The 122404-nt window shown below is 39.7% G+C and overlaps 4 protein-coding genes across 11 annotated transcripts in view; all 4 read left to right on the top strand.

Moving 5' to 3' along the window:
* Positions 1 to 1020: 1020 nt before the first annotated feature.
* ssuh2.2 (ssu-2 homolog, tandem duplicate 2) lies at positions 1021 to 9389 on the top strand. 2 transcript variants are annotated; one of them, XM_081705713.1, is made up of 13 exons: positions 1021 to 1251; positions 1693 to 1751; positions 1894 to 1989; positions 2098 to 2161; positions 2299 to 2428; positions 2510 to 2570; positions 2783 to 2904; positions 2995 to 3057; positions 3477 to 3559; positions 4538 to 4630; positions 4728 to 4833; positions 5059 to 5166; positions 5454 to 8182. In XM_081705713.1, exons 1-13 carry the CDS (start codon positions 1229 to 1231, stop codon positions 5529 to 5531), a joined length of 1086 nt encoding a protein of 361 aa, XP_081561839.1. In that variant the 5' UTR covers positions 1021 to 1228; the 3' UTR covers positions 5532 to 8182. The 2 variants fall into 2 exon arrangements, with proteins under 2 accessions (XP_081561839.1, XP_026876013.2); XM_027020212.3 differs by lacking the exon at positions 5454 to 8182 and adding an exon at positions 8189 to 9389 and having other exon boundaries at positions 1042 to 1251.
* Positions 9390 to 19040: 9651 nt separating this feature from the next.
* On the top strand, positions 19041 to 32946 carry ssuh2.1 (ssu-2 homolog, tandem duplicate 1). 2 transcript variants are annotated; one of them, XM_027020218.3, is made up of 12 exons: positions 19041 to 19252; positions 26709 to 26804; positions 26989 to 27073; positions 27246 to 27375; positions 27687 to 27747; positions 28703 to 28827; positions 29498 to 29560; positions 30392 to 30471; positions 30726 to 30818; positions 31082 to 31187; positions 31754 to 31861; positions 32306 to 32946. In XM_027020218.3, exons 1-12 carry the CDS (start codon positions 19228 to 19230, stop codon positions 32438 to 32440), a joined length of 1107 nt encoding a protein of 368 aa, XP_026876019.2. In that variant the 5' UTR covers positions 19041 to 19227; the 3' UTR covers positions 32441 to 32946. The 2 variants fall into 2 exon arrangements, with proteins under 2 accessions (XP_026876019.2, XP_081561856.1); XM_081705730.1 differs by lacking the exons at positions 27687 to 27747; positions 28703 to 28827.
* A 1373-nt stretch (positions 32947 to 34319) lies between these two features.
* On the top strand, positions 34320 to 78785 carry si:dkey-49n23.1 (semaphorin-3D). Of its 3 annotated transcripts, none has more exons than XM_035520395.2 (18): positions 34323 to 34532; positions 50251 to 50448; positions 64496 to 64656; positions 65592 to 65654; positions 66029 to 66148; positions 66471 to 66564; positions 67265 to 67393; positions 67760 to 67902; positions 69066 to 69180; positions 69339 to 69408; positions 70223 to 70367; positions 71839 to 72061; positions 73343 to 73431; positions 74296 to 74331; positions 74743 to 74900; positions 75683 to 75747; positions 76046 to 76179; positions 76548 to 78785. In XM_035520395.2, exons 2-18 carry the CDS (start codon positions 50310 to 50312, stop codon positions 76950 to 76952), a joined length of 2289 nt encoding a protein of 762 aa, XP_035376288.1. In that variant the 5' UTR covers positions 34323 to 34532; positions 50251 to 50309; the 3' UTR covers positions 76953 to 78785. The 3 variants fall into 3 exon arrangements, with proteins under 3 accessions (XP_081561471.1, XP_035376288.1, XP_035376287.1); XM_035520394.2 differs by having other exon boundaries at positions 34324 to 34528; XM_081705345.1 differs by lacking the exons at positions 75683 to 75747; positions 76046 to 76179 and having other exon boundaries at positions 34320 to 34528; positions 76548 to 76853.
* A 7264-nt stretch (positions 78786 to 86049) lies between these two features.
* The window catches only part of dock3 (dedicator of cytokinesis 3), a 157251-nt gene continuing 120896 nt past the window's right edge, over positions 86050 to 122404 (top strand). For 2 of the 4 annotated variants that reach the window (XR_014119320.1, XM_081705153.1), the window contains exons 1-2: positions 86050 to 86837; positions 120643 to 120726. Coding sequence is in view for 3 of the 4 variants with exons in the window: in XM_081705153.1 (XP_081561279.1) it covers positions 86756 to 86837; positions 120643 to 120726 (166 nt within the window). In the remaining variant the exon portion in view is untranslated. The remainder of the gene's footprint in view (positions 86838 to 120642; positions 120727 to 122404) is intronic. The other 2 variants (XM_081705152.1, XM_081705151.1) reach the window with 2 other exon arrangements.

The raw sequence follows: 122404 nt of genomic DNA, 5'->3' as shown, positions 1-122404 counted from the left end.
TTATTCGATAAGTGTTTTGGCGGTATAATAAAGGGGAAGGGGATCTTCTCAAATCCGAGCGCCAAAACTGGTTTGGTCAGTTTAGACCTCTTGTCTTACGCAGCTGTAGAATTTCTCTTATACACGTTTTTGATACAAAATTCCTTTTTCCTGCATTGCAAAGTGTATATGCACAAATGTTTAGAATCAGTCCAAAGCCAAAACTGTGATTTACCAATGGAAGCTTGCGTATAAAAGTTTACAGCCAAGGTATGCCAATTATAATGTCACCGTGGTCTGTGTTGCTTCTCCATGGTATTCTTCCTGCTCTGCCCACCATTGCTGCCATGCCCCAACCCAAGTCCGTTCACTTGTGTCCAGGTAGAGCCGCCCTCGCCTCACCTGTAACGCTATCTCTGCGAGGATTCCTCCTGTTCCGTTGGCCTTATGTGGTAGTTGAATGTTTAGGTTAGCGTTAGCATGTTTTTGTGTTTACTTTAGCTTTTATTTTATCACCAGTTTTGTTCGTTCTTAACGGCCTGCACCTACATCCTAACCTTCAATTGGCTCTCACATACTTTCTTACATCATTCCAAAGCTGACCTGTCGGTCTGCTTCTCATTCACTTAAAGACTATACTGCGAAGTGTCTTTACAGAGCAAAAACACTAAAAAAAAAAAGGTTAAAAGTTGTGTAAAAATAATCTTAAATGGTCCTCAACCTTTTGACTCGCTTACTACTTTAACCAATGCACGCTGGATTTTGAGCCAAGGAATGAGCCAATGAATCAGACATTACTAATAATTTCAGCGAATAAGAGTCAATGAATAAGAACCCTAACCGAACTGAAAAGCAATGTAACCCCCTCGTTTGACTACCAAGCAGCTATTACACAATGCCTACTCTAAACAAAAGATTCGTTTCCACAAAAGTGAAAGTAAATAAACGGGAACTGGGGGTGAGGGAGCTGTGGTGTGTTACGTTGCACGTCAATCACGTTTTTCACTTTCCAATTGAATATCCGATTGACAGTTCATATCTGTTATTTGATATGTTATATTTCTGTTATATTAATATATATATAACTATGGCTGAGGCAAGGACTTTTTTACAGTATCCATCTACGCGCCACGCCTATTGTTTCTCTGGGCTGCAGTTACACATACGGGGGCGGGGGTGGGCATACTTGGTGTAGTTACATATACTTGAAATTCTCCCCGTGTAAGTTGAGCGCTGCACACTACAAAGTATGGACAGATTGCGTTTGCTAAGGTAAGTTAATATACAAAATTATTAATAACGCTTAATAGCAATATGCGACGTATAAAAAAAGCCATAACTGAATTTAACTGAAATAAAGTGAAATTGAACTGAAACCTACTTATTTAGCTACACGTTTAGGATCGTGAAACAGGAAGTTAAATATTCGCAGAAGCGCTAAGTTGTTGGTTCCAGTTGCTGCCTACGTACGTACACTCACCAGAAAAAAACCCCACTAAAAACTGATCATTAAGACGGTTCTTATGTCAGATAAAAGCCTTTTACATGCATATCTACAACACCAACGCTTCAACATTTTTGCTTCAACATTTCTTTTTCTGATTAGGGCAATATGTGAATTTACAGTGCAGTAGTACGTTTAACCTTAAGTGTCCGTTTCTCTGGTAACTCATTGATGTCAGTTTTGTCTTACTATGTCTAACCTTCAAAAAGTGATCAAGATGAGGCTGCAACAGGACTACCTTCTCAACCTCACACTGTCCCTGACGCAGGTAATACGCTGGCATTTTAACTTCACGCAATGTCACACAGTGTGATGTCACAATTTCGTAGGCCTTGCATTGGTTGTGTGTTTTCTTGTGGTCTGTGCTCTAGTATATTCATCTGTTGAAAATTAAGGATTTGTTTCCACAGGCCCATGCAAGGACCCCTGTGATATGGCTTCAGCTCCTTCTGTTGAATTCATGCCTGGAGGGCCAGGTTTTGAAGCTTTAGGTCCTGGATACAGAAGTAAAAATAATTTGCATTAGACCTACATTTGTTGCCTGACTGTTGTCAAATTCTCCAAAGATACTTTGCTTTTAAATTCTACAATACTACCTTTTATAACAACTTCAGATGTTCCACCGCCACCTCTGGGGAATCATCAGCAACAGTCACCAGCTAACTCACCTGACTGGCAGTAAGAGTACTGGCATTCTCAGTTGATCCTGAGAAAAATTAATTTCAGCAGATGAAATGTATTTATTAGTCAGCCGGGCAGGCCTGGTTGAACAATTAATGTCCATACTTAGGCAAACTCCATGTTTATTTCTGCAGAATCCCATCCATAAGTGAAGAGCTTGCACGTGAAGTTTTCATTGAATTTGCCTCCAGGAAATGTTGCTACAGCACCAAGCCATCCAAAGAAATGGTCTTCACTGACATGCATGCACTCAACACATATCGGGTGAGTTTACAACAATGTCCTTCACATTAGACTATATGTTATGTGGGTCAGTTATAATTACTGCTGTGGTTTACTTCCCAGTATCGGCTGGAGACTTTCACCGAGTCAAGGTCCACCGAGTGGGCAAGTGAACCATATCATGGTGAAAAAACATCCAGTTTTGTTTCCCTCCTTATCATTCAAGAAAATGGCCCTCAACAACAGTCTGTAAAATTATCATCTTAACCAATGATGCTTTTAGCAGAGAGCAGGCCTATAGAGGTGAATTCTTTCTAAAGATTAGATTCTAAATATGTTTAGGAACATAAGTACAGGATCTGTTATGTTTTGGTGATGACCATTCATACATTACAGGCCAGCTAGTGGATGGCTTGAGTGGAGTTGCGCCTGGACCGTGGGACATGGTCGTTCCTGTACCTACACTGTTTAAGAACTGTGAAAGAGATGTTCGCATCCCACACACATCCTCTGTGAAGGTAGAACACAGAAACATCACTTAAAGCAAGTGTGAGGAAAACACTGTGTTTTAAAATGAGAGCTTACAGGTTCTTTTTTTTAAATTCTAGGGCTGTGACTCTTGCCTGAGTTTGGGCAGATCTGCGTGTACCAGATGTGTAAATTCAGGCAGGGTAAGCCCATTTCAAGTATCGACATTGTGCCTGCTGATATATAGCAGAACTAAAGACTTTTTGCCCATGTAATGGAATTATAGCTCAGAGCTAGTTAGTGGCATGCATTTTTGGAAAGTCTTTCCATTTTTGGAAACATTTTAAAAAGTTTAAGCTATAATAACTTATTTTCTGGTCAGTGAATATATGCATGATAAGAAGAAATCTTTACACATTTTATATTGTTTAAAACATAATACATCAAGTATAAAATAATATGCATTATGTGCCTTCATGGATTAATATTGCTTTAAGGAACTCTGTGACCACTCTATGTAACCAACCAGTGTTTAAGTTTTGCATCCTCATATGCAGATATACTGCTAAATAGTAGTGTATATATACTATTTAGTATTTTCTGAGTGTCCTTCCATTTGTAGACTCAGTGTCAGATCTGTGGCGGCTTGGGAAGGTCCGCCTCTCGTGAGCGGTGCAGTCACTGTACCGGGAACGGCAGAGTCATGTAAGGATCTGCTTTTTATTGCTTTTTCTGAGCTCATACAGCAACACTACATCACAGCTCGATTTATCAAGTCTAGTCAGGTTTGTCATCCCCTTATGTGTAAACACTGCAATGGTGCAATGCATAACAACAGTGCAATGATATGACAAATTTGAGAAATGAGTGCACAAAAAGCAGGAAATACAATGAATAAAATACAGCAAGTTCATGGAACATTAAACACAAGGCACAATGACAGTCACACAGGACAGGGAACACAGGCAAGTCAGGACAGTGTAATATTTTTTGGTGGCTTGATTAGGTGTCATTGTAGGACGTTCGTAAAATTTGAAAGTGTGAGAACTGTACATTGTTTCTCAGAATAGACTGAATAAAAGGAACATCTCCAGTGGCAGCAGTAGAATGTAGGTCACTGTAGAAGTGTACTCTTTCATACAAAGAAACATTCAATAGTGTAAACGATATGCCATCCTACAGTAAGTCACTGTAGAAGCATACTAATTCTTACCGGTTTGTTACATCATTAGTTGTTATTAAGTCATTACTGATCAGTCCTAATTTTGGAAACATTACTGTAGACATTAGATCAGGTCTTAATACACAGCAGAATTCTGCTGAATTACAAGTTGGCTAGTATTCATTTGTGTCCATCTGTTTTAACACTACTTTAAATAAAGTAAATCACATTCTAAATATAAAAGCAAGGAGTATTAGATTACAGTCAGATCTTAGCCTTACATTTGTTAAAAAAATAAAATAAAATCACATAATAGAGGCTGGCATAGGATGGCCTGTCATTTACAACTGTGAATACTTTCCAGCCTGCAAAATTATGAATTTGCTCTGTGTAACTTGCACAAGACTGTCAGAAATAGAGTTTTCTGAGATTGAATTACATTAGATGAGGACTGGATGAGATTGGACTGGAATGTTCTTCATGATGCTTCTGGCTACCGTAAAACTCTTCTGGTTTCCTAGGTGTACAGCCTGTGCAGGAGCTGGGTCAACCACATGCACAAAATGTCAAGGAAAAGGACAGATCCTTTCCTACATCTTGCTGAAAATAAAGTGGTATAAAGCATCACTAACTGCTTGATTAATCAGTGGGATACACTGTAAAAGTTTCTGACCTGTTTCCTCAGGTTTTCTCAAAATGTGTTCTATGCAGGAAAAACAACGAATATATAACTGTGGTTGACAAGCGTTCAGGATTCCCTGTTGATCTTCTTCACACTGTCACTGGAGAAATGCTTTTTACTGACATGAATAAGCAGGTAAGAAAAACACATTTCTTTATTGGCTTCATTGATAAAGTTTGTTAGAACCTTTACATAAATAGGTGTAAAGTTATAGCACACAGAATTCAGGCAAGTTTAATCTAAATCCTATTCAATAGGTACTCAAAGGCAAAAAAAAAAAGATAGATCTGTCTTGATCCATCCTAATTTGTCAAAGTATTGGCCCAAATGGAGCATGGTTATACTGCCTGACTCTCCCAGGTGTACCCCGTCGTCAGTTTCCCAGAGGGAGCAGTAAATGCAGCCTCGCAGTCAGCGGTGCAGGAGCATCAAGCTCAGTTCTCCAACACCTGTCACATCCTTCAGCAGGTGAGCATCTGTCTGACACCCCTCCGGTACATTTCCGACCTGGTTTACAGGCAATACAGAATGCAGAAACACCCTGCAAATGCTTCACAGGAGGGAGCATCACGCTGAAGGGCGTTTAGTTTTCGAAGAATACCAGTTATGGCCATAGAACCTTGCCAGTACATATCTCTATAGGTCTTGAAACCTTCTGGGCAATAGCCATGAAACCATTAATATAACTGAACAAAATTAGCCCAGTAGTTATTTTACTTTACTTTTTTGATGCCAGTTTCACCATTTCTATGCAGATCAGTGCTGCAAAGGAGCACAAAGTGACTCAGCTTGAAAGGAAGTGTGGCACTAAATACCAAAGTGAACATGGTTAACTACATACTAGCATGCTTCTCTGTGCTTTACATTTGCAAACGGAATGGGAAACAAACCAACGATAACTAGATGTGTTGTTGCTGGAATGTCTACCTTATCCTCTGTGGCTTCTTGTCAGTTTTGTGTTGGTTAGTTTGAGTTTGTTGTGTGTGGCGATCTATTACATTGGATATTAATATAATGAAATGTAGGTCTCCTGAGACTGATATTATCGAGTTCAGGTCTGTCTAAGGTGAGCTACTGCTCCTAATTCCACCCATTGTTCAAGCCTGCCCTTGTATTTTGAGATGGGATTAAGGGATGGGTAGAATTGGAAGAAATAAAGCTAATTTTATTACCACCAGTATATCCTACCATTAGGCTATTGTATAAGAAAACAATAAGATTATTATGGGCTAAAGGTTACAGAGGATAACAAGAGTAATCACATTTTTTGGACTTTTTCAAATTTTATCGTTTACAACTTCGGGCCGTGAAGCATTTAACTGAATTTTTTTGACACTCAGCAATACAAAGCACTATGTAGTGAAAAATACCTTTTGCAAGTTTTCTAGTTAAATTCGTTGAAACTGAAAAAAAACCCTAAACAGGTATTACAGTTGAGTAAGTATTCATCCTACTTGCTTTAACACACCTAAGATCTGAAGTAACCAACCCTGTTTACCAAGTCACATAATTATTGGGCGTTAAGGTGCTATATAATATTTCAGAGGAAATACACTTGTATCCCAGGGTCCCACAAATGTGCTACAAGATGAACACCAAGGAACATTTTAAGCAGGTTAACATTCTCAAGAAAAATCAGTCAGTGCAAAAATATAATTGGCGTTCCCAGGCATTGAATGTACATGACAGCACAGCTGAGCTATCCAGTATAGATTGACAAAATATGTAACAGTCAAGAAAAAACGTAGTAAGATAGTCCTCCAAGAGGCTTACAGTAAACCTAAAGGAATTATGATCCTCCATGGCATGACACAATAGTGCACTTCATTAATACGGCTTGTATGGAAGCACGGCAGCAGGTTTTGTTTGTTGAAACAGCCCAGATCTTGGATTGTGTTTCTGAAAAAAAAAGCCCCCGCTTTTCCTGTAATTTGTTATGGGATTTGGGGGGAGGGGTTACAGCAAAGCGGAAAATATTAAACAAGACAGAGCCTTACGTTCTCCCTGAACCCCTTCACCATGCTCAACTGCCACAGACCAAGGCATTTTGTGACCTTCTCTCCATCAATTCTTCAAGCGCTCACACAAAAGCTATTTCTCTCATTAGCTGTGTGTTGCCGGAGAAGCACAGATGGCATGCACATTCATGATTTTTAGTTCTGTAATTAGGAGTGACGGCTTTAGGGTTGTCTTTATGTTATTCGTTAATAAATGTTTCACCACATCAAGGGAGTCTGTGTGTCCTGCCCCATGCCCTGCGTCACTCAGGCCAATGTTATAATTATATCATGCACTGCCTGGCCAAAAAAAGGTCATTACCTGGATTTAACTAAGTAAATAGGTAAGAGGCTCTCATTGGATAATTACTGCATGGGTGATTATGTTTCAGCTGGCAACAAGTTATTTAACCCTAACTGATGCAGTGAGTAGCTTCTCATTTGTTAAACAACCATGTCGAAAGACACATCCTGTGGTCATGGAAAAGATGTTAATCTGTTTCAGAAGGGGCAAATTATTGGCAAGCATCAAGCAGAGAAAACATCTAAGGAGATTGCTGAAACTACTAAAAGGGTTAAGAACTGTCCAACGCATTATTAAAAAGTGGAAGGACAGTGGGGAAACATCATCTTTGAGGAAGGAATGTGGTCAGAAAAAAATCTTGAATGATCGTGATCGGTGATCACTTAAACCTGTGGTGAAATCAAATCATAGAAAAACTACCTGAATATACTGAATGACCAGATTATTTCATCAATGGATTTTTCAAGATGACAATGCCAGGATTCATTGGGCTCAAATTGTGAAAGAGTGGTTCAGGGAACATGAGACATAATTTTCACACATGGATTGGCCACTACAGAGTCCAGACCTGAAGCCCATTGAGAATCTTTGGGATGTGCTGGAGAAGACTTTGCGCAGTGGTCCAAATCTTCCATCATCAATACAAGATCTTGGGGAAAAATTAATGCAACTCTGGACAGAAATAAATGTTGTGACATTGCAGAAGCTTGTGGAAAGGATGCCACAGGGAATGCATGCGGTAATCAAAGCTAAAGGCGGTCCAACGAAATATTAGAATGTGTGACCTTTTTTTTGGCCAGGCAGTGTATTATATTAATAATAATAAGCTCTCCACATAGCTGTCGTACCAGCCTTTAGCAGTCGCTTATTTATGCCACAGATTTCCAATCCAGTCGTTGACGATCCTCTGTAAATTCATGGTTTATTTCCACTCTATTTTCCCAGTTCACATGGGCATGGTAATTGCACTGCATGGACCCTTGATATGATCTGTTTGTTTCTGGAATAGAAAAAAAATTGTGGATTTGCCTGGCATCGTCAGTGACTGGACTGGGAACAATTGCAAGGTCTCACAAGCTCAGACCTGTGAGACATGTTGCATTTTTTCCTTGACTGACATGGCAATATTTCAGTGGAATGGAGAAACAATATAAGTTGAAACCTCAGTACTTGTGCAATTTCTCCTCAGAGGCAGACCATTGAGCTGATCCCAGTCACACGAGTACATTATGCCTGGAGGGAGAAGACACACATCTACTTTGTGTATGGGGCTGAACACAAGGTTTTCACCAAAGAGTATCCTGCTAAGTGCTGCTGCTGTTCCATATCTTAAGCCTTCAGTTATAACACTTTACGTCTGGGCTGCATACTTAATCATACATTCATACATTCATTCTGTATTGGCTTGTTCATCCTTATCACAGTTTAGGTTTGTGCAGTATTGATATATACTGAGTGCAGAGATATGTAGGCAAATCTGTAAATGAAGTTGAAAAATCTTATGTGCATAACCATACAATAATAATCCCAACATCAGAAAATAATGCAGGAGGCAGAGGTTATGGCTGTTTATTTTCTATTATTTGTATGCTTGGGTGGGTGTTACATATTTCATAATATGCGTTCACCAGTATCTTATAGTTTTTGGCATAGTATAGTTTGTAGTTTTTTACTGCCATTAATTGCCATGCAGGCCCATTGTAGGATAGCCTTTTTGGGCCAATAACCAGATTTCCCAAAATGTAGGCATTTTGTCGTATCCACATAAATTGCATGCTAAAATTGTCACTGTGGGTTAGCCTCAGGTGAGCCAGTACCACAGTACTACTCTGTAGAACTATTGTGGATTTTATATGGGCAGCCAGCTACAGCATTCACTATTATTATTAGTTATTATTAGTTTTATACATTTAGAAGTGGAAAACTTTATGAATATAGTATATTTATATTGGCTTTAATGTTTAAAATTTCACACATTTAATACAATTTTCTCCAACTGAGTATAAGGTATTTTTCTTTCATGAATTTTCATTATATTGCGTTTGTAACTGGATGTGGTCAGGCTTAACTTGTCCACTCTGTCATGGTAAAATATTTACTTAAAACAATACCAAAATATATTTGTTGTTTGCCTACTGAAGAACAATCACGTTCTTGTTAAATGGTAACTTTGGCTGAAAATGTCCACCTCGTGATTGTCCACTCTGTCATGTATCCTGCCCAGGCAGGGTGTGCATGTTGCAAGTCTGAATGGTAATATCTGTGTTTTATCATGTAAGATATATTATAGTTTTTGTTCATATTATCTTTTTAAATGATGAAATCACATTGATGACATGCATTTGTCTACCATCTTCCTCATGTTTAATTAAAATAACAACAACAAATAATCTCCATAACTAATGAAAGTCTTTTATTGATTTGTTACAAACATAAGAAATTTTATAATTTGACATTTATTTATTTTAGAATAGAGTGTGCAACTATTATGGTTTGAGATTATAAAAAACTTTTTTTCTGTGGATTTAATTCAAAGATTTAAATTAAGAATTATTTTTCAGAAGGTTCCTACAAGTTCTAATATATTTGAACTACCAAATAATGGTTACAGTTTAAGCAACATTTAAATAAATCTGCAACAGCATATAGTTCATAAAAAAAAAAAAAATCACAATCACTTTTGTCATGGAATTTTATTTACGCTGATGGTCTCAATATCATGATCACATATTGATAACACATCCTGTTTAATAATTTGTTTTGTTTTATTTTACTTACTGTGTTCTCATTAACTGTCTACTATGGTAGCCTACAGTAGCCGATGTCCCAGAACAAAGCCTGCTACAACGTAAGTTCGAGTCATTATTACTGTTACTGATGCACAACATTCTGCTAAAGTCAGAACTAAAAATGTAATATTCTACAAAATGGAGTGATGAATTTAACAACAAAGGTTAAAGACTGTCTGCATTATTGTAGACGGTGGAGGTATGCGCACAGAGTGACTCTGTCATCGCTCATTAACAAAAGCAGCATCGCTCATTAACAAATACACTGGACATCAAAATTTGAACTTTTATTTTGTTTGTGTCACAGACTAAAATATGTGGACTTTTTGTACTATTTATGCAGAATTAGAATCTGTTTTTAGAAATTGTCTACTTTTTTAAGTGACAATATAATAACATTTTACAGTAAGTAAGTATTACTTATTCATAAATAAGACTGGTATTATACTTCTAAAATGTACAGTGTATGATGCTGTGCCCAGAGTCCAGCAGGAGTCTGCCAACATAGGGGGGATCAACTTTCCTTGGTTCTGCTTTTCCATAATTTAAATAACATAATGACATGCGAGTAGAATGGAGAAAAAAAACCAAAAAACGGTGGGTGATGGAGGAGTTCTGAAAACATATTTGGAAGCTCTGTGAAAAAATACAAGTGGGGGGACTGACTGAGGGCACATATGATTAGTGGCATAAAGTTACAGTCTTCTAGCTTTCTAGCAATCAATACAAAGGCATTACTGTAATCCTAAAACCTTAGTAAACGATACAAGTGATGAGGCGAATAGTCTGTGTAATAGAGGCCCCATCGAGTATCACAAGCTGAATATACAATGATAAAAACAAACATTTAATAATAAAGACAACTAGTGTTAAAACATCATGTTCATGCCTGTTTATGACGTTCCGGTGCACAAGTCCACCCTAGCCTGCCTGTGCGGTTGAATTAATTATGATGAAGCCACTGGGGTTGATGACACGGGGAAAGCACATTTTGAAATACTGGCAAACAAACAAACAAACACACACACACACACACACACACACACAACCCCAAACTAATTAGGAAAAAGAGAACTCGTATAAATTTCCCAAAAAATAATTAAAATAAGGTGTCTGCCATACTGCATCATAACACATATAGCCCACTCACATAACTACTAAATAATGTATTTTTAACACAGACCGTAGCAAATAAAATGACCAAACTCTGGTTTATTTAGCCTCAGATTTATTCTTAATGTTTTCCAGAGTGCAGTCGCAAAAGATCAGAAAACAGACTTATACGTAGCCAGCAATGATAATGCTTTCCACTATCTCCATCGCAACACTGAAAATGTTCGAGTTCGAGTTCGAGTTCGGTTTATTCGTCACATACATAGTCATACACAGTATAAATCGCAGTGAAATGGTGGAGAGTGCTCTGTCCAAACTGAGGAAGAGAAACAGGGGTGCATAGAGAAAAATATATATATGCAGATAAATATATATATTCTATGTATGTACAAAATATATTAACAATGTATGTACAATATATGTATATTATGATTATATACACAATGTACAATATATATGGTTGGGTATATATGTACACAATCTACAGAATGTACAGATCCATTTTGTATAATAACATATCTACAGTTGTTGTCTAACAGGGTAATTGAGTATAAATCTATATATACAGATGTACAGATATACAGTCATGTTACATGGTGGTGGTGGTCCCCACAGTTTATCAGTTTCCCTGATTCAGGGCCCGAATGGCCTGTGGGAAGAAGCTCCTCTTCAGCCTCTCTGTCTTGGTCTTCAGGGAGCGGAAGCGCCTCCCTGACCTCAACAGAGAGAAGAGTCTATTGTTGGGATGGGTGGGGTCCTTCACAATTGTCCTGGCCTTGGTCTGGCACTGCTTGTAGTAGATGGTCTGCAGGTCAGGAAGTTCCGTGTGAGTGATGCGCTCTGCTGAACGCACTACCCTTTGGAGTGCTTGTCTGTCCTGCTTGGTGCTATTCCCAAACCAGACTGTGATGTTCCTCGTGAGGATGCTCTCGATAGTGCAGTTGTAGAAGTTCCGCAGTACTTTGGAGGGCAGTCTGAAGTCCCTTAGGCGTCTGAGGTGGTAAAGACGCTGACGAGCCTTCTTTGCCAGGGAGTTGGTATGGCGGGACCAGGACAGGTCCTGCGAGATGTGAACTCCAAGGTACCTGAAACTATCTACTCTCTCCAGCGTGGTTCCACTGATCCTCACAGGTTGGTAGTGCCGCTCCTGCTTCTTGCTGGAGAGCAACACCACTTGCATACAAAAGATGAGTGTCCAGGACAAAAAAAAAAAAATAAAATAAAAAAAAAAAAATATATATATATATATATATATATATATATATATATATATATAAAATTCCAGTATTGTATGCATTGTACTGTAGTTAAAGATGCAGACATATTAAAAATTGTAGTGAAGTACACAAGGTGTCCAGAAAAAAAGGATGTTTCGGTCAGAGGTCTTTCATCAGCTGTGCAAGCAACGTGCTTGCTATATAATGGCTACATATATACTATATGTACAAACACAAACATATTCACATAACATACAGTAGCCTATCTTACACACATTTCAGACCTGATACTTTTTTTCCTTTTTGTCATTTTCTTAAAACACCAAAGTGCTAAAAAAAAAAAATAGTTCCACCTCCTTTAGAAAGTTCCCATCGTTGTCCTGCTGTAACACATCCAAAGTGCCAAATTCGTTTCTGCCAAGAACTGAATAATAGTAAATAATAGTAAATAATTAAATAAAATTCTTTTCTGGCTCCAAGAAGCACGGATGGTTTGAAAAATGAAATGTAAAATCCTTGCATTTAACTCATGCTGTTGCAATGATCAGGGATATTTTCACGCTGTTTCAGTAGTGCACCTTTATTGACCCAATCCCTCTATAATTTTGTGGATTTTCCGAGAAGCAGATTGCATAATTTATTTTTGTATATGCGAGGACAATTGTCACGTCCGCGGACCTGAACGTCCCTCATTGTCATAGCAACCGAATCACTTCCGGGTTTTCATTCGTCTCCATGGTTTCCTGTCTCCTCCCCTTAGTCTCCAGCTTTTCTGAGTAGTCCTATGTAAACCCCATTCCTACGTCTCTTGGTTGTTGGTCATTGGTTCGGTCATTACGTTTGTGGTTCGGTAAGATCTGTGTTTAGTTAGCTATCGGTGTTCCCTCGCATATGTGTGTTTAGTTAGATATCGTTTTTCTCGGTGTTTATTAGCTCGTATGTGTTTAGTTACTTCTCTGATTTCCTCGTCCTTATGTGTTTAGTTAGATATCGTTTGTACTATTACTCTGTATTTGTTTAAACTATCTTACCCGTTAGTGCTATCTGTCCTTAAGTTCTGTTCTGTTAGTGGTTTGTTTGTTTGTTATTAAACCTATTATTTATTTATTTACTTACTTACTTACTTACATATTGTCAATTTCGTTATGGCATATCTTATTAGTTCGTGTTCCATAACATCCAACGCGTCAGCACTTCGCGAATGTGTTCGCTCGTCACCCCTCCCATGTTACAACAATAGGATTGAGAAGACAGTGGACTAGAAAATTCAAACGAGTACAACTTCCAGGCCCCTCGCCCTCCCTTTGCTCCAGCCCCACCTCCAAAACCCACCCCCACTGAGGAGGCAGTGTTGTGAAATATCAACAATGTAGAAATAAATCTATTAGACATGTAACATAATCTAAAGCAATATCTAATCAGAAGATAACTTGCGCAAACTTATATCAGTATTTAGATGTTTCGCCGTGAGAGCACAGGCACTTCACAAAGATATTTTCAGCAACTTGAAAATGGTAATATTAGCTACCTCCGTAACATAATATTGCATTATTGTATGATTACCATTGATGTATCAATGGTATTAAAGGAAAAAACAAACAAACCCCAAAACAATTTAACTGCTCTTGCGGGCCCTCTGGTGTCCACAGGGGCTTTAAAGTGGTTATTGTAGTTCGTTTAGTTAACTCATATGTCAGGCAACTCTCATCTGAGTTAAGGAAAAATGGACAATGGTAAATTAAGCTCAGTTAAGTAAAGTAAAATATGTTGTCAACAATGCGCCAAGTTTCAGCAACAGCTGTGACTGTTCACTTAGTGTTATGTGTATATGCCATACCAAAATATTAATTGTTTATACTAATGTAATTATACATGGGATCAGATGTCAAATATTCTGCACCAATAATTAAAGATTCACAAAGATCCCAGCCCAACCACTTCATTCACGAACCCATGACCTCAAGTTCATATAAAGCATAGATGAGAAAAATGTATACATATGATGTCAAATATATAGAAAATCATTATATGTGATTATTATTAAGCATTCAAGTGCCTGTCACATTAAAAATACCACTAATCACGTATAATGATAATCATATTTCAGTTCTTGCTTTCGTTTTTTAAGTTCAGCTCAGTAAGTGATTGGACTAAACATGCCCAAGACATTTTGGAAAACATTCAGTCCATATACACTGCCTGGCCAAAAAAAGGCCACACACTCTAATATTTCGTTGGACTGCCTTTAGATTTTCTTATGGCACGCATTCACTATGGCATCGTTTTCACAAGCTGCTGCAGTGTCACAACATTTATTTCTGTCCAGAGTTGCATTAATTTTTTCCCCCAAGATCTTGTACTGATGATGGGAGATTTGGACCACTGCACAAAGTCTTCTCCAGCACATCCCAAAGATTCTCAATGGGGTTCAGGTCTGAACTCTGTGTTGACCAATCCATGTGTGAAAATGATGTCTCATGCTCCCTGAACCAATCTTTTCTTAAGGCTACACAGCTATTTAGTCCCAATCCCTTGAGTTCCCTTTGCATTGTACATGTGGAAATGCTCTTACTTTCACTATTAAACATATCCCTGAGTTCTACTGTTGTTTTTCTACGATTTGATTTCACCACAAGTTTAAGTGATCGCCGATCACAGTCATTCAAGATTTTTTTCCGACCACATTCCTTCCTCGAAGATGATGTTTCCCCACCGTCCTTCCACTTTTTAATAATGCGTTGGACAGTTCTTAACCCAATTTTGGTAGTTTCGGCAGTCTCCTTAGATGTTTTCTCTGCTTGATGCATGCCAATAATTTGACCCTTCTGAAACAGATTAACATATTTTCCACGACTACAGGATGTGTCTTTCGACATGGTTGTTTAACAAATGAGAAGCTACTCACTGCATCAGTTAGGGTTAAATAACTTGCTGCTAACGGAAACATTATCACCCATGCAGTAATTATCCAATGGGAGGCTCTTACCTATTTGCTTAGTTAAATCTAAGTGGTGACCCTTTTTTTGGCCAAGCAGAGTATATGGAGATGGCTATTGTAACGGAGGCGGTACAGAGGAAGTGAGAGGCGGGGTAGCAAGGAAGTGCTCTTTATTATCCACAGGATTTATTATCCACTGAACAAAACAAAACAAACAAAAAAAAACTTTCTTCACGAAGACAGTGTGATGACGTATCTAGACTCTCAGGTCTTTAGTTCGCTAATGTGCAGTGCTGTCTTCTGGGACCTGTGGGTTTAAATAAGTGAAGCTCAAAATTTGGGTGAATTCTTGGTTCTGCTTTCTTGTGCATAAAAGAAAATAAAAACAAAAAGTGAGCTGTTTCTTGATACTCTCATTTCTGATTCAGTGCAAGAATCAAAGATAAAGGGTTGTTTTTTGTTTTTCTATTTTAGGATTAGAAATGGAAAACCAATTAACGACAGGTACATGGACCAGAGGACAGAGGGTAAATTGGAGGAGATCGAACCTGAAGGACTGGTCACTTTGAACCAGTTTCTAACAGTAAATTCTTCTGAGAGCTCCTCATCCTCAGCTTGGAAACTGGTGCCCTGGGCAGACAAGATCTCTTTAGGCTTTTGTCTGTGGGCAATGAAACTACGCAATACCATCAGAAATAAATCACTATCTACACTGTTAATGAGATGTATGTTAACACCTCTTGTAGATAGGCATTTGAAAATTATGCCACATCACTTTTCACTACGGCAGCCTACTCTGATAATAAAAGGCCCATAACAATCGAACAAAATTAATTTAAACACAAGGCGGGATGATGTCTGTGTTGTTGGAGACAGGTGGAGTGTAAGTCATTCCCTGGAAATGACCTGCAAATCGTTCTTAACGGTTCTCAGTGACAGGTTTTCTGGTGTGCCTGTTAATCCTAATTGTATTGCTGCTCTATGGAGCAAGATGGTCTTTTCAGACCCTTCATCTAGAATGGCATATGTCATCAAGGAATGTTATCCATGCTGTAGTCGAATCTTAAGGAGAACATTATTGTCATTGCCAGGCCTGTCCAAATACAAGGTCTCACTGGATGCCTTTGCTGCTACATTTACTTTCTCACTCCCATGTATTGGCCTATAAATGGAAGATAGATGACTAGCCTTGCAGGTCTGACAAGTAACCTTCAGTCTACACATCTCCAACACTTGTGACTCTACTTAATCCACACGGTCTTCTGCTCACTGGTTATTTGTGCGAAGTTACATTTACAGCATTTAGCTGATGCTTTTATCCAAAGCGACTCACAATTATGTCTGAATACAACTTGAGCAACTGAGGGTTAAGGGCCTTGCTCAGGGGCCCAACAGTGGAAACTTGGTGGTGATGGTGCTTGGACCAGCAACGTTCCGATTACTAGTCAAGTGCCTTAACCACTCAGCTACCCCTGCCCCTAAGTTGGTAATGGAACATAGTACTGGTATTGGTGGTGAGGTGAGACACCCCTTTCATTTACATGTCTGGAGAGTTGTAATTGGTGATCTGACTAAAGGAAAGCTACTACACGCTGACTTGGTGGTTCTGTCCATCTATTGGTCTGTAATGTGTCTGCTAGAGAGCTTATGCTCTCATTCAGTTGTCAGTTCGCCTCTCTCAGAGCTTCTATTGCATTCATCACCTCAACTGGTAGACGTAGCCATTGGTCTGCACTGTGTGTTATACTTACATTTTCAGCATTTAGCAGACACTCTTATCTGGAGCGACTTACAAAATGCTTTGTCATTTACTCATAGAATACATCCTAGCCAGTACAGTACGTTAGAGTCCAAGATACCATTAAACTGTTGAAATACAAGGATCAATGCTGATGCCTAGAAGTGCAAAAAACATAAGCTCTATCTCAGACAACAATCAGTGCAATAAACAATAAGCACTAGAGTTAGCCAATATAGGAGCAGTCAACATCAGTGCAATAAACAATACACTACAAGTAGTAGAGTTTTAATTAGTCGACATAGACGCAGGGTCAGTGGTCGTTTAAATAATCCACAAATAAATGGGTCTTCAGTCTGTGATTGAAGATCGCAAGGGACTCTGCAGTCCGGACAGCAAGCAGAAGTTCGTTCCACCATCTAGGAGCCAGGACAGAGAATAGTCTCAATGATTGTCTCCCATGAGAATTGAAACATGATATTTCAAACTGAACTGTACTTGAGATATGAAGTACTCGAGGTACAGATCGGGCTTTGATCATTGACATCATATATGGAGGGGATGGTCCATTTTTGGCTTTGTAGGTAAGCATCAAGGTTTTAAATCTGTTGAGGGCAGCTACTGGAAGCCAATGAAGGAATGTCATCCAAATCCTTAAATCTGTAGTCTGAAGAAGCTCCAATCTCTGAATTTGGAAAGTCCTGGCTGGAGGTATGACCAGGGGTTGTCGAGTCGGCTGTCTTACTTCCCCGTTAACCAGGGTACTCTACTTCATAATCATCCAGGTAGGTGGGAGGATGAGTCAAGTGTTGGGTCCTGATCACTGGCTCTGTTGCAGTCTGAGGATAGCTTTTTGATTTCACAGCAATCACTGTATCTGGCTCAAAGGACCACAATTATTAGTGATGTTATGGAGTATAGTTGTGAAAACTGTGGGTAATCCGATCATAATAAATAAAATTCCAGAATAACAGATTATCTTCCAGACTGAATTTCTTGTTTATTTGTTGATACAGAGGTTGAATGATACAGTTGCTTGTAGAATGTCCACTTTGTTTTCTATGTGTACAAGTGTGTATTGTGTGTGTGTGGGTGTGTGTGTGTGGTCCTAAGGCAAACAAAGACGCGTAATCAGAACATATACAGAAACAGTATATATTTTATCAATATACATTGATAAATGGCTCCACCTAGCGTCTAAACTGTTTTACTTACTCGTGACCTACACGTGTGCGTCCATAATCTTAAACTCATAAATCATGCAAGAAATATACCTCGACATCATAATATGATCGATATACTGTAGCATTGCCTATTATATCAATATATCCTTGCATAAAAACTCGAGGAACTATAGGAACTAGACTTAAACCCATAACCAATAACAAACCCGAAATTACCAATGCCTAGAATTACATAAATTGTACAAATTGTACATCTACTCACTTGTACACAAATAGCTAATCTAAGCACAGTTGAGTTCTACCAGGAACTAAATCAAGTTGAAACGTAAAGCATCCCGTATTTTCATTACACGACTACCACGACCAATCAGAACAACGTCCTTTTTAACAAACGTTAAAGGTAGAGCTCTTTTGTTTCCATATCTCATGTTGTGTCAGAATATCTTTCTTCATTTCCAGAACAATTCTGAACGTTATAATAATAATAATAATAATAATAATAATAATAATAATAATAATAATAATAATAATAATAATGTCTTTTCTTTCTTTTTTTTCTTTTCTTTTTAATTTTTTTTTTTATTTTTTATTTTTTATATTTTTTTACAGAACAGTGATTTGTGATTGGTTGCAGACGTCTATCATGTTTCGACTTAGGGCGTTGTAACCTAAATGCATTGAAAATGAAATGAAAAATGCAAAAGCCTACATATCAATGAAAATAATCACAGTCGTAGTGTCCATTATAGTTGCTGCGTTAGTTCAATACCTTCTTACTGAAAATCTGCACAAAAGCTGTATTAGGTCTTTTCTTGATAATCAAAAGTTATACTGTATCATAATGTATGATCATGTGTGATTCAAACGAGTTTGCGGGAGAGGAAAAAACATGCCCATTGTAATCGTTGCGACGTAATCCTTTTTATGATTTTTTTAAACCAAACTTTGTTATTATTGTTGTATGTCGAGAGGGAGTATGTGGGTGAAGGCGGTGGGCTGAAAACAGGAAACACGTCTCTACACTGTCTCTAGAGTGTACAAGCACAAACCACTTAAATAAAGTAAATAAATGACTAACAATTTTGAACGGGCGGAGCTTGCACGTGTATCCTGCGTATTGTCATACGCAGCTTGAATTCAGTTAAGATTTATTGATCGGTAAATTTAATTTTAGGTTACCCAAGTTACCCGCTGCTTTATATGCTCCATCTCCAGCAGAATTTAGGCTGCACTGTCTCTTTTGCCAGCTATGGATGAAAAAAGCGACGATATTGGTAAGTGACTGTATTTTTTTGTGGGTACAGTGATTTGCAGGTCTCATTAATATTAGGCAATATATTACGGTCATTTCGACACACGATAATCGTATATTAACGATATGTCTTTTAGAGTAGGCAATATAAAAGGTGAAGAAAACTGAAGTACTTCACACGTTAGCTTTAGGCCAGATAGCCGTTTTACAGTACATGAGTATAGGCTACTTGTTCTAAACAAAAAAAGTAAACGTTAATTAAGGTTTCTCAAATTAATTGTGATTTTCGATTCATTAGTTGTCAGAATTAAGAATCTGGGAAACAACTCGTTTCTCCAACTTCCACGGGTACAAAACATTTGCGACATGTTTTGGGTGTAGGCTATACGTAGAAAACTGTTCTGGTGAGGATGCATTATACTATGTTGCCTGAAGAGGGCTGATGAAAAAATTAAAAGGTAAATTCCAGGTGAGCAACAACACTCCCCGACGGCTGTTTATCCTTAGAAATCGAAGCATTTAAAAGCAAACTGTGTGATGAACAGCCTACGTCACCAACGTGGTGAGCCTCCCACTAGAGTCCATGACTACAGAAACATTTGGAGATAGCTGTGTTGTCCATTTATAATTTAAAAACAGAACTCTAGATTCAATAACAGACGGATATAAACCTGAAGATGCGTTTCCTTTGTTGAAACTTGTTACACATTATAATGAGGAACATAGTAAACTCATACATTTATATTTGTATTCTGATCTCAGATATGGAGTTTTATCTCAGTTTAACTGTTCACTTCAATATAACTGCTCACCTGATTTCTCCAGGCGATCACGCAGATATTCATTTCTTTCAACATTAAGTCAAATGACTTTGGGGAGCTACAGATGTTTGATCTTGGAAAGCTTCTGCCTACAAACAGTCCCGGACCTCCTGATATAACAATGTAGCTCAAGCTCAAATGTTAGCTAAGTAGTGTGTATTTTGTCAGACATTCTAAGGAGTCTGATTGCCAAGAACACTCCTAGGAGTGTTGAAAGAGCTCCAAAGAGTTGATCATATTAAAAAAATACAATTGCAGCAGTCATACAATGAAAGAATTGTATGAATAATTTCTATCATACAACAAGAACAAGAACAAGTGAACAGCATTATATGGCCTATTAAGCCACTCACTGCCTTTAGAGCACCATTTTTTTTGGACATCTTCCATTATTTAGCTCATGTGACATCCCTGCATGGTAAAGAACACAATTTACTTTGTTTGCATATGACCTTAGCAAAGTTTAAAGCAAAACAGTGATAAAGTAGAGCATTCAGTTTAGTGCAAAGGAGTTCCATCATAGTATTTATTAGCAGTATTTAGTATTTATTACTGTTCTGAAAGGCAAGGCAAGGCAGGTTTAGATGTATAGCACTTTTCATACACAGGGGCAATTCAGTGTGCTTTGCAAGTATGTGAGCCTATATTGATTTCTTTCTCATGATAAATATCCACTGACACACTGTACAAACTACATTCATACTGTTTATGGAGAGCATAGACTCGCTCAAACATCTTAGGGCCCTCTTCGTCCCTGCTGTAAATAACAGACTGCAGTCTGTTTCAGATTTTGCCCATGCTCTGTAAGGGCTGTGGTTTTTACAGCTGTACCAGATTGATTCAGGATGATAGCACAGAGTTGATGCCAGAATTATTGGCACTCTTCAAGTAACTGCACAAAAAAAAAAAAAAAAAATCATATAAAAGTATATGATTATTCAAATTTTCCTGAAAAATGTTTATTGCCGATTGCTTACTATTTATCTAAGAAATCATTTCTACAAGACTTGTTTTATGAATAGTGTATTCTTTCAAAAAAAAAAAAAAAATTAGGATTTCCAGTAGTTGAATTGAAATAAATTGGGATTCTATAGCTACTATACAACAACTTAATTGTAAACAAATTATGACTGAATACAACAAATCAGTTATCTGCCATAGAATAGAGAAATCATCATTTAGCCCTGAGAGTGGACAGTGGTTAAGGTACTTAACTAATAATCAGAAGGTTTCCAGTTCAAGCCCCACTGTTGCCAAGTTGCCACTGTTGGGCACCTGAGCAAGACCCTTAACCCTCAAGTTGTGTAAGTTAGTTTTTTTCCCCTACTCCAACACAAATTATCCAACTAACCACCTCATTAACAACCCCTTCCTGAGCTGGAGTGAGTGTGTAAAAGCAGCTACAGCTCTAAAATGTCCAAGGCAGGAGGTCTGCAGTATGAAGGCTGGGAAACTGACACACTATCTACATGGAAAATGAACTTTGATATAGACTATAGAGATAGAGCACATTTAGGCCACACCTACACTGTGAAAACAACTGACTTTCCATTTGATTTGCATTGCATACTTATTTTTATTGCTTTTAAGAGGATCCATGAACATACTGCCCTCCATGTACAATAAGGAATATGATATGAGAGGAAAAGTGGAACCCAGAAATACAGTTTGAACACCATCATCACATTTGGTGAACAAAAGGGATTATTATACAAAAAAAAATCACCTAATATCTACTGTCAGATTTAGTGGTGAATAGCGTAATTATTGATCATTCATTATTAGAGACTGTCAGATATGGTGCTGAAGCCTTGGATCTGTTTTGTTACTAATGGCGTCTGGTGAATATCAATGGCATAATCAATTCAACTAAATACCAGGACATTTTTGCTAAAAATTTGATTGCCTCTGCCAGAAGACTGAAATGTTCAGCAAAATACTGACCCCAAGCACATATTGAAAGCTACACAGAAATGGCTGGAAAAGAAAATCAAAGCTTTCCAGTGGCCTTCTCAGTCCCTAGACTTGAATCCAATCGAAACCTATGCTGTGTATTAAAGAAGGCAGTCCACAAGCAAAGACCTAAGATTATCAAGGAACTGGAATTGTTCTGCATGGAGAAGTTGTCTAAGTTGGCTTAGCACATGTTCTCTAACCTTGAGGGAGAAAAATTGGGAAGGTGGGCACTGAGGACACTGATGACATTATCTCAGTGTCACCAGTCTGCCTATCCGTAGTGGCCTGTTAGGTAGAGCAGATGATACAGTGGGCTTGGAGTCTACCATAGAGGCCTGTCAATACTTTGTGCATGAGGGTGTCATTGACTCAGATCTAAATAGCTGACTAGTGTTTCGGAGGGTACCTTTGCTGAGGCATTCATCTCCTTTTGAGTGTTTTATCCAGTCTCAGGTTCAGTTTGACATTCAGTCCTATATCCACTACTTTGTTTAGTCTTCTAGTCCTTTTTCCTTCCAGTCCCATTTTTACCTGGACCTTAGATGTGTTTGTGTTCCTGGCCCCTGCCCAGGATTAATTGCTGCTTTGACCAAGACAAGCCTCCCATGACCAATACAAGCCTCAATGTCTTCCTTTTTGTGCCTCTGAAGCTGCAAGGGCAGGTGGGTTGTTGTTCTGTTGTCATTCCCTTCTTTGGTGTAAACGCCTAGCCAGGTACCTCTTGTTTTTATTTTGTTTTTTTACCCCAATGTTTTGTCTTGCTCCTCATCGGTGGTTCATTTGATACAACTTCATTTGATACAACTTCATTGGTTCATTTGATACTGTTTAAGCCTGCACAGCTGTTCCTTGTTTTTTTGGCTGTGTTTTACTTCCTTGGTTCCCTGTTTTCATTGACCAGTAATAACTTTTGCAAATGCTCTATCAGGCGTTCATATTGTTTTGATGTGTATTTTTAGTGAGGGATTTTGTGTGTCTTTGTGGTGTTTCATAAATATTTTTTAATTCTGCCCTTATGCTAAGTGACTTGTTTGTGCTCTATAGATTTGATCTAATCTTATTTTGGTTTTGCTTACTTTTTGTAATTTCCTCTACTACTGTTATTAATTCTTACTATATTAAAGTCATTTATTTACTCTAGTACTCCTAACCGTGGATACATATTCAGTCAATAAAGGACTCTCACACATGAATCCAAATTCTACGATTTTGTTACCTGCCTACATTACGTATAATTTTTTTTTTATACGTAATAAGGCAGCTCATCCATTAGTTTAAGTCTAAAATATCACTCGTTGCATGTGTGTTGCATTTAATATACTCATTGCTGCTTATTAAGGGTCCCAGAATTTCTGGTGTTGACTCTACATATAGCTGATTTAAAAAAGCAGGTAGAAAGGTGAACTTCACACATGCAATCAACAAATAGAAGCCTTGATTACATAACAACATGCCATTCTCAATGTAGTAGTGCATACCCTTTTGCTATTAATATTGTCTGGTTAGTTTTTTAGTGGAACAGCAATAATGAAATACTTTGCGTAGTGTCAACTGAAACTTTTAGCAGCATATATCCATGAAATCCGAGTCCACATTAATTATATCATTAATTGATTTTTATAGAAACTTTACCAGTGTGAGCTGTTTAAACACAAGTTTTTTTTTTGTCAAATTCTGATGCTGAAAACCACTGACTATTTATGTAAAAGCCTTGTCACGTAAAGACCTGTTGTACTATGGCTGTTTTAGTTGTAAGCTTTCTTGTGCCCAAATGAAAGTAAAAAATCCTTGCTATTGCCTTTTAAGTATGGCTTGTTTTTACGTAAACATTTGATCTCTCCTGCTATCTTGATAGCTGCGGTTAGCTGATAGTTTGATAACTATAATATCTCTGCCTTTACCCTGACCTCTGGGTTGGGTGCCACTGATTGAGTATAAATATACAAAACCACACTTGTTAGTGATGCGTCGGTCATCAGATTTGAAATAGAGCCAAGACAGCCATGCTTAGATGTATATATTTTTAACCAAAAGGTCAAACATCAATGAATGGCATGCCAAACTCCAGCTCCAGAGTATCTGGAGTAGCTGTTGTGTAGATTATTGCTACTTACGTAATTGTAAATGGTGCAGTGGATGTAGTGCTATTGCATGTAACAGTTAGTAGAATCACAAATTGTGCTGCTGTTTACAGCCATAAAGATGCATCTATTTGCTCAAATTAAAGAGAAGGGGAATGGGGGTATCTGAAGGCAATACTCTCATGCCTCTTTACATATAAGGGGCAGCTCTAGTCACCAGGCCAATTATAGTGGGTGTCTGTAAGTCCAGCGATTCCCCTGCGTTCCAAATTGCTTGTTTCCATTTCAACTGTCTGTGCTCAAGTGCTATTTCTAGTGACTGATTGAACATCATGTAGCCAGGCAGATTTATAAAAGTCAAAATAAGCAATGAATCAAACAAGCCCTCCCCATCTGACTGACTAGCAACATGTTTAGCGTGATGTTACAGCAAGTTCATTTTCTGCTGAAAAATCCTGTACATGGTACCTTTTGAAGTGTTAACCTTTTTCTTGATTTCATCCAAGGATGCCAGATAGGTGTTGGCAATGCAGTGATATATATTATTGTGATACATTACTTTGTGATATGTATTTCTGATATTTTCAGTATTTCTAGAACTAGTTGGGGTGAAAGCTAGTAGTGTCATAATGTACCTTTCAAAATTGCACAGTAGCATAAAGTTGATTTAGCATCCAAAATATTGTTCTTCTGTTACTTCAGAAATAAATTATGTATTAGTGAAGGTTGGTAAATCATTGTACTCAGGTTTTGATGCCATTGTTTTCAATGAGGTCCGACTGTCATACTGGTGCATTGTGTCCTTTCCGGCTTCATATCAAACATCAGAAAAATATTGTGAATATCAGATAGCATAAAAATGTTTGCCAGTATTCTGATGTTTTATTTTTGTCATATTGCACACCCCTAACACTAAGCCCTTTTTTTTATCAGTTATATAGTTGCTGTGGTTTCTTTATGCGTCATTGTTACGTCACGCACCAGGCCACACTGAATAAGCGCTTGCTCTCTTGGGCCCATATTTATGTATATTTATTTTATCCATTGTTAAGCAGTAGTGCCTCATAGTCTACACAAATAAGTCTACCTGAGGTGAATTGGTCCCTGGGTAGGGATGTATTACCATCAGAGCAGTGTATACCTTTACTTTACCTCCTACACTAAACTCCTTAGAACTCCAGCACATGGAACCTAAATATTTGTGTCAGTGGCTTGGGTAGGTTTATAGCTTCATGTCACAAACACAACTCCACACAGCTCCATATTGTGCCACCGACTGATTTTTCTGGGGAAAGGAAGTCTACTGTCCCACATGGGTGAGAAAGGTTGGACTCCTCAGGCTTATTGAACTGTCCTACGTTCAACCACTTTTAGGAGCTTTCTGCCATTAATAAACAAACACAGCCTTGCAGTACCAATGAATGCCCACTGTCAGCTAAGCCCCAGAAATGCTCTCATTCTTTTTGGCAGCAGACTCAGCTCCTCGTATAGTGATGTATTTTGAGTGCATTGTTCCTGTAGCCACCAACTCTCCCTATTCTCCTTTAGCCAAAAGATCAATCTTAAGTGTGATCTCAGCTGGAGCAAAAGCCCATTTGTACAGCTATTTATGTCTGCTGATTACTGGTATTGTTTGCTAATTTCATCACACTAAGTGTGAGAAGTTCTGTATTTATAACTTTGTATGCCAGGGCATTCAAATAGGCAAGGGAATAGTAACATGAATAGCTGACATGGACTAATTGCTAAGTAAACCTAGAGAAGAATGAGGTTTCATGAAAAGGAAGGGCACATAAAATTCCAGCGCTCTGTTTATCAGCAGGAAAAAAGTAGAAATGTAGAATTTGAGGCTTATCTTCTCTTTGATTAGTTTCAGGTTTTTGCCTTGAATTTTTTCAGCACCCATGTCCTACTTCAGCTTCTGAAGCTTCCGAATCTTTTTGGATTCTCGGTGTCCTGCATTCCGAAGTGCTTTGTACTGAAGGGACGCACTGACTTGGCCTCTTGAAGTCCTGGCAAATCCCCATGTGTTTGCTTTTGTCTGTTTGTTTGGTATCAAATCAAATTAATCAGTGGTGATGAGGACTCAAGAAAAAACAACCGGCATGGCTCCAGATTACTGTTCCAACCAAACAGGAGCACACTTTATATAAGTAATCATATGTTGAACCTAACTAAATAAACAAGTGAGATCCGGCAAGCTCGTCCTGGGTTGGAATGAAAATATGTGGACTGAATAGCTGTTTGCAGAAAATATTACCTACACACAGGCTACAAGCTATATGTTTACAAAATGCACTTTTTAAGATAAGTGAAACTAATAAATTGGTCCGTGAGAGTAGGTACAAGGTAGGAGAGCAGGTACAAGGTGACAGGTGAGTGTATAATTAACTGGCTACCAACAGCTTTTACTTTCTCCTTAAAGCAGACATTCTTAATTCAGTCTTCCTAAAGCCCATTACAGATTTTATTTTTATTTTATGTTGTAAATCACATGTACAATTCTGATGATGAACTAAGAACTGGACTGGAACAAAAATGAGGACTGGATTGAATTCCGTTGCCTCAATTTTTTTTTGCCAGAAACCTGTAACTTCACAGTCTTTATGTCTTTCCACAGGCGAATTTGACCCCAGCATCCCTGAAGAGGGTCCATCAGCGCCCCCTCCTGGCTGGTTGGACAGCGTAGAAGGTTATGGGGACCCTAAAGATGACGGTGAGTGCTTTCTGGCATAGGGAAGGCAGGATATCGCATGCATAAGTGACAGTAAGTGACAATAGACTTTAGCCTTGCAGTCAAAGCAAGGGGATGCCACATTAAGACAGAGGAAAAAAAATTAAACACAATCTGCTTTGCAATTGTTTTGAGCTGTCCTGATTTAGCCCATATGTGTCATCAGATTGCACAGACCAGATCTGCCCTCTACCGGCTGACTTTGTCCCACACCCTGAACATGACAGGAATGCGTCTGTCCCCAATGTGAAGTACGCTCAGCTTTGTACACCTCACGTACAGCAAAACATATTATAGGATTTATACTATATTATTCTAATGCGCAAATATAGCACCATGACATGTAGGACAAAGAATTGCTTTGGTGTAAATGGTAATGTAATTGTAATTGGGTTGTAACCGGGATTGTAACTGGATTTGCAGGGTTCCTCAGGTATCTGAAGATGTAGCCCGAGAGGCCTTGCTCCAGTTTGTGGGGAAAAAGTGGACATACAGCAGCAAGCCAGCCCAAAACCTCGTCTTCAAGGACCTGAAGCCTTTCACAGTGTACCGTGTAAATCCTTCCCCTAAATCGTTTAGTCTTGATTACACTGCAATGATGACATTGGTCTAGTATTGTTAGAATATACCTGATTTTGTAAGGTTTATTTTCTTTTTGTGTAGTTCTTACTTATATGTCTCATTATGTACAGAGAGATATTGGCATGCTTTTCCAATGCTGCCATGTCATATGCAAAGTCTGTGACTGGTTATTTCTTTGATTAATTTGTTGTCACTGTCATCAAACTCCAACGGGTGTATTGCCTTATACATTTAAAGGCAATTCACATTCAGAGGATAACATATTTTTCTATTTTATTTTAGTACCGTTTGGAAACGTTTACTGAGTCAAGATCAAGCTCTTGGGAGCATGAGATATATAATGGTACTGTAGCTATGGCTTTTAGATACCATTTACATTTAGTGTTCCTTCTGATTTAAAGGAACAGTTGCACCAAAATGTAATATATAAATATGGCTTACTGTAAATTATTGACTTTTAATGGATGCATTCTTTAGCATATGTCACTGTTGTTGCCAAACTTCACATACAATAAATTAATGGCAATATTAATAAATTACTGCACTTCATATACAGTACCAATCAAATGTTTGGACACAACTGAATGAATGTATGATTTTCATAGTCTTAAAGGCATTTGATTCTTGTGCTTTGTTGAAATTTGTACTGTGTATATATATGAATTAATTTGTGTGCATGTGTGTGTGTGTATATATATATATATATATATATATATATATATATATATATATATATATATATATATATAAATTAAGTTTACTTTAATTCATATGTGAATTCATTATTTTTCATTTTTGAATTAAAGAAAAAAATGAATAAAATTATTTTAAAAATAATTTTTAATTCTCACTCTGCAAATAGTTTTAATTTAGAACTTTATTTCCTCACCATACAAGTGCTCTGCATATATGAGAATGCCTTCAAGACTGATGGAAAGGCATCATAGGTGCCTGCCTCATGAAGCAGGTTAAAAGAGCACCAAGAGTATGGAAAGCTGTATCAAAGTACAGGATATTTACTTTGAAGAATCTAAGATAGCCAATATTTGTTTCACATAGCATAATCACATATTTATTTCATAGTTTTGAAACCTTCATTGTTTTTCTAAAATGTAGATAATATAAAAAATAAGTAGGTGTGTCCAAACCTTTGACTGGTACTGTATACTGCAGTGTATACAAACTTAATTTGCTACATGAATGATGGGCAATTGAGACTGAAGTTGAAAAAGGAAAATCCCAATCCAATTTTTATCAGAGAAGAAGTTCTCCATTTTTATATTTTGTTTCGTCTTCAGGGCAGGTTGTGGATGGACCACAGTATGGTATGGCCCCGCCCCCATGGCTAGTGGAAGTTCAGTATCCAACCAAATTCACTGACACAGTGCAGAAAGTGCATGTTCCACACACCTCATCTGTAAAAGTACGTCACTTACGTTGATGAATACAGACATGGTTACTGTGCATATTGTTTCTTCTTTTGATTTTTAAAAGCAATTTAGTCATTGTCAGCTGCCTCTGTTCACCAGTGATCTCTATCCTATTATGAGACAGACATCAGAATGACTTGTGGTTTAATGTCCAGATCCAGAGATGTGCTTTACCAAGCTGATATTTATGAGAGTGCTTTATGGCTGCACTGTTGTAAACAAAGAAAACCAGCCACAGAAAGGAAAGGAATTAGGACATTGTTATGGAAACCGTCTTAAAGGCGTATGATCCAGTACTACTGCAACTTCCTCAGTAACTACACTGAATCTGGCATTTGAAAAGTGAATATCGTGAGATTGGACCTACCGATGGGACTTTATAAGAGGTACCTAAGCTGCTCTGAAAACAAAATGCAGCAGAGCAGCTTATTAAAGAGACAGAATATCATTTATCTTTATTAGTGTATATTTTCTGCACTTCCTGTATTAGCAGGAAGTGTGCGGTCTTTCCAGCAACCTCCTAAGTGATCTGTAGAACGTGTGGATTGACTATTGGCCCTGGAGTACAGGTCTGGAGAACCACTGGGTGTTAATGTATTACTGTGGTTCAGTCTGCCCTTTTTCTCCTTTTGCCAATACACCTGCTCTCACCGGCTGCCACAGACTTGCTACAGATGTCACGGGAAGGGGCGGGTGAGATGCACACACTGTCACGGCAGAGGACGGGTAAGTAGATGTCTCACACCCCTTGCCACATCTAAATCCAGCCTACAGTACCCAAATCTGCAGGGCCAGGTTTTGGGTCATCTTGGCCTGTACTGGTGTGGCTCGCTTACCGCAGATACTCTTATTAGGAGTCTCTTGGATTTAGGCTGCAGTGTCACAGGTGTATACTATTAACTTGCCAAGGTATAACATGACATAATGCAGCTGTATATGTTACAACAGTTCAAAGAAATGTGTTCAGATAATTCACTGGTTGAGAATGCTTTTATTTTTTAAAAACAATAGCAATACCCTGGTTTTCCAGTCCTCATATATTGTAATTAAGATCGTGAGAAACATTTCCTTATTCCCTTTCTCTTTATTCTCTTTCCCTTTTTGTCTTTCCCCCTTCTCTCCTTTTCAATTTTCCCTATTCCTTTTCCCTATTCACTTTGTCTCTTCCTCATCCATTTTCTTTCCCTATTCACTTTCCAAATTCTCTTTTCCTTCTTCTCCCCTTTTCTGTTTCCTGATTCACTTTTCCTACTTAATTTCCCCTTTTCCTTTCCTATTTACCTGTTTTACCTCTGTCCCTGTTTTTTCCCTTCTCCCTTTTCCTGTATTCCTTCCTTACTCTCATTCCCTATTTTCTTTGCATTTTTCCATATTCTTTTTCCCTATAATCTTTCCCTGTTCACTTTCCCTATTTTGGGCCATCCATCACATATAGTACCGTCGATCGCTGAATCTAAAATCTCCATGGTTTGGGTCAAAAGATCCTCAGATTAAACCCTCTGCTCTGCCTGGCCCTTGACTTTGAATGAACTGAGCTCCAAGCCATTTTGCCCTCAGACTAGCTGCATGTCCTGCCACGGGGTGAGCCACGGCCGCAACAGAAGATGCACCAGCTGTCATGGGAGAGGAAGCAGAGTGTAAGTACCTCCCTTCATCCTGGAGAAACCATATCAAGTGCTTCTGTATATATTGTTGCCTAATGATAAACACTGGAGCTCACTTTACATTAGCAAGCTCTGTATTCCATAGGAATGTCACCTGCAATTGATTAGATGTGTTCTGTATTTATATATTGATGAATTTAGGTATTTATGAATTAATGTATTTACAAATTAATTAACATTATTCCAAAGACTCCAGTGATTAAGTACTGCCCTTCCCCTGCCTGCAGGTGTACATGGTGCCACAGTAGCGGACACAAAACATGCCGCAAATGCAACGGCAATAAGAAGCTTTTACACTTTATAGAGCTCAAAATCACATGGTAGGTTTGCGAGATGAGCGTGAGGTGAGCTGTTTAACAAATCTGGACACAAGCTTTGTAGACATTTGTTTAAATAAGGAATTCATTTCCAATAGCCATTTCAATGTTTCTGAATATCAAAAATAAATTTTGGTAGTGTTATGTTACATGATATTAGGTTGGCATATTAGGAACTGCCATGTCCCATGATGTTAGGCTGGCGTGTTCTGTAGTGTTATGTGACATGGTGTTTCAGTAATGGTATGTTATATGGTGTGTCTCAGGAAAAACCAGGTGTATGAGTTCATACCTGACCGACAGCTCGAGTTCCCCATGAAGAAATTTGAGAAGGTCTCTGGGGAAGTGTTCTTCACTGATGAAAGTATCCTGGTATTCATTCACTCATTCGTTCATTCATTCTTTCTAAAGCTGTGAGGAGACTCAAAGTTCATTCAGGCAGGGTCTGCTATAATCTTATGATTTCTACCACTGGAACATACAGAAAAAAATGCAGAATACAGTATACGTGGAAAGTATGCAAAACTGCAATTGAAAATTCAATTTTTGCATCAGTTTACTGTCTTTTTTAACATCCTTAACATTTACAGTAGGATTTACAACCAAAGTTTCAGTCAGCATATGTTATTACAGTCTCAGGGGAATGGTAAGATAAACAGCACTCAAATATACAGCTCTTTATTTATTTTATTTTTGTTCTTTTACTGTATATCAAGCATCAGTAGCTTATAAAAATGTATGGGTTTTGGCCTTAGCTTTCTTCAGCGTTCCCAAAGGGGAAAAAATGTTTAAAAGCATATGGTTATTTTTTATTATATTATTTGCAACATGGTATCATCTTATATTTTGAAATGCTTGTAAACCTTCACAGCCTATAACATAAACGCTGTTGAATGAGGTTCCCAGGAGCAGTATTAAACGCAGAGCCATGGTTGCAGGTCTATCCGATAGTGGGCTTCCCTGACCAGGATATCTGCGATGCCTCCAAAGGAGCGATCCAGGAGCATCTAACCAAATATTCTGTCGTCAGCCGCATTCTACAACAGGTGAACAAACCTCCGTATTAAGGCGCGATTATTACTCACAAACGGTTGCCTTGTTAACGACCGTTAGAGAGGTTGTGAATGTTGATGTCTCCACTAGGGGGCAGCAATTGCCAGCATTTTAAAGTTTATACTGGCTTGCTACAGCACTGCGGAGTGCATTGCTCTTGTGTAGTGGATTCAGTTCACTCATAAGCTGCTGAAAGAACTCTGTTCGAGGAAGGCCTACAGTATACACTGACGTGCTGTTGCTCTTCAGGAATGGGTTTGAACCAGCATGCTTAAATGCATCCAAATGGTTTGCTTTGTCATTTTGTCATTTTTATAATTCAAACTTGCACAATGATTATGATTTTCTCTCTCTCTCTCTCTCTCTCTCTCTCTCTCTCTCTCTCTCTCTCTCTCTCTCTCTCTCTCTCTCCGCCCCCCCCCCCCCCTCCCCCACAGCGGCAGACAATAGAGCTGGTGCCTCTTACTCATGCTTTCTACTCATACAATGGGAAAGACTATGACTATTTTGTTTATGGGACAGAAAACAGGGTTCACACCACTAAATATCCGTCCTCCTGCACTGTCCTGTAACCTTCCTGTCTCATCCCTTCAGGTCGATGAAGTTATTATTATCTGTTGTTTTATAATATATTTTAATATAGGCTGCTGAAAAACCTCTGATTGTTTATGCATTAATGTAACTCGAAAAGTCTGTTTAGTTGGACAATAATGGAACAAAAGACATAAAATGAGTGAAGATTTTTTTAAAACTATGCTTTCAAAAGCTCCATAATCATATTACAGTATAACTGTATGAATATGCTATACAACATTAATTCCACTTTTTTCTTAGCTCAAGTGATGGCTATATATTGTTTAAGATCTCCAGCTTTAAAAAATGGAGCTAGGAGAAGAAAATGATAAAACGTTAACATCTGCCAGTGGAACAAGTTGTTTTGGACCATTGCTATTGCTTAAGTCTGCATGAAATCTTCCCACAATATAAGGGTAACTGATGTTTTCAAATGGTATGTTACAATGAAACTGTGTATGATATATGAATAAAACTGGCAAAATGTCAGTTATGAGACTTTTTATGACTTTGATGATTTATATTTTGTTTGAGGGTGTGTATTTCTGTGCGCATCTCTCTCTCTCTCTCTCTCTCGCTCTCCTTCTTTGTGTGTGTGTCTTTATATGTATGTGTAATTTATATAATTTTCCACCCAAAAATGTTTGCTTGTTAATGACTGAAACACACCTGCACATAAAACACTTTTTGCCAATGACATACTGATATTCTCTTGCTCATCCTAATTACATCTCAATTCTCACAAAGCTCAGCATTTGTAAATGTTAAGAGCCCTAGAAGCAATTTAGTTTTAAACTAGTGGAACTACAATGGACACTCCCAACTGATATTACTTCCTTTAATTTGAATGCAGAGGACAAGCCCTCAGAATTTTAATGTCTATATACAATTAACTGATTTCCCCACTCCAACTACTTTTCATATTGTTAATAACATGGATTAAAATTTTAAATTATTTTAATTACAATTAATTTGAATTAGCATTTAACCAGCACTAGACACTATCTAAACGAATATATGCTAAATTAAAAGTGTTATCCCTTTTAAAAGTACTTTTTTCAGATCAGATTTATCAGTTTTGTCCTTCGAGTAGTTGTAGCATATCCGGCCATTAATGCTCTAGTACAGCATTTTTAACTGCTTGATGTTCTTGTGACGTTCCTGTTTGGTCTCACTTTAGATTTTGGCATTACGGCGAGTTCCTCGGCGTACCTGTCCCATTACATGCAAGTGTCTTGATTTCATGACATGATTTCAAATCCCCAAATCCCAGACGCCTGTAGGGGGAGACAGCGAGCAGATACTGCCCCTTCAAAACCTCACCAGGAGTTTAGTGGAAAATAAAAGGAATTTACAAACAACTTTGGCTTTTTTGGAGTTTTGCCAATAGAGGAGCTGTTTTATTCCTTGAAGTCAAATGCATAAAATACACATGTAGGAAAATAGGAAAATTCGCAAGCGTGTTTCTGAAGACGATGAAAACACATTTATTTTGGACTAACTACAACTCAAAGACATTACCTAATACCACACCACTTGCAATTCGTATTTGAGTTGTCCAAACACTGCTGAGTTGTCCAGTTACTCCAGCTCTTCTGAGCTAAGGCAGGTGTGTACGAGAATGAAAACCAGAAATAAAATGGAAAAACCTTGCATTGCACACATCTTTGGATGAAGATGGTAACCTACGTTAAATTACGAACTTTTTGCTGCTATTAAACGAATGTGAAGGCGCTGTAATCAGTAGAATGCCATTGCTCAAACCTGAAACAGCAACAGGAACACAGTTGCTGGCCAGCATTAGGCTACACCTGCATAAGAAGAATATGTCGGCACAATCTGCGTCATTAGCAAAGTGGACGGATGTGACTGGGAACAGAACGAAAGAGCGCCAAGGGCTTCCTCTCAGTAGGAGTGGCGCGCACGCACGTTGTCCGTTTGTTTATATTGTCTGGGTGAGGACAAGGTGTGGACATAGGCTACGCGAGACCCGAACGTCATAGTCCATTCCTGACCGGCCAGAAAGCTTCTCAAAAGGTGGAATAAATAATTCATTCAGTGACGAAAGAAGAGGAAATTTACAGTTTGTAAGTAAGTTTTGTGTAAGGCATTACGTTTCACTGTGTAGAGTTTTTAATCTGGATTTGTGCTAATATGACCTGCCGTGGAATTACATTTTGTAATGACCTTATATGAAGCTCAGACAAATCCTGTAAATTCCCAGTGTGTTTTTTTTTCTTTTAATTTAATAATTAATTTTGTTCCACTAATTTAAACAGAGCAAAACTGGTGGGAGTATGTTTAATTAATTTGTTCATATTTGGTGGGCAAATCAGTATAAATTAATTAAGAATAATTTCACACGGGTTATTTCACACATGACAGTAAAAAAAAAAGTAAACTAAAGAAAATAAAAAATGTTGTAAGCCCTAGTTTTAGCAAATATAAATGTAAACAAAGCAAATCGTATAATAAATGCTCTTGTGTTTGTTTTTGATACTTTCCTTGTCCTGTTATAGGGTTTACTTCCGTACATGGAAGTTACTGATTTATTTGTTTCCGCCGATGTAATTAATTTGGCACAATTATCTCTATGTACCACAAAACTACCTCAGATCGTGTTATCCGATTCATCGTTCTGTCATGTTTGACTTGATCTGCCAATGAAATTGATCACGAACTTTTTGCCAAGAAAAACAATTTTCTTGGCTGACCCATGTCAGGTGGCCAACTTTTCGCTAGTGCTGGCAACGTCTAGACTTTCGCAACAAATAAATCCATTGAAATCGAACTACTCATTCTTATAAGGGTTTTCACCACTCGTCTCTTGGTTGTAATGTTTACAGTTAACGATGATTAGATAGCCTTATAAATGGAGAAGAGCGGGTTTTCACGCACATCAAAGGGAGATGATGTGGGGAGAAGTGGAGTGGGTAGCTGGCATATTTGAACCTTTGCTTAGAGATGGGTTTGTTCTTGGCACTTATGCAGAAAGCAGGCTGTAGGATGCTTATGTGTGCTGGGCAGGACTTCAGTGCAAAATTTATTGTTCCTTATCTGTACTTTACTCAATTGATAATGATGATAACTCTCACAGCGGGGGCAACAATGGGCTGTAGATATCATGCTGTGAATCTACTAATGTCCTGTCTTAGCTTATTTTATATAAATCACATTAGCAAAGTGATTATGTGTAATTGTGTACTTTAAGCCTTACTGTAGACAGCTTATTCTAATTCTAATAATGATCAAACCCAGTGACATCTCTCACATATTTTGAAAGCTTTAACTTCCTTGATGTTTTTTGGGGCTGTTTAAAAGAGAAACAAGTAAGCTGCTAGTCAGATGGATCCCATTTACAGTTTCATGCTAGTGTCTTGTAAAAAACAGAATTCTTTTCAGTCAAAGGTCCCAATAGCATCGGTAAAAGAATACAGAAACTCTGGGGTTGTCAGCTTCCTCAAGGTGTTTAGCTGAGGTGAGGACATCCCATAATATTTAATAGGGTAGATAACAGAGATTTCAGTTTGTAAGTGAATCTTTTCCCTTTACCTCACTCTCCATTTCAAATGAACTGAGCTTTGTACTTGCCAAACTTTCTGGAACAAACCCATCTCATGCCAGTATGTGTCTGATTTATAACTTAAAATCATTTTCTGGTTGTCTGACCATCTGTACCCATTTAATGTCTACTTTGATGTCTCATCTGTGATGTTCCAAAAGAGACGGTGCTCTTTTACATGGCTGAAGCCAGTTGCATATTTATTCCGCTATTTAGAGCATCACTCCATTTATAGCGTTTCCATGCAATCTGTTTGACACATCACACATGAAGTTATGGGCTGTGGCAAATTTGAGTATTTTCCTTTCCTTTAACGTGCCAGAGGGATTTGGGAATTGATTGATAAATGTAATCCTTTGAAGTGCTTTAGATTGGTGATCGCACCAATCTCTGCAGTGCAATTAAGTCCTGTAGGTAAGGTGAAGAATGCACTGGGGAACAGAACACTGAACATGCCATTGGAGGTTTTCCTGGGATTCACTGATATGTTTCAAATCCCCAGTGCTTGGGGCCAGGTTAAATTCTGTAGCATCTGTGCCAGCAGCTGAGACCTTATAGTCTGTAATCTGATCTTAGCTAAAAAGACTTTGCCAGGCTTCTGCTGAAGCTGTCAGGATCAGCTCCTTTAAGCCCAGTTTGTTTTGTGGAAGGGTTACAGATGTATTATCCCCTCTGCGCTGTTTCCTGAGGCCCTTCTTTGATGTTCCTGACTATCAGTCTCCTCCAGCCACCTCCTCTGGATGTTTCACGCCTGAGGCTCTGCTCTGTACTCCATTAACTGAGACTAAAATCACTACAGGCAAGATGAGGCTGTTGCTGTTGCCATTGTAGGGGAGAAATGGGGTCATTGTCCCTCTTTTGACGATGAGCGCCCCCCCCGTAACATAAGGTCAAGATGCAGGATGTGCTTCTTGGAGCTCACTTTTCTCCTGCATTGTTCATGCAAGGAGTAGTGTTAGTGTTCATAACACAGGGCCATATGATGTCACAGTAAAGGAGATGGTTGCAAGGAATAGGCTTCATGCTCTTGCACCATGGTGCTACTCAAGCCTCTTGTGGGGCAGGAGATCTGAAGCATTTTCACAGGGGTTATTTTTACTGCATCTCTCTGGCCCTCCATTGTTCCAGAACCATATGAGCAGGCAGGAAAAAAAACACATTTACTGATCTGAAGAGAATTTGCGGCACAGGGTCATGGGCAGGCTTGGATTCATCCTGTGTGTAGTTGAAAGTAAATTTTCTACTTTCAAATCTGCCTAATCTGTCTTCATTTTTTTCTAAGATAAATTGAATGGCACTATACTGTCTTAAAACCTACTTTATTAATTTTCTGCCACATGAACCTTATGGCAGAATTCAGTGCCTTCTAACATTAGGGAGGAGCAATATCTGTTTTTATTCCCCTATATTGGTTTTGTTGATTCATACTGGTTGTGTGCAATAATGATGCTGATCACAGCTCACGAATCAGTGATATAAGCACCAACCCAAGGACTTCCCCTTTAAGGCACTTGGGGTTTGGGTGTTGGTCCATAACCATTCTGTTTCCTGGTCTAGGACTACAGCAGGTCTTACGCATGGTCTGTGGGAAACAAAGCTTGCACTGGAAGGAGAAATAACATTAGCAAGAGGATGTCATGTGCACTCAAGCCATTGTGAAAAGCCTATTGTAGCTATCGGGAGTCAGTTGTCTCAGAAGTCTTTCTTTTTGGTTTCTTCCTTTCCTGCTGTTTCCTGTGTGTGGAGGAGTGGAAGAGAGAGAGAGCGAGAGAGAGAGAGAGAGAGCAAATGTGAGTGGAGGACACTAACCACCCAAACAGAATGTCATCAGTGTCCTGCTCTCTCACACATCATGTACTGTGGTCTGCCTCACAAATGCTGTGTGTGTGTGTGTGTGTGTGTGTGTGTGTGTGTGTGTGTGTATGTATGTATGTGTGTATATATATATATATATATATATATATATATATATATATATATATATATATATATATATAATCAGCTTCTCACAGGAAATAATAACAAGAATTTTCAAATTTTTGTCTGTCTGGCAGAGTACATGGGATTGATGGTGTTGAGACAAAACAATACTGCTCATAAAATTTCTAGAAGAGCTACATTGCCTGTCACATATTTCTATCATTTAGGGTTAGAGCAGGAGTATTAGAAAGCAGGTGAGATGAGGATGTACATATCAGTGTTGAGAGTTGTGCTTTGTTGTGGTGGTATGAGTGGGAATGCATACCTGGCTTTGACACATTTGTTTGTTCTATATTAAACGTATTGATTCAAACCATTATATATAAACCCGTTGTTGAGAATTTACATTAAACACTTGGGATTTGTAAATACTGTTTTAATCTTTTAACAATTTTATGTTTTTGAAGGAATATTGATATTCAGTATTAGAAAAAATGTTTTTTGCCATTCCATTAACCTTTTGCAATCCAACATCATTTTTCAATTATGAATCTCATGACATTATTCAGTAACTGCTATGAATTATTCAGTATTATGCAATGAGACCAAGAGTGGTAAATGTAGGTGTGGAATTACTCATGGTTCCTTGGAGGTTAGGTTAAAAAAATAGCTCTTTCAAGTAATAGCTTCTGGTGACTTCTAAAGGCTGCTGTTCTTGAAAATGTTTTTGATGTGCTCTCCGGAGTACATGTAAATGTAGCAACACAGACAACACAAGTCAGGGTTGAAGTCTCTGATGAAATGTTTGCTCAATGGTCCTTAGTAGACACAGTGAGGTTCCCACACTCTATAAATGCACAAGGAATTAGTGACTTTGTTTAATGTTTAAACCTAGCTTGATAATGATTTGTTTCTGTGATGTTCTGTACAACACTACACCAATCCAGAGGTAATAACCTGGACTGATAAATTAACCTGAACAGTTGGCAGCTTTAGACCTCCAGCCAGAAAACCAGAAAACTAGCAATAAAACTAAGCCCAATCCTTCTCAGGTTCTCAATAAAACAGTCCGTCTGTTGGCAAGAATGAAAAGCATTATCCATGCCAAGTGGTTCAATTGTACTGCTACTTTATCACCTTAATTAATTGCCTCTTATCTTCATCAAGTCAACAGTTACAGAGATCTGCCAAGGAGTACAACTTGCTTCCCAGCATGCATCTGCTTAAACTTGTTGACTGACACCAACTTCAGGAAGATAGAAAGAAGAAGCTGGAAGTGACTCCATTTGGGGGCAGACAGTGGGAGGTTTTCTCTATACACCTGACCTGCTGCTGATCCAAAGAATAGACGAAGATGCTGCAATGTTGGAGTGTCCTAAATTCTACCATGTTAGTTCTGACTTGGAGAGGTGCAAAGTGTTATTTCCTAACCAGAAAGGTTAATTTAAGAAATGACAGTGAAATATGGTTGAGTCAAATTTTGTCCTCCCATATTTCCTTGTGAATGATTCCATGGTTTGGAGTGGATTAAACAGATGTTAGTTTTTATAACAGTGACTATGAGCTATGGTGCAGAAGCTTGCAGTGGTGGGGCCACTGGGCTCAGTGCACGTATGGCTTTGGTGACTGAATAACAGGTTATGATTTATGTGCTGAATGAAACAGGAAACAGTCCCCTCGATAACCAAACTGGTGTCCAGACTTTTGGTGAGTCACAGTTACATGCAGCCTTTATTCAGGGAGCCACTGCCAAACAGTCTCATGCTTCTAGTCTTGAGGTAACAGGAATCAGTTTCTGTAAAGCTACAAAGACTCCTCTGAGCTGCCAGGGTCTTTTTTGTTGTTGTAGCTACCGAGTTGTTGTTGCTTTTTTAAATCTTTTTGCTGAAGACTTTGATTTCAGGGTTAGTATTCATTTGGGTGGTATCCACATAAAATGTTTCCAGTGAAAATCTAGCAGTAAAATTCTTACCCATTCCAAGTGTTTAATATTTTATGTGTCAAAATTGGTTCAGTATCCTTGTCAGGGGATCTGTTATATATGTACTTTCCTCATAAACATGCTGCGTTCGGACACACAGTTTGTTACACCCCAGGCTCAAAAACTGGACTGAGCTATGTGATTAAGTGTCATTGCGACCTTTACATCTTAACCCAGCTATATCACTGCTGCTTAAGTAATTAACCATCTATTCCTCCTTACACACTCCAAGTGATGGGGGAGGAGGCCCATTCCTTGACCAGAGAAATAGATGGTTCCTTCTCACCCTGGCCAGACGGTGAGGCCTGGGGTGGCCCCCCGCTACCTCAATGCGTCAGTGGAAACGCTCTAGGGAACTTCGCTTCCCTGAACCAAGGTCTTGCTGCCAAGGTCTTATCTGTGTTTTCTCTTGCTTTTTAACCACGAGCGCTGGAATTCCTCGGGCCAAAAGAGCCAAGATAAATCAGGTGGAGATTAAGAAGTAGCACACGTGAGGTATGGCTCAGAAGTGGAGGTAAAAACCCATTGTCAGGAACTCACTTCGCATACCTGATTTACTTCCTTTCTTGTATCATCTTCCAGACTTAGGCTCTATTGTGAGATGTGCATAGTGGGGTGGCACTGAACGTTCATGGCCCTGATAGCTACAACCGAAGGGATTAAGGCTGTCATCATAATTTTGCATTCTGTCTGATGTCTGTTTTGGATTAGGTGCATTTGTGTAAATCATTTGCGTCATGCCACATAAGTACTGACAGTACTGACCTCCGGCAAGTTTCACCATCATCAGGCCTTAATGTCTATAACTTAGCTCCCAGGGCTTCATCTGCTATCCCTCGACAGGCCTCTGAAACAATGCAGGGATCAGCAAATCTCTCTCAAAGGCCTGGCACAGGAAGTTGCAGCTAACAGTTATTGTTCCTTTAGCTTGTGTCCCTATAGGTCTTACTGGGTATGAAATGTGCTTAAACTTTGCACCATTTCTCTTAATGAGGTGCATCTATGGATGATAGCATGACAGACCCCTGAAGTTGTAGTCAGTCATGGCTATAAGTAAGAGTCCTTGCTAATGCACCTGGGCTGTGGTTATGGATAAATGGGGTGCTCTGGAAGTACTTTGCTTACTTGCAGCAGAGGACCGTGCTTCATAATTAGGCTTCTCTGGCTCAAGAGTTATTTCCATTTTTAAAAAATGTGTTGGTGCTGCACATATGCAAACTGTGTTTGTTGTATGCAGCTATGCTTTATATTCTAACTAGCCTGCATGTGCACAGAGATTTTGGAAAAAGGAGAATGATGGTCTCAGTGTTAAGCGCCAAACACTACATGGAGAAGTGGTCAGACAGAGTGGGCTGTGAGACACCAGAGAGTGGATAGACCTGTTGTTTTAACCAAACTAGGTCCACTGTGAGTCTGAACTAATAGTCAGATGAATAGCTTGAACTTCCTCTGTGGGGAATTATGAGAGCATGTTTCAAGGGTGGAACGACACCCAAACTCTCGGGAGTGAGGTCACTCAGACCACCAGGGACGATATCTACTATAACACAATGTATATCATCTGTTAAGCAGCAGTGTATTATCTGGTGTTGGAGATAGAAAAAAGGGCTAAAAGCAACAATTCTATTAAAAAAGCTTCATGATAAGAATAAAACCTGCTATCACCTATGATATTGAAATATGTGGCATGCTCTTTTTATAGTAATTGAAGATTTAATGTGATAGGAATTTCAGCATGATATAAACCATTCAGCATCTTCAGAGGCTTCTAGTGGTCTGCCCATATAAAGTTCCTACAATAAACTTTATCTTGTGTATGCAGCGACATGTATTGTTTGTGTTGTATTGTTAATCATATCCACAGATTGCCTCTGATAATATGTGCATGAGGTTTTTGATGTGTTTTTGGCAAGGACATGCGTTTGTTGTTCATGTCTTCACAATGAAATGAATTGGTCTGAAGTGCAGCAGGTGATGTCTCTCTCTGCTCAGTGCAGACTAAACAAGAGCCTAAAGCAACATATTGTGTCTAGACAGCAATCTTAAAAAGCTGCCTTTCACTTGTGAGCCCCCCTGCAGGGAGAGGCCAAAGCAGCACCAATATTTATCAACTGTCTCAAAGCCTGTGAGCTGACCTTGCATCAGTGCCCTTATTCCTGCTTGGCTGAAAATCACAAATAAAACAGTTTCCAGATCTGTTTTTGGAGTTGAAGCATTTGTTAAAGATGAGCACTACCATGTGCACCTTGCATGTTGTCTGAGCAGGGCAGAGGTCATGGAGCTGTGGGCTATGCTGCTGTAAGTCTCTGGGAGGACATCTCCTGCATGAATGTTCTCCAAAACATCTAATGGGGAAAATGGCCACCATGCTCTATTACCACCGGCCCTGCCGTGTTTGTAGCAGAAACTGAGGAAAGCAAGTGGTCTCCCTCAGGCTGCATGCAAAGCGAGGCCAGCACATACAACATTGTTTTCAGAGTTTGCTATCTGCACTAAGGCCAGACTGAGTTCAGTTGCCATAGCCTTGGAAGAGAACAAGAGGAGTTTTGACATTGCATTCCTCTTCTTTCCTCTCACCTTGTAAATGCAATTGGTACAGTTGAAACAGCTTGATCAGTGCAGTGCTTGATCAGTTCAACAGCTTGAATTTTTCCGAGGTTGCCTGCGTTGTGTCTGAACAATAATTTGAATCTGTTGTGGGATGACACATTGTTTTGTTCCCTCGCCCTTCTATTTTAATGTCAACTGTCTGGAATTGAGCACTGTGACATTCCAATCATGTGCTTGTCTTTTAAATATGAGGATTTCTTTTTTTTCCACCCAAACCTTTATCTGACTCCTATCTATTTCAATTTCCATCTCATTCAAGCAGTAATCCTCTTTAAAATATACAGACCACAGTGTCTGTTTATTTTAGTACGGTCAGAAGAAGAGAGCCTCAAGAGTTGATAATTTATAGTATCATTTAGCAGTATAAATGAATGGCAAACCCCAGCAGTCGGGTGTTAGTCAACAGCTTGCTTGTTTGGAACTTTTCCCCAGCTGACATGAGCTGCTGTTTTATGAATCCCAGGTTGCACCAGGGGTGCTTTGTAATGGCAGCCACAGGGATGTACACTATAGAGTGACGGTGGAAGAAAAAGGCCTTTCTTTTCCTCTAAGGCTTTGTGGCGACATAAGACGTCATTCCGGGGGCTTGTATGGGAATCATGCAGCTCGGACCATAGTGAATGCCCACCTCCCATCTTAAGAAAGTGAGATGTGTTGAAATTATACAATTAGTGGCTTGTATAGGGCCTGGATGCATAGGGGATTAAGGTTGAGATTGAGCAGAGATGTGAGAACTGTCACATGGCCACACTCTAAATCAGCACTGACACTGTGCATAGACCTACTTGCTGGATGACATGTTAACCAACTCTGCATTAGTCATGGATGTTTGCAGAAGTTTGCAGAAGCTGTTTGTATGACATTTAGGAACCTCAGCACCAGCTGTAAATCTGTTAGGTGTGTTGGTGCTTGTGGGCTGCATTTTTTTCTATCACATTCGTTCTTGATTCCTTAAATGGACAGCTGCACACAGTGTTCCTTAGCAATAAGTCAGAATCATATATATATATATATATATATATATATATATATATATATATATATATATATATATATATATAAATAATAGTGTGTGTGTGTGTGTGTGTGTGTGTGTGTGTGTGTGTGTGTGTGTGTGTGTGTGTGACATTTAAATTGTAGTAAGTACACATTTTCCAGAGAAACAACATTTTGAACAGAGGTCTTTCATCAGCTTTGCAAGCAGAGTGCTTCTGAATCATCTGGAATCACATTTCACATCTCTAAGATTTTAAAAAGTTTTATTTGCATATCAGCCAACCCACAAATTATTACTGCCAGCATGTTATAAATATGCTTTTAATTTCCATGAAATATGCTTTTAGCTTCAGTTTAGCTGAAACTGTAGAATCTGAAACGATGCAGTGTTTGCTTGAGATGGAATAAGCCCAGTAATGTTTATCAAGCCACTCGAAAAATGTTACCAGGAGAATAATATAATCAATTATAATGTTATTATAATATGTCATGTTACACCAGATCACACATATAATATGTGTTGTTACACCAGCATCTTATTTAGAAAATGCGTGGAAAGCTTGATTAGGGAAGGGAGCATGAAGGATGGAACTAGCCTACCAGAGAATCTTCTTTGCATATTTTTGCATAACATGGAAACAGTTGTAATGTTATGGTATCTGACACTAAATATACCTTAAAACAATCTTAAATCTAAAGTATTTTTACAAAAGTAGTTAATGGGCAAACAATTGTTGTTGATCATGAATTAGACATTAGTTCATACTTTAGTGAGGCATTTGGTTTTAACATTGGCTATCATTGATTCCATATGTAATTTTAGAATTACATCATCCCTAAATGATTGAACATGCTTTTTGAATCTTAGCACGGTAAATGTCATTTTCATCTTCAAAATGTTTAGTAGTTCAGCTACTTCTATCCTGCTTTAACTCACACATCCGCAAGAACACACACATCCTGAGAAACATCTCTCATGCCTTTGTCTTATTGTCTCTTGCTGGTAAATCCCTGGCAACAACAAAGGTGTTAGGAATTGCTGGAATTTGGTCATCAACATGGAAGTGAGCAATCCGGACAATGGTCACTTGTGAAAATGACATGAATTGGTTTCGCCAGTGCTCCTCATTTTTATGAGGCAGGGAAGTTGGGGGGGGGGGGGCAATGAAAGCCACCCTTTTGCCTCTATGTGGATAGGTACAGGCTAAAATGTTTGCACTGCTACTTTTTAAAAATTGCGCTTTTTTCTATTACTAATGGAAGTACTTTAATTCATTTTAGTTAGAGCCACCTTGTCTGTTCAGACAATCAGATTCAGTTTGAGTACTGGCTTGTGATGATGGCCTTTTGTTTTAATCAGGTGCTTCTGCCATAGGAAGCTCCCCAAGAAATGCCACCGAAAATGTCTACTTTTGACTTAATAGCAGCTCCTGGATCTTTGCAAAGTTTAAACTTCTGAAGAGGACAGTAAATCTCTTTGTCTCCGTGGCCGCTCCATCTTGCCAGATGTGGGTGTCTGGAGGTGAGGAATCTCATATTTTGGTTGGCCTTTTGGCCTGGCATGTGAAGGAGGGGAGCCTCGTCCGGGCCGTTACTTGTGGACTCCACCCCAGAGCTGCACTGCCTTGTTGCTGTTTGTTATTGCCGGATGTCAGATCACCGAGCTGGTGGTGTGGGAGGACTGCTGCTTTTACCTATAACAAAGGAGACAAAGGCGCTTCAGAGCTGTCATGAAGAGGATTAGCAAAAAGAACATAGGCAATATCACAGAGGCTCCAAATGGCTATAGTGACCATACAGAACCTGGACACAGAACTAGTAATGTTCCATTCATAAATAAATAAGATACAGTATGAAGCATTTTGAGAGTTACTGTACGATAGAAATGACAGAATTGGGAAATGGGTTTAGTAGCTGCAACTCCTGCTGTCTGCTCAACTCACCTTCATCACGGTAGTCAGAGATGATGCACACAGCATGCAATCATGCAAAGAAAAAAACCCTCACCTATGTCTTAAAGGCATGGCATAAGCTTGGCTGTTACAAGAAGAGTCAAGAAGAGACAAAGATAAGTAAGGCCTCTACAGGCACTAGCTTTAAAACCCACTGTATTTCTTAATTTTCTTCCACTGGATTATGCTTATGGTGATGAGCGTATTTTGCTTATGGGAGTATTCCTGTGGTTGTTGACAGCTGAGGTGAATAGACATTCATCATATTCAGATGAAATATTTTTGTTATGTTTGTAACTTTGCATGCAGAGATTAGCAAGGGTTGAGGTTCTTAGCCTGATAACTCCAGTGCCTCCCCTTCTACATGGCAACATTTTAAATGTTCTCACCTTGTTCTTATCAAACCCATCACAGATATCCTGACTGCCCTGGAGCTTGGGGAAAATTTTAACCTTGTGCTGTCTACTCCTGGTGCTTACTATACACATGTATGGCGAACAGCTGTTTCAAAAAATCCTGTTCCTGTAAACATGTTCATGAAAATAACCCTGGCTAGAGTAAACCTTTAAAATGTCTAAGCCAAAGGGTTACTGATCATATTTATAGTGATGCAGTTTGAGCAGGGATAATTATTGGCATTTGTCTGGTGCCTCATCCTTTTTTCCATCAAGATGTGTTGCCATTGGCTGCCTGGAGGAATCGAACAGTTACCAGACCTCCCGTCTACTTGGTTTTGTCATTCTGCACCCAATGGAGCAACTGGCAGACATTCAGTGGTGCTCACAAATTCCATGTGTGCTGTGTATTCTTCGAGACAATTCCTAAAGAAAGCCAAAATTCGAAGGTCATCTGCTGACTGTTGTCCGGACCGATCAGGCAGCATAGACCTGCTTTGAGCTATTTTGGCCAGCTGGAGGGTGAAATACAGACCCTGTGTGCTAAAGGCCCGCTATAGAAACAGTGTTCCTTCCAAGTGCTTGCGTTTCGGCTTTGCTATGAAAAGAAGCACTTTGAATTAGTCTGTGTTTGCTCCTAAAGCTCTCCGGGATCCCCGTCCCGCCTGCTTTAATCCTCTGCCTTTGTGTGGGGCTAAGCGACGGCGCTGACTGCTTGTTCTCCGCCTGGTTGACTCTAGTGTTGCTCACTCACAGGGTGCCTACGGTTTTCACAACTCAAGACGGGATCCCAATATCTTAATTGCTTTATACCAGGACAGTAATTGCTCTATTTTTATTAAGTTAAATATATATGTACCTTGGTAATGGGAAGAGACTAATTTCTGAATTTTACATTTAGAACATCCTTCTTCCAAGACATTCACAGATCCATGCTTAATATTGAAAATCAGGCCCAAGAATGGCAATTTCTCATTTTCACATGTGCCAAACAACCAGCCTACCATCTTACCTGAAGTTTATATCTGAAATGACATCACCCAAATGCTACAGTTTCATCCAGTTACAGTTTTGTCCCACTCTGAAGAGCTCACTTTAAAATGACCCATTACATTCTTAGTTCACATAAAAATCCACCATCACACTAGCCATCGGATTTATTGCCCTCCCTCCGGGGAAGGTGGTGGTGTTAAATGTGTTGAGACATTTCTCAGTGATTCACAGCCACAGAAAACTGTGTTGTCCTGTCCAACTCTGTCCAATTGCTAGACTACCCAGCACAAGAGGGGAAGTACAGGTTTACATGCATTACGCTGACCCACACTGCGTTTAGCTTGGAACCAGCCAGCAGAATATGTATTTATTTATTTTTAAAAATACTTATGTAGTCTTTATTTTCTTGGAAGAGTTCAGTGTGCATTTTCCTCTTGAAATAGACCATGAGAGCTACGAGGGATTCTTGGCCAGGTTGTTCACATTGCTGTCACACGAACCACTGTCGTTTGCTTTCAAATGAGATGTTGTCAAAGATAGATCAAGCAAAGTTATCTAGTGCCTCCACTGCTCATGGTAATGAATTAGGGTAATTTTTCAGTTTGTAGCTCAGCAAACTGGAGATTGGAGCTTTAGTTGTTATCTGATTGGGCCGCCATTTGCTGTTGTTTTCTGATTGGGCCGCTGTTTGCTGCTGTCTTCTGATTGTTATCTGATTGGGCCGGCATATGTCAAAGGATCCTGGAGCCGTGATGTAGAACGCAGCCCAGGCTTGACCCTCTCAGCAGCCTCATCACATGGAAGTGCTGGAGTATTGGCTGCTTCCTCTTCCTGATGTGTGATGCCTTTCCCACAAGTTACATGTTTGTTTTCTTTCCTTGTATTCAAAAAGCCAATAGCCATCTTTTTGTCTGCATCACCACAGGAACTGAACTGAAGGCTTTATTTGATTTTCTCTGAGAGCTTTGCCAATTTTCATCAAAATCAAGTAAACTTACAACACTTTATTAAGTATAATTCCACTGATTATGACACTGATTATTTTCCCCATACTCAAAAAGTCAAATTTTAACAAATTACCACACTCTGTATTACTACTCTTGGCTACTTTGAGGTTGCATAATCATTTGAGTGTATGGAGCCACCACACTGAGTCTGTATTAGCTTTGCACCATTGAATGTAGGTGGCCAGCACATACAAGACAGCAAGCCAGAGGTCTGCATAGAGTCGTTAATGATGAGTGAAACCATGTTCCTTGTTCTTTATACAACAAGTTCAGTGAAGAAGTGAATCTCCCATTTTAATGGGAATATATAGGGTGTAATTTAAATACTTTCTTTCCTCCTAACTGGATTTTGTTGATGCTGACATGGGCATTACAAAAACAATTATTTAGCAAAATATATTTCCTGATGTCTTATTCTTCCTGATGTATTCTTTCTGCTAGTACTAGATGTAGGTGTTTTTTCAATAAGGTTTGCTTCTTTTACTAGAAAATACAAATTTTTTTTTCCAGTTAATTTGTGGGATTTTTTTCAATGGTTCTTAATTCCCGTCTGAGCCGAGCACATGCACTCCTGCCTCAGTCTTGTGTCTAGGCCTTGTAGAGCTGTAGTGGCCTTGTAGTGGGTCTAAGGTGTAACTCAGTGCTTATCATCTTACTGAGCTGCTATCGTAAAACTGTAATCTCTTCCATCCATCTGCATGATCCCAATTCATCACTCTGTGCACCAAACCAGGACATGCAGACACCATAACCATTGACTGATGGGACCCGGCAGGGTTTCATACCAAAACTTAAGTTCGTCATTCATTCAAAGTTAATGTTTGGCCCGAAGGCTTCTTGTTTGGGAGTGGCTAGTTTCTGCTTAAGATCCTGCTGCAAATTATTATGTTGAAGTAGTGCCTTAATTGGCATATATTCTGTGGTTGTGAAAGCTAGGATAAAAAGCTCCTATCTTCAGTTTGCATATGTTTAGCCCCAAGCTTTCGCTCGTGTTTATAACTCTCCCTAGGGGTCTTTGCAGTAGCACAAGTGGGCTCTGTGGTGCACTCCACAATAACCCCAGCATGGGAAAAGGCCTGGCATGCAAAGCTAGCACAAAGAGAACTACCCATTCAACGAGCTTGCCTATTTTTGGACTTTCTCGACATACACAGAGGAAGAAAATTGATAATGAGGTCAAACAAAATCCACCGTGTCTTGTTTTCCATTACAGTATCTATTTGTCCTATTTGTAGAGCCATTATAGGGTCCTTTGGAATGTTTGAGGTAACACAAGCAATTTGTTTATACAGCATGACCTCTGAAAGAAAACAAAGATCATGGCGGGCAGATTAGCCATGGGAACACTCCTCCAAACAATACCTCGTTTTCCGCCTCAGCATGACCAGTGTCCTGCAGAGGTCATACCCCAGGGCTGCGTTCGTGCACTCCGTGATTGGGTATCGACTTTCTGGCCATAGCGTTTGACCCTGACACTCGGAAGTACCTGCCACTGACTTTTGACACTAAAGGACTTCCTTGAACACCGCTGACCTCGGGGTAACGTCAAGCCACAGAGTGTGTTGTCACAGACCACGGTGCATGCTATGGCCAGAATGACCCCCCCCAGCTGAATCCGCTTAGGACTCTTCAGAAAACAAGATGGACATCCAAAGGTCCATTATGGCAGGAATGTCACATGGAGCTCTATTGAACCTTGTTGAGGCAAATCATTCTCCAGCTGAAGAGGAATGGGTCTTGTTTTTCCCCCTTGGCCTGGCCATTTGACAGTTCTGAGAACATTAAGTACCCTGCCGTGTTCTGCCCATAAATGGATGTGTGCTATGGAAAAAACTATAAACCGAGTGGTTAAATCCATTGCTTTATGCCTACTAGACATTTGAGAAAACAGTTAAGAAACCAAAAAGGTTCATGCTGTCTTAAATATTGTACAGGTCTATTGTGAGGTCCAAAAAGCTATTCAATGTCAAATGATAATCTATTTTTTTAATGGAAATAGCCTATTAAGAGGTGTGTCAATGATTTGTATATAATTGAAACAATAAGAATAAATCAGGTTGATGAATACAAATTTACCAAATTGCTGACATTTACATCCAAAGCAACTTACAATTATGACTGAGTACAACTTGAGGGTTAAGGGCCTTGCTAAGGTGCCAAACAGTGGCAATATGGCAGTGGTGGGGCTTGAACCAGCAACCTCCCAATTACAAGTCAAGTACCGTAACTACTGACCTATTGTTCAGTAAACATATACCATGAAACACAACTACATAACCATATACTTAAAATCATAGGTTGCCAGTGATTTCTACATTTTGCCTGAAAAAATATAAATGTTTGTGAACAATATTGTTAGATCTAAGATGCCTTTATTCATGTGTTCTCCACAGCAGCACAAGGGTAATGTGACAGAGGACACCTCCTGCATTTGTACCCGAGGGAACTGGAGATGAGGACTGTGGGAGTCTGGAGGACAGGGCACATCTGTGCACTGTTGGCTGCTTTGCTGCTCCAGTTGCTGCAGCCTGCTGTCGGAGGCAGCTGGGCCTGGAGCCAGAACGTGCCGCGCCTGCAAATCTCCCACGCAGGTTAGGGGCCATGAAAGTCTTCCACCTTGTTTTCACATACACTTTATTTTCCTCTTCCATTGTTTTTCTATATGACTGAGATTGTGTATTATTAGTGGTGTGTTGTGCAGATGTCCATCATGACAGATTTGTGTTCTAAGATGACCAGGGCTAGCCATGGCGGTTTATGTCTATGACTGTAGAAAGTTTGAGTGACTTGTGAGTTTGTGTTCCCTGGATGAATGACTTTATGTCCCATGCGACATGAAAAAAAGCATGTAGGAATTAGTTCCACCAGATAATTTTGTAGCTTTTCTAGTTAGATTGCTGAAATTGAATCAGAGTCTCTTAAAATCCTCTTTTTACTGCCCTACTGGGAATAATAACTATCCATGACTCACTGAAAGAAATCACTTAACAGACCTTACAAACACAAAATACTGTTATTCGTAGAGCATATTTTTAGGTCTTTATAAAGTGTCGTCAGAAGTCTTCCACAGCTTGCAGGTAATGACACGAAATTCTTTCCACCTTAGCATTCATGTGAGAGACATAAAGTCATATACAACTTTATATATCAATTCCTCTTTTGTGGCTGTTTAACACTCTGCAGTAGCAGCACTTAATAATGTCACTAGCTATAAGGCAGAGGCTCCAGAAAGTTTCATGTCCTTGTGTTAATGTAAGTCATTGAAGTCCCTCCTGAAAAAGCAGTGATGTATAAGACTTTGTCTATGCTGCCGTGCCAGGTTCATGTGCTTAATGAGGTGATCGCTATTAGCTATGGTGCTAACTGTCTTGCCTTATATCCGCCTGGCCGTTGGGACACCAACTGGTCAATGCCCTTATTAAGACACAGCACAAGAGGGAGCAGCTGTGCTGTTAACTCCTGTTTACCTAAAGTGGACTCAGCATTAGTGGTACTTCCATGTCATTATAGCCTACAGCAACATTTGCAATGTGTGGGTTTAAATGTGGCAGCATAAGAAAGTGTAAATTCTTTTCATGTAGTGTTTTTGCTAGTGTTACATGAAAAAAATAGAACTTATTTTTTGAGAAGTGGCTATACTCTTCTAAGGAATACTAATACAGACAGATCGAAAGACAGATAGATTAATCTCTTTCAAATACACAGAACAGACATTTATGCCTCTATGTTCTTTTTGTGAATGTTCTTTTTTTATGTTCTTTTTGTCTCTTGTGTGAATTTTTAAAAGAATTTACTAATATAAAGCCTCAACTCTTTCTTTTACATAGTCTTATCATCTCCATGAATGCAGGTGACAGTTACAGTCTCCATAAACCACAATTCCAGAGATAAACTCATCTCTCTGGTGATATTTCATTAGCTGTCCCACAGGGTGTCTGTCTGCTCATTCCCTCCACACTGGCACTCATCCCCAGAGCCCTCTCCTGTTATCAGCTCATCCCAGCCAGTCCCCGCCACTGACCTCTGGAACCTTCCGGGACCAACCAGGACTTGACTGGCTTCCTGACAGGAAAGTTCTGTACAGAAGAGGCGCCAGACAGACAGTGCTGAACTTTTTCTGTTACCATGAAGCTTCGCATTATCTCCAGCATACATACTGTATCATCTCTGAGGCGCCATCTATTTATGACACAAGAACAACAGTCCTCTGAAGTTTATCAGAGAGACACCAAACCTATACACTATTCATTAACAATGGCAGGTTACCCATGCAGGTATCTTTAGTGAGGCTGAACTCTGTTAGGGAGGAGGTGGTAATTCATTAGAGAAATAACAATAAGAAAAACAAAGAGCAGTTTTAAAAATATGCTGGATACAGTGCTTGCATGTAGAGGTTAACTGTCAAAGCTTCCTGTTTTAGAGGGTCAGTTGGTTTTTGTGCCCATGTGATAGTTCTAGCATTTATAGAAGATTCAGCAGAATAATCTTCACAAAGTTGCCAGGAAGAGTTCAGAACTTCATTTTACTGGAGGCCTGGTGCCAAGAGCAAAGCTCATTCTCCTAAGCTTGTTGACAGGAGTACACGGCCGCCATGCATATCTCTTTCTACACTCTCTGGGAGGAAAAGTCAGGTAGTGTCAGCACCGCAGCTGACATCAGATGATTGGAAAAGATGATTTTATTGTCTCTAAATGGAGCTGACACCCATGCTTGCTGCTTGCTTAACCCCTGAAGTCAAAACCCTGATGATAGACTGACATGGTATGGGTGTTCTAGTAACTCCTGGCATTATGTCCGGTACTTACCAGACTAATTCCCTGTCAGATATTCCTCTTGGTGAAGGACACTGATACCAGACTGGATGACAACAAATGTAAGCAGGCCTTCTCAGTGTGAAGGACATAATGTTTGTTCAGAAAAAGAGTGAGCTTCACAGTCATATTTATCATTCTGACAGAACTTCTGCACTTCTCAGAATCATGTGTCATGTGTCATAGAAATGTAGATTAAAGATATGTGAGGATATGAAGAAAGTATGAAGGAGGGATTCAAAACAACAACAAAAAAACGATTCCCTGAGAGCCCTTCAATACGATGAAAATGGCTTTATATCTATCACAAGAGAACATTCACGTGTTAATGAAATCGGATTAGACAGAGCTGTATGTCGGTTTGATGCTTGGATTCCTCAGGGTACACCTTCTTCTAAATGCATTGCCACATGTTACGTGCCTAGCCCTCTTAATGCTTTTGGGAAGCAGTTCCTGAGAGCAAGGCTGCTCTTGCCATGAGGTGTCATGGCGATGACCCCTGGCAGCGTGACATCTGTGCACATGGGGGATGGCTCTGTCCTCTGAGCTCTGGCAGGAGCTAATGAAGCCATCACGGCATGGATGCTGAGCAGAACCCGCAGCCTTTCTGAGGAATGCTGGTAATTAGATGATGAGTAGGGGGAAGCTTGCTTGCTCTGTGCCATGGGGACATATTTGCACCTTCCAGCATACCAAGGAAATACACAATTAGTTTAGGAAAGAAAGCTGCTGTGATCTACAGCACCATAGTGGTTATGTAGAATGTACCCTCAAGAGATTTTTTTCAAGAAGTTTTAAATATATTCTTTGGTCCTTATCTTCAATTGAACCTCACTCTAACCTATGAAAATCTCCTTTCTTAATTTCACTAAAGAAAAAATAACTATATTCTTTAAGCTCAAGCTTGCCCTTAGGGAGCGAGCACTGATCCCTTCTGTCACCATCTTGGTTCATTCTTCAAAGCCATACCCTTTAGATAGAACTTAAGTCACAGTCAAAGAAACCACTCTAGTCTCTTAATCTTACTCTTCATCTTCCTGACCACTTGTGATAAAAATGCCAAAGCCTTTTAGACTTTCAGTGATAAGAAATTCTGCTCAACTGTCAGTGACTGGGAATCTCAGCATGGGGTCTAGTTTGTCGTCAATCAGCAGCTGCATCTGTATTGTATCACGTGACTGGAGTCTGTCTCACACCGTCCCCTTTAAGGAAAGCGTGTGTGTGTGTCTGTGTGTGTGTCTGTGTGTGTGCGCGTTGACCAGAAGCACAGTATTTGTGGTACTTCATCGCTTAGGTTGTCCCTTAGTCTCTCCAGAAGTTGATGTGTTACAGAACCTTCAAGAATGTAATGGAGAAAAAAAAAGCCTGCTGAAGTTGCTGCCGCTCAAGCAGGGCAGCCTCTCATCACCATGGTGTGTCTGCCGAGATCCTTTACCTCCTGAAGCTCCATTATCCTTCTCTTCCCAGGGAGTCACAGGCGATGCTCCTCAGGAAAAACCTCAGTGTCACACAACTAAAAAGTTGTTAATTTAAATTGAACACATCATCGTAAAGTTGGAAGGAGTAAATAAGGGTTCTGATGTATTTGTGTGGTTTTTTTTTTGGTTTTTTTTTGGTGCAATCTGATAGCGGCATAAGTGGACTGAGGGCTAACGTGAGCGAGTTCATTGAGCTGCCCTTCTATATTTGTATTGGACAGTTGCTTTGTCAAGGAGTGCAACGACCCCCTGGAGGGTAGGACATGTGGACCCCCGGAGGTTAGGCAGTGCATGTGGTGGTGGAGAATGAGCTCACCATTAAATCAATGTGTTGTACTGCTTTTCAATGACGGCATCCAGCACATAAGTGCTGTTTGTTGCTTCGTTTTATACTGATTGAGAAGGTCCCTTCAGGGGTAGGAAAATATTACTCTGTCAAATGGAGGAATTATTTTGATGCTTTTTCCTCAAAAGAATAGTAATTACACAGGAACGTTGGTCACAGGCCTTCACACGCAACAGTATTTGGAGGGAACAGAAAACAGAACCACAATCTGATGGGCATCATGGGAGTTAACATAGGAGTCAAGCAATTGTTTTAGTTTAGGAAAAGTAGGCTATGCTATACTCATGGTATTGTATTTTAGTAGGCTAAGCTATACTTGTTGTATAGTATTTTAGTAGGCCATGCTATACTCCATGGTATTGTATTTTAGTAGGCTAAGCTGTACTTGTTGTAAAGTATTTTAGTAGGCCATGCTATACTCATGGTATTGTATCTTAGTAGGCTAAGCTATACTTGTATAGTATTTTAGTAGGCCATGGTATTGTATTTTAGCAGGCTAAGATATACTTGTTGTATAGTATTTTAGTAGGCTAAGCTATACTCATGGTATTGTATTTTAGTAGGCTAAGCTATACTTGTTGTATAGTATTTTAGTAGGCTATGCTATACTCATGGTATTGTATTTTAGTAGGCTAAGCTATACTCATGCTATAGTATTGTAACAAGAGTTACAGGTGGCTTGTCTCAACTGTTGTAGAGACTGATGGGAAAGGATGTGAAATATTTTTCATGCTGTTAAATGAAAGAAATGACACAGACATGCACCCCCACCCCCTCATATTATGCGCATACACAAACATAGGGTCAATCACAAGAACAACCTGATCTCAGGAAAAGGGTGATTACGGTTCGTGTGAAGTTCATACAAATTAGCTGTTGCCAGGTGATATTTACAGGAACAACTAAACCCCTTTCATTTCATTTTTAATAATAATGAAGAGAACCAGTTACTTTCTGAGCATTCACCTATCTTCCTTCTGTTGGACATAACATATAACATGAGAGATTGCAGCTTATGAAAGCAGATGAAATAACAAATTTTGAGAGCTCAATGAGCAAGAAATCTGCTAGCAGAGAGGAAGTTTACAGAATAGCCCCATTTTTGTTGTATTCCAAAAAAGACAAGGAAAAAATCTTCCACAAACCATTTTAATACAACTGACCAGCCTAGGTTATGTGTTCAGGAAAAATGGCAATTAAAAAAAAGCAATGAATGATTAAGGATTGTTATTATTAGGGGAAATACAGCACACTTTGTCCTTAACTGGGGTATGCACATGCGCACACACACACACACACACACACACACACACACACACACACACACACACATACATATTTCCCCTTGCACCATAACCCTGTATGCTTTTTCACACTTTCCCTTATCCCTCATTTTGTTCCAGCTCTGTCTGTCTGTCTGTCTGTTTGTCTGTCTGTCCTCAATTTCACCTCAGTTCCCCACTTTCTCCTCTTACTAAAGCCAAATGCCCTCAGCCACCCTCAGGCTTTCGTTTGACTCCTTAATAAGGACAAAACTATATTTTGACACAGTGTACTTCTTTATGGAGTTCTGCTTCCAAATTCATTTATTCTACCTCAACCATTTGAGTGCGATGCTCTTCTGACACCATTTCAGAAGTTTATAACAAAACATGGACATCAGAATGAAGGCTTTGTTACCTAAGATCAGAAACTCTGCAGTCCCTCATTTTACACATGGCCCCAAAAATACCCATTCCATAGCATTTGGTTTGATGTACCACAGTTTAGTCAAAGAGAAGTTTCTATTCTTTGTTAATGGAAGGAGAGGGAGAGAGAGAGAGAGAGAGGGAGGGAGGAATTACCTTAGTTCTTGTCATTCCCCCCCCCCCCCATTCTACTAATGATGCTGACCCTCAACACCACCTACAGTGGGGGCTTATGAGTACTTATGGATGCCACTGACCCTGGCAAAAGATCTCACAGTAAAATGGAATTTCTTCAACTCCTCCATCACGCCAAACAGGATTTCTGCATATTGTGAAAGGGAGGGGGAGGATGAATGGTGGTGAACCTCCCTTCAGTCTCCACAGAATGGCCTTGTCTTCGAATGGGTGCAGTATACTAACCAGAACTGAACTGGATCCAGCATTGTTAAATTACAATTAATTCAGCACTTGTTCTGTGACCACAGTGATGCATGCCCTGAAATGCAAGGACATTTTTGATTCTCTCCTGACAAGCCAGGTTGGTTTGCTTTCATTTGTTACATTTATGGCATTTAGCTGATGCTTTTATCCAAAAAAATGCTTACAATTATAACAGAGTACAACTTGAGCAACAGTGGCAGGGCTTGAACCAGCAACCTTCTGATTACAAGTCAAGTACCTTAACCACTTAGCTATACAAAACTGTTTGGATAAAAATGTGACTTTCCCAAATCTGAAAAGACACATTAATCAGAATTTGTATTAAATGTATTCAAGTTACAGAATTTAATGAAATATAGGACACTGCAAAACTACCCCCCCCCCCCCAGCTAAATATTGTTACTGCAAATATAAATGTAAGAAGAAGAATAAGTAACACATTGCCCAGGGGTTTTGATTTTTGATTTACTCTTTGTGTGTTTTCTACGTCCCATTTCAGTTTACGGGCCCCTTCTTTTTTCAAGAATGGAGCTTTTTGACTTGGGAATACACCCAACCTGCATACCACAGGGTTGGACAGGCTTCTTCCTAGAGCTGCTAAAGAAGGAGGAAACCCTGATGAGAGTTACATTTTCACTTCCACATATTTCCCCCTTGTCCTCCTTGAATAAACAGCTATCACAGAAATCAAACACGGATGCATCCTTTCACCGATATCCTCTGAAAGGGCGGAAGGTTGACTACATGATATGCAAGAAAATTACCTAACATCCCATACCTTCCTATCTATTCATCATCTCCATGACCACAGAAATGCATCTTCATAACTGTCTCACAGACCGTTTGCAAATCGTTATCTGAACCCATCAAGGGGATATTTAGGTCGGCTTATGTTGATACAGTAATTAGCATTTCGTCAGCTGCCATAGAGAATTACCCTTTGCTGTCAGTGTGGCTCAGGCTGTTATCATTGCAATGGAATGCTCCTGTAAGGCCTACCATTGCCCACACGACAAACCCAGCACTGTTGTTTAAACACCCTCGAGGTGAACGTAATCTCTCCTTTGGCATGTGGTCATAACTCAGTCGCCAGCTTTTATTGCCTCACGACTTTGTTTTCTTTTCTTTCCAGCTGCGCTAACATACATGTACACTGTTGTGTGGTACGACATGGTTGTGTTGCCCTCCTGTGAATGGCAGCTGCAAAACTTCAGTATGTGACATAACCAAAGTGGTTCCTGCTTCACTCCACAGTACCGATAACATGACAGCCCAGTCCTAGAGAAGCAGTCTGAAAGCATTTCATGCTATGTTGGTGCAAAACAATGCGCTGCTTTATGGCATAATGCCGCTGTTTATTCAGTGAAAGTCATCTGAGGCAATGAAAACATTGCAAGGGTGTTTTGTTATTAGTCTGTTTCTTAATGTTATCCAATAACCATGGCAGGAATGTTTATTAGACATGATGTATCAAGCAACGGGAACTGTGTCAAAAGGGGTATGCTTTCTTCCTTGACCTGACACTGACACTGACCCGATGCCGAACTTGCAGAATAAAATGTCTGTGGTATCTCTAAATCACGTTCTTTGTAATGTTATGACACTTCGTGTATTTTGACATCAAGGAATGCAGAGGCAAGAGGTTGAAAAGTGTGGTCGTCCTGTATCTGATCGCACAATTAAATTAATCTGCGGCAGCCTCAGGTCAGAAGTTCATCAAAGGATCGAACCTTTTCCTTGGCCAGATCTGATTCTACCTAGTTTTATTTAAAAAACAAGCAAAGTCAGGCAGAGTAAGGAAAAACAACTTCCCTCACCTACTTTCATAATAATGCTGTGAAAAATGGCTGTTTGAAAGCCACTACTTCAACATTTTAATGGTAAACACTTTCCTTAATCAGGAAGATCTAGGGACGTCTAGCCTGCATGTGAGTTTTTGCAGTTTGTAGAGTCTGCCAGACACCCTGAGCTTCAGTCAAATTCCAGATGTCCACGTCAAAGAAGTTTAATCTGACATTTCACTAGTTGGAGATGACGTTTTGTTGGGAGTGGGGTATGTAAAAGTAAAAAATCTGTAGAAGTATGAAATGTGTCATCCCTCTGAAAGGCATTTGTATAAAATGTTTATACATATGTAAAAATAAAATGTTTTTATTAAATGTTTATACAAGTTACTCATTACATGATTACTTCAATTTGTTGATTCATGCTTGATTAACTTGATATGGGACTGTGCCTTGAGTCATTACAACATATGGCAATGGTAACCCTTAGAAAAACAGTCTCCAGTGTCAAGCAGAAAACAAAACCTTTATGAAAAAGGCTGGAAAACTTGCCAGACTTAAGATGTTTACATGGAATTTTTCCCTACGCAAATTGCATTCTTGCATCCCTTCATATGAGGGGGACAGCCTGACCGTAAAGAGAGCAGCTGCAATCAACAAACCACACTGCCTGCAGTAAAAACTCACTGGCACGGTTTGAGTGTTCAGACAGCTAGACAGCCTTGCACACCCTGACAAAAGTGGAACTCATGAAGTCCTAGCCCTATTCTGTCCTTCTCAACCTACATAATTAATGCCAGTGATCCAGTTTATAGCTGCTCACAGTGAGAGAGTGAAGTCTGTTGGTACAGATATGCATCCATGGCCCCCCGCAGATGGGAGAGTCCTCGAGCTGACAGACTCAACTGTGTGCCGAATTTTATGCTGCCTAGCTCTTTGCTTACTCAAGTGTGAGGCCACAGATGCAGTGGTGGGAAGATGTTTTCACAATTCATGTTCCTCCTTTGCCTCCAGCTCCTGGGATGTGTGCCCTCACTCAAATCTTCCGATCTTTTGGCATCCCCATGTTTTCGTTACCACTCATGCTTTAAGTCCAGTCGAATAATCCAGACGTGAAGTACTGCAGAGGGAACATGAATAGGTAAGACTGAGAAATGTCAGGTATCCAATGAGACATGAGGGCTGACCTTTTACAAGCACTCCTGAAAAAGTGCATTTGTCCTTGATCTCCCGCCATAATGAATCTGCCATCCCTAACGTCACCTCCTATTCAAGTCCATTGCAAGGACGGTAGAACACACATTACCAGCTATTCCCAAGGGTAGTTGGCCTTTTCCACTATTGAGCTATCACAAACAAGTTGCTTGTGATCATGCATTATCCACTAACCTGTGATTTCCTGAAATCATTCATTTTTGATGTAGTCTCATTCCTCCCTGCAGCTTTTTGTTGAAACTCATCGGACATAAACTTGTCTGAGGTTGTTGCAGGTGTTTGGGACAGACCCAGCACACTCCAGCCTTTGACTGCAAACAATTTCAAACAAACATTAGCAACTGGCTTGAGTTTCATGCCAGAGCTCTCATCCACACAATCGATCTGCTCTCTGAACTTGACAGAATCTCTCCCCATATGTCCAGGGAACAAGAAGAGAGAACCAGGACTGGAATTGATTTGATGGTTTAGGATCATACTGGTTTTTATCTCCGAAGATATTTAGTTAAAGATCCGGGGGTTGTTAAGAGGTAGAAGCTTTAGACAAACCTGCATTCCTGGGTGGCCTAATACACATGTTGATGCCTAATACACAGACTTCACTTTGTAAAGAGAATGGTAATCAAGACGCCACCCTTGATCTCTCAAATCTTCAGCTTTTCACCAGCTTGGCTATGGAAACACTGCTGAAACTAAATCAAAACAGTCTTGTCTATGGACACTGACCTGCTGAGAAAAATCAGTGCTGAGTCAAGGTGACATCACATACTTATTTCCTCTACATAGTTTGATCACTACCAAAAACTCCAGAATGCTGTAAAATTCTAAAATCTTAAATGTGGTGGAATCTCAGTTGCTCAAAATGAAAACCTGAATATAAACAAATCCAAACACCCAGACATATTTACATATTTAGGAAAAAGAGCATTCTTTCTTAAAATTTGTCTGTACTCTTCTTCAGTACTGTTGTTGGTAGTGGGTCGCATTTAGGAATATTAGCAAAAATTAGATTGCAAATGGGTAGGATACTAAATGCTTTTAATGTAGGATACTAAATGTCACAAATTAGACATTAAGTAACTTTTTTTTTTAAATGGAGCACCGAATATGTCATTGTTATATTTAGAATGTGTTTTGTAAAAAAAAAATAATAATAAAAAAAAAATTACATTTTCAGATTTTTCCTTTTATGACTCTCAATACATGTCAGGTCTGAGAAACAAATATATACCAAAATGAATTCCATGGAATTTGTTTCTTTAATACTTTAAGTGTACAATGCATAAAATTTTCATTGGAGCTTCGTAAGGCAACTGGTGCCTTTTGACGCCATTTCTCTGTGGTTGGTGCGGCTAATCCCAAATGTGTACCCGACCATCTGCATCACGTCTGTCTTGATTAGGGCTGCCTCATGTAGCAGACAACAGTGCATTGCCTAGCCTGGCCCCCAGTCTATGGCTCTAGTCAAGCCAATTACATCCTTGCCCAATTACACCCGTGTCATGTTTATAAACATGTCAAAACATTGATCGTTAACTAATAGAATAAAAGTGGGTCAGCTAGGTCAATTTCTGGGCATACGCTTGTTATTGTTTTCCATTTTTGCCTGGTCGTACTTGTCACATTTGGAGCTTTGGCTTTCGCATAGTGAGCTTGGAGATATATGTTTTGTTTGTAAGTTTGATGGCAATCTTTGAGTCCTTGCCAAATGGAACCAGGCTATTTGAAAACTCGCTTGTTTCAATTTTGAGAGGACCCTGGCTGCCTCGTTTCAACTAATTCCATCTGGTTTAGGTTCTCTGTGAAGTACATTCTCTAAAGTTAATACAGCATAATATTAAAGACTCACAATCAACTTTTAGGATTTCAACTGACTGGAAAGCCTAGCTTTATACTAAATCTTACACAAAGGGCCTGCACCTTAAATGTCTCTGATCAAAGGAAAGGCTAAGTAATGACACAGTAAAGCCTTATTTAATAAGAACATATGACATTCAGAATGGTTTAGGGCAGGATTTATCAGCGAGACGGAAAAAATGTTACATATGGGAAATAATTCCTATCACATTCATGGAATGTAAGTAGCACATGTAAAACCTTCCAAAACCACATCTATGTTTTTTTTCTATTGCTGTATGGCTTTGTGAGGAGAAAAGGGTGGTCAGATTCAGCATGTAATTCCATAAATGTTTTTTCAGCAATGCTCAGTAGATCCTCTGTGCTCTGACAAAGAGGTCTGCCAGCATCTTACCACACAGGGAAACCCAGTTCCTTCCAGGTCTCTGGGTAAAAGGTTGTGACGGCATAGTGGAAGACCAGCCTGGGGGTGGTTGGGAGCGATGACATTAATCCAGCAGGTGCCATAGTTGCTTTGTTGCCCTTTTGCTAAATGGTTTCCATGATGGATGGGTCTAGTGTATCCCTGTTAGAAGATTTATTTGTACTTGTCAGTGAGAAATTGCCCTATCTCACCTCTAGGTCCATTTCAAATTGGGCCATGCTCTTTGGACTTAAAAGAGATTATGAGTGCTCTTAGACTACATACACACACATTGTTTGTGGCTATGATTATACAAATAACTATATGGTGAAGCTCTGAAAGTGCTAAGTAAAACATATTGTCAGTATGTATGAATTGCTGCATAGCCAAGCAAGACATGTAGACATGGTAAAGGCAAATATTATGAGTTAAGCTCTACTGGACAGGCATTACCTATTATCCTATAACAAAACTGAGGGAATTGTATAAGAAAGGCTGTGATTCATATGTGGGTCACCTAGTGTAGATGTAAATACCTCTGAAAGCTGACGTTCTGCCCCATAACCTCATTGTCACAGTTTCATTCCAGATTTACAGACTGCACTGTACGCCCTGTCTCAAAGAGGTATTCAGTCTCTTTAAAATGTGTGGGAATTCTCTGTGGACTTCTGTGAATGCAAACGTCTGTCATGGAGCTCTTAGCAACAGCTGAAGAGGATACTTCTTCGTGGCCTGGGTTTCTCCCTCCCTCAATTAATCTCCATCAGCAAGTAGTGAGCCCTGGTGACAAGTCCTGCTGCCTTCAAGGGCCCCGAGATGTGAAAAGGGGGTTTTCTTTCTGCTAAGAGAAAAGAAAGAATGAAACAGTCCAGGGGACAGTGTAGGTTTCTGCATTAGTCTTTTATTCAGTGGGGAGCACAGGGAGGATTCATCTTTGTGAAAATTATTGGCTGGAAAACTGGTTTTAAAATTCTTTTCAGAGTTCACAAGAATGTACTTTCTCCATTGTTATTGTTCAGCCTGTCAACTACATTTGAAATGCATTTTTTCATGAAAAAATTGTATTTTGCTACCATAAGGAACATTCCGTGCAATAATGAAGATAATACAGTAATATAAAGTTTATTGTGTTAAATGGAAAAAATATGTGGTGAACCAATCTTGAATGAAAAATCTAAAGATGCTGATATTATTTACATTCCTGTACAATGACCTAATACATATTTCTATTCTTGTACAATGACCCAATGCATATCTAGAACTTACAAGTACATGCTTACTGGCACACATGGTTATATGCAAGCAGTTTGCTTTATACATCAGTGTGGATATTATTTCAGCCTCACTGGCATTTTCCTTACTGCATATCATTTCCATTTCATAGTGCATCTCAATAACGCATGAAGCTTAAAAAACAGCAGCTAAGGTTTTCCTAAAATTCCAGTCCAGTGTGATTAAGAATCTTCCGATTCAGTGTGTAATCATATATACTCCTCCCTCTCTGAGGCTGTGTTGGAACTGGTGTACATGGAGGGGTGGTGGTGATGGTGGTGGTGGTGGTGGTGGTGAGTGAGGCCTGGACACCGAGCCCCTATAACAGGCCAGTCCCACTGGGAGCACCAAGGAGTGTGCAGAGGGAAGCTGTCAGGGAGGGCGGACAGGGTTAATTCACAGTGATTGGATGAGGCCATTTTCTGCCCGGTTAAACTCCTTCTCCCTAGGGAGAGGGGATGCAGCGAAGCATGGTTTAGCTGTGAGGGAGAGTGTGTGTGTGTGTGTGTGTGTGTGTGTGTGTGTGTGTGTGTGTGTGTGTGTGTGTGTGTGTGTGTGTGTGTGTGTGTGTGTGTGCACATACATATATATGTGTGTTGTGTCTGAGTAACTCACAAGTCTCTGTGTAAGTGCTTCCATGGAGCCTGGCTGGGGAATGGGCTTCATTCTTCAGCTGAGTATCAGAAGGCCTGATTTGTGAAAGCGGGTCTAAAAGGTTGTGTTGTGATGTCTGACTGATGTGTTTATTTTAAACGTCTCTCAAACTGGAGACACACTTTCCATTACCCTAACACTAAGATAGTTGATTGGCGTTGGACTCAAATGCATGGGTGATCTGTATTCTGTCTGCAGTTTTATACTTTCTGAAATATCCATAAATGGCAAACATTAGAACATTCCTGAGCCAAACTCTAGTCTAGTAACTGAGCCAAGAATCTGGAAAATAGTGAGGATATAAGCATAAATATCATCTTAATTCCAGAGGGATTTTAGAAAAACTGGCACCCCAGTGGCATCCTCAGAATTCCCTAGGCAGAAACAGGTGTCAGAAAGAGCATGGTAGCATTAGCAACAAGATTACAGTTCATTTTAGTCAACACATTATAGTTAATTAAGTAGATAGACTTCTCAGCTGTTCTGGTTTGTGGTGGGGTGGAATATATGTTAAGTGAAAAAATATGCATCTAAAAGGTAATAAAGATTTTACCATCTTTGGGAACGAATTACAAATTTGATGTAAAAATAATGACATTAACTTTACAAAATGTGACTGTACCACATGGATATGCATATGTCACACATTTTCTACTAATTATCCTGCCCCCTGTGTCTTGTTGCCTCAGAGCTGCGATCGAAGAACAGTTCGGCTGTGTTCTGGCGGGGCAGGAGTGGTGGTGGGTATCGGGCCCTGCTCCTGGATGAAGACCGGGGTTGGCTACTGGTGGGCGGAAGGGACCATGTCTACTTGCTCCATTCCGAGGGCCTCACTCAGCCTGAACTAAAGGTTTGAACCCCCCCCACTGTCTCTCCTATGACCCCCGTTTCACCATGGTTCTAACTTGAAATCAGTATGGGGTATACTTCATGAAGCATGGATTGAGGAGATGTTAGAAACGCTTGGATGGAGATGGTCGATGACACTATGTGTCGTTGCTCTGTCCACAGCAAGGTCAAAGCATGTAGTTCTGTTGATGTAGGCATGGGGAATACTTTCGCAATGATTCGACAGGGCTGCATAACACTGTGACCTCTCTGTGTTCATTTGTTTTTCCACCTCATGGTCCAGATCAGATCCTAATCCATCATGACCATTATAGGTTTTTGTGAGAGTAAAATGGCATACTTGCAATAAATGGAGTTAACAGTGTCCCTACTGGTTGAGTGGCATAGAGGAGGCATTATCTCCAAATTTGCTATAGTCCATACTATGTGTGACCTTCTGTCCCCCTCATATACAGTCTGAATCGCAGCAGGTACCAGGTCAGTAACTGCTCCTTTTCAAAATGTCCATCGTATGAGAGGTATGCATTCATTGCATCTAGGTCTGCTGCATTTATGAATATTCAGCTATAATGACCAAAACACATGGGCTTATAAATCAGTCTGAGATGAGTCAAACAGTGAGCATTATTCTTCAACACTGGCAAGCTCAGCAATGTTATGTGGTTAGTGATTGCATGGGGTGTGTAAGATTTTTACCAAAATATTATGGACACACTTACCTAAAACTGTGCTGGGAATGGGAAAAAAGAATCTACAAAAATTAAATAATTAAAGGTACTAAAAAAACCTGTAGTTTACAGGTTGTGTTTATTAATACTTATCTATCAGTTTATCAGACAATCAAAGGCAGGCGTAGTGTTGCCATATTTCTGAAAAAAAAACTGTCTACACTGGACTGTGACTTGGAAAAACAGTCTCTATCCTTCATATTTTTAGATTCATTGGCCAGCTGGGAGGGAACATACTGAACGATGCAAGTATGCAGGGAAGAATCTCCTGGTAAGTCATCCTTGTTTCAGGGTCAGTTAAGGGCAAACTTTAAAAAAAAGAAAAATGGGTATTTTAGTGTTCAGTACTAGCTGCCATATATAGCTTTGACATTCTTCCACTCTGTGATATAAGCAAGACCTTTCAAAAGTTACATTTATTACCCTTTGGAGAGGTATTGCTAATTGAAAATCCTCTAGGGAGCTAAGTTCACCATCTCTCTTCCTTGATATTGATGTGTGTCTCCCTTGCAACAACATAAAAACATCAAAGAGTGCCTGATGAGGTGATTTAAAGCTACTGGCAGCATTTTGCCTCCACCTGTTTTCTGCAGTCACTCATTTGAATCGAGGCTTTATTCAGATCTGCCATGTTCTTTTCTTCAGACGGACTGTGCCAATTTCGTGAGGCTCCTGCAGCCGTTCAACAAAACCCATGTGTACGTGTGTGGAACAGGGGCGTACCACCCTGAGTGCACGTACATGGACCTGGGTCACAACATCGAGGTGAGATAACTGGTCTCCTGTAGGGGCAGGCTGGGCATGTCCCACATCTTCCTTTCTCCTGCCTTTTATGGTCGTGACAGTCGTGCGTCACTTCGCCTTTTTACAGCTTGTGACAGAACCACAGGTGGCAAGAAAAAGACAACAGGCCCTTCAAAAGCCAGCTTAGAGCCTCTTACTTTGTCAATATGAACACCAACAGGGGTGAAGAGAGTCCTCAGTCCCCTGCTGACATATATTGACTGAAAGGCTGAGCGAACAATGAAAGCACTATATAGATAGAGTAATATGGTAAGAGGGTGACATGCTTGCCTCTGTCTCCTAGGAGCCCACGTTTCGGTTGCTAGGCCATGCTGTCGAGTCTGGCAGAGGGAAGTGTCCCTTCAGTCCACACGAACCTTTCGCCGCTCGACTCACTGGTAAGCATCTGTCTGGAATGAGAGTGTGGGATGGGGTTTTCGAGAACTGCAAATGGATCTCCAAAACATCCATAATAGCAAAGATGAACAACCGTAGCAGTGGCACTTTGCTGAAACTTCTAGTGCAACCCCCCCCATCCTCTTTCCCAAATCCACCGCTGTTCAGTTCAGTCTCAGCTGACCCTACTTTGACTCTATGCTCCTCATACCCTTCTATTAGTCTGCCAAAGGCAGACACTTTGTTATATGTCCTTCAGCTTGTGATGTCATTGACTGACAAACGAATCCATGTGACTTGAGTGCAGCTGTGTGGTTATGGTGGGGAGTTTCCAGCACCATCTACAGCTCCGTCTAAGACTGGCACTGTCATTTGTCTGTTTCCTTTGAGTCCTATGACAAAACCCACCCACCCAATCACCTAATGTTAAACCATGGTCAGGAAATGAAAGCTAACCAAGTAATTAATATTTTTGCTTTTTTTTTTTTTCATGGTACATAAACCATATGCCTCACAATTAAAGACTGCTCTGTATTTTTAATATTACAAGGAAATCTATAATAAGCAATATTTTGTAATCACACAAGCCACTATTAATAGTTTGATTAAGGTTCTGGAGATCAAAGTCAGGCTAATTTAATTTGGGTTTATTCTATTCTTAGAGCAGACTTAAAGTCCCCCATTTCTCCTTCTTCACCTTAGATGGAGACCTATATGCAGGAACATCGGTGGACTTCATGGGAAATAATGCGGCCATATTTCGTACCTCTGTACACACAACCAGTATACACTACATTCGTACTGAGGCGAACCATGAACACTGGCTCAATGGTGAGAGATCTCATAAGCACATTATTTGCCTCATTTATCATTTATGTGACATGCAGTTTTAAAATGTATTTTTATGCTGTGCACATGAAAGCAAAATTAATTTCGATGTGCTTTTTCAGAAGTTGTACACTTTAAATGTTCCTATGATCTACGTGAATATTGTGGTAAATAAAAATGGGCCTTTTTATTTGCTTGCATATAAGCATAATTTCCAATTACATATAAATGTATCTACAATTTTGTGTCAGCTCTAAAAAAACACCTCTAATTAAATGACAATCACTTCTATAAGTCAAATCATTCCAGTGCATACTGCATCACAGCCTTGCACATGCCATCCTTTTCCTGATGTCATTTCCTCCCCAGAACCCCAGTTTGTGGGCTCCTACTCCATCCCAGACACGCACAGCCTGGACGATGATAAGGTCTACTTCTTCTTCAAAGAGACCGCTGTGGAGTCCAACCAGCTGGACAAGCGTATCTACAGCCGTGTGGCCAGAGTGTGCAAGGTGAGCATAACTGACAAACCACAATGTAAAATGACACGCAAAAGACATTAAGATGACTTGTGCACATCAGTGTACACTGGACAAATTAGGTATAAGATTAGGTATAAGGCTGTGTAACATCCAGACTAATATCCAACGAATTCCAAATTATTAATAGTATTATTCATATAATAAAGAATGAATGAGGTGTTTATAAGAAGGTTATACGCTTATTCTGGCCATAATAGCATATTGTGTTGTATTTATTTTGTGTGGGCTTATGGTGTTTGTTAACTTTATTACTAATTTTAACTTGCGTTTCAATATTGTATAGCCACCTTGTTCTAGGTTCTCACTTAACTAAACACTTCAGCAACACCATTGTTGATGCAACAAACAATGAAAGGAATTTAACTCACAAAGATCTAATATGCCAGGTGTTACCAGAGTAAGGGACGGGCAGCCACTTTGTGGGTGCTCCAGCTCATAAGTAAATGCCAGCAGTTATTTACATACAGAAATCCAGTGCAGAAAATGATTAATTATATGATCTTGAGGTTTACACCAACTCTTATAAAGGTTTCAAATACAACTGTGTTCAGATTTTTACTGCCATAAAACTCACACATGACCATGTCCCCATTGTAAGTGTGCGATCAGCAGCTTTTAGCCAAACTCTACAGCTGTGATGTCTAATGTATTCTGCCTCACTTCTTCACCTTTGGTCTTTTGAACAATGTGTACATGCTCTGAAACTCCTTGTTAGGCTTACAGCACTCTGCATCAGGGCTATAACCCTGCAGTGTGTTTCAGAGAAGATCCTGAAAATAGGTTTTATCTAGTACATTTCAGCTGAAGCACAGTTATAGGTACTGGTAACACAAAATACTATTCTACAGTCTAGTTCTGAATGGATACATGAATACACTGCTTTAATGAAACCTTGTTGCCATCACTGCATAGTTTTGTGGTAATTCAGTCCAGTATGTGAAAAATCTTTTTTAAAAGATGACATTTTACATGCATAGAATGTTAACCAACTGGTATATGGCTTCACTCTGTGTGAGATATCTCCCGGAGAGTTGGAAGCAATATCATGAGGCTTTAATTTAAAATTACGGTTCCATTTATGTATCAATCCATTATGTTTCAATTGGAAGCTGATGTTTGGATCTGCTTATCAGAATGACATTGGTGGGAAGAGGAGCCTGATTAATCGTTGGAGTACCTTTCTAAAGGCAAGACTGCTGTGCTCGGTGCCAGGGCCGGGGGGTCTGGACACACACTTCGATGAGCTGGGTAGGTACATACCAACACAGACTCTGATGCACAAGGGGATTTCTATAGTACTGTATTTAAAAAATATATATTTTTGAACTAATAAAATAAAATCTTGTTATATCTCAAAAGGTTTACATTTTTTGTTGATTCTTTTTACTTTTTTGTTGTATTTTCAGAGGACATTTTTCTGTTGGAGACCAAAGATCCACAGAATCCAGTCATCTATGGAGTCTTCTCCACTTCCAGGTAAGACCCTGAACAAATTACTTTTTGTGTTTAATAAGGTTTCATCTCTCTCTCTCTCTCTCTCTGTCTCTCTCTCTCTCTCTCTCTCTCTGTGTGTGTGTGTGTGTATGTATGTGTTTGTGTGTGTGTGTGTTGCTCCGTGTGTATGTGCTTTCCTTAGTTAAAGATCATTAGCTACATTTAAATTAATAAATAGGTGAAAGCTAAATATTATTTAAAAGTAATTAAATTCCCTTTAAAATTTAGTTAGTTTCCCAAACCTGATGTTTGCTTATGATGCTATAACTAGGACTATTCATATATTTTTTTATTTAAAAAAAATGGAAAATGTATTGACTGATAGTATGAATCTGATTAGTGATGTCCACTATAATTGCTCACAAAAGCTTTGACTAACTCTCATTCCACTCTGTGGGAAATATTGTTACTTGAAATCATGGCTGGGAACATGTTTATACCGTGAGAGTTTTGGAGAAGCTGCATCCTGCCAAGTTCTCTGTGCGTGTCACACCTTCAAAGCAACTTTTCTAAATCATAGCTGCGATTGATTTCATCTGATTATCTCCCTTTGTCCTGTCACCTGACGTCAGAGGTCCTACGCCCTTAAAGACAACAGTCTGGTCAAACAATGTTTTTCCTCCCCTCCTGATTTCTCCAGTACAATCTGTCTTCCTTCACCCCTCTTCCCACCCAAGAGAGGAGAAGTCTGGGGGCCATTCAGAAGGGTTCAAAGGTGACCGGTCTGAAGAGACCATGTTATTCTAACCCAGCAGTAGGCTAACTATCCCTTCCCATCCTTCTCCTGTTTCTTAAGCTCTGTATTCCGAGGCTCGGCTGTATGCGTCTACTCCATGGCTTCCATCCGTGCTGCCTTCAATGGGCCCTTTGCCCATAAAGAGGGTCCTGACTACCGCTGGGTGGAGTTCAAGGGAAGGATCCCATATCCACGTCCAGGCACTGTGAGTCCTCCACTGGAAGATATTCTGTATGAAAATAGGGTGTAGGCCATAGTGGGAATCCAATTGGAGGAATTATTGTAACAGCAGACGTCTTTCAGCTCAGCTATGGGTTTTTGGCTGACAGTTGATGTCTAGGAGCAAACATATCTAAAGCAAGTAACAGTGTAGAATGCATATGTCATCCTGGCTTTAAATATGTTGTGTGCTCTATTCTTGTCCTGTGGAATTCCATCCACCACCAACACACTAAAAATAGAGTGGCATGTCGCCACAATTCTTTATATTTTAACATACACAAACACAACTGCTTAGACATTCTTTAAATATGTTACAAGCATTTATAAAGAAATGTGTTTTCTCTGATTGAAAACATTGAAACATTGCATTATAACATTATCATACAGATTCAAAGTTGTTGGTTGTTAGTTTTTTCCAAAAGACAATTATTTATTTATTAGCATAGAAGAACAAGGTTTTAACTAACTGATTCTTAATCTGTTTTTCTTTAATTCTACATTAATGCAAGTATCCTCATTTGGTTTTAATGACAGCATAATCTAGGTGATGCATTCTTTCATGAAGTTCCAGCAGGATTTGTTGCTGGTACGGCACTCCAAGCCTTTAACAGTTCTTCAGGAAGCCTTTTTTACTGAGCATTCAAGTTTGTCCTGGCTTTGATTGCTGAGAGATCTTGTGACTGTGGAGGGCAGACCTTTTCCCACGTTACACCTTGATCATCTTTCCTGCCAAAGTTTGGAATACCATAAAACCACCGTTTGCATCCATCCTTTTAGCGGCTGTATACTCGTGGTAGCTGTGATCATGGTGTGTTGGACCTAGAGTGGCAGTCCTAATGCTGCTGGCTGTCACTCCTCTCCCTGGCTACCCTGCCTCGCGGGGGCTGTAAAAATGTTGGCGGCCGCTTTTGGGGTCAAGCTTTAGGGTGGTTGTTGAAGTGGCAGAGGTGTGTGCTGTTAGCACTAGCTTTCCCAAGGGAGGAAAATACTTGGCAGGGGTGTTAGCTCTTTGGATTCGCTTGATTAATTCTCAGGTCAACACCACAAAGTTCTCTGAAGCTACAACTACACCTTTTCAAATTAGAGCACTTTTTTGTGCTTCTGCCCATATGGTAAAAACTACATTTTTTAAAAGGAAATGAGGCTAATTTCAAGTTATTTCCCAGCTATATGGGATACTAACACTTTCCAGTGCCTCGTCATGGACCTCCAATTTGTTTGGTTGACTTTAGCTTGCCTTGATTAAAATCTTGGCAACTAGCATGAATTGTAAATGAGTTTAGAAAGCACTTCCCCTCCAGTCTGACCTACTGGTAAGCATGTTGAGCATGTTGGAAGAGAGCAGTTGTTGTTTTTTAAATCACTTTGTGTCTTTTGTGTGGCAAAAGTGATTTTCTTTTTGGAAGATACTCCCTCAGTATACCACAATTAACACTCATGTTGTGTCTCTTTAGTGTCCAAGTGAGACGTATGATCCTCTGCACAAGTCCACCCGTGACTTCCCCGATGATGTTGTGAGCTTCATGAGGGGGCACCAGCTAATGTGGGAGCCAGTGGTGCCCATCCACCGACGGCCACTATTCACGCACATCGGTGCCCCCTACAGGTTGAAGAAGTTGGTGGTGGATAGAGTGGAGGCAGAGGATGGCCAATATGATGTACTGCACTTGGGCACCGGTAAGCTGGAGAAGTGACTATCAAGAGCTTCACTAAGATCTGCTCCACTGGGAGCTTTTGAAGTTGATCTTAAATGGACCTCACTTATCTGAGGTTGGATATTTTGAAAGTGTGTTATCATTATTCTGGTGGTTACATAGGCTCATGTTTAAACCAACACATGGTCATAAAAACCATAACCAGAGAATAAGTGATTTCACTGTATTGGAAAAGGAGCCAGATTAAAATGAAGTAAACTGTTAGCCAAGTAATGAGGGTACTGTTCACCGTTTATACAACATGGCCTGTTGCTTTTGATCAGATCAAACCCAGCTACATATCCCAAGACTGCCTTAAGCACTTACACTTAGGATCATCTTGACACTCTGAAAAGCAAATACTCCATTTCTTATGCTACATTCATGGACCCAGAACCTTGTGTTTGGCTCACATTCTGGAAGCAATACCCTTCTACTGTGGAACAATGAACATCACCACACCACCTTTCTGCTAATGTAAACACATACTGGTGTAAATATCAATGCTGCTGATTACACAGTGATGACTGGCCCCTCTTACACTGCACTTCATTGAAAGGGCAAATGAGGTTTTGTTCTTTGCAAAGTTCTTACACAGAGACTATGTAAGCCACCACTGCTTCATATGCATATTTGATCCTCTGAACTCTGCCAAGTGTAACTGAATCATTTAGGGTAAATACAGACTCTAGAAGCAAACACACTTTGTGTAGAGGATGGTCTTGCCTACTGAACATCCCAGTTTCCCCATGGCAGGAAGTGTAACAGCTGGTAGCGCATCCTCACTCAAGCTTTTTGTTGCCCTTTATCTCTGATTCATCAAGGTATCAAGGTATTCATACAGTTGGGAAGTATTTTTAAAATAGCCTGGGGAAAACAGTTGAAATATATATTAAGTTCAAGGTCAGTGTTGAAACTTGAAAATGGTGGATAAGACAAATGCTGAAGTATCTACAGTCTTGTCTTGAATTACATCATAAAAGACACATCTAATCATAGAACAGCTGTTACTTCCTGTATGTTACACTAAATGGGGATGCCTGGATAAACTGAAAATTGTTTACTCAATTTATTATATACATCTAAAACTGGAAGGGACTCATCCTCACTGAGATTATTTAAACATGTTTGGATGTGATACATTGAATGCACACTTTAAGGTAAAGTTTGTGTTTGCAATTTAACAGGACGTGTGCTGCCATTTTTTTTTAAGTCCCCAAATGTTTCTATTGTGCAATCACCCAATTCCATTGTCTTCCTCTAGATGAGGGCAAAGTGCTGAAGGTGGTCTCTATTCCTAAGGAGAATTGGGAAACTGAAGATATCATACTTGAAGAGCTGAGTGTCTTTCAGGTACCTCACCACAGTCATGCTTTCTCTGTCCTCTCCATACCACAGTGTCCTAAGCATCTTCTTCCTTTCTGGTGACCTGCCACGCAAAGCCTGGTGTGTCATGGCTCTGTCTAGTCGTAGTTTCCGTGCGAGAACTCCAGCAACAGAAATAACCTTTTAAAAGGAAAAACAGATTCTGGGCATATTTCCAAGTGCTCTTTACCCAATCGAGTGAAAGGGACGAATGTTAGGAAGAACTGATCAAATAAAAACTGAAAAAGAAAATGGATCATTTTTGCTTGCTTAGCCAATGAAAAACGAATCTTCCATTCAAGGTTTTAGGCAGGAAGGAGTACAGTTGACTCTTCTCCCAGAGAAGAAGGGAAAGAGAGGGAAACAAATGGTCAACAAGTGATGAACAGGAGATGTGGGTTAAAATGGATGAGTTGTGAGGTCACACACGTTTTTGCACGTCTCATTGAACTGAAATGTTATTCTAACAGTTCCTAGGTCCCCAGTATAAAGAATGAATCAGTAGAACAAAAACTGCTGTTTGGATTCACAGTTGGCCCTGTGCTTAAGCCCCTATATCCAGGCACTGGAGACATATGAGAGTATCTTATCAGCCAGCACCCACCCCAAACCATTTGTAAAAGAGAGAGTTGTTGTAAGAGTCAAGGATCATTAGTTCCCTGACTTATGGAGAAGAAATGAACCAATGAGCTGGAAAAGCCTGCAACTGGCTCAAGATCCTAAGATGAGTTCCTCTTGTTCAGTGGCAACAATGCGTGTGTGTCTCTCCCCCCCTCCCCACCTGATCCGGGAGGTGATTTATGGGGCCACATTAATACATGCTGAGTTTGTTTTTTTCTTTTTATCTCATAGAGTCCAATACTAAGTATGGAGCTCTCCACCAAGCGGGTATGTACACTTATTTTGTGGGTGGTCATTTAGAGGTAGCACTTAGCAGTGTTTGAAGACTTCCTATTGGGGAGATTAGAAGCCAAGACAGAAATTTGAAGTGCAGTGAAAAATGGCTCATCCTTGGTATTATATTGCACCTTGTAAAAATTGTAGTACTTTTTGTCATTGAAAAAAAGTTAAAGGACTAATAACTGAATTCTGAATTTTCTGAGTTTAGTTTTTTCTACATTTTTGTCTTGTCATTCACAACATGCTGTTTACTGTAATCTTCATCTGTGCACATTTATACATACACTGACAAGAAGTCATTTTCAAATTTAACTAAAAATTGGAAGACGCCTCTTTTAAATAAAAAGTATGGCTGTACATGTCAGAGAAAAAAAAATCAAAGCCTATTTTCTTGTTTAGCAAATCCTGTTCGTGAGCAGTGAAGAAGAGGTTGTCCAGCTTCCTCTGCATCGGTGTGAACTTTATGGCCAGGCTTGCGCGGACTGCTGCCTGGCCCGGGACCCCTATTGCGCCTGGGATGGGACGACCTGCAGTGGCTACATCCCCATCAGCAAGAGGTGCCTCCCAGAGCCTTTCAGTCCAATAGTAGTGAAGCCCTTGTGTCGTTGTTGTATGACCATGCTGCCCACCAAGGATATATGGCCTCTGACTCCTACCGATGCCCTGTTACTATGGTGCAAATGCAGTTCTCTTGGTTACCTTTTAAACCATTTTACAATGGTAACTTGTGGCCTATCCCAGCCAGGTGTATGTGTAAGGAAGTCATGCTTTAGTCAGATGTCTCTGCTCTAGTATGTTCAGATGAATATCTCCTGTTCACTAGGGACTGTTTACTGTAAGGCAGGAGGAATGGAAAGCCTTCAGTGTTAAGTGGATATACCACTGTTTTATATGGATACGAGCCTCCAGGCAAAGCTGTAGTCCCATTTAAGTAAACCACACTGGCATGCACTAACCCAGTAAAACAATAAGATGTCTGTGCTATGCCAATTGTATGCAAACAAAGTTGTATGCAAGTTAAAATGTAAATTCTATTTTTCCTTATTATTTGTAAATGAAAGCTTCTATTCCATATAAAGTCTCGTAAAAGTTCCTTTAGTATGACTACATTTCACACAGATATATAGCTGAAATACAAGGAAGGCTTAATATAAATTTGTGAAAAGAGCGCTGATATCAGTGTTGATAAATTAATTGCATTTCATTTTTTTAATTAAAAATGGTAGACCCATTGGTATAATGTTTATTTTATACATACAAAATCCTTCCTGTTAAAAACAAACAATTAGTCAGGATCCAGTGAGGCACTGTCTGACCGACATGTACTTGCATTATGCAGGCGTGCCCGGAGACAGGATGTAAAGTACGGAGATCCCTGGAGCCAGTGTCAGGATCTGGGAGATGGTAATAAATCTAATGCTCTATGCTAAACTCACCCAAGTGACTCACTGCATAAAGCCAACATTGGATCCCTCTGTATTCTAACAAAAGCCATATACAACTGCTTTTAGTGGTTAACATCAATCATGAATTTTGCCTTATGTATAATGAAAAGCAGACTATTACACATCTTAAAACTAACATTTAGCATTGACTGACTAAGGCCAAAATGACTGCTGAATTATATTGGTTTTTGATAGCACATAGCGTTCCTAATAATAATAATAATAATAATAATAATAATAACTGAAATGCTTTGCAGGCTTGGATGACATAGAACTGAAGGTGATTTACGGAATAGAGAACAACTCCACATTTCTGGAGTGTGTGCCGCAGTCTACTCAGGCAGTGGTCAAATGGATCATGCAGCATGGTCACAACCAGAACACTATAGAGGTCAGTAGGAAGACCTTGGAAGTAATGCTTGACTTTATGAATGCAACATGTGACAACAACTTGCAAAGCAAAAATATTCAGGGTTGATGATGCACCAATATTCTAGGTTGATGACCACAAATAGTATTTCCATCTGGTTATATGCCAATATCAATTATGATACCAATATTTCAGATTTACTAAACATATTTATTTATTAAAGATGGACTAAATCAAACAGATTCGAAATATGGCATGACCGCAAAATACAAACCAAAACAAACAACAAAATACCCTAATACACAAAGAGTATGTTCACATAGTGTAATATTCTTTGATTTACAAATGGTCCCAAGTTTTGTGATTTAATTTTTTTTGTTCGTTCCCAGCTTCTCCCGGGTGATAACACCATCCACACGCGGCGAGGACTCCTCCTGCAGCACGTCACCTCCTCGAACGCCGGCCTCTACACGTGCACATCGCACGAGCACTCTTTCTCTCGCACGCTGGCTCGCTACGAGCTGCAGGTTATTCCCGAACGGCAGATGAATGCCGCGCGTAGTGCGCGACTTGCTGAGCCCAGGCTGGCCGGCAACTACGCGCCATCCCCGCCACACTACAAAGACCTGCAGCTGATCGGGGTTAGCGGCCAAACAGCCGATGAGTACTGCGAGAAGCTGTGGCTCCGCGAGAAACGCAAGCAGAAGTTACGCACATTGAAGTGGAAGCAGACCGCAGAGAACCGCAAGTCACGGGTTCGGAGGCAAAATCCGCCGTACGAGCCGCTACAATGAAGGCTGAGTAACGGACGTTTAGGGGAATGAGAACATGTGGGCTTGTCTCGGTTGAACAAAGTTTGTTTCGTAATTAGTTGCCCTTTTATTTTGTATGGAGGCCAGTTTGGATCATATTACTAATAGACGCACTCAGTATTTTTTATTTTTTGCAATTGTCTGCCTTATTTTCCCAATAAAAAAGTGACCCTAGTGACTTACCAAAAATGTATAGCACTATGTTAGTACTATATTATGTACAGTAGAAAGCAGCTTTGCTCTTAGCAATTTTTCTGCTGAGGAATAGAGTATTCAGCAGCTAAATGCACTGTAGGCTACACTGTGAAAGCCTGTGCTTTGCCCACCGTTGCCACCTACTGGCCAAAATCTCACATGGGAAGCTTTTCATTGAATATAACAGCTAATACTGAAACAGAACGACATGCAAACAGGCTACCCTAAACACGCTATCATACAAATGTGAGCCGAATTCTGTGTTTTTGCTGGGATGGTTTCATAGTATTCGTATGCAAATCTGACGTTTGCAATCTAGCTGCCACTTCGTATGGTTGCTTGAGGGAACGTCTTGGACTATGCTCTGACATGAGCAGGTGTCTCTGAGATTGAGCGGAAGTTTCAGCAGGATGTTCCCTTCATCTCCTTCCTTCCTTTCTATGTGCTGTGTCTTTCTCGCTTTCCTGCAAACAACCCTGAGAAAATCTAGTTTGCATTTGTGACTGCATTAAAAAAAAAGAAAAAGCAAAGCGTGAAGTGCAGCAGAAGACAGAGTCTTGCTAATTCGTTTCCTTGTGCATGAAAATGTCTTCCATAATTCCCAAGATTACTGGAGCACAGCAAATGGGATTCCTATTTGTCTTGTGTTGACAGGCTAGGAAGGTTTGTGAAAAATGGCCTGGCATTTGTGTAAAATTAAGGACTATAAAATGAAAAGCATGATTTTTCTATGGATTAACAAGATCAAATTCCAATAGTGTTTTGTAACTTTTTGCATGTGTATCTGAAAACCGGACAGTCAATGTAATAAATTAACTAGTATCACATTTACAGCATTCTAAATGATATTTACAGATAATATGCTGTATTATTAAATATATGCCCAATATTTCTTCAGTATTTACATTTACATTTTACATTTTAACATTTGGGTTTTGCTGTAAGTAGAGTTATAGTGCATTTTCAATTTCAGTGATGTAAAGATTGTATTTAATAACAATTTTTGAAACAGTGTATTGTATACTTTTTGTTGTGAGCAGAGTACACATCATGTTATGTTGATTTTATTTATCACAGCAATGACGACAAAGTAAAAGTGTCACTTATAAACTACAGACCACACAGATTTAGCAGTGATTCATAAAAGGCTAATGGGAAGATTATGTTGAACAGCTGTAAATGCCATTAGTCATCTCTGTCAGTTGTTCATTTTCATAATTTTCTGGTTTTGATAACATGTACATCTGGTGTATTGCATTAATATTATTCTAATGACTGCTGTGTAGCCATTAAGCTGTTTTATTATGACAGTGTCTACCAGTTACCTCTTAAAAACAAGCAGCTTTGTGTTAATATGTTGCTATTCTCATAATGTAAGCAATTTATTAGTGTTAGTTATATTATTTGCTGTTTATAGGCTAGTTGTTTAACCAGCCTCCATGCTTTGTGTTGAAAAGACCCATCATTCTCTAGATTAAATTTCACTTGAAGTAAGATCTCTGATGATACCAGAAATTATCTTAATTTTGTACAGTTTTTAATCTTTAAAACTCATTTAAATCCTTCTCTGTGTAAAAATAACTGTGTGAAATCTATTAAAATATTCATTTTTTGTGTATATTCATGCCTATAATGGTGTTTATAAGATTATAATTCTAGTGGAATATACATTTATTTTTTAGAATTATGTCCAAAATGTCCAAGTAGTTGCAGCCAAATAACAGAAGAGTAGATTAACACTTAAGTGCATTTGTACCCAGAGAAGCATATAGAAATGAACTGACCTCGGATAAAATGTTTAAGGTGATCCCTTCTATTCTAAATTAAAATATCCCATCGTTTTTCCCTGTATCCAACACCACCACGCGTTTAGCTCTGTCGTCTTAGCTCAGTGATGCACCCTGCTGGTTGACTTTCATATTTTCACATTATATACCGCAGCCTCAGGTCGTACAGTTTGATTAACGAGCCTTTACTGCAGTTCAGTATCACAGTGCCAAGTCATTTTATAGCAGTGATGTTTTAATCTTCACCGAATACATTGGTTTCCATACTATTGACATCTGATGTTCATAGAAGTAGCTATACGTTACAGGTTACATGGAACAAAAATCACTAAACCGAGAGGATTACGAATACCCATACCTTCCAGCAGACGTTTAACCAAACTGGTTTAAAATATATACCTTTACCAACAATTTACCTAACGTGGTTTAATCTATTAATCTCTAATTATGTAGTTGTTCACAAATCAAGCATGAAAAAAACTGCGTTTATAATTTTGATACCTTAGTTCACGGCAAGGTGAGCAGACGTATTTGCCATGTAGGAAAAATAAATATATTGGGGCATTTTTAAAGATTTTACTCAAATAATTAAAACTGTGCAGAAATGTAAATAAACATTAAATATTAAAGGTAATCGCCTTAATGGTATTTTGTTGAGAATAATTTGACTAAAACTATTACTCTTAATCTCCGAAAGAATACGATACAACATCTGCACATCAGTGTAAACTACATCTGTAGAATTACGCTGTTGCTACTGAGGGGAAAAAAATAAAATAAAAATTCACAAACGCTTAAAATAATGTGTCCCTTGTAGAGAATACCATGACCACTAGAGGTCCGTATCAGCCCATCAGTGAAATTCAACATCTTTTCCAAAACATATCTAGGACCAGGTTCCACGTGTCCAAACCACTACTGAAAATCGTATGTTGTATGTATTGTTACCATTATATAATTACATCTCTATGTTAGTTATTTTCAAAGATAATATTAATTTTAGATTTTTCGAGGGGTGTGTGAAATGTTAGTAGGAAAAACAACAGCACTCAGAATCATTGTTAATTATCCAAATTGTAATGCCTTGCTTTCTAAAACCACCATTCCATTGTCGGTAGCTTGCTCTGAGAGCTAGCGTTAGATAGATACAATTTTGTTGATCATCTACCATATGACGCTACAAAAGCAATATGGAACATCAAATGACCGCTTAATAAAAAGGTCACATAATTACACAAACAAGACAATGGTAAAAACACTGTATAAAGAAATCATTGTACTCTTCCGTAGGCTAACTGAGAACCGAAGTGACATTCTGAGGTTAATTAAAAGTCGCTGAATGGATAACACAGATACTCCATATGGAAAACCTAAAAAAACTTATAAAAGTCTTCTGTTGCTTTCTAAAGGCTACTGTATGCACATGCACGTTGTTATCTGGCAAACATTACAAAAGCACACAAATTAATACGTTAATTATATAAACAAACAACAGCATTTTAGACAACTCTCCTGTTTTGATGCTGCCCTAAAGCATGGTCACTGCTCAACACCACTTATAGAGTACAACATATAGATTATTCAAAGAGCTATCTTTTATTAATGCCTCCCACCATCTTTCCAGTTCATCTTTGGCCTTGGGATGAATGCGGCGCTGAGCAATGCATGGCGCGATACAGGCGTCGCTTCACGTTCGAGACTTTTGCGCTGGACCACGACTGATTCCGACTCTCGCTTACAGAGTCCTTTTATCGACCCGATACAAACAGAGGGTCAACAACATCCCCACGAAACCTTTGAGGACCAAATTCTTTTTAACCGGCCCACTCGCAGAAGATAAGATTCTGGCTTATCACATCAGTTCTAAATAGAATTTAATAACCTAAACTGAACTAAAGTGGTGGATTCACTCAAAATGGAGGATTTTTTATAGGGAAAAGAGAAGCCGATTTAAAAAAACAAACAAAAAAAAAAAAACGGCGCGGCTTTGATGCTATTATAGTTCTTGGGCATGAATGGGGTCTCTGCGCGCTTTGTTTTGCAGGCTCAGTTGTGGTGACTCACAACTGTTTATCTTTTGATCCTGCTTCAGGTGACCCACTGATTGAACAACTGATTGAAAATTGCCGGGCATCAATTTAACATAAAGGGTGAGGCCCTAGCACACATTCCCTTGATTTTGTTTGTGCTTTGATGGCACTGTGGGTAGCCTGTGGTGCCTACGGATACATTTGCAGACTATGTGGACGCTCACTTCTATGCATTCATGACTATCACAGTTTCAATATAGATAACCACGCTTTTGGTTTTATGAAAATGCTGACTAGTCTGTACGGTTTCTGTCATGTCACCTACTCAAAGTCCAGCTAAATCAAACCTTTCCCTAGCGGCTTAGGGTCCAGTGTTTACATCCATGTTATAGGCTAATTCTAATAAAAATTCTAATGACAATCATACTTGAAATACATGAAATCATTACGTACATGTAAAAATCTGTATCACTACATATAAGGGAGTTATGGGGAACAGAATTCGTCAAAATAATGAACGATTTTGGAGACTGCTGTACTGCGTTAGCTCATTACTGTGTGACAGCAGATTACGTCGCATACGCAAACAACGTCATACCACAGTACACTAACACATTTTGACAGCATACCAAGCAGGTGGTTTAATGTCTTCATATATATAATAGAAACAATTAGATGGATCAGTATCTAGCAGGCTAGCTAGCTTGTAAGAAAAATTTTAAACCAAAATTATTTGATCTGAAAATCTAGTTAAATTAGTTAAAATCTATCAAATCTAGTTACCTATAAAATCAGCCTATCTGATTACAGAAAGAACTTTGAAAAACTGAAAGCATTTCTTCAGTTAACCTGTTATTTGTAACTCCAAAGTAGTGCACTTTATCAGTTTGGGAAACACCATTTCAGTCAGCAATGCTGTGTCGGAAACTGCGTATTGAGTGCAAGAGCTGATCCAGACATGATCCTGACATGAGCTGAACATCAATGGTTGACATCCTCAACTCATAATAACTATCAGCCAAACTTGTTAGAGGAACTGAGTCATGCCACATCCGACTGAAAATGAGCCGAAAATTCAAAAAGCCTATCCTGTAAAGGACTGCTACCTTTGCCGAGAGTATATCCACTCAAGGTGATAACCGACTCATAAAAACAGGAAACATATGTTTAACATTGAATAATGTTGTTATTCTAGTTAGAAGAAAGGTCCCATAACTTTAAATATTACATTTACCTGGGACAAGGGCAACAATGTCTACATCCAAAATAATCTGATTAGGTAAGGTTTATGTTTGTCATGAAGTTATGTTTTAGCCAATCAGATATAGGCCTAAGGCAAATGACCATGAAATGGAAAAGAGAGTTAATCCAAGTTCTGCCAATAACAATATTAAGTGCAACCATTTCTTTATTTCTTTGTTTCAATAGTCCAGCATAATTTCAGGTTTTTAAAAACTTCATGTAGTTACAAATGCCTAATTATGTTTCTGTTACAATGTAGCCTAAAACACTACATAAACAGCTCTCAAAAACATATCACAATTCTCTATAATAATCAAACAAATATGAAATAAATATAAAACTTTAATCTATTCAACTGTCAAGGTTCAACTCTTAGTAGTCTGCACATAAGGTATTAGTGATTTCTTATATCTCTCAGTCTGGCATCTTGGCATTGTAAGCTTGTTTGAATTTCTTGTTTGGCAACCTATAACTTCCCATCTACAAGGAGATAGCCAGACAAACATATGAGTGTGTTGTGTACCTTTATACCTGAATAATATAATTCTGCTGGCTTTTTTTGGAAATTGTTCCTACCATTTGTCTTGAAGCAAGTGAGCTATGTCAGACAGGAGCTGCATTTAGAATATGAAACCAATTCATTATCATGAACACCAAATTTCTTAAGGTGGAACATGGCAAATGCCTTTTTCTTAGTTCACATACCATATGGTCCACTTGAGTCTCTTAGTGCACGTCATCCTAAATGGTAATAACCAATACCTTTGAAAAATAACAGACGTTATTAATAAACAGACAATCATATATGACTGTTGGGATCCTATATTCTATGTCATGTTTTGTGACATGTAGAAACTATAGGACAATAGGACTCATTTGTGGGAAATCTAGGGGAGGGGCTATGTTTTCTTGCAGAAAGATGGTTGGGAGAAATAAATGTTTTATAGTTGGTTTTATATGTTCTTGCATATAATGGTTTAAAAAATTGGAACCATTTTAACATAATTATATCCAACAGTAATGATATGTTTCTGCAGTAAAATATATTCATTAAAAATAATCTTGCTATAAATCATACATCGAATGGCAACAAGGTTTCAGAGAGATCATTCAGGCTGTTTCTGGACAGCCTTCTAACTTTCTAATTAGATGAGTACAAAGATTTGAACTGAATAGAGGTGATTATGAAAGCCTAAGTCCTTGATTAAGGAATGAAATGCACAGGAGCTCGCCTGGCTGGATTGTATGGAAGCTACATTGCGCACAATGACCTCACAATGACCACCGGCAGTTTGCTGCTTGCATCGCCATGGTAACCTCATGTTCCAGAAACTCGTTAGATTCTTTTAGGATCAATCACCTTTAGAGGCTAAAAATAATCAGATAAATGGAGTTTACTCATCTTCTGCTGCAGGGTAAACAAACGATGTAAGATGGCATGTATGCTTCGGGCTTCGGCTTAGAACAGAACGTGCCATATGCTGTATGCTGTATGCTGGACTGTTTTGAGACTTGTGCACTTGCATCAGGAGGACACTCCTATTAGGTTCCAAACAGGACCTGTTTGAGAAGGAATAATTACACTAAAAACCATGATCCAAATATGGACACTCCTGTGTGAAATCATCTTCTCTGCACAGTTAAAGGATGTTCAGGAGTGCAACCAGAAAGAGAAAAAAAACAAAAAAATTAATAGAACATAAAAAACATACACCACTACCAGTGAATTAGTCTTATGTATAGAAATATGTAAGTACATTAAATAATTGTTGCAGTCTGTATATTTTACATACAACTTTGACAAACTGTATTTCACTAAAATTATAATCTCTCCTTTAAAACATGACATGTATTAAAAATTCAAAATCTATACATTTGTCACTGTTGTACCATGAAGGGACATGTCATGCTCTACCACTAACTTAGGCTCAGGCACTGGCAAATCCTCCACCCTTCCCAGCAGACGTACCCATGGGCACACAGGCTCTGGATTCATGTGGGCCAGGTAAGTCGCCTGTCACAGGCTTGGGCCCTGATGATGACACTGTCGCCTTCGCAGTGGACAGGCTTAGATGATGTCGACATGTTCATGTAGGAACCCACTGAACCGTGTCCAGTTTGGGACCAGGAACCTCAGTCAGGGCCTCCCCAACCTCCATGTGAGAGTCCCTCGAGCAGTCAAACTCTGCATTTGAATTTAGGATGAACTCCACACCATAGCCATAATCCTCATAGCCATCTCTGTAGTAGTCCAGGGAGGGCAGGTAGGACCCTGTTGAGTCCAACCCTGGACCACCAGACCCTTCCCAAACCTCCCTGGGGATCCCTCCTTCTCGATGCAGGGATGCAGTGCGCCCACTTGTATGAAGGGTTCCCCCACCACAGGCTGGATTGGGGTGGCGAACAAACCAAAACCAAAAACAAAACATGAAGAATGACACTGAGAGATAACAAGGCAAAAATATGCTAAGTGATAAATGGTTTTAAGCACAATTGGGCAGCTGAAAACAGTGTACAATGGGTCAAACACTGACAAAGACATGAACAAACACAAGGCCTTAAATATGTGAGGTAACGAGGAGTGAAACTAGGAACAGGTGTTACGAATGATTGACAAAAAAGAGAGGGGCATGGTGATAAGGCGAACGACACACATACACACAGCCAGGACGAGACACATACGTGCTATGTGGGCTTGTGGGGAGGTGTTGAGGAGGGGGTCGTGACAGGATGTGAATGCTTGTGGTCATGTGTGTGATCATTCTCAATGCAGAATGCATGCATGTTTTGTATCTGAAACTGAAACTGAAAGTGAAGTTTCCAAAATTCAATATTGTACTATGTTGTCTGCTGATGTATGGATGATTTTGATGTGCCAGTGTGAATATGATGTGCCAGCATGTAAAACTCACGAGCATATCCCCAGCTGCATGCAGGTCTAGGCATTTGTGTTTGGGGATGGGGTTTCATAATCAAAAATGTACTTACTGGTCATGATGAATAAAACTGCTACTATCCACCTGTCAATTGCATGCAGGGTAGCTGATTGGTGGAAGGACAGCATGGTGATATTTGATTGGCTTGTGGGCGGTCTTTTGTAAACCTACTTTTCATCTTCATCCTAGCCATAGACCTATAATTGCAGCTACCTGTAGCCCCCACCCAACTACACACACACACACACACACACACACACACACACACACACACACACACACATACAAACAGATCAAACAACTGTTTGCATGACCAACCATTTTACCTCTTGGTTTAGGCTGTATTTTATCCATGTAGATAATAAACTACAGGAACCAAGAGAACATCTTTCACTATCAGTGTCAGTTGGTGTAGTATATAGTTGATAAGACCCGTGGATAAACACTTGGAGGAATGCCATATGGCTTAATCACAGGATTGTCAGTCAGTTCCTGCACGCTTACAAATTCCACGCGCATTTAGCTGTTATTTTACGGCATAGAGCGAATTACGCGTAAATAACTAAATTCTGGCACGCTGTCACATAGGAACGCAAAATAACTCGTTCTCACTTGCTCGAACTTTAACATTACCCCCTTACTACATATAGGAATGCATTCATAGTCGTCTCTGTTGTATAATGCATTACTCCTTGTAAATACTCCAGATGACCGGTCAATCCACATTCGAAAGGGGTGTGTTGAGTCCGTAGGTGATCTGCACGGTTCAGTTTGCGAGTGTGTATTAAACTGCCAGATTACTTCTTACATATGAATATATGAATAATGGCAGTGCATTAATTCATTCAGATTCTGCCAAATGCTATGTTAACAATAAGTACTAAAGAATAGTTTAGGAAGAACAGAAAGTTTACACTAGTGGGCTGATGAATACTAGCGATGTGAAGTATTTGGGAATCAACTCCTACACGTAAATCAGTTTCTTATGCGCAGCATGACAAAAGCTACCGTTAAACTGGTCGATCCTAGGTATTTACCCACGAACTCCTCCGGAGTCCGATTAACAGCGAACTATGTGACAGTTTACATCATGTGACGGCGGACGGAGAAAGATGGCGCAGCACTGTCTGTAAAGAGTATCTAGTTCACGCTGTTACATCGTAAACAGCAGGACGGTTCAACGTTGAAGGGGAAAAAAAACATGCGCACATGTGCGTGACGCTCTTGAGGTCCGCAAATCTCTGCGTCTCCCTACTCGCTACTACTTCATATTTCGATATTGGACCTCACGGCGATTTCGGACTGTCACAAGAGGGGACTGACCGACGGAGAAGCTGACGTGCGACCCATTTAAATAAATAAATGATTGTCTTCATCCTGTCTGGCGTTTCGGATGCTGATGCACTGAAAAGAGAAGTGAAGAGAGATTGTCTCATGATAGCGGGGACAAGATTCAGTACACTATGGTTGAGTGTTGTCATTCAAAGAACGAAGTATGATTACCAAAACCCTTAGAAATAGATGTTTCGATATAAACCTGCGCTGTAGTTTTAACGTTTGGGTCTGCTGTAGCCTATTTTCATGAATAACTGTACATGAAAACATTTGAATCATACTTGATATCTTGGGAGTTTAACTGGGATCATGTGGACACCGACGGAGGACGAAAAGCTCGGAGTAGGTGAGTTCACAAATTTGTGTTTGAATTCTAATACTATGATGCATGTTTTGATCTCGTCTAGTCTAAGACCAACCTAGACAATCAGACGCAAAAATGGAATTCCTCGTCACTCAGGCTGTTAAAACGTTGATTGCATCAAAAAGTATGTGCACCAATACTGTTGCAATTATAGCAAACTACATTATTGGGGAAAATAGAAAATCTGCAGCTGTACTGATGGTTTATATCAGATGCGTTCTGTATTGGTTTTGATGTTACTGACATGAAAAAGTATTTCTATAGCATCTCTTTGTTTCGTATTGATAATTTATTTTATTAGACTATTGTTGAATACTAATGTGTTAGTATATCGTCATATCGTAGATTATAGTTTTGGCCGATAGATGGCGGCGACGGTACTGAGCAACCTTTCCAACAGGTGCACAGAAAAAATACAGTTATAACTCAAGAAAACACGTCTCATCCATCTTCTTTTCAGTCAACGGGAATAGCCGCAGTAGATACATCACCCAAGGTATCCCACACAGTAACGATAACATTAAAAACTGTTTACCAGCAGTCCTGTTCAGAATATTACTGTTTTTCTAACCACTTTACGACTCTTGACATGTTAAAGAGCAAAAACATTTTATCATTGGGTTTATATGGTCTGGCAGAATAAGTATTTCACCCAGAAAGCATAAAAGCTTCACAAAATAATGAGAAAGCGGAATCAACTACTTCAAAAGAGTTGATAGGACTGTTATGAATTAGAGACCTGGTGTCATATACTAAGAGTCAGTTTTCATAGTTCAGCCTGAATTTTTACTAATCATTCTCAGTACTGGAACAATATGCTAAATATTGAACTAAATGGCTTAAAACTACATCATTAATAAGGAAACAAAAGGCTCTGTTGCATCATGGTTTCAATGAAGCTCTGTTTAATAGAGTACTCTGCTGAGTCATAAGACAAAATGGCAGTCCTCACATCTGTACTTGGTTTAATTAGCCTTTATTTATAAATACTGACCCAAATGTAATATGCAATGAAAGTAATATGTATTCAAACAGGGCACTACCCAAACCAGACACACAATCTTGCTTACACTGCCCTAACACATGATATGTTTATGATCTGCAGAGGACAAAAATAATGTTATGCTTCACCCCAAGTGGTACAACAGTTCTGTCTAAGTAGTGATTTATAGTGGATGTGTGACCTTCTGACTAGATGCAGCTCCATTGCATCACCTGGGATTTTTTATATACATTTTTCCCTGTCATCTAATGTCATTTATTAATCACCAAGGCATCTTCAAAGTTGAGTAGGCTCTAGCTCCAGAGATCCAGATAGGCTCAAGCTTCAGAGAGCCAGGGAATGACAGGGCATGGCTTTCATAAGGACAGAGGTCTGCATTCCAAGATGGCAGGAGGAGGTAACTAGTGGATGCGCTCCAAAAAAAAAAAAAAAAAAAAAAAAAAAGAGCTTGTGAGGTTCTGCTGCACCATAGAAAACCCCCCAGCCATTCTCTCTGCCCGGTTAATGAATGGCCCTTTGTGATAGTGTGGGGCCACAGGGAACACAGCGCGGGTCTCCGATCTTCCAGTGCCTGGCTGAGCAGTTCCCATAACTGAAGGTGGTTTCCCCCCATCCTGGGCCTTAAAGCATTTATTCTCTCTGTGAAAGCCATGTTGAACCAGCGTTGTCTGAATGCTAATACTACATGACAAGCGTTATGTGCAGCCTCCAGGAAGACTTAACACCACTGCAAGTTGTCAGTGCGAGGCAGCCGTGTGTAATAGAAGTGTGATGTGATGTGATATGATATTTAATCACATGAAGTATGGGGAGAATAGCAGTGGATCAGTAGATGTTAGGGGACAAACATCATCACATATGATGTGAATAGAGTGGCATGCCTTTAGGATGTCTGACCCAGATCAAATCAGCACTACAATTTGAGTCTGATAAAACTGTAATCAGATGTAGAACCCTTGCCGCCTTTCAAGTTACATAGATGCCTTTTTGATATTTAACGGTATTTGAGAAATAACTATGGGCAACCATAACTGACAATTGTTTGTCACAATAACCATTATTTGTTATAATTCTGCAATATTTTATTAATGAAACGTTGTACACATAAGAGCTTAATATGGGTATTTAGTCAAGTTCATGCAAATATCTCATTTTCTGCATGCTCTGTGACTCTGTTATCCTTTCAAGCCTAACAGAAGGCAGTGAATTAAAAAGGACCATGGCAGCTATTATGGCCTGTAATTGAGTTCGCATTGGTTGGAGGGAATGGAAGCCCTGGCATTGCATAGTTTGAGTTAATTTTGAATATTCTTCCTTGAATATTCATCATTGTATAATGAAGGGGGTGAGCTCAATTAGTATATAATCGAGACGTGGCTGGCAGGGGCACACAGTACTGTTAGGCAAAGCTATTGGAGAGACTGGCTGTTATTCACAAGATCATTATATCCATTAGGGGTTAATCACAGTCTCTGATATTAACTTGAGTATAACTGGACCTGTGATTGTTTTCTTCCCCCACTTTGAGTTGCAGGATTGTTTCAGTGTAGCACTCAGGAAATGTATCAGATAGCATTTGTTGTAATTTAGTGTATATAGTGCAGAGATATGCATTTTACTGGTGAAATGAAATATTTATTCAGACCCATTTGCATCTTAAAACACCTCGCTGGATTTTGTCTGCATGCATTAATTAAGGATGTTCAGTTTTCTAACCTTTAACATTATGCAGAAAGGATTGCTTTGCTTTTTGAAATGCGCCTATAAAAGAGCATCTGTCTTGTATAGCGCACCAGTGCCCGTGACATGATCATGAATTGGATTGCAAATAATGTGATGAAGGAAATGTGTCCCTGTGTAATGTAACTTAGTATGAGAGAGCGGGAGAGATCAGCATAGTCTCCGTCGAGGCATAATACAGAAGGACAGATATATGGACAAGATTGCTTTGATAAGTACTTCATTGCCCCCTGTGCCCAGGGAGGTCTTGTTCACCTGTGCTGCCAAGAATACACAATGAGACATGAACACAATGAGACATGAATATCAGTTTGTGGAGGGGCAAGAGAAGAGGACAGAATTTGCCGTGCCAACAGTCTTCTTTCCAAGCTGTTATAGAGTTACACATCTCCTATTACCCCCATGGGTCAAAATACTTCCTCTTCATGCAAATTGAGAGTTCACATGGCCGGATGTTCACATATCAATAAACCTCAAGTATGTGATATTTGGACAGAACACTGTCCAAACGTCTTTCCTGATTTTTCTATCTGTTTTGGTTTCTGACTTATGTCTATGCACATGAGTGATACTTTAGTAAATTCAGAAATTCCTGTGTGCTGGTCTTGTTGCTCTTATTATGCACTGCAACTTTCATACTTTCATCATAGAAGTTGCTATGCTGAGCTGAAAAAAATATCAAATGATCCTTACTAACAGTCTGTTGCCTAATTTCAGTACTTTTGCTTCTTTTTATGAATTTAGATTGGAGTACTTGTGCTACAAGGCAGCAGAGAGAGCCTAATTGTATGTGAAGGTAGTTGATGCTAATTACAGCTGATTAACGAGAGAATCAGCCAAAGGTGAGAGATGATTGTGCACAACCCTCTAGAAGACAGAAAATCTCAGTGGAACTGTCCAAGGTCCTGAGCTCCTTTAACACATGGCGTGTGCTACTTCCACGGCAAACCTGAAACTAGACTTTAGCTAATAGGGACTTTAGCTCTGTGATACCCAAACAACTCGGTGTCCTCAGGTGTAGACACTTCTGTGCCAGATAACTTTTGCAAAGAAAAGTGTCAGAAGTCCTAGGTGTGAATGCAATAGAACAAATCCTGCGGTGACAAGGGCAAGATGCATTTTCCTATGCTTTCCTTTTCAATTAGGCAAATGTTGCCTGGATGAGTGACTCCATTAGCAAAACATTGACTTGGAGCTTTAAGTCAGAGCAAAATTTTAAAAAATGACAGTTTTAACTTGGCAACCCATGGGAGGGTCCAGACTAATTTGAGGATTGATCGCTCTAGTTTATGAAGCAAAGTTGTTGTTGGGCTTGCCCCCTTAAACCCTAGCAGAGTGACATGTCTCACTTTATATCAGTTATCCCATTCCTTAGTGGCGTACCCTTATTCACGTCCTAGTTGAAAGTAATTACGATCCCCACTTCTCACATACCTTTCAAAGGACTTTCTATCTGTCAGGTCTTTTGGCGCTTGCATTGTTTGTTGTCAGTGAGTCTTTTGAGTGGTCCTGCAAAAAAATTCCTTGGTGGAACTTAGTGGAACATTAAAAATAGAGGCATGTTGTGCCGACTTTTTAACTGGCTGGCTTTTAACTGAAGGTTCAAGCTTTGAAGCAGCATTGGTTGCTCAAACAGTGTCATTTTTTCCCGCTTTGTGATATTTAATCCAGATTTTGATTACTGCCTGTCCCACAGGGAGAGGAGTCTTATGTTGCCCTTTTCTCATCTTCCCCAGCTTTTGTCTAGAGGTTTCCTACTCTGCTTTAGGAGACAGCTTCTGGCCATGCTTGACAAGTGCATAGGGTTGAATGGGCTGACTGAAGTGTACTGTCATAGGCAGTTTAACATTCTGATCTAGAGGCAGTCTTCGGTTATGTTATTCTACTAGACACACCTCATGGACAGCTGTAAATAAACACTCCTGTGGTCAGATGCTTGAGGCAAAAGATGTAAATGTAACAGATAAAGGGGTATTGTCTTTACCAGCTTCAGCTTTGGTAATGCAGCTTAGTGAATTAGATTTTACAAGTTTTCATTGGCCTTTAACCCAGTTAAATATTATGATCATTCTGTGTTCATCATTTTAAATTCATTAATTTAATTCCCTGATTATCTCCAAAAGCTCTCAAGTTATCTTGATCTGATTCATGGAACAGGGAAAAAGCGCACATATAAAGTCCAAATTAAGCATTGTCCATGCTTAATTCTTATGTCCCCTTTAATCACAACTTTGTCATAGCTATGTATGATACTCACTGATGAACCTGGGCCATAAAGAAGAAGTAAATGGGCTTTGCATCTGTTCCTGTGCATGGTGGTGAGGGCTTTTGGATATAAAACATCTCCTACTTTTCAGGCAGGTAGTGTACACTAGCTGCCTGTGAGAGTTATCTTTCATACAGCCTTGTCCCAAGTGAAGGACCCTAAGCATTGTGGGAATTCTCACTGAGAGTTCCGCTGTTGTTATGGCAACTGCTGTGAAACAGAGGCCAGCCCTGCAGAGCTCTGGCACAGGGATTCCTGCATTGCTATAACAACCCCTGTTAATACCATCAAAATGTTGCCAGATTGGCATTGTTCAGTAAGCAAGTCGCTGCAGAGATGCAAAACATGCTGGTCCTCCCTGTCTGACCAGCAAGCACTTACTGCACTTGAACTGTAGTGTTCTGGTGGTTACATGATTTGTTAGTTTTGTGGTACTAATCTTATTTCATCATAGAATAATATATATTGCAGTCTGCCAGTAATTGGACAGTGACAATTTTAATTGTTTTAGCTCTGTCACTAGGACATTGGATTTAAAATGAAATCTTGTGAAATGTGAAATGAAAGTTCAGACTGTTAGCATTTGTTTAAGGGGAGTGTCTGTGCATGTCAGGTAAATGAGTACGAAATACAGTCCTTTTTATATTGCTGTCTCATTTTAATGAGTCGACAATTGGCTGCTCAGTTGTCTCTTGTGGCTGGCTGTGTGCCACAGCATCATTAGTACATAAACAGGATACATAACCAAATGTCTGGAACTCATTCTAGATGTGGCTTTCAAATCTGAAGCATAAGTACTGCTGTCTTTGATTTAACATACCTGATTTAGCTCATTAGCTAAATGCTAGGCCTTTCCTTAGTTGCTGTGGTAATGTTATAATAGGTTAAAGACAAAACCCTGCAGGACCTGAGACTGACAACCCTGACACCATGATGGTGGATTTTATAATAGGGCTGATCTCAAAGGGCCTTTAGGTTAGTATTTGTTTTGAGCACTTTACAAGGCACTGCACGGAGTGACCAGCATTCAGAGCTCAGTCCTCCATGAAGTAGTGCAGTTTTAATTGGTTGTGTTCATTGGGTCCCAGAGGTTCCAAATGAACTGATGAGTGCATGGATTTATTTTTTTTGCTCCCAGTCTTGCACAAAGGGGGGAAGTGGAATTAATTCCCCTGTGTGCCATGTTCTGTGCGCTGAGAATAGAACCAGGCAGTCAGCTGTTGCAGTCAGGCACTTTTGTCTCTTGGAAGGCAACTCTGGCCACCCTTCCTATTGATTAAGGCTGGATGACTTTGCTAATAGCTGTGTGTTACGGCTGACTCCGGCGCACCTGTGTGAGTTGCAGCCTGTGTGTGTGTGTGTGTATGTGTGTGTGTGTGTGTGTGTGTGTGTGTATGTGTGTGTGTATTGTGTGTGCATGGGTATGTCCATTGGCACAGGCCAGCTGGACCTTTTTGGCCTGACAGAAATGAACAGGCCTCCAGTCAACCATTTTCTTCTGTCAGCATGTGGGTGTGCATGCCTGTTTTATTCTTTTAGGGTGAGGGGAGATTTGAAGGTGCCAATTAGTGGCTCTTTTCTCTCTGAGTTGTTGAGGTTTTTTTTTGTGAATTATAAGTCAATTCTACCTTTGTGTTTCACACTTTTTCTTGCATGGTGCTCACACTTTTGCTTGCCTTGTGGTCAGGACAGTTTTACATGAGAAATAACATCAAACTGTGAGCTGGAACAACTGGTATTAATAGCTTGTTCCTCACATCTGTAAATGCAGCCGCCCTGAAGGAGGTACTGGTCTTAGCTCCTACTTAACCTACCATGTTAAACCTCTGGAATCTGGATGAATTAGTGCATCCAGATTTTCTTGCATGGTGCTCACACTTTTGCTTGCCTTGTGGTCAGGGCAATTTTACAGGAGAAATAACCTGTTAGGATATATTTGACTTGCTCAGTTACACCTCAAACTGTGAGCTGGAACAACTGGTACTAATAGCTTGTTCCTCACATCTGTAAATGCAGGTACTGGTACTGGTCTTCACTCCTACTTAACCTACCATGTTAAATCTCTGGAATCTGGATGAATTAGTGCTCTGTTGTTGTGATTGACAGGACAAAAAAGTTTTGTTTTTGTTTTTTTGTTTTTTTTGGAAGGACCTTACCTCAGCATGGCGTTGTCGTTTCCCCTTTTCCCCTTTTTCCATTTTGTCACATTTCAAAAATTGCTGTGGTGTATGTTATTGTGCTACACACGCTTGGCCCCTCACTGAGTGAGCCGGTGTGTTAATGCTCCGCCAGGTTTACCTCATGCCATTGTGGGTTTGTGTCATAAAGAGAAGAGGATTACTTTTTTTTCTCTTGCCAGACATGTCTGTGATGAGGGGATGTCTTGGAGTTTCTGCCTGTGTGTGTAAGTGAGAGAGAGATGGTACATGTTATATACAGTTTTATATCCATCTCTTCATGGTTGTTAATTGATCAATGGCTAGCTTTTTTGGAGGAGCGCACCCTAGCTAGCTTGCTGTGTTCTAAGTGTTTTTTTTTCTTTTCATTTTTTAAATAAATTTGAATAAAGCCAATGATTAGTTGTGCTGTGAATGAGAGTATCTATAGTTTATCAGAATCAGAATCAGAATCAGGTTTATTTGCCAAGTATGCTGACACACAGAAGGAGTTTGGTTCCAGCTATTGGTGACAAGTGAACAATACAGAAAATAAGCACATAGGATGGATTTGATGACTGCATAGGATGGATTCGATACAGCTGCTTCAGCAGACCATACTTCCAGTCAGTTCATCCAGGTTGCAAGTTGCAGTTCCTGCCCTGCTTTGCCTTACTGGTCCATTTCTTAACTGTTTAGACCACAAGGTTGCAGATTTTATATGATGAACCGGGTAGTCATCAGTGTCCCAGGGTTTCAGTTTAACAATTGTGTAGCAGTGGTCCAGTGTAATATCATTTCTGGTGGGACAATTAATATACTGTCTATATTTTGGTAATTTGTGGTTTAATTTTGCTCTGTACGCAAGGATGATAAAAGGTCTATATGTTTTTGTTCTAAATTGGTCAGCCAGAGTTTGCATTCACATTGGCCAGGGGAGGATGTAAACACCGACCAGGAAGAAGAAGGAAAACAGCCACAGTGAATAAAAGGCTTGCAGTTTCTGAAAAATTACAACAAGTTTGGGTTGCAGTATTTACTAAAAAAATTACAAGTTTGGGTTGCAGTATTTACTAAGCATTTTGACATCTGTACAACAACCTTCACTGATGTAGAAGCAAATTCTGCCACCTTTCATTTTTCCTGAGAGCTCTATCATGCGATCCGCTTGATGTAGGTGGAAGCCACTGTTGGGGATGGATTCGCTGAGCCAGCTTTCAGTGAAACAAAGGGCAGCAGCCCTTGTTCATCCCATTGAGGAGAAGGAGATCGCCCATTTTGTTGAGCAAGGAGTGGAGATTCACCAAGTTACTCGATGGGAGTGCAGTTTGAAAACCCCGCTGACTTGGCTTCACCAGCGCACCGGCATCTCCTCCATCTGCATCTCCTCTGTCTCCTCCATCTCACACAGAGAGCCTCTGTTCCTGCAAGCGTTTACAGGCAAAAGAGGTTTAAGCATTGAATTAGAGATATAAAAAACAAACATATATGTATCCTTATAAAATGATCTGTGCAGGGGCTCTGTAGAGGCATCTGCAGGCTTCTGGGTAAGCTGCTGCAGACCTCTGTGTAAGGCTCGTGATCCCTCCACCAGGTACAGGATGATACAGAAAAACAACCTTATCTTTCAGATGTAAGATGAAGTCTTTTTTTTTTTTTTAAAGAGAAGTACCAAGCTCCAACTGGTATAGGTATTGAATATTAATTTGCATAATAGTAAATAATGTATAAGTTGGACATAACGGTGGAAAGTTCAAAGATCAATATGTAAACAATGCAGAGCGATTACATAATCACCCTTGTATAAAAATTGAACTCTCATGTACCCCTCAGACATTCTCCAGAGGATGCCTTAATATTTCTTCTTAACGCTGACCTGCAAAAAAATGGGACCGGCTATTTTCTTCAACTAATTCTCAAGTCTGCATTTTTACTCTTGAAAGAAATAGAAATGATTATACCAGCATAGAAAGGAATTTAGGAAACTTTATGTGTTTGTGACAAATGGTGGAAAACGAGGAGTGGACTGCCTGGTTTTATGCAGTTTGGGTTTGAGTAAACAAACACAGTGAATAATCAAAAACAAAAAGTCCTAGAGAGTATTGTACCTAGACTGCCATCTGTGGTGCCATCTTGAAAAGGACAGTAGTGTTAATGTTTATAGCGTTAATGAATTCCTGGCTTAGCAAAATGACATTTTTAAGCAGCTTTGCAAAGCATTTGGCAACGTTATATCTTGATTGTGCTCTATTAAAAAAACAACAACAAAAAAAAAACGGTTGCAACTGCTGCATTAAAGTAACACTGTCTGTAACACAATCAGCCATGGAGGCAATGGTGAGCACATTAACACAAGCCTAGCCATCACGCCATTTAAAAAGAGTTTTCATGTAGCTCAACTTAATTCTCTCCTAAATATTTTTTAAATTTTAAATCTAAATGGTTTAGAGTGGATTCCCGTGTGCTCTTCTGATGTTTCTGATTGCCTCCCCTTCATCGCCCCAGGCCAGGCTTCCACAGAGTAGACCCATCTGAAAGATGTGCAGTGTAGAGACGAGCACGTAACAGCCACTTACCACATGTTCACCGGCCAGTGCTGTAACCCTGTTGTTTTTAGCAGCCAATGAATTTGAGGTGCTTCGTACGGGCTGCCACTCCGGCTGAGCTCCCTTGCGGTCCAAAGTGGAACTTTGCTGTGCAGACTTTTCCCAGACTTGTGTGCAGCTCTCCTCTGCTATAGCTGGGGCTGTGTTAAGTCACCACTTGGCAGAGCACATGCCCGTTCTTGGGTTGGACCTGCTCTCCGTGCCTGGGGGCTTGCGTTGAGCTGTGTGCTCAAGCTGGTGATGTTGCTTGCTCATGCCCTCCAGGATCCTGGGATCGACCCGTGTTCTGCGTTTTTTGGGGTTTTTTTTATGCCAGCATATTTAGGGGTTTGTGGCATTTTTAAAAAAATCAGCAGTTGAACATTTCATAAGCCAACCCAGTTTCACTGCAGTCACCTCGGGCCCTGCTGGCTCTGTATTGCCTCTGTCAGCTCATGCTGTAATGTGACCCTGAATTCCAAGCTCAATCCTCCATCCAGAGGGAAACTGCAAATAAAACTAATTACTAATTAATCATGGTCTTAAGTGAGTAGTCCTGGTTCAAAATGTGTGTTGTGGTGAGATGCTGGCTTAGTCCTCCAGGCCCAGCTACACACATGGATCTGCAGATGGAAGCAAGTACAGGAGATCCATCACCAGTGTTCCACCAAATAAACATGATTTTCATGGAGGGAAAAAAGTCCTCTCAGGCTTGAGCAGCACATTTCATTCATTCTGTTTCTGTGTTTTTCCCCCTTTTTTTCTTGGTCCCTTTGTTAGAATTGCTCAAATGATGTCTGTCTGTGTTGTCATTACCTTCCAAATTTGATCTCAGCCCTTTGCCTAAGTTTATTAAAGCACACCATTGTTCTCTAAGCCTACGCATTTCTAACTAGGGGGCTGTTGGCAGGATCTTTTGGTCCTGTTGTAACAGTCGGATTTCATTCAAGTCATTTCATTCTACAGAGCCATTCCATTCTAACTCTTCGTTAATAATGTCATTGTGGTGGGACTTCTGATGGCTGGTTCAGTTTTTCTATATTTTCAGCCTAGTGTTTGCCCACTTGATGTTAAACCAAATGTATTATGAAATTTAGTTATTTCTCTGTGTGAAGAACTTGATGCCACTCTCCTTTCATAAAAGAAAGGCAGAATGCGTGTCTTGTTCAGAAATGCCATTGCAATTTGCAAAAACATGACTGTGTGCAAAGAGCATTGTTTTAACATATGTTTTACATGACACAGATATTTTACCAGATATTACCAGATATTTTAGGAGATGTTAACAAGGTATATGAAATATGAAATAAACAGAAAATAGGAAGTACAGAAAATATAAAATTAAAGTGCAGTGTGGCCTTAATGCTAATAACAGTTTGCAGGAAACACTTACATGATGTTATTGCAATGGGTCTTTAAATTAGGAAACTCTGAAACTCTTCTTTGTATATTTTTTATTTTACACAACAACAAACTACACTAGACAACAAAGTGCTTGTTTCAGTGTGCATCTTTTCTTGCACTTTTCTAAGTTGCTTGACCAATATTGGTTGTGTCTGAAATTCTACGTTATTTCATGGCTGTATGGATCATGGTGTGTTATATGATTATGAAGAGAATGATTTATGGTCTCTGCCTAATCATATAAAACATTCCAGCACCTGCAACGCCCCATAATGCCAGCAAAAAACAGGCGTCCCATCATGCCCCTGTGGCTGCAGGATTGTGTGTGTGCTCTGTGACTTTCTGAGGGATGTACAGATTTTGTGGGGGATGCCTGTATGGATTCTCCCTGCCCTACTGCAGGTGGGTGGCAAGTTCGGATTTGCCAGCGCAGTGTCAGGCCTGCTGCTTGCCTGGCTGTATTATTCATTATTACCGGGCTCAAGCATCTACACCCAGCACAGTTAAACCACTTAACCTGGTTGTATGGATCCCCCCCCCAGGTGACTACCTCTGTCAAGCCACGGGAAACTTTCTTTTTCCCTCAAGAATTACACGCGTCTCCACAGATCTGTGTATAATAAATGCAGTGTTACACTGCTGTGCCCTAGTCCACAGCCTGCTTTATTGTACAGACCCAACTCAGTTGGCAGGAAAGTCTTCTATAAGGCACATCATATTAATAGTTCTAGCCTCCCATATACGCCATGGCTCATCAAGACTAGATTAGCTGGAGCTTTGATCTTGCGAGCCATGAAGTAATTTATTTGGACGGCTGCCAGTGGGCAAAATGGTCAGTAGATTCGCGATGACCCTTGGCTAAATCTGTCCACAGTGGAACTCACTCAACGTCCGATGTATCCGTTGACAAAAGTAACCTTTTGCTACCCTTGGTTATAAACTCCTATAACAAAGAGCTTTGTATTACATAGATGTCAGGTTTAATTTTTTTCCTCTTCTCTTAATCAGATGGTTGAGACAGCGTTTGGCAATAGGCAAAGCTAGCACGGGTTAAAGGATCTTACGCTAACAATTAGGGCCTAAGTAGTCACATCAAATGCTATTAGAACAAATCCCATTTGCATTCTTTGCTAGCACAATGATAAAGTCCATGTTATAAACATCAAAGCATGCTTTTTAATGAGACTTGTGTATCACTAATCTGCAAGTCTTCCATTGCTGTTACTTATGATGTCAAACCTACCTTGGCTACCCCTAAGGAAAAGATGTTCTCTCTTTTCAAATGGGGAGGATGAAAGTCACTGGCTTATTATTCTCCAGCATGTTTACTTGTTCTGTTTTTAATTGGCAGGGAGGTATCTTGAGTGTAATACGTCGCTGTTACCTTGAAGCCACACTCGTTTGGAACCATACCTTCTGAAGATGACGCAATTTAACCAGTTCATTCAAACTTACCAGTCAAATGGGCTATGTTTTTGTTGTTCAGGTTATATATTAAAATGGGCATTTTAAATGGAAGAAGTGTAGAACAATAACTGATCTGTCATAATGCTGTATAACATGACATAGCTAATGATGCAGCTGGAGCACATGTAAGAGGGTGAGCACTACGTCATGTGATAGTGAGCTCGAACGGCTCAAGGAGTGTTCGAACACACTGCCCATGTTTAAACACACCTGCTGTGTTCAAACGGTCCCGGGAGTCCAGGAGAATGCGCCCTACATGGGCGTAGGAGCCTGCGATGGTGCTGGGGTTTCAGGTGAGGCCATCCTTTCATCTCCTCACCTCTTGGTTTTAGTTAGCGAGATGGAAATTGAAACACGGTTTGTGTGCGTGTGTGTGTGTGTGTGTGTGTGTGTGTGTGTGTGTGTGTGTGTGTGCGCGTGAGAGACAGAGAGAGAGAGAGAGAGAGAGAGAGAGAGAAAGTGATAGAGGACTGAAAAAGAGGCGGAGTGAAAACAAGCTTGAGGAACAGAGTGAAGTTGTCACTGGTGTCTGAAGCTGTTGTGTCTTCTCAGTAGCTGTGACATGTCATTTAATGTGTGCTTTCTCTCTCTCTCTCTTTCTCTCTCTCACCCTCACTCTCTAGTGACAGCTAGGTCTGATGTGACAGCCATCTATGGGAGGTGCAAATGCCCCCTCCTGGGAACACTGGTGATGTGAAGACTTCCTCAGTGTAATTTGATTAATTATCCCTATGATGAACTGTAACTACATGTCAGGTGTCCCGCGTCAATCAGCTCTGTGTCCAGGTGACAGACAATCCACGTCGAGACTGCTGTCTTTGTTTCATTTTGGAATTGTTTGCTTATGGCATTGGCTCTATATTTTTAAAGAGATTTACAGCTAACAGGTAGTTATGAGAGAGCAGTTTCATGAGGCATGGCTCATGTAAGGCAAGGAAGAGCATGTGACAGCTCGGCTGCACACGTACATGCCCCCCACACATCCATGCATGTGCCTCCACACATCTACGCACAGTCTACTTAAGATAACAAATGGCTTATGGGATATCGCAATGACCTCAAGATGGTGGGGTCACAATGTTTGTTCACAAGAGAGGCTGGAGTCTAGATTTTCCACTGGGCTGTGTTAGCACACTTCTGTATGTGAAAACACACACAGACACAAACTTTATTGAATAAAGGCCAAATGACAAATCTGTGCAGATATTTTTCTGCATCAGTTTTTTTTTAAAAATATGAATGTAAAAGGTCTTGGTCAGGTCACTTTTACTGTGTACATGCAGGGAATTCCATGCGCACGTGTGTGTGCATGTTTAATGAGCGTGTGCATCAACATGTCCGGCCAGGGCTTATATTTTGGACGCTAATTTGCGAGTGTGCAAGCACCATCTGGTCGTGGGGCTTTATCTGTCTTCGTCCTACAGCTCAGGTTTGATCCCGCTGTCTCACACTGATTCTTTTCTCTTTTCACTCTCCTGTGTTGCAGTCTCTTCCTAGCACTTCCAACTTCCTCTCTCACTTTCTTATTTGGTCACTAACTGTCATTCTTCCTCTGCTGTCTTTTTAATGCATTCTGCCAGTGCTCTCACTCACTCCTTAACCGTCTGTCTCTCTTTGACTTTGTTTCACAGTACTCTGGGCTTTCTTGCCCCCCCAATTAATGTTGTTGGCTGCAGTTATTTCAGTCGCGTGTCCATGCCAAATAGCGCCACACAAAACACCCCAAAGCGTAAAGGGTCCAGTGTGAAAGTGTTTATGTTCAACTGTACTTCACCTTAAAACATTAGTGGTCATTGAGTAAAAAGCAGTTGGCTTGAAGATGATTTCACATCCACTTGTTGAGGAACTGTGAAAAACACCCCTTATTGGTAAAACGAATTTCCTGGTTGCCATTTTGACTTGGGGTCTTTGTTATATAGAGGGATTATGTAAGTATAGCCAGTTGTTTTCTGGATATAACTGGAATAACATAAAGTGGCTAAAATTACCATTGAAGAAGGTATACATGACTCATTAAGGAAACATTTACGTTTATATTTTGCTTACTGTTTATTTTGTTTAAACAGAGCAGAGAACAATATACTTGAACATGACTTGAAGAGTCATGTGTGCAGCATGCAATGACATTATGACTGATTTTAACTCCACACCCTTTACAAAGTCTTAGTCTTAGTCAGGAAAACATACATCAGAAGCATCTTTGAACAGAATCGCACTGTAAATGCGATTATAGCATTTTCTTATGGGCCCTGAGCAAAGAACAGCATTAAATGAGCCTTTGTGCCTCCTATGTGTTAATTAAACAACTCTGTTCCTTCTCTAGCATTCTTAGACAAGCTCCACTGGCTCCAGAACAGGCTCCTAGCAGGACAGGGCCTGAACCTGTCACAAACAGACACTCCCCCCTGCTTCTGCAGCCGGCCATCTCCCATCTCGAATAGAAGGCACTTGCTGTTTCCTCACGCGACCAGACCAAGTCTGTGGGACGCTGGGATGTTGGCTCTGGAGACAGCCGGGGTGCATGTAATTAGTACTTCGGGACTTTGCATCAGCTCCCCCTGCTGGCTGCCCTCCTCCTCCACCCCTCTGGGTGGTACAGTTGGCACTTTGGCCTTGCCAAATACTGTGCGCTGGGGGATGGCAGCACCGCTGTGCCACAGACCTGAAAACTCTTTAATTAATCCATTAAGTGACAATACCAAATTAATTAATCGATTAAGCAAGGCAATACCAAATGAGTTTTGGCCAAAACATAAACCAATGGTAACAGCAAGACCAAAACTGGAACATTATGGGTCGAGAAGTGATTATTTTTACACCTACCTTGGAAAATCTATAAACCTGATGATCTGTCTATCTATTCTCAATACTTCTGGATCACTTCTGATCCAGAAGTGATTAATCTTCAGTGTTTCTAATTGACTTCAGTAATCAGAGATGCAAAGTTAGAAAACATGGCTCCTGTCCTGGTCATAATTGTCAGGCACGTAACTCTTTGCTGATGCTTTAGTGATCATTCCTGTTATATTATCCACAACCACTGAGTGATTGCAGTCATTTAAAAGAATTTTAAAGTATAATGGCGACTTAGCCTATTGGTCCTGTTTATGTTGGGAGTCACCATGTGGACACAAATCCATTTTTTCACATTGCCTAGACAGAGGAAGCGTATACAGATGTGTGCGTACACAAGCATGCCACAAAAGGAAGAGGACCACACCACTTATGATCTCAGAGCCTGAATACCTCATTGTGATTCATGTATCTGGTTCACTGGGTTCATAATCAAGTCACCAGCATTTCACCTGAGGAGGAATGGAATCATTGTCAGCTTTTCATACTGAGACTTTCTTGGCGCCAATGGCCCTGAATACAATTTAATAAAATATAATTTTTTTTTCTGTTAATAAGCATTTCCTGTAGCTATTCTCAAATAGCAATCCAAAATGAATATAATATTGTGGAGGAAAAGCCCCTCTCACTAAATGACTCAGAGTACAGAATGAGGTCTTTAAATACAGCTCAGTACACAGTCTAAAACACTGTAATTACCATTACCAAGTCGCTTACACTGAAAATTTATTAGGCCAGATTTTAATCCTATGAATGGGCATGGAGAGCATTGAGATCCAACTAACATCAAGGAATCAGGACTTTTTTTCAAGTAACTCAAGTAACTGTTTACTGACTTGAATCTGAGCTTTCAGACATAATATTTGGAGGACCATTTAGATGGGCAAATCCTTGTCTGAATCATCAGATTGTTTGGACCACATAAAGAGGGGGCTTTTTCACACTCTGATGTAAAGTATTGCAAATGAACTTCATAAAGTATGATAAACTGGATCACTGAAAGATCATGTACAAGCCCATTTTTTGACAAGATTTTGCTTTGTATGGTGCAGGCTCTGCTTCATTTAAAAAAGATTTGAATCATAGAGTATAAATGCAATAAATGCATTGGGCACAGGGAATTCTGACCTGCACCATTTAGAGATACTTTGAGTCTCATGCCTGGGGTTATACATGGTATCTTTGGCAAACTCAAGCAACAAACTTGTTATTTTCTGTCAACTTTTCTTGTGGAATGATGAACCCATGCATCAGCCATGCATATGATTTGATGGTGTGAGAGACCATGGTTGATTTTAATATGAATGGGCCGATGGGAGGACCCATGTCTGAAAACCAGCACGGGTGAGCACCAGGTAAGAGTCACTGGCCTCATTAAGCCCCAGAGAGAGCTGTTGCCAGGCCGACAGATCACGCTTTGGTCGCTTCTTCCCACAGATTCATCCCACAGATTCCTTCCACCCTCCATTCATCTGACCTGGAAGAGCAGATGAAGTGAAAGAGAAGGGGGCTAAGGCTGAAATAGACTCAGGAGGAGGAGTAGGGGAGAGGGCGGAGTCACAGATCTCAAATGGAGCAAAGACTTTTTTTTATCTCCCTCAAGTTGGTGTAATGAAACATCAGTTTCTAGGCCCTGAGTTACATTGTGAGCAAATGAAAGAGTTAGTTAGTACTCTTGTGCTAGTAGAGCACAAGGATTAATTACCTACATCAGAGAAATAGAGGAAATTACCTACATTAGAGAAATAGAGGAAATCTTCTGATCAAGGCATGTGATTTTTGTAAGGTGTAGAATGAGGTGCTTGATGCTGCCACTTCTTGTGTCTGTCCCTTTGACGCAGCAGAGCTCCAAAGAGATGCTTCAAAGAAGGTCACTTCAGTATAGTTTATATAGGAACCTGGACTGCATTTGCTGGATGCAATTATACTATTCAAATATACTAGCTTTTTAACAAAAACATTCAATTCATTCTGTCAGAATTATATGAACATAAGATATGGTGGATACAAGACCATTCCAGATAACAGATATTTCAACAACATCTCCTAAACACTCTGGCTGGGTGTTTGGTCCTTAGCATAGCTTTTGGTTGAATGCGGGCAGTGTAGAGTAATTTTCCAGTTCTACATTGTATTTGTGCACATTGTTGAATTCCCAAAAGTGCAAAAGCCTGTTGTGTTCTGAGGCTGCCTGTATCCCTTACCTTTCCTCTCCCAAACCCAATTTGGTCTTAAAGTTACCCAAACCTTGCACACATTAATCTACATTTGCTGTATGAATTTACATGTTTGGATAATGCATGCGTATAGTTCTGAAAGATGCTCTTTCAGTATTGTAAACACACTCTCCATCCAAGATGACTCAAGTTAGATAAAAAAATCTGAGCATTATTTGTGCAACCCCTAGGCAGAGTGAAATTGAAAAGCCACATGTATTTAAAATGCAGTGCTTTTCTCAACTTAGGAACGGGCATGCCTCTATGTTGCCAGAGATGGGTACACTTCCAGCATGCTTTGCTGTTCGCATTTGCATTTCATATATGTGCTTCCCAGAAGGCTTTTACTGTGCTTGAACACTCATCATTTCGATATAAGCATTTTGGTATATGCTGAAGCAGAGAAGGACCAGCCCTTCTGCACCTTTGAGATCAGCATCCTCATGTCCTTCTTTGGTACACAAGATTGGAAGGAATTGAGTATATTGTAGACTTTCATTAGATTCAAAGAAACTGGGTACATTACAGAGTTACATTAGATTGGAAAGAACTGTGTATATACTGAGTACATGATAGAGTTACATTTAGCCAACATGGCAGGTGACCTGGCCCTTTGACCCATGTTGGGAATGAATAGATGCTGCTGTTCACTTGCTTTTGACAATGACCTAATGCATGTCATTATTTTTTTGTGAATTTCCACTGGCTGTGTTTTAAATGTGTAAATGTTATTACACTTTTATTTGGAATTTTTAATACCAGGAGAGTACAACAATTCCAATGCATGAATTAAAAATGGTTAAATCTTTACACCATTTACTAATAATAAGGGATAAGGGTCAAGTTATTTCATTTCTGGTTTATTTGGGATAAGTTGGTAATTAGACATTTAAAATCTATTTGATGTTGGCATATTTTGGAGTCATGTGCCCATTCTATCTGCTGATGCCAAACGAAGCCTTTTGCCCACTAAAATAATTCATTTTTGCCTGGTTATATATTAATGCAATTCAAATGGAAAACAACTGCAAAAGAAAAGCTTGTGCTGCTCTCTCTCTCATTTTCCCACACAGCAACCCAAAATTGCATGTCGCACTCCAGCGAAGAGGCAAGTAGCCGGCTACGCCTAGCAGGGGAATGTGATGGGCCATGCTCCTGTGAGCTTGCTCTGCGTGGGAGCTGGAGGAAGGGGTCACTAGGGGTGGGGGGGACACTGGCTTCTTTTACACTCAAGGCCATCCCCCATACCAGGCTGCCCAGGGGGCACAACGCACGGCTTTGTTCGCCGTGAGCCTAGCACTGGCACCCGGGGTGCCATCATCTATCGCTCGACCCTCTGTCAGCAGTGATGCCAGCGCTTTGTATGCCAGGCATAGAGAGGGCAGTCAAGGAATCTCAGAGCCTGGTGGATGTTGTTCAAGGTTAGTTATGCTTCAGTGCTTACTGTGATGGTGTGTGTTGCTGGCAGCGTAAGGTCTCTAAATGGTGACCTTATTGAGCGGGGCTGGAGTTCAGAGTTTGTGCGGAGGAAGCAACATGCCCACATCAAGATTGTAGATTATCCTATCACTATGTACTTGAACTCTTAGGTTTTCTAAAATGTTATACTATTGTACAGTTACAGCATAATTGTTTTATCTATTGCAAAAAAGTAAGGACATCTCTCGGGATAAGAAGATAACATCCACTTCTAGTTATGAGGCATATGGTATCACCTCTGGTTGCAATATCCAAGTGGCATAGAAACTTTGGGGAAGGTGCTCATGGCTAAATCTATATGACCGGATGTAGGGGGTGAGTATGTGTGGGGAGTGATACATGATAAAGAGCTTCCTTCGGACTCTGTGTTTTTCCCGTCTAACTTCCAGTAGAGAAAACAGCCACAAAAAGGAGAAGAACAAAGTCACTCAATCAGGAATGCTCACGTGGCACATTCCTCCCCACCGTCGCCTCCAATCCTGGCAGCTAGTTCAGCACTACTAGGCCTGAGCACAGTGCCATCTCAGCCTGCAGTGACCCGCAGCCTTCTGGAGAACAGTGAATCCCTTCGCTAAAACCTCAGTCGCCAGCAAGGGAATGGCTGGGGGCCTGGTGCACCTTTTTTTCTTGCTTGGTTTTCCATGGATCAACACAGGCCGGGAAAATGGAGCCTCCTTTCGGCCAAAGGGGGGAATAATGTTATGTGAAAACAGACAGCTCTGGGTTCTCGTGTGTCTGGCAGTTACATAATGTGTTCCCTGGAAGAGAGGAGGCATTGTGTGTGGTGTACAGAATCATGCTGGCTAGGACTGATTGCATTGGTGAAAAGCAGAGTTTGTGCTGTGCTTTTTAACACACAATGCAGCGCGCGCACACACACACACACACACACACACACACACACACACACACACACACACACACACAGAGTTTTTGGCTGTCATTTAAGGTGGTAAGATGTGTGAAACTGACAAAGACATAAAGTAGCTAACAGAGTCACAATGCAGAGAGAAAGATAAACAAAAAAAATCCTGGATGCCAACAAGTTTGGTGGATGGTTTGTATGAAACCGTAGAAGTTGTTAATCATACTGTTCATCACTGCATAGGAAACACACACACAAACACACACACATAAACACACATACGCGCACACATTTCCGAGCAGTTTGTATGTTATAAAGAGCTCAAGCAAAATGTATTCAGGTCAGTGAGTTGATCTGATTAACTGACTGTACCAGGGATAGTAAGCTTCTCCCCCGCCCCCAACCCTCAACTGCACTAATTCTGTCTTTCTCTGTTCTAACCCTATCCCCTTTTTAATAGTAGAATGGCTTCTTCCACATCCCGTAACCATACTGAGGAAACAGAAGTTGCCTAGGCTACCTCTCATAAGCCTGTACGGAAAGTGCTCTGTATTAAGAAGGTCCTTGCTTAGATGATTTAGATTATTAGAAGATTATTTATCCTTTACTTTTTGGGGTATTGACAATAGTGAATGTTTTTGTGAAGTTATGGCCCTTTGTCAGTAGCAGGAGGTATTAGCGATGGGAAGTTTGATTCATCTTGCTGAACTACTTCTTTTAGATGGTTCATTTAAATGAATCAGATGTCAGATTCAGCCATTTCAGTCTCAACCCCATTGTGGGAGGCACCATAGTAGTGTAAGTTAAGTCAGTCTTTGATAAGCATTGATATATAATTTCATGAATGGCTGACATAGGTACACAGTTTTATGGATGAATCTGTCCATTTCTCTGTTTAAACAGAAAAATCATTTCAGTAACAGGGAGACACTACCAGCTGTGTGCAGAGATTATGTATAGCACAAAAAGTGAAGGAAGCTGCATGCTACATACATAAGTTTTTTTAGTATTTTATGTCATGATTTTATGTGCTTCAACTATAAGTGATTGTCACTTTTTAGAATTAGACTATTACACGATTGTAAACATTGCAAACTAAGCTAGATAAAAGTTTGATTCAGCTGGACTTTTAAATTGAGCCACTGAACAGTCAGTTCAAAAGAATGATTTGTTCTTGAATCAGACATCACTAGGAGATATTAGTCGTTGACGAGCTGTGGTGGCAGAGTGGAATGTGGCAGTGAGAGAATGCATGTGAATTGTGGTTCTGGTTCACACATAGGTGACTGTACTTGCTACATTTCTGAAGTTTACCATGAATAATTCTGGTAACTGTAGCTTTGTAAGCATCCTCTGCCTGTGGTAGCATGCATAGTTAAATGGGAATAGAGTCCTAAAGGAAAGCTGTTAACTACTATGTGCCGTACTCTATGTTGTTAGGTTGTCTTTTAGTGCATCAGTACGCGTGTGTTGTAATGTGCACTGAAGATTTGAGTCCGTGGTCAAATATATGCGTGGCAGTCAACTGCCTTAGCGTTCCACTTCCCGTCTCTCCGAGCGTGCATTCCCAAGTGCACTGCCGCATGCAGGAGACTGTAAGTCTGCTGTCTTGCACCTGTCCATCACAATGCCCCCTATCTGATCCCACATAATCCCTCATTAATAATTCTGTCCATGCACACATCACCACAAGATGCTGCCTTTCACCTAAATTACATACCTTCTTTTTTTCTTCTTTTAATGTGGTATTCAGTACATTTGTGGTACTCTCTCATGATTTGCTCTGTACTGAGTAATTTACTCTAATGAGTTTTGGTGAAGCTACAGTTGCAGTTAACTGGCCAAAGGCTGCTAACTGTTATTCAGCTATCAAAGCTTTTATAATGGGTGGGGAGTAGAAATAATGTTAATGGGCATGTCGGACCTCATTGATGGGGGTTCAATTCCCCTTCCAGACAAGTGCTCTATGCTATACCATTAAAAAGCCTTGGGAAAGACTCCTAACACTACATTTGCCTTCTTTAGAACATGACTGAAATCGTAAGTTGCTGTAGATAAGAATGTCTGCCAAATACATAAATGTAGGTTATTATCTAGTGTTAGAATGTAGATGTGTTAGTAGATAGACATGAGTGGTTTATTCTAATTTGGTGAGAGACAGCCAGTCATCTAGTGTCCACGAGGCTTGTCTGGGGTTTAATGTTCTTTAAAAAAAGATTTCTGTTGTTTGTAGAGAGCTCAGTTATAAGGGCATTGGTTAAGTGCTGCGCAGTTGTTGGCAGTGATGTTAATGTTTGATGCTGTATCTTCTTCCATGTTCTCACAGGCAAAGAATAAAACCCCATCAAATACAGCTGAACAATACTCATTATGGACAGTATATATTTATAATAAACTGTTCACTGACCTGAATAAAATGAAGCTTAATCCAGCGGAGGGCTGGCAGATACTGCAAAAAACTGAATATTTTGAAATTATTTTTCTAAATCTGACCAATTCCATATTGATCACTGACCTAAATGCTCTGACAGTGCCCCTCTTTAGCTCATGCAGCATTGTTTTTGTTTTAGTTTCATTTCTGCTTGCGCCCTTGTCTGGTGTTTCGCATATACCTGCCCTTCACTGTTTGCACCTGTGTCTCCTTTCCCCAAAACTACTGGTGTACACCATATGTCTTCCTGTCTTGTGTTGTCGGTCATTGTTGTAGTTATCTCCACGTTTTGCTTTGTATGTCCACATTTTTGCTGGCTACCCGTCTTTTTCTAACGGTTATCTGTATTAAGATTAATGAGAATGAATTTGTCCCAAATACACGTCACTCATCACAGCATGTACATCCTGCCTCAGCTCACTTCATATTACAATATTGCTAAAATTATATTTACACCTTTACACTTTTCTTTTCTATGAGCTCTTATCTGCTACCTGTCCCTTGTTTTGTTTTTTGTTTTTTTTTCATATCACATTTTGAAAATCATGCTAGAACATTAATTTGAATGAAACATATCAATCCTGAAAATCACCCAGCACTAATCCAGGGATCAGTGGACATGTCTCCTTCATGATAAACCTCTCTTTCAAATAACTGTGAGATGAATATGTTCACAGGCTAAAAACAGATACTAAGGCAGTGACGCTAGCAGTTGGGCTCATCTGCTGCACTGCTTCACAGCACGGCTAAAACATTGCCCTTGTTCCTTTGCTCTTTTTAATCCTATCTCTAGCTGATCAATGTACTTCTGGAAAACTTCTCTGGGGTTTAGTGTAGTCTGAGGTAGCGTGCTGCTAAGAAATGATGTTTCAAAGGATGTGGCCCGAATATTTCAAGTGCATCAAATCCAGAACCATGAGTTTGTCCGTTCATGTTTTGTCCAGGTTCACCAAAGAGACGTTCAGTTTCTAATGTGCTTGTTCTTTCGTTCCAACCTGCTTTATCAATGAACAGGACATGTTGCCAGTTTCTTATGCATAATTAATACTGAAGTTCCTAGTCTTGGGTTAGTATATAACTTTTAGGTAGCTTAGAACTTTTTGATGGGTCTTAAAACCATGAAATGATTGAAGGTAGCACAAATATCTGCTCTCCTAAAATAACAGAAAACAACACAAAATGCCTCTACTTGGATGGGATTTTTTCTTTTAAGAGTGTTGTAATTTGTCCTTGAACTATGACTCAGTGCTCCTGTAGCTAGTAGATTTAGCTGCGCTACTAATGGGATTGTTCGTGTTTTTGCCTCAGGTATGTCTCTGGTTTTGTTTTGTTCTACCTTTGTTTTTGCCTCTCTAGCTGCTTCCACTAACCTCCTGGCTCTCCAGCTGTGAGAACTCAGGAGAAGATTAGAGTCATGTCTTCATCATAGACTGGCACAGTAAAAACATTTACCAGTGAGTGTAATGACACAGCAATGAAACTGGTACAACCACTCTTTAGACAGCAGTGTGGGACAGCTAATAAGAATATATCACTAGAATTATTGGAGTAGAAGATGATCATGAACTCAGGATGCACAGTAATAACCTTTGCTTTTCAAAGCTCTTTTAGATAGCTTCAAAAAGATTTAAAGTCTTTGTTCACCATGTGTAACAAGTGGTTATTGTCATGGAAACCTACATAATGCTAGAGGTATGTGTAGGTACCACAGTATAATCTTTTAAGCATTGCTAATTACTGCCTGTATGTAATCCGTGACTAATACAGAATTGTACCTGAATTACTGTCATCAGCAGTTTCATGGTAAATTATCAACAGAGCCTGTCCTGTTCATATCTGCCCACAGACCCAGATCAGTCAGTGAGTGGCGAGAGCCATGTTGTGGAGAGCAAGCACTCGGTTCAATGATGCCCCTCATCACAATGATGCCACTCACTGGAGCATTCGGCCATATGATATCTTGAACTTACCTTCAGACGAAGCACTTGTGACTGGTTGTTCTTATGTGGAAGCCTGCTTGCGCCCTACCACAAACTCGTAAAAAGGTCGGGCAAAACGAACGGGTTGCTGTTAGCATCTACTGATCCAGGGGGGGTTTGGGAACTCATTTTGGGGGAGTGAACAGGGCCAGAAGGGAAAATACTGGGTGAAGTTCTCAAGAATCTTGAACAGCCTGCTATGGGGGCTGAGTATATTCTTGCCCTTGTGGTCTAGCTTTCAAAGTGCCTTCTTCTTCCTTCATTCTGTGTATTGGTCAGGACCTGCCTGTACCAAGATGTAATTGAAATGACCCTTGGTAGACCCTAGTAGAGGCACACTACTGACCCTCTTTCTCAGTAGCCACCCACAAAGAGCCACTGGATTTAAGAAACCCTCTGTAATAGCACTCTTATTTAGACCAGATGTTTGAGCTCTTTTTTCATGACCCCAGAGACAACATCACTTTTCTCCTTGTGTTTGGAGCTGTCAGGCAGCTACATTTGCACCTCACCGTAGGTAAGTGTGGCGGTTTGAATCATTCTGTCGGCTGCGGGCACAGAGATTACAGGAACAATCATGTTCCTCTTGCTCCCTTGCAGGCCTGAAACTACAGCAGTTCAAACAACAGCAGGTCATGTAGGAGAGTAGAAATGAAAGAGTGAGGGGTGTTGTGTTGCGTTCACTGAAGCTTGGTGTAATATGTGAGAGTGGGGGTAAATGTGTAGCATCAGCCTCTGTTTGAGGTCATGTATAGATTAGCACTGTGTGGCATCTTATGTTAACCCTCTCCACGCTGTACTGTCCTTGAGAACCAAGCTCCTTTTCGTACAAAAATCATCTAAAAAAAAAACAAACCAGAAGCTAATACAGAGGTATTGAAGATTCAGTGAGATCTGATATGCTAGGATAATAAACACACTTAAATTAAAAGGAAAGAAGTATAGGACACTCCATTTGCCAAAGAGTTTATTTTAGCACGGCCAATGTTTTTGGCTATACTGGCATTGTCATTTCTTTGGTCCTGATGTTGAGACATAATAGCAGCCAAGCCCAACTGAATCAACTCCAGCCCTTCTTTTATAGCTCTCATGTGCATGAATTAATCATGCAGTGATGCACAGCTGGCAAGAGACAACTAAGCAGTCAATGACTTATTCCCAAGGAGCAGGAAGTGAGACGAGTGTCTGAAGGCCTGTGATTCCTATATGGTTCTCCCAGTCTAGATGTAAATTCCCTCAAATTAAAGCTGACATTCTACATGTTCATTCTACAGATCCAGTTTGCTGGAGTACATAGCCAAAAAGAAGAAAAAACTACTCATGCCAGCTACTTATGTGCCATGCTGTACAGTATGTGCTCTAGGGCGTATTGTCCTGATTTGCTGTGGAATGTCATTGTTTACAACACAGAACAAAAATTAGAGCTACATGCTATGCCAAAATGTAGGCTTCCCTTCCTGGAAAAGCCTTTATATCACTGCATAGATCTCTTCTCTTCTGTTTTTTTTTTCTCTTCTCTTCTTGTAGAAAGACACATCCGTGATAATTGGTTGCAGGGTCCAATTTAATCCAGCCTGTCAATTTTAGATGCTATAAAATTCATTTTTGGACACAAACTTGCAGATCTGACTGAAATGTTATAAAGCTAAACACAAGGCAATTACTCCTTGTGCTGTACAATCTGGAAACCACAAGTTATCATCAAACCTTCACTGCACACACTAGTGCAGAGGTGGATAAAGGTGCCATTGCAAATTTGCATTTGGGCATCATGCTTATGTCCCTAACTGAGATCTAAAATGGAGTTGTCACTATTGGGATATATTTTGTGACTTCAGGTTTTAAGGCAGAGATCAGCAGATTCTCTGAGCCCACCATTGAAATTAGTAATTTAAACTGGGATGCTGGGGATAACAGTAAACAAGTGTGCACCCATGACTGTGGGTGTGGCTCTGTCTGGCTCTGATCTGTAGTTATAACAACTGAGCTTGAGCTCTCTTCACTAATCATTTGGTTTTCCAGTTTTGCTTAAATATCCTCTCCTTTTCTTAAAACAGTAAACACAATACCCAAACTTTAATCTACATTAACAAAATCCTCCACTTGTCTTACAAAATCAAGCAGTCGACTCAAAACTATTTTATCTTTGCTCAAAACCAAACACTTCTGTCAGGCAACACATAAATGCAGCCAATGCATAAACACTACACAGCACATATTACACACTACATAAAATTTCAAAACACTGTGCTCTTGGCTTAGCAGGACAAAAAAAAATCTCCATTCATTTTGCATATTTTTGTATTTATGAAAACCTATGTTAATATATGTATTTATACGTTTGCTAGTAAACTAGCAAAAATAAGTAAATAATGATCTGCAATATATTTATTCAGATTTGTATTTACATTACACTGGGCGAGGAGTAGGACGCACAGACTCCCTGAACAGTGACAGACATTTATTGACAGACACTTACAACATAAACGATGAACACAAACACGGGCATTGACATTGTGAAAACGGACATGAACAAAGGCTATGTGACCAAGGGCAATGACCGACAGTGATGCACACACCGACAGGGGTTTAAATGCATAAACACAGCATTGTGACACAGCATGACACACATCATGTCTCACCTCATTTATGCTAGTATGGAGTTTAACTGTACTTTATACTTACTTGCACATATTGATATCGTTGCTCTTTCAATCTTTCTGAGTTGCACTTAATGGTATGTGGTATGCTTTTTTCATTCGTATCTGCTTGCATTGCAGGATGCAGTCAGTGATTCTCACACTGTTGATCCATTCAAAATGTATATTGTCTTCATAAACCCCTGTTGTATTTCATGCAATTGAGTTGCATTCTGTTGAACCACATTGAGTCTCCTGTTGCAAGAACACACAAGTCCGTTCACCCTTGTGTGGCCATCTTTTAAATCTACAAATCGAGGTAATTTTACAGTATTAGAGGTGTGCATAGTGTAATACTGTAATGGCAAGTTTCCTCTAATACCTTTTATCCTGTCCCCTATCTAGGGTATTGGTAGAGCAACACACTATCCCACTGTATACTATTACTGTACTGTAACTTTCAGGTGTGTTTACACCTGTGTACAGTTTTGACCTGTAGTGTCTTAACAATGATAATAGTGCGTTAGATACATTTACACTTTGTGGCCAGTGTGTGCCATTTTGCATTAAAGTGCACCATTGTGCAGAATGTGTTTTTGTCAGAGAGAATGTGTTTAGAGTTTTGCAAAAAGCATTTATCAGATCTGAAAACCATGTCTAACTAGGTGAATACTATTTTGCAAAAGGAGTGATTCATTTGATAATTGGGTTTTGGCAGTTGACAGTTTTGTTCCGATAATGGGGTTTAGTGTTTTAGCAATTCAGAAAAAAACTGTAATATCAGCTCAAATCAGTTTAATCAGTTCATTCACAATTATGATTAATTTAGATAAACCATGTATCCTAACCAATTCTAAAACATCTAAAGTAAAACAGTCTAGGTTGGCTGAAAATATATTACATTATTTATCTAGAAACAGACTACCTTACCTTTGTTTAAACCTTTTATGGAGAAAAACCTAACTTACAGTTTTGGGACAGTGTCAGTGAACAAGCTCTGCCCCCACTATCCACCCCCTGGGAAGGCACGGGGTGATGCATGCTGGGTGGTCTATTCAGTTCACCTGCTGTAGTAGCAGGCAGTTCCTAGACTGTGAATGTTGGCTCCAAAGGGTAGTGGTAAAATGGACTTCGCAAAAGCAAATTACTCAAAGCAGAGTGCAACAGCTGCTCCAGTCTTCTCTTTGATTCCGTTTATGGTCACCCTCAGGCTGTCGTGAGAACTCTTTGCCAAGTTTCTTGTTAAAGATGCTCAAAAGTACTGAGCCGCTCTGTGGACCAGGACTGTACAACACTTTTATATATATCAGGGTTCATGTACAGCGTTTCATTTTCAGGTCATTTTCAACTCTGCCGAGAGGCCATCACAACAGCACTATGATCAATGCTTTGTTACTCAAGGCTATGGTGATACAAGAATGTTCCATACATGTGATTCTTCTTGCTCACCGCTAGCTTCCTGCTTCGCATATCTTCCACAATGACTGTAGCTGTTCCGACAGCCAGACTTTGTGTGGAATTAATTCGGGAGTATAAGCAGTGTTGGAATCTGAATTGCAACTGGCAATTATAAGCAATTTCTAACACCTGCTCCTCCCAGTGAAGGCCATGTCTTGTCTATGCTAAGTTATGCTGTTTATCACATCCTGTGTCCAGTTCTTAATCAGTTTTCTGCACCTGATACTAGTAGTGGTGATCCAGTAGTGGTGATCTGTGATCAGCAAATCAACCATGGGCTTGCATAAGCAAGTTCAAATTGAATTCAGTGGGAAGTTAGGCTGATTTGCTTACATTTGTTTGGCATTGGATAAGAGAATTGATGATACTATTTCATTGTAGATCCTTATGATATGACATTATATGACACTTGTGTTTTATAACAGTAATATCATTATATAAATAACAACATAGATGTAAATTTATAGAAATAATAACTGGAGATTTATTGATACAGCAGTACTAATAATGCTAATCACTGACTTGTATATATATACTGTACATGCCATGTTGACTCCCAGTGCTTATAGAACTCTGTGTAAAATTATTGAGCTGTCTGAATCATGTAATCTGAACCAGAGAATGTAAAGTAGGATCTATACTTGTTTTAGAATTTTGTTTATATGTTTTAGAATTTTTCATTTGTCACAATGGAAATATAATATGAAAAAAGTGTCTAAGAGAGGGGATTCCCTAATGGGCACTCAACAGACTGCCATCTAGTGTAAGAGAGCTGTAGTACAAGTTTACTGACTAGAAACAACCCCCCCCCCCCCTGCAAAAAACAAGTAAGATGCTGTAATTTCTTCTGACATATATACATATATATATATACATAAATATGTATATATTTATTTTGACAAGACCACTGGTCTACCTGTGGATTAGTAGGTGCAAGTTATTTTACATTTTTGTATTTGTATATTTGCTTTTTCATATAATAATATAAAATCATCTCATGTAAAGCTCCCTTCCAGTTCTTTTGATTCTTTGATGCTATATAATTAATGACTAATAGGTCATTTTGCCTTTTGTTGATGTCATATCCATTACCTAAGAATCCATGCTGACCAACACTGCTAATAATAATATTAATAATAATATAATACATTTTTCAACTCAAGGGCAGAAATGAAAAAAAAAAAATCATCGCAACAAAACAGAACCCTACACACAAATAAATTGGGAGGATTTTAAGGACCTTCTATGTTGAGGGAGACAATTCCATAGGCCAAAAGCCTGGAATCTGGCACTGTATAAATGAAGAGTAGGAGTGATGAGAAACCTGGCAGAAGTCGGGGGGGGTTGCTAGGAGAGGAGAGGTAAGAGGAGTGCCTTGAACATGAGGAGGAGAATCTCATACGGTAAATGAGCCTTGATAGGAAGTGGGTAGTGATTTTGGAAGACGGGTGATATGGTCAAGGGATGAGGAGACCCGCTGCATGTTTTATGAACCAGCTGCAGTCCTCAGAGTAACCAGAGAGGCTGGAATTGCCATAGACAAGCCAGGAAGAAACCACGGCACAAACAACTATGAACAACATGTTTGTGTCATTTATGTGACCTTTATATTAGCATAAGCCTCAGCACTAAGTGGATGTGTGAAAAGCACAGAATTATGTTAAGGTTAAATCACATGTTTGGAGAATTGTTAAACTGTAATTGTAACAATAATTGTTTATTGTGTTGCTGACGGACAAACATTTTAAATATTTACTTGACTATGACTGGTGCTCTGCTAGCCTCCTGTCTGTCAAAATACTTCCAGGTAATTGGTAAATTGCACAAATCAGAAACACACACACACACACACACACACACACACACACACATACACACACACACACACACACACTCTGTGTGCACACAGAGGGAGCCTGTTCAACTGACTTGTGCAGAATTGTAGCTAAACAATGATATCTAAACCTAAACCTAATCTGAACCTTGTCTTCAAAATGCAGTTGGTTTTCTTGTTTTCCTAGTATCATGGGGACATTTGCATCTCATAAACAGCTAGACTCATGACCCCCCTGCAAGCCATGTACTCTGGGGCTGGCAGACACTTTATCGAATGCTAATTTGACAAGCTCTTTGCCTTAATTAAAATCTAATCCTTTTCTGGGGTCATGATGTTTTCCTCCTTCACTCTCTTTTATGTTGCCATAGCTGTTCTGCTAATGTATTTTATTAGATTAACTGGTTGATCACCGAGCAACGGATTTTTAACAGTAGGACATCAGTAGTAGCCTAAATGTAGTATAAGTTTCCATTGTCCGAATAGCTCAGCAGAAAATGGCAAGAAAACAAAGATGATAAGTATATAAGTTGCTCTGGATAAGAGTTTCTGCAAAAATGTGTGGAATGGAAGTAAACGCTGGTGGATATTGATTACCGTGATAGCTAATGCTTACTGTGATGGCTAATGGGAGGTGTGATAGCGCCCATTAGCCTTGGTTAATTTTTTAGCATTGTTACGATTTTTGAAGGACATTTTGAAAATGTGTTTCTTAAAAGGAGATTCTGCTTATTCTTATTCTTTTATGAATAATATTATGTACTAGTTGTTTATTTTTATCAGATTGTATTCTTACCTAAAAATCTCTAAAGTGTTTTACTTAGCACTTCAGTTGATTATGTTTCATGAAATATATTCAGACCTAGCCTATTATTTCAGTCCAAAATGGCAACCATACAATGTCCTTCTAACAGCATAATTATGAAAATATTTTACTGCATCTTCTTGATGGAAGTCCCTTTTGAAGAGCACTTTTAATGCCATTTTGAATTATTCATTGCAAACAGATTTCTGTCACCTCTCCTTCAAGCTTTGGAACCTGGAGCACACGTTTTTATTTAGCATTAAATATTCTTCTGGTGCCATTCAAGATAGATTACAAATGATAAATAGGATGGGAAAATGACAGAGATAGGCACTTCAGATGGTGTCTTCCTGTCTGCAAATTAGCTGTTCTGTGTTGGAAAACAGCTTTCAAGTAGGATTACCAAACTGAAGTCATTCTGTTTGATTTAATCTTGTTTGAACCCCATGCACTATAGGCTTTTCTTCTAAGGAATATGGATAGCCTCTATATCAGTGGCATGGAAATAACAATTTAAATAATTATTTATAACACATTGTCCTGGCAACTGGATAGCTTTAATTTGAACATGCATTTGCTGGTCATGAATTCTGGTATTCAGGTGACCTGATCTTTGCAAATGACCAGTGGGCTATGTTTCTTGTTTCCTATGTGGGGGTTTTCCGAATGTTAAAGCAATATGCCCTGTTTCAGAACTTCTTTTGGCTTCACCTTCTGCCCACTGTAGTCCATTTGTTTAAGTCCAGTTGGGGGTATGGACATTGGCACTATGGCTGTCAGATCATTGTTATCCCCTTCAAATATAATCAACTGGGCTGTGGGTGGCACATTTTCCAAGATAGAGCTTATTTCAGATGAAAACCTGAAAAACACCATGGTAGCAGAATCTTTGTCATTTTTACAAAGATTTTATCACTCTCGAACACACATATTTATACCAAAACTGTTCATTAAGAACATCTACTTTTAATTGATGTATTTTATTTCAATGCCGACATTCATTTGCATGAAAGACAGCATTAAGATGTGCCTTGTAAATGAGTGTTATGTTGTTGTTTTTTTCTTGACGCAGTAGCTGACCAGAAGAAATGACTCATCACAAATCACCTCAGTAAGGTCTCTGTAGTCTTCAGGGGTGTGCATACACAGGACCGCATTTGAAGGCTGATCATATTGGACATTAAATTGAAACAATAGTTATTATCTTAAATTGCAGGTATGTCCACGGCAAACATGTTAAGTCATGCATGTCCATACTGTGCAAAGCATTTCAGAATTACTGCCCTTTTCTTACTTTTATAGTCCTAGTCTTGTTTATGGGACCATGAACAATTGGACAGTTGATGCCAAATTTGTTTCACAGCCATCCGTATGCTATTCTGTAATTATTTCAGGCACAAGAGAGTTAGCAAAAAGGTGACAAAAGTGACGGAATGAGTGAAGTGTGGAGAAAAAATGAGATGTTCATGATGTACAGTCCCGTTTCTCTCTGAAACAGAATGGCAACATGTGTAACTTGCTCACCCGTCTAAATGGGTGAAGTGACAGTTAATGGTAGCAGTGGTTCTGTAGTGAATTCTGAAGTGTAGAAAAGTGCTCATATCCAATCGGGTGCCTAAACACCCATTAACTATAGGCAAGTTAATTGACTATGACCCTGTAATGACCTGAAAACTTGCATTAGGTCTTGTATTCGGTAATGTGGATTGTTTTGGGAGTAACTCAGAGACAGGGTGAGAGTTTTTAAAGGCCAAAATAGTAAAATGTTTTGAGCATGCATTTCAATTATGGAAGATGAGACTTACCAAAGGCAAAAAGCCCTGAAACAAGCAGGAACAGAAATGACTGCGTTACAGACTTGGCAGCATCACAAAGAAAGATACCGACTGTCTTTTGATTTCTATGGGTTGCAGAGTACATTAAGTACATTTAAGTAGATTTTATTCAAAATGGATCATATGTCCAGTTACTTTTTGTCCCTAAACTTCATAAAAAGTTCTATCAATATAGATGCAAACACTTAAAATCTAGCTGACATTCTTGATGTTAACAAAATAGTCATTGTTCAGTTGCTTTTACAATGTCCTGGAGTAATGAGGAAAAACAAACAAACAAAAAGGCTTATAAAAAAATACTTATGGAGGCTGGTGAGGAAGTTAATGTTGTATGCTAGTATCGCAGAGGGATTGTTGAGCTGGGCAGCGGCTGTCTGCAGTAGGGAGATGACCAGGTTGGGAATGCAGTTTATTCTTAGGGGTGTAGCATAAGACAAAAGAAAAGAGAAAGATTGGCAGTTATGCCAGTGGTCCACAGAGCCTGCGAATTCAGAGGGAGCCTTGTCCTTCCAGAAATTTCTTCTCCAGACAACCGCATTGCTTCAAAACCAAAATCTCTTGACACTGTGTGCCTTCTTATGTCTCATTTTTTATTGCAATGATACTGTTACTGGTACTGTTAACTTTACATTGGCATGAAGCAGAGTGATATTCCACAGGCCCTGGAGAAGAGGAAGGTAACTGAAATGCTGATGTAGCATTCATGTACAATGAGCATCCCTGGACAACCTGCTCATGCTCCCCTCTTTTCCTATCTGTCCTTCCCAGTGATCTCCGGCTTCCGCGGCTGTATGCCTCACGGCCTGACTCTGGAGATCGGCGAAAGCATCCAGATCCTGGAAAAGTGTGAAGGTAAGTCGCTCTTGCGGAACAGAGCAAGGCTGGAGAAAATCCCCACGCTGTCATGTACATTTACTACTTTAGCCTTAGCTTCTGAGAAGGCCTCGGGCAATTAAACTGTACTGTCAGAACAGCAGAGTGTGTGTTTCATCTAGACAGTCAGTCTGTAATTGATGATCCAGGATGTGCAAGGATATAATGCAACTGATACATCTTTTCCTACCAAGAATTATACAACCATGCAATTATTTATAGGGTGGTTTTGCAGAAACATGGGCATTAATCATATGCAAAGAGTTGTTTTTTGTTAAAGTATCAGGATTACGGAGTTAAACTTTGAAGAGATTGAATAAACACTGGGCTTATTAATGCACATCATTATGATGGCTATGCAATGTTTATAATTTACAGTAACACTAAGCTTCTTCTAAGGTCATTTTTAAGGTTATTTTAAAGTATGGATATTTAGGGTGACCATATTTGGTTTGCAGTAAGGAGGATTGTATTGGGGTACTAAGGGGGCATGCATACATAACAACTATAAAGAAATGAATTGTATGTATATGTAGATTTATTTAGTAGACTTCATTCAGTTCAGAGATCACTATCAACTCTGTAACTGGGCATTTATTAAGCCCAACCCTCAGACATCACTATCAGCTCTGTGATTGCGCATTTAACGTGCCTAACGCTCAGACATAACTATCAATTCTGTGATTGGGCACTTTTTATGTCTTTTTAAGGCACCATACAAAAGATCATATAGAAGGTAAACTTCATGTATCCTCTCTGGCCATACACTATCATGAAGCAGCTATACACCCATGCTGAGGTGCAGTCGGAGCAATGGTTGCATGTATATAATTGACTGTTTGTTTGTTGCATGTGAGAAGGCGGGACCTATAAAGAATGGTCAAAGCAAAGCAATAACAGCTGTACAGTGTAGGACAACAGTAGAAAGTCAATGTCAACATGAAAAGAAAGCCCAATCCCAGACATCTTATGCCTTTAGAAATCCCAAGATAAATTTTTTTTTCTGTCCCAAAAAGAGGACATGTCTGGTAAAAAGAGGACGTACGATCACCCTAATACAGTTAGCATTAATGCATAAAGCCATCGCAGCCTGGATGTTATCCCTCTCAGATAACGAGGGTGACTGGCACAACTTTAGCCACAGCCTTTCATGCGAAACCAGGAAGTGGAGGGCCTTCCGTGGGGCAGCGCTCCAGTCTGGGCCAAGATGAGGAAGTGGAAACGCTGCTGGTAACTGCAAAAGCACTGCAGTGCAGGTCACCTAGGCAAACACTGCAGGACATTACAGGAAGAGGTTAGAGTGGATTGCATTTAGTATCGATTGCCCTGGATTATACACATTTCCACATTGTGAGGGCCAACCTGGGAAGGTCAGCAATGTCAGTGAATCAATCAATATGTGTCACTTAAATAAGTAACCTTTTTATGAAAGTTTGATGAGGTTGAAAAAATGGCCACATTTGGTAAGATGAGATAATAATCTTCTTATGAAATATCTTTAAACTATTATAATCTTTAAAACAGACTAAACAAAATAATTTTAAAAAAATCAAAAACAAACAGCAAAACAACCGAAAAAAACAAAAAAGCATGTTAGCTTTCTCAGTGTTACCCAGAACAATAAAAACACAGCACAGGTGCAGTGCTCCTGTTGCCA

This window comes from Electrophorus electricus, chromosome 22 (genome assembly GCF_041902795.1).
Source record: "Electrophorus electricus isolate QZ-2024a chromosome 22, ASM4190279v1, whole genome shotgun sequence".
NCBI classification, from domain to species: domain Eukaryota; kingdom Metazoa; phylum Chordata; class Actinopteri; order Gymnotiformes; family Gymnotidae; genus Electrophorus; species Electrophorus electricus.
Note: the sequence above shows the minus strand (reverse complement) of the source record. Positions and strands in the feature narration are given on the sequence as shown.

Excerpts from the sequence above, each read along its gene's own strand:
- si:dkey-49n23.1 (XM_035520395.2), top strand. The coding sequence starts at position 50,310 with ATGAGGACTGTGGGAGTCTGGAGGACAGGGCACATCTGTGCACTGTTG. Across the intron at positions 64,657-65,591 it reads TCACTCAGCCTGAACTAAAG|ATTCATTGGCCAGCTGGGAG; the intron begins GTTTGAACCCCC and ends TCATATTTTTAG. Across the intron at positions 69,409-70,222 it reads GGAGTCTTCTCCACTTCCAG|CTCTGTATTCCGAGGCTCGG; the intron begins GTAAGACCCTGA and ends CTGTTTCTTAAG.
- ssuh2.1 (XM_027020218.3), top strand. The coding sequence starts at position 19,228 with ATGGATGAAAAAAGCGACGATATTG. Across the intron at positions 30,472-30,725 it reads CATGGGAGAGGAAGCAGAGT|GTGTACATGGTGCCACAGTA; the intron begins GTAAGTACCTCC and ends CCCTGCCTGCAG. Across the intron at positions 31,188-31,753 it reads TCACTGATGAAAGTATCCTG|GTCTATCCGATAGTGGGCTT; the intron begins GTATTCATTCAC and ends CCATGGTTGCAG.
- ssuh2.2 (XM_027020212.3), top strand. The coding sequence starts at position 1,229 with ATGGACAGATTGCGTTTGCTAAG. Across the intron at positions 1,990-2,097 it reads TTTAGGTCCTGGATACAGAA|ATGTTCCACCGCCACCTCTG; the intron begins GTAAAAATAATT and ends TAACAACTTCAG. Across the intron at positions 4,631-4,727 it reads ATCTTGCTGAAAATAAAGTG|GAAAAACAACGAATATATAA; the intron begins GTATAAAGCATC and ends TGTTCTATGCAG.